We start from the raw sequence: 144,179 nt of genomic DNA, 5'->3' as shown, positions 1-144,179 counted from the left end.
TCAGTAACTTTGAACTCCTCACTAACTGTGGCTTCTGCTACTAAGATCTACTACTGACTTTCACACAATAGATCTGAATGAAATGCTAAAATGTCGGGAAGCCCTTGGTGTCTTAAGCCCTTAGATTTCTCAGAACAATAAAAAATAGCTGCTGCTGATTTTTTAGTCACTGATTCATGATTATAATGTTATTTGAGGGTATTTTGTCAGTAGGAGAGGAGTAGGGGTTGAGTGAATGACCATTTAACTATTTTAAATAGCTACCCAAAGAGTTTAACATTGATTTTTATATCCTCTTTTTATCTTTTTTAACATGTGTGTTAATTTGCTAGGACTGCCCTAACAAAGTACCTTAGACTGGGTGGCTTGAACAACAATTCTAGAGACCAGAAGTCCAAGATTAAGGTACAAATAAGGCTTATTCCTTCTGAGGCCCCTCTCCTTGACTTGGAGATGGTATTCTTCCCCCTGTGTCTTCCCATGGCCTTCTCTCTGTATCCATCTGTGTCCTGCTGTCCATTTTTTATGTGGACATCAGTCATACTGGATTAAGGCCCATCCTAATGACCTGATTTTAACTTGATTGCCTCCTTAAAGACCCCATCTCTAAATACAGTCACATTCTGTGGTCCTGGGGGTCAGGCTTTCAACATATAAATTTTGCAGGAAAAAAAAATTCAGCCCAGGACACCATGCCAAGGTCTCCACCTGGTGTTAGTTAATTAATCTTCCATGTTCTGAAAGTATTAACAGAAGGTCCACATATAATATTGTTTTATTCAGTGTTGATGAGATACTGTATGAACTTAACTCTTATTTATGAAAATTAGCCTATGGTAAAATTGGTTTTATTATGTGTCTCATTTTGCTTAAAATCATGGAACTTATTGACAACATTAAGTGAGGACTTACTATACTGCAGCAAAAGGAAATAGAATAAAACCTGTAGCTACATAAACCCACATTAAAAAATCAGTTTATAATACACTTTAGATTTAGAGTTTGGCCTCAGAAGGGGGTGATAGGGAAACTTCCTCAGATAGGACTAGCTTTGCACTTTCCAAAAATCCCAGATGGAACGCATTTTATCTTTCTCATTTGGCCAGAAAGCCTGTGTGGTGCTGCTTTGACTTTTCCAGTTAGGAGGGAGCTATGAGCCCAGTGTATCATTTTGTGCTACAGATGCTCTGAGGCCTCACTCACTGTTGCTGAATTGCTTTGTTGGGAACTGTTGGCCTTTATTTACTCCCCAATAAAGAGTCATTTCCTGGTCTGTGGCTTTGTAAGTTGCTTGGATGCTAGGCCCCTTGTGCATGGAAATCACAACCCTTGGGATTCATGGGTAGAAAAACTCCTCACATGTCTCTTCCCCCACAGTAGTGTTTACCTGCATTAAGAATGGCCAATGATGCCCATGATGTGAGGGCAGTTGAATTTTTCTGTTAATTAAAAACAACAAAAGCTATTTTTACAATAACCTTATGAAATTATTATTATGAATCCACACTGTACAGAGGATGAAATTAAGGCTGAAAAAGTTCAAGTAACATATTTGTATTGAAGGTTGAGATTCTTTCTAAAACATTTAAGTGTTCAAAAAGTAAACAGTTTAGTCAAACTGCTATCCTTAGTTCAAAGGCTTTGTTGGACTCTGCCTGCAGAGATATGTGAGCTAAAGGCTCTGGCATAAAAGTCATGCATTGTTATCTGGTGTCTCTTTTGTTTTCCTTTTGTCTTTATCTAAATTATATTTCATTGATTATACTATTACAGTTGTCCCAATTTTTTCCCATTTGCTCCTCTCTACGCAGCATCCTCTATTCCCTCAGGCAGTCCCCCCACCATTGTTCATGTCCTTGAGTCATGTGTATGGGTTTTTTGGCTACTCCATTTCCTATACTAGACCAAATTTCACACAGAACCTCCCCATGGTGGTTCTGTAACTACCAATTTGTACTTCTTAATCCCCTCACCTCTTCACCCATTCTTCATACGCCCCTCCCATCTGGCAACCATCAAAACACTCTCTGTATCCATGATTCTATCTCTGTTCTTTTTGTTTGCTTAGTTTGTTTCTTAGGTTCAGTTGTTGATAGATATGTATTTCCATTTTATTGTTCAAGGTATTGATCTTCTTCTTTTTCTTTTTTATATTTTGAAGGTTTCCCTTATATACTTTTTTGTAAACTTACTTTATTATTTTATTTTTTTATTTATACATCATGTTTATTCTATTACAGTTGTCTCAATTTTTACACCTTTACCGCCCATCCCACCGCCAGTCCCTACTCCCACAGTCAATCCCCACTCTGTTGTCCGTGTCCATGGGTCATTCACACATGTTCTTTGTCTAGTCCCTTCCCCTTCTTTCCCCCATTGTCCTCTTTCCCCATCCCCTCTGGTCACTTTCAGTCTGCTCCATGTCTCCATGCCTGTGGTTTATTTTGTTCGTTAGTTTATTTTGTTGAATAGAGTCCACTTATAGGTGAGATCATATGGTATTTGTCTTTCATCAACTAGCTTATTTCACTTAGTTTAATATCCTCCAGTTCTATCCATGTTGTCGCAAAAGGTAGGAGTTCCATCTCTCTCTTTCTTTCTTTCTTTCTTAAATGTAGATTGATTTTATTTATTTTTTTAAATGTCAAAGTTAATTCTAAAATATTAAAAAAATTTAAAGCCATTATAAAGTCTCAGCAATTAAAACAACATGACACCAGCACAGAAATAATCAAGTAGACCAATGAAATATAATGAGCATTTTAGAGACAATGTATATATCTGTCTAACAATATAATATATGATTAAGTTGATATTTCAAATCAATGGATAAAATAAAGCTTATTCAACAAATAAGGTGCATGGACCTCTATTACTTGAAATAAAACAAATATAGAGCCCTTTTTCACACATTATACAAGAAATATTCAGGTGAGTTAAAAATCAGTATGTAAAATCTAAGGAGTTTTAGAAAAAAATAGAACTAAATTTTTCATGACCTGAAGTAAAATATTCAAACCCAGAAGTTATAAATATTGACAATATGACTATATTAAACATTTAACTATATAGTAATATACATATAAAAAAATTAAAGGACAAGGAATAGAATAGGAAAGTATTTGCAACACATCTAAAACATGGTTAATAGGTTTGGCTTTTTTTTTTAGGGAAAAAAGTTCTATAAATCTTTAATCAACAAATGGATAAAGAAAACCAAAAAGTCATTTAAAGCTTTTTTATTTTTATTTATTTTTATTATTTATTTATTTATTTATTTATTTAAATTTTTTCAAATACATTTGTCTCTGCCTACCCCCTAAAGCTTTTTTAAAAAATAATAGAAATAGGCAAGAAATATACTAAAACAGGTTTAGTTTCAACAAATAGTAAAGGAACAATGAAAATAACATCATTGTCACAAACAGATTAATGAGTATTAAAAATATTGGTAATATCAAGTATTGGCAACTCTGAAAGGAACTGGGTATTCATAGAAAGTTTTTTTTCATCTTAAAGCAGTCCCTTTGGCATATTTTGCAGTACTGGTTTGGTGGAGGTGTATTCTTTCAGCTTTATTTTGTCTGGGAAACTCCTTATTTTGCTTTCCATTTTAATTGACATCTGGCTGGGTAGAGCAGTCTTGGTTGCAGGCCTTTGCTTTTCATGACTTGGAATATTTCTTGCCAGTCCCTTCTGGCTTGCAGCGTTTCTGTTGAGAAGTCAGCTCCTAGCCCTACTGGGGCTCCCTTATATGTTACTACCTCTTTCTCCCTTGCTGCCTTTAGGATTCTCTGTTTGTCTTTGATATTTGCCATTTTAAGGATGATGTGTCTTGGGGTGGGCCTCATTGGGTTCCTCTTGAATGGGACCCTCTGTGCTTCCTGGACTTGTGTGACTTTTTCTCTCTTCCAATTAGGAAAGTTTCCCATCATTACTTTTTCAAACAGGTTCTCTATCCCTTCCTCATCCTCTTCTCCTTCTGGTATCCCTATTATGCAGATATCATTATGTTTCAGGTTGTCCTGCATTTCCCTCAATGACTCTTCATTCTTTTTGAGTCTTTTTTCATTTTCTTGCTCTTTCTGGGAGCTTTTTTCTACCTTGTCCTCCAGCTTGCTGATTTGGTCCTCAGCTTCATCTTGCCTGCTTTTTGATTCCTTCTACTGTGTTCTTCAATTCAGAAATTGTATTCTTCATATCCTCCCTTCTCTTATTGATAGTTTCTAAGTCCTTTTTCATGTTGATATAGTTTGCAGTTAGTTCCTCATAGTTTCCCTGAAGTTTTTGGTCATTCTCTCTGAGCTCACTGAGCTTGTTGAGCTTCCTTAGAACCGTTGTTTGGAATTCAATATCTAATATTTTACATGCCTCTATTTCATTTTGTTTCCTTTCTGGGGATTGTTCCTTTCCCTTCAAGTGGGGCATATTTCTTTTTTCCCCGTTATGTGTGAGACTCTTCTTTTTTGCTTCTGCTTCTTAAGTTGATCTGTCTTGATCTCCTTACTCTGTGGTGTGAACTTCTTTGGTTGGAGACCGCTGTTTTTTCTTTCTGGATCTGCCTCTGATAATGTCAAATGTTGATGCTGTCCGACTTTAGGCAGTCTGTTCGAGACTTCCAGTAATCTACTGTTTGGGCTGTTTCCTTCAGCTGTTAATCTATTCACTCTGCACTCCGCAGACCACCTTAGACAGCTCAGAGCGGGGCGGAGTCCCTCCTGGAGGTGGTGTTATTGGGTCCACTCACACTACTGCTGCATGGGGGAGGAGTCCGCACTGGGATCCCGCTGGCTACTCTCTCCGTTCTCTCCCTGAAGCCTCTGTCACCAGTCTCTCCTCAAGTGTCGCCAGACGTCTCTGCGCCTCCTTTATCCAGGGATCTACTGTCTACTGTCTGTGGCTGCCACTCTGCACTCAGCAGGCACCTTAGACAGCACAGGGCGGGGTGGAATCCCATCTGGGGGTGGGGCTATTGGGTCCTTTGATGCTGGTGCTACTAAGGGGGAGTCGTCTCTGCCTGAGCAAGATGGCTGCTGCTGCATGGGGGTTGAGTCAGCACCGAGATCCCACTGGCTACTCTCTCAGTTCTCTCCCCAAAGCCTCCTTCCCCAGTCTTTCCTCAGGAGTCTCTAGCCCACTCTCCCCGGCCTTTGCCAGGGACCAGGGTAAGTGGCTGCAAATAAAAATGTATGTGTTGGCCCTTTAAACAGTTCTTTGCATCTCCAGCTTCCTGTCTCTGGCAGAGAGCAACCCTGCCGCTTTTCGCAGCTGGCTGTTTTCTGTGTATCTTTTGGGCCCTGGTGCTGTGGGCTAGACATCCCCGCTTTTGATTTAGACCCTGCTGTTCTCAGGAGGATCGAGCTGGCCGCTTCGATATCTTTCTGGTGCTGCTGCCTGTGGGTGCTCCCTCCCCCTGCCTTCTCAGGTCTGTACTGCAGTCCTTACCAGTTAGATTGTGCTAAAGCCAATTCTTCTGTCTCTGAGGTTATAAGGCTCCTTGCTCACTATTGTTCAGTTGTTTCTTCCAGGTGATTTCTCCATGATTTAGTTGTAATTCCAGGTTGGTCTGGAGAGGAGGTCAGTGTGACTTCCATTCACTCCTCTGCCATCTTGATTCCTGATCTTTTTCTTTTTCTTAAATAAGTCCCTTTAACATTTCATGTAATAATTGTTTGGTGATGATGAACTCCTTTTGTTTTTTCTTGCCTGGGAAGCTCTTTATCTGCCCTTCAATTCTAGAGGATAGGTTGCTGGGTAGAGCAATCTTGGTGTATGTTCCTGCTTTTCATGACTTTGAGTATTTCTTGCCAGTCCCTTCTAGCCTGCAAAATTTCTTTTGAGAAATAGCTGACTATCTTATGGGAATTTCTCTGTAAGTAACTAACTTCTTTTCTCTTGCTGCTTTTAAGATGCTCTCTTTATCTTTAACCTTTGGTGTTTTAATTATGATGTATCTTGGAGTGGGCCTCCTTGCACCCATCTTGTTTGGGACTCTGTCCTTCCTGGACTTGCATGTCTATTTCTTCACCAAATTAGGGAAGTTTTCTTTCATTATTCTTTCAAATAGATTTCCAATTTCTTGTTCTTTCCTTTCTCATTCTGGCACGCCTATGATGTAATGTTGGAACACTTGAAGTTGTCCCAGAGGCTGCTTATACTATCCTCATTTTTTTAGATTCTTTTTTCTTCATGTTGTTCTGATTGGTTGTTTTTTGCTTCCTTATGTTACAAATCATTGATTTGATTCTTGGCTTTATTCACTCTACTGTTGTTTCCCTGTAAATTGTTCCTTATTTTAATCAGTGTACCATTCATTGCTGACTGGATCTTTTTTATACTCTTGAAGTCATCACTAAGTTCCTTGAGCATCCTTATAACCAATGTTTTGAACTCTGCATCTGATAGATTGTTTATATTTATTTTGTATAGTTCTTTTTCTGGAGTTTTGATCTGTTCTTTCATTTTCATGTTTCTCTGTCTCCTCATTTTGGCAGCCTCTCTGAGTTTGTTTCTATGTTACTAGGTAGAGTTGCTATGACTCCCTGTCTTGGTAGTGTGGCCTAAGTAGTAGATGTCCTGTAGGGTTCAGTAGCACATCCTCCTCTATCACCCTAGCTGGGTCCTCAAGGTGAACCCTCCCTAGGGGCTGAGTTCACCCCCTTCTTGTATTTGAGCCCTGATTGTTATTGTCAGGTCACTGGGATGGATTTACCCAGGCCAGTCAGCTTCAAGGACTGGCTGTGACCACTGACAACTAATTTCCATCCTCCATGGGGAATCAGCTGTGCAGGGGCAAGGTAGTGATTCTCCAACATGGTCTGTAGTTGTCCACTGGGCATGCAGTCTCTCTAGGGTTTCCCAAATGGTGCAGGACAAAGTCAGCCCCTACCTGTATTTTGCCCAGGGCTACCCTGCCTGAGATATAAAGCAATCTGAGATGGCTGCTGCTTGTGCTCGGCTTAGAGATCCCCAGGCAAAGCCAAGCTGTGAATCTAGGCTGGCTGCTGCTAGTGCTGGGCCTGGGGCCACTTAGCAAGAGGTATGGGGGCTGGGGACTCAGTGAGGCTGGATGTTATTTGTTTGAGAGGACTTAGGAAGTTTTGAAGCATGAGCCAAGAACAGCCATTTATATAGAAAAACAGCTTGGGTGAGTCTATATATTGGGTGGGAAGGAGCCTCAGGGTACTCCAGAGCAGGGCAAACAGTGTTAGCCAGGTTGATGGAGTCTCAGATATGGCACCAGTTTGCCAGCTCGGTGGCTTTGTTGGGGTAGGGTTCAAAAAAAGGGAATGGACTCTGCCCACCTTTCAGTCTGGGAGAAAAGGCAAAGGACTCAGCCCTTTCTGTGTCTCCACCCAACCTATCAGTCTGGATGGAAGTAGTTCCTTTAACTCTATTGTTGTCAGACTTCCATACAACTTGATTTCTGTTGGTTCTGAGTGATGGTTGTTCTATATTTTAGTTGTAATTTTGAAGTGGTTGTGCAAGGAGGTAAGCCGTGTTCACCTATACCACCATCTTGACCGGAAGTCAGGCTTTTTCTTTTTCCTTACAAAAAGCAATTACTACTTTTTTCTTCCAAAGACTAATCTTTGAGCTCTGTTATGGAGTAGAAAAAGTCCAATTTTTTATCCCAAGCAGGAGGCTGTCTATAGTGAGATGAGTTCCAATGGAAAAGATAGACGTTCATGACCATGTCAAGAATTGTTGAATAAGGCATAAGATAATGGCCATTGTTTCACTGAAGAATTGACAAGAAGTACAGTCAAACTTTGGTTCTCAAATATCTTGGTTCTTGAACATTTCAGTTCTTAGTCAAGCATGGACAAAATGCCTCAGTTGTCTAACAAAACTTCAGGCATCAATTCTCTACCCAAAGTTTTCCAGAATGAATTAAGTTTGAGAACTGAGGTTCCATGGTGACTGGGGTACATTAAGAATACAAAGTGTGAGAGATTTTTAATTTACAGATGAGAAGGTTTGAATATTTCCACTTTGCAGCAGGTGATTAATCAGATAGCCTAAAACTTCCTTTCAATCTGAGCAATAATGATGTTGCAAGTAATAACTTTAAAGAAATCTATTAATTTTGCCTAAACTCAGACCCTTTCTATCACAATTGAAATACCATACTATGAAAAAAAAAGCATGGACAAATATTACCCTTGTGAGTAATATAAAATATTGCTATAATATATGTATTATATTATTTTAAAAGACTCACAGCAAAGGAAAAGTTAGAACACAATGGAAACTAGGAGCTTTACTAGTTTTCCTAGGTAAATTCATGTGATTTTCTTTTATTTTAGGCATTGTTCCTTTCTCATGATTTTTCTAAGTAGGTTGCCATTGCCCTGTATTTACATCTTACATATGTGACTGACTTCCTAGGAATGGCCCTCCCAACCAGGCTGTTTAGAAAGCTTCCTTCTTTTCCTCTCTCTGGGGCCAAACTATCTCCCTCTTCTCTTCCCTATCCTTTCCTCAGTCACCTTCACATCCAGTCTTTCTTTCAGCTTCTTTCTGGTGCTGGTCTCATAGGCCAGCCCTTCCTCACTCCTCCCTGATAGTTTTTAGACATGCCAAAAAACCTACCTTCAGTTTTTGGTCACTAAAACTCCTTTTACCTCTTCTTTTACTTATAGGAGGAGAAAGACAAGTGCAGTTGTTTATAGCAGTGATTCTCTCCTGGTGGCTTATTGGGATCACTTCAGAAACCTGGGCCTCGCGATACCCTGGAGTGGTGTTTGAACGATGGTGATGTGAAGTCAGAGACGGGACCTGCTAGATCAGGGACGACATAGAGGCAACTCATTCAATATGGTGTGTTTTCCATTGTCATGAATAATAATAACCATCATTCGCCCTCACAAGGACTGTTTGCTTCTTTCTGGGACAGTGGAGTAGGGCTAAAGCCATGAGAGAGGTCTCTTGCAGTCAGTACTCCTCAGGCTGTGGGAGACACTGGGGCCAACCACCACAGTGCATCACTCCAGGGGGCACCATTCACTCTGTGGTCTGTAAAGAGAGCATTCTTGCACCCCTGGAGGTGTCCTGGAATTTGGTGTGCTGAACTGAGTGACACCAAATAAAGGAGTTTCAACACTCTTGGCCAACCCTTTAAAGGACAGATGTGTTAGTGTGATTTCCCACAGCAATATCCTCCACCATGATGAGTTCATGCAGTGCCCAGGGATGCCACGGTTTAAACTGCTTTTGTCAGCTAGCCTGGACACTGTGTCTGTGGTAAATAAGCACTTTTTAGTGTCTTGGAGACTCTAAAAAGTGTTTTGCCAAGACTGCTTGTGTGCTATGTATTTTTTTCTATTTTAAAACATTTCTCTGACTTACTGGTATTTGCAATTGTTGTACAATGTCATTTTTATGCATTGCTGCATTCTCCCACCTGGATGTATTCAACAGTGAGTCATCCAGCCAGACATTCAGATAGGTTATTTGCAGCCTGTGATGTTTATGGAGATTTTGTTTTGGAGCCAGGAGAATCCTCCCACTCTCCCACTCTCCATAGCCCTCCCCCAATTCTGCCAAAGTAAGCAGATCAAGTTTCACTCTTCTTAATGCAATTAAGTTCACTGGGCCACAAGGGCGCCAGGGCCCCATGTGTGTGTAGAACTAACGGCTGGTGCTGGGAACCTGGGAGTGCTTCTCCCTCACGTGGGAGAGTGTCCTCTGGGCCAGTGAGACCTCATGGCACTTGAGTAGCTTGGGATAAGCAGATGCTCAGAAAGGACAGAGCTACAAATCCTGGCTAAAATCATGCTCAGTCCCCAAACATCAGGATGTATGATGCGCAGGCACTTGTTGAGGTTTGCCTTGTTGCTGCTGGCTTGGCAGTGCTCTATAGAAAAATTTCTAGCTCCATCTGGGTATTGCTTGAGGATTAACTCAACCTAAATCATTGTCAAAGGATGATCAGTTAACAAAATTTTAAAAATTAATAAAAGTTAGTTTTTGAGCAGATTTAGGTTTATAGAACAATTGAAGAGACAGCACAGAGTTCTCACAACCCTGCCTCCCTCCAGTTAATCCAGTTATTAACATCTTGTATTAGTGTTGTATATTTGTTACAATTGATGTGCCAATTATAATTATCTAGCCTACTGTTTACATTAGGGCTCACTCTTGGTGTTATACAAATGTTTAAAGACATGTGTCTATCATTACAGGGGTAACTTTTTCTATGAATTATGAAAAAACATCCTTTAATGGGCCTGGGGTTGAAAGGGGGAGGAAACGGACTGTCTTGGTTTGAGCCTTGTGTGTGTTTGTGAAATGGGGACTGGGGTTGAGCCACATGATACATTTGCATATATTATCCCATTTAATTATTTTAACAACCCTGACAGGTATCAATTATTGTATAGATGGGGATACAGAGCCCAGGAAAGAATAAGGACATTGTTCAAGGAGAGAGTGGAACCAGGAGAAGCACATGGATCTGACAGATGTGATTCTCAGTCAGACCTCTGGCTTATTGCTGTTGCATTTCCTTTCACTTCAGCTCCAATCCTACATCAGATCATGAAGCCTTCTCTCCCTCTTTTTCTTCCCCCCCTTTTTTTTTGGTACTGTTGTATCAGAAAATTATTTATAAATTTATTTGTAAAAAACAAATATTTTTAGGAAAAAAATGAGGTATAGGTCATGGCTGACCATCAAAATTGTGCTAAGATCCTCCATGGGGAAAGAGAGTCAAGACTCTCATTAGAGTTCTTCTTGGTTTAATTCTTTATTGTTTTTAAGAATTGCAATTTTTTAATTTTACTGCATCTCAGTATATGATACATGATTTAGTTTTTACACTCTGCTTGCGTTAATAAATTAAACAGCAGGCCCAAGCAGTGCTTTCACCTTTGGCAAATCACTTAACTTCTTAGGGCCCTTATTTCCTCATCCTCTTGTCCACTGTGTCCTCGAGTGTGAGTGTGGAACTGAGGTTTTTGAGCCTGCCTGCTGGGGTTGGAATTTCAGCTCCACTGTTTATTAGCATTTTCCTTGATTAAATTACTTATGTCTCTTTAGAATTGGAATCCTTAGAATAGAGTCTACTTGATAGGTTGTTGTGAAGATTAAATGAGTTAAAACAGTGCCAGATGTAAAATAAAATGTGTACTACATGATGATGATGATGATGATGATGATGATGACATGCAAAATTTGGATGAAGAGCTTTTTCCAAGTCTAGAATTCTGTGATTTTTGATATACTGTGACTCTTTTCTTTCTTTCTTTAAAAAAAATTTTATCCTCACCCAAGGATATTCTTATTGATTTTTAGACAGAGAGGAAGGGATGGAGAGAGAGAGAGCATCAATGTGAGAGAGAAACATCAATCAGTTTCCTCTTGCATGTGCCCTGACCTAGGAACTGAATCCTAGGCATGTGCCCTGACCAGGAGTTGAATCTGTCATCTTTTGGTTTATGGGATGATGCTCCAACTGACTGAGCCACAATGGCCAGGGCTGGACTCAAACAACATTAGACTTTTTGTCATTTATCACCATGTTTCTCAAGCCATCAAAAGCATTTTAATTACACCATATCTTTTACAAGGTTATTTGTGACGGTTGATCTCTTTTCTGCACCAGACATCTGTGAGTTTGAATTTTATCATTAGCTATGTATGGCATGCAAGTAAGGTAGTCAAGGTTGTCATAGTACAGTTTAAGAAGTAACGCTGTGTAGTTTTCTGTATTTCTGAATAATCCCTTTCACAACAAATATTTTTTGCTGAACATAGGTCCTTTATGTGTGTACTGCCTAATCGGATGAACTCATTAAAGCATTTTGCTCATATGTTATTGTGGCAATACTATTTTGTAAAATACTTGACAAGACCTCAGTCTTTCAAAGATAGAGGTTATATCTTAATTTTTATGCATCCAGTTCCTCTACTCTTTCACACACAACTCTGCCTCTGACATTACATCTACATGTTGTTCCTTTGACTATGCTACATTCTTTCCATCTTCAAACATGCCTCTTTTACCCTTCTAATTCCTATTTATTCTTTTAAAGTTAACTTTCTCTCCTTCTAGTAGGCCTTCCTTAGGCCCAGTCTGAGTCAAATACTGCCCTCCTATTTATTCCCATAACACAGAATGCATTCCACCATTTTAACACTTATCATCTTAAAAAAAAAGATTTTATTTATTTATTTTTAGAGAGAGAGGAAGGGAGGGAGGAAGAGAGGGAAAGAAACAATGTGTGGTTGCCTCTCGAATGCCCTCAATTGGAGACTGGGCCTGGAACTCAGGCATGTGCCCTGATTGGAAATCGAACCGGTGACCCTTTGGATCATAGGCTGGCACTCAATCCACTGAGCCACACCAGCCAGGGCATCCATCCTTTTTGAATTGTTAGTTTATACAGTATTTTGGTGTGTATAACATGCACCCATGGTTTTGTGTGCATTATACACTTACCCCCCACCACTTTATGAATTGTTAGCTTATAATGTATTTTGCCATATATAATGCACACCCATGGTTTTGTGAGCATTACACACAGGATTATTAACCCATTACTATACCCATGGTATGTAATCATTATACCCCTGAATAATGTGCATCTTTATTTTTCCCGCAAAGATTTGGGCAAAAAGTGTGCATTATACATGGCAAAATACGGTATGTCTGTCTTTCTGCACCACACTATGGACCTCTAAGAGCAAGAGTTTTTTGTTTTTGTTTTTCCAATTGTCTTTATAATTCCTGCACTAAGTATAGACCTTGTCACAAAGTAGGTACTTAACAATTGTCTGTACAATGAATGAACAAATGAATTTGTCATATAATAACAGAGAACAAGGCTGTATTCTAAAAATGGAATTATTCTTATAAAATGAACTTAAATGATTTCATGTGAATTGAAAGTGAATTTAAAAGAGTTCCACTTTAGGACAATTTGGTATATCACTGTGAATTAAAAAATGTAGAATTCACTCAAGAAGAGGGAAGTCAGTTTTAATCAGGCTGACTCTGGTTAGGAAGGTCCTAAGTGTGAGTCTGGGTACCGACACATGGTTAGTCCACATGGTTAGTCCCAGGTGAAGAAAAGGTATAGCTAGCCATAGTGAATGTGAGTGAGTGTTTTTCATTCTGTTTAAGTTATTCAATTAAAGCAAGATGTTCTGAAAATTTGTACAATTCAACCCTCTGGCTAAAAGCAAAATGAATGTAAATTATGGCCACTTCCTAATCGTCAAGGAAATGCCTTTGATGGTTTAAGAAATTTTAATAGTCATTAAAAACAGAACTATAAGTTGAGGGCACTAAACCTTTTTCCTCTGCAATCAGTTTTCTCTACATTTGAAGGTGGTTTTAGTAGAAGGTCTCTGTAGAGAAAGGCCAGATGTGTGGTTTTCAAAGAGTGGTCTGGAATTTAGGTTTCTGATGTGGATCCATTAAGTATGTATTTATCAGATATGACCAGAAATTTTGTAGAAACTGTGTGGTCATCCTATATTTGAATCATTTTAATTCTCTTACCTTATGTTTCTTGAATGATTTCTCAAAGAACCTGTGTTATTTTATGGAAAACAAAAACAGGTTTTCTATAAGTTTGCAAACTTTGAGCTTAAGAATTTTTTTCTTAGAGTCTTTAATATTCTCATGTTCCTTATGAATCTTTGAAAGGAGATTTTAGCATTTTGTGCGTCAGATATATTTGGATATAGAAGAATTTTTTTGTGGAAAACTTTTAACATCAACAAAATGTGCATTTTAAGAAACACAATTTGTAATATGTGGCCTTTACCAGAAAGATAGACATTGAAATGCTGAAAAACCTAGGGAAAGAAACCTTCTAATAAGCTTGTGTAGTATCAGAGGTCCATCTTTTCAGTCTTGGTTTTGATGACATACCTTAACGGTTTCCCTCCCTCCCCCATAGTTCTATTCATCTGTCAGCTCTTCCTGAGACCTGGGAAGGAAGTACAGAGAGGGATATTTCTGGACAGAGCATCTATGATTTAAGGAAGGTGCATGAGATAGTGGACATTACACTGGTCTGGATATTCAAAGAACTAAGTTTCCAATCCAGGCTTGGTTTCATATAGTTACGTAAACTTGGTGTTTAAAAATGATTAAAGAAGAGAATTTAGGCAATCCAAACAAACTTTATTTAATACTTTGTGAAATGGACAGGTTCTTTTGGAGAACTGCAAAATGGGGTAGAAGGCAAGAACATTTTTTTATAAGATAAAAAAATAAAGAACAAGGAAGAAACAAAAAATATGTGATTGACTGGGGCCATATGGTCAACCTTATTTGGGATAGGAAAGCTCAGAATTGGCATTGCATTTGGGGATTGGCTAACTGAATATACTTGGTTTCTGGTCAAGTGGAGCATCTAAAGGTACAAGAAGGTTATCTAAGTTTCAGTTTGCTGACATGCTACCCCAGATAGGAATGGCTCAGTCTTGGACCTGGAAAGTGATTTGAACATTGGTAGAGTCACTTAACTGCTGTGGGACTGCCTTTCTTCTGTAAAAGGAAGGGGTTTTCCAGGAGAGAAGATACAAATGCTTAGTGGAAATTAAAAATAAAAATAAAAAGCTAAATCTCAAGTAATCAAAGAAATGCAATTTAAAACAGTGACAAGGATACATTTTACTTGGGAAGTGAGTCTTAAAGATTAAATATCAGCAGTAAAAGGATAAAGATGGTAGAGGAGTGAGTGGAAGTCACTGACCTCCTCCCAGTACCAATCTGGAATTACAACTAAATTGTGGAGAAATCACCTGGAACAAACAACCAAACAATAGCGAGAGAGGAGCCTTGTAACCTTGGACAGACAGAAGAATCAGCTTTAGTGAAATCTAACTGGTAAGGAGTGCGGTACAGACCTGAGAAGGCAGGGGGAGGGAGCACCCATGGGCAGCAGCACCAGAAGGATATTGAAACAGCCAGTTGGATCCCCCTGAGAAGAGTGGGGTCTAAACCATAAGCAGGGATCTAGAGCCTACTGCACCAGAGCCCAAAAAGTACACAGAAACCAGCCAACTGCAAAAAGTGGCAGGGTTGCTCTCTGCCAGAGGCAGGTGGCTGGAGATGCAAAGAGCCTTTTAAAGGGCTAACACATAAATTTTTATCTGCAGCCACTTAGCCTGGTCTCCAGCAAAGGCAGGGGGCATAGTTGGCTAGAGACACCTGAGGAGAGACTGGGGAAGGAGGCTTTGGGGAGAGGAGCTGGCAGGAACCCAGTGCTGACTGATCCCTCATGCGGCAGCAGCCATCTGGCTCAGGCAGACCACTCCCCTGAGTGGCAACAGTGTGAGGGGACAAAATAGCCCCACCCACAGGAGGAACTTGGGCCTCGCCCGGTGGAGCTAAAGCCTGACTGCTGAGTACAGAGTGGCAGCCACAGATTGTAGATCCCTGGTTAAAGGGGGCACAGAGTGGTCTAGAGACACTTTAGGAGAGATTGGAGATGGAGGCTTTGGGGAAAGAATGTAGAGAGTAGCTGGTGGGATCCTGGTGCTGATTCTGTCCCCATACAACTGCAGCTATCTGGCTCAGGCAGAACATTCCCCTGAGTGGCAGCAGTGTGAGAGGACCCAACAACCCCACCCCCAGGAGGGACTCTGTCCTGCCCTGAGCTGTCTAAGGTGGCCTGCTGAGTGCAGAGCGACTAGATTAACAGCTGATGGAGACGGCCACAAACAGTACATTACTGGAAGTCTTGAACAGACTGCCTAAAGTCGGACAGGGTCTACATCTGACATCATCAGAGGCAGATCCAGAAAGAAAAAACAGCGGTATCCCACTATGGAAGTTCACACCATAAAGTCAGGAAATCAAGACAGATCAATTTAAGAAGAAGAAGCAAAAAAGAAGAGTCTCACACATAATGGGAAGACAAAGAAACACCCCCCAGTCGAAGGGAAAGGAACAATCCCCAGAAAGAGAACTAAATGAGATAGAGGCAGGTAAACTATTAGATATTGAGTTCAGAACAATGGTTCTAAGGAAGCTCAACAAGCTCAGTGCGCTCAGAGAGAATGACCAAAAACTACAGGGAATCTATGAGGAACTTACTGAAAACTATATCAGCATGAAAAAGGACATAGAAACTATCAAGAAGAGACAAGAGGAAATGAAGACTACAATTTCTGAATTGAAGAACACAGTAGAAGGAATCAAAAGCAGGCAAGATGAAGCCAAGGATCGAATTAGTGGGCTGGAGGATAAGGTAGAAAAAAAGCTCCCAGAAAGAGTAAGAAAATGAAAAAAGACTCAAAAAGAATGAAGAGGCATTAAAGGAAATACAGGACAACCTGAAACATAATGATATCCATATGATAGGGGAACCAGAAGGAGAAGAGGATGAGGAAGGGATAGAGAACCTGTTTGAAAAAGTAATGATGGAAAACTTTCCTAATTGGAAGAGAGAAAAAGTCACACAAGTCCAGGAAGCACAGAGGGTCCCATTCAAGAGAAACCCAATGAGGCACACCCCAAGACACATCATCCTTAAAATGGCAAATATCAAAGACAAACAGAGAATCCTAAAGGCAGCAAGGGAGAAAGAGGTAGTAACATATAAGGGAGCCCCAGTAGGGCTAGGAGCTGACTTCTCAACAGAAACGCTGCAAGCCAGAAGGGACTGGCAAGAAATATTCCAAGTTATGAAAAGCAAAGGCCTGTGACCAAGACTGCTCCACCCAGAAAGACTCTCAATTAAAATGGAAGGCAAAATAAGGAGTTTCCCAGACAAAAGAAGTCTAAAAGAATACACCTCCACCAATCGCTTCTTGGCCTTTTGGCTAAGATCAAGTGAAGAATACACCTCCATCAAACCAGCATTGAAAGATATGCTAAAGGGACTGCTTTAAGAAGATGAAGAAAGAGTCTATGAATACCCAGTTCCTTTCACAGTCGCCAATACTTGATACTATCAATATTTTTAATACTTATTAATCTGATTGTGACAATGATGTTTTAATTTGTTACTTTATTATTTGTTGAAACCAACCTATTTTTGTATATTTCTTGCCCATTTCTATTATTTTAAAAAAGTTTTAAATGACTTTTTGGTGTTCTTTATCCATTTTTTGATTAAATGTTTGTAGAATTTTCTCCCTAAAAAGAAAGCTATTAACCCTTTTCTAGACGTGTTGTGAAAACTTTCCTATTCTATTACTTGTCCTTTAACTTTTTATATGTATATTACTATATAATCTTAAATGTTTAATTTAGTCATATTGTCAATATTTTACTTTATAGCTTCTGGGTTTGAATATTATACTTCATGTAAGAAAACTATTATTTTGTATTTTCTCTAAAAACTCTTTAGATTTTATGTATTGATTCCTAACTCACCTGAATATTTTGTGTATAGTGTATGAAATAGGGCTCTATATTTGTTTTATTTCAAGTAATAGCAGTCTATGCACCTTATTTGTTGAATAAGCCTTATTTTCCCCATTGATTTGAAATATCAGTTCCATCATATATTACATTCTTAGACAGATATAAAAAAATAAATAAATGTCAGCAGTGAGCAGGGCTTGTAAGGGTGTAAATTTGTATCATCAATAAACATGCATATCAAAGAGCTTCAAAATAAGTTTATATACTTTGATTTTATCATCTCACTTTTATCAAAAGGAAAGAACTAGAAAAATAGACTAATTTATAATTAAAGATTTTTCATCACACTCTTTTGAGATGTAACTACCTCAATGTAGAAATAGAATGACAATAGAAATCATTGTACTTCCATGTAGTGGCTACAGTACACAAATGAAAAATAAGATCACAAGAAACATTTAATAATAAGGAAATATTTAGAATAAAATGTTATGATAATATAAAAGAGTGGCACACAACTCTTTTTATGGTATGGTTCTAATTAAGTTCAAAATCCGTATATACATATATGTACATATCTATGAAAACATAATGATGTTTCCTTTGGATGTTGAGAAATTGCTTTTTTTATTCATGTTTCTATATTTTTATACATTTGTTAATGAGTATGTATTTGTTTTATACACATAAATAGAACCTGTTTTCAGGAAAAACAAATACATTGATAAAATGGATAGATGAATTCTACAGTTTCTACTAACCCATACATTCTGTGATTTAGACTACATTTTTAGAAAAAAATTGCAGAATGTTATAAACAGAAGCAAAATGTTGCAAACAGAATCAACACATATTTTATTGATTTAATAGACTGCAATTCTGAAGTAGCTCGTTTGCCTTGAGGGCTTGAAATGGTGCTTGTAGTGTGAGAAACTGGAACACTAAGATGCTGATAGACAGGATATCTGCCTTCATTAGTATATGCTCTTAAAGTAACAGCTACTTCCTTGAGAGAACATTGCACCCAGTGAAACTTTACTCCTGAAGAAGTAATCAATTGCTGTCTGGGCCCATAAAGGAAGTTGTTAAGAATTTACATACTATAAGAAAAAGACCCCAGGGGTAATGAAGCAATTGCAAAGGGCATGAGATTTTGTTGTAATGAGAGGCAGTATAATAGAGTGGATCCTGGAGTTGGGCAAAATGGTGGAATGTTACTTTACTTCTTTGCATCTGCTCTTCAGATCTGTAAAACTGCTATATACCTTAAAAAACACCATTGTAGGAATTAAGATAATATATGTAAAGTACTCTGAACAATGCCTACCACATGATAAGTACTTAATAAATGTGATCTTTCATGTGATTATTATGTCACTTTTTAAAGTCACTGTTTATCTATAAAATTGGAATAATAGGAAATAATTTGTAGGCTTGTTGTGAGAAATAAATAAAACCATGCATATAAAGAATATAGCCCAGTGCTTGTATATGGCAAGTAAAAAGTACTATTATCCAAAAAATGAGAAAAGGAATATCTAAAACATTATTTGTTAAAGAAGAAAATCTTAGAAGTCACAAGCTATTTCTTTTTCATGATTCTATTCTCTGTGACTGAGAGAATTCACTCTGGAAATTCTATGTTGGGCAAGATTGCCTAGGGTTTTCTACACTTGTGGTGTCCTTGAACAACTAAAGCTCCATAAGAGGTTATGAGGTTCTTGAAAGAGAAGAACCTGTTTTTTGTCTGTGTCTTCCTAGAACTTTTTTTGTACTATGGTTCAACCATTCTCTGTTGGAGGGAATGGAATGAAAATGTCAGGATAGAGGAGGAAATAGTCAGGGTGCGAGAGTTCTGCTTCTCCCAGGCTCTGCTGTTTCTGGCTATGACCTTGGGCAAGTCTTAGAATGTTAACTACTCCTGGTTGCCTAAAATGAGGAGTCACTAGACTTTTCTTTCTCCGGGTGTGGTAAGGTCAGAGGAAGCAGTGGGTCTCAAGTCCTTGGTAAAGTCTACCTAAGTGTTAATTTCCTCGACTAAAATATAAAGAGAACCATTTTTACTGAGTTTAGAAAGCTGGCTGTTCCCTGTGGACACTCTTCTCCTGATTTCCAGTTCCTCGCTCCTGGGTGAATCAATTTATGTCACTTATGATTTGGATTCAATTTAGTTGTCTGATGGATAATTATATTCAGCTACTAGTTTATGATTGTGACTTTTACAGTGGAGTTGTAGGAATTACTTTGAAAATTAGTTTGGGTGAGAATTATGATGACTTTAAAAATGTTTCTTACGTTCAAACCTGTAGAAAGTTTTTGCAAGTTTATTTGAGCCAAACTGATAGTTACTGGGAAGCAAAGCTTCAATGTGTTGAGAAAATGCTCTGGGAAACAGCTGTTTTGCACTTTATTTATTTATTTAAAAATATTTTATTTATTTATTTTTAGAGAGAGGAAAAGGGAGGGAGAAGAGAGGGAGAGAAACATCGACCAGCTGTCTCTTGTATGCGCCCTGCCTATTGCTTGCACCTTATCTGGGACTGAACCTGCAATCCAGGCATGTACCATTGACCGGGAAACTGGCCACCTTTTGCTTTTTGAGGTGATGCCCAACCAACATAACCATACCAGTCAGGAATGCATCTTATTTATACATTACAATCAAATTAGCAGGCTTAAAAGGGTTACATATGATTTTTACATAGGTAGAACAGAACAGTTAGCAGTCAACAGCTGATACAACAATAATAACAATGAAAGAATTTGCGGTCTCTGTTCTGGTGTGGTTGCTGTGCCTGGAAGTTTCCAGAAAAAGGGAAGTTACGTTGACATTCCAAAGGCATGTTATTTTAGATGCAAAAAGACAATAGACTTTAGACAAAATAGACAATAAACAAAAGTAAAGATCAACTTTTGTGAAGGAAGAGTCCAGCCTAGGTCATGACTTCCAGCCATAAATTGCTTTTATTGGGTTGGCCAAAAAGTTCATTTAGTTTTTTCCATGCGATGGCTCTCGTAGTGCTTAGTTGTCTTTAACTTCATTTGAAACAATTTTGTTAGATTGTATTGTGACAGCTGTCATGTCAGCATGCATTAAAAAAAATCAAAATTGGTGAATTTTTGTGCAGCCATTTTAATATCGAGGATGGAGGAAGATATGCAATGTTTTTAGTGTATTATGCTTTATTATTTCACGAAAAGTAAAAACACAACTGAAATGCAAAAAAAGATTGGTACAGTGTGTGGAGAAGGTGCTGTGGCTGATCAAACATGTCAAAAGTGGTTTGCAAAGTTTCTTGGTACTGTAGACATTGGAGCCAAATAATTCTTTGCTGTGGGGCTGTCTTATAGCATGGAAGATGTTTAGCAGCACCCCTGGCCTCTAGAAGCCAATAGCAGGATATTGCTGGCATACACAAAATATCTAAATCAATAAAGTTATTGGTGAAAGTGAAAAGTATGTCTTTTATTTTATGGAAAAAACCTGAACAGACTTTTTGGCCAACCCAATAGCTAAGTTTTAATTGCAGACCATTCTTTGTGGTTGCTTTGGTCTCTGAATTTGCAAGGCTGTCATGCAGGCCTCCCCCTGAGCTTGTCAGGCTTAGCATAGGGCCCCCCTTCTTCCACACATCCATCATAAATAATTCCAAGGTAGCTTCTCAGTTTATTGTGACTGGCATTTTAAAGATTTTAATATGGAGTAAAAGTGAGAAAATCTCTGACTTTCTTCACTATTCTAGTTGAGGTTATCAAAATCTCTCTGTTTGGGTGGATAGAAATGGATTGAATCCTGCGTTAGCTATTTTTCACTTAAAATGCCACTTCTCTGTTAGTTTATTTTCTTTCTTAAAGACTTCAGGGTACTTGTAAGATCTAAAGTTTTGAGTCAAGAGATAATCCCATTTGAAGTAATTCTATTGAGGTAATTCCATTGTCATCTGCAGTTGATTGGCCATAACTACCTAGAGGTCTAAGGAGAAGAGTATCTGGCTACATAAGTGTCCCACAAACAGCAAAACAAGCAAACAAAAAGCAATGCTTGCTATGTCTGTGCTAGGCAGAGGAGGACGGTGGTGCTCCCCTTGTGTTGTGTGGCTAGCATTGCAAATTCCAAAGAGGAACAGTAGTAAATATGATTCTCATCAGGGCACATCATCAATGCTGACCATCAAAATTTACATTGCAAAGCAATCCCTGGGAATACAGCTGCGATCCATTTCTTTTTCTTTTTGTGCACGGATTATCTCAGATACGTGACAGGAGTATCTTGAGTATGTCCATATGGAGAATACATGCTCCTATGGTTAAGCTTGTCAGCGTAAGAAGCATTCAAACCTGTAGAGAATTTTTGTGAGTTTATTTGAGCCAAACTGATGACAATTGCCAGGAAGCAATATCTTAACAGATTGAGAAAGTTCTCCATGGAATGGGAGTTCTGCTCCCTGCTTTATACATTACATTCAGAAGATAGGACGTAAGTGGGTTACATGAAGTCCAGCGGAGGTAGACTAGGGTGGCGAGAGAGAGCATAGCAGGGAAACTTCTGGGACTTGAAAGAAGTAAAATGATAGGCACACATTTCTTTTACATAGGTGAGTACAGGATAGTTAACAGTCAACAATTAACTCAGTAACAATGAAGGGATTTGTGGTCTCCACTCTGGTGCTCTGGTGTGGTATCTGTGCTTTGAGGGGTCTAGGAGAAGGACATTATTTTGACATTTCAAAGGTATGTTATCATAGATGCAAAAAGACAATAGACAGACTAATTAAGTTAAAGACTGACTTTTTTTTTTTTTCCAGGGATGATTCTAGCCTAGGACATGGCAATCTGCTTTTAGTTAGTAAGTTTTTATTTCAGACCATCCTTTGTGGTTACTTTAGGCCTCTAAGTTAGTAAGGCCGCCAAGCAGGCCTCCCCCGAGCTTGTCAGGTGTCATATGTGGCCCCTTTTCATCTACAAGCTAAATGTGTAATTATGAAAGAAATACTAGTTTAGATTTCCCCTCTACCAGATGAAATGTTACTAAGTTATTTTCTTCCATTCAGGAAATTTACCAAGAAAGAAAGTTTGGTTAAGAAACTATTTTGGATATTTATAAGAAAGAACATGAAGCAGGATGGTTTTCTACTTTTTAGAACATATTTTCACACATTTGTATTGGCTTGCACAGATATACTTAGAATATATGATATCCCCATGAAGAAAGACAGTGATGGGAAAATGGTCTGAAAGGGCAAACCAATTTGCGGCTGTGAAGTGAGGTTTTTCAAATGCTGAGAAGAGCTGAACCACACAAGGAAGCAGAGCAGGATTTGTTTCTATTGCAGAAACAAATTAAGTCCCATGTGGCTAAAGTCCATTTACAAGTGCCCTTGAGGATCTAGCAACCTTTCTACTTCCTTGTTAAAATGCCCCCACTGATTCTGCTGACTCTGAGGATGCTCAGCAGGCGGTGGACAGATGGACTCTGAGGAACTGACTTGATTCTATGTTGAGGTCAAGAAAATGGGGTTCTCACGATATGCTAGGCTCCCCCATTAGGGTGTTGTCATATAAATATTGGTTGCTTCTGGACATGTTAATTTTGTATCAGAGACAAAACAATTACTACCAGTTTGTTTTGGAGGAGATAAAAATTCATCATCATCTATGGAATCTTGTTTGATCCAGGTCCCTGATTTCCTTTGCTATTGTTCTTTGTGTTTTTTGTTTGTTTCCCTCCCCCTCGGTGTCTGTTTATCCAAATCCTTTCTCTTTCCCCTCTTTTGCCACCATTTTCAAGTGAAAAATCAGAGCAATTTTTCCATGGAATGTCCACATACTTGGTGTTTCCATACACCAAGAAAAAAAAATACAAGAACAAAATTAAAATGTAAATAAAACACAAACAAAGCATATTACTTTAGATTTTTAGTTGTTACCTAGTTGATTAAAGAATGAGTTTGGTTTGATTTTGAATTTGGAAATTATTCCTCTTACACTCTTTTCCCCCTTCCCAATTGTGTTGCTTCAGATTGTTTCTGAAATATTAAAATTCAGTTTTTGCTACTACATCCTGTTCTAAGATTATGAGGAAGAAAAAGAGAAAATTTGAATTTAAACAGACACACTTTATTTGACTTACGCTGAATCTAATTCTGCGGTTTTCACCAAGGCCTAAGCCCTGCCATTCGATTTCTCTCCAGTCAAACTTTACTCATTCTTTTGATATATTTTGTTATAATGTTCCATCTGTTGCTTGGGGCTTTGTAATTAAGAAAATATTTCCACATGGATTATTTCATTTGGTCTCATGGGGAAACTGAGAGAAGGAGGATGATGGCCCTATTTTTGAAAGAGGAAACTGATGTTCATAAGAATGAAAATTAGAATCTGGATCTTCAGAATTCAGGTTTACATACCATGGCAGTGCAGGGAGTCACAGAAATAGATTTTCTTCTATTTGTCTCTTGTTTCTTCCTGGTAGATCAACATTAAAATCTTTGCCTTTGCCCTTATCTCCTAATTAAGGACTTATCATGATATAGGGAATGAGCTATTGCCCCATATGCTGTTGGGTAAGAAGTAACAGTGTTTAGCTGAATTGTTACTGAACTAAATTAATAGAAAAACTTGAAGATTAAGGTGATTATTAAAGGCATAGTTAGAGTTCAGTGATGAGTAAAAAAAGTAAACCTAAAATAACAGCGGATTAAACAGGAAACTCATTTATATCCTCTGATAAAAAATTCTGGAAGAATGGGCTGGTGTGGTGACTGTGCTTTGCAAATACCCCAGGCATCCAGGTTCCTCCTGGCTCGCAGCTCTGCCAGCCAATGGTGTGGCCCCATTTCTCATGTGCAAGGCATCATTCTCACTGAGGGCAACAGGATTGAGGGAATCATAAAGATAAATCCGTGAGTTAAAAGATAGACATTCTCACTTTCATGAGGTAAATGGCCATGAATGAAAATAAGCAACTGTCTTGTTAGATGATTCTAAAGGCTAAGGTCTAAAACAAAGTAGAAAAGGATGCTGGGGAGGAAAGAGCCTTAATATCCTGGGCTGGTTAGGTGTGACCACTTGCAAATGTGACGTTTCATGGAAAACCTGAAAGTGGTGAGGTGGAAAGAAGGATATCTGGAGCAAAAATGTTTGTGCCACAGGGAACGCCAAGTGGGAAGGTTCCGGAGGGAGGCGAGAAGGGGAAGGTTTGATTTTGATTTGTTTGAGGGAAAAGCAAAGATGCCAGTATGGAGCGGAGTGAGCAAAAGAAAGAGATGAGAGAAAAGGGAGAGATAAGTGGGAAAAAAGAACACATGGTGCCTTCTGGGTCATTATGAAGGCTTCAGCTTTTACTCTAAGGAGAGAAGCCACTGGAGGTTTGGGCAGAGAAGTAATTATGTAATTAACGTTTAATAGAAACCTCAGCTCTCACGCTGAGAAGTGCTATAGGGGAGGCAAGAGGAGAAGCAGGGAGATCAAATGGGGTGTTATTACAGTCACCCAGCAGAGTTAGTTGGTGGTGGCTTAAACTAGGGCGATAGCAGAAGTAGTAAGAAGCAGTTAGATTATGGATGTTTTGAAGGAAGAGAGTGTTCAATTCATATTGCTTTGTAATCACATTACTACAAATGCAGTGGCTTGAGATAATACAAATTTATTATCATCTCAAGAGCTTTCCCTGGGTAGGAGTCCAGCCATGGCTTACCTGGGTTGTCTGCCTTAGGTTGTCATCAGGCTGCACTCAAGGTGTTGACTGGGCTCCATTCTTATCTGGAGGATTTGTTTAGGAAGAATCTTCCTCAGCTCATTCAGAGTGTTGGCAGAATTCATTTCACTGTGACAGTAGAACTTACAGGGCTTGGTTCCTCAAGTTCAGCAGAACTCCCAGCTGCAGTCTGCTAGGAAAGTCATGTGTGATGTAATTGCAGGAATGACGTCCCAACGCCTTTGCTTTTTTCTGTTAGTTGGAAAGGTTCTAAGTTCTGCTGCTACTCAAGGAGAGGGAACTTCTGATACAAGGAGGCTGGAATTATTGGAGGTTAACCAAGGTTCTGTCCATCAGAGTGAAAAAACAGGATTTTTTTTTTGTTTTTGGTCTATTTGGATGTAGAGTGTGAGACAAAGAGGAGGACAACGGAAAAGTGGTAGTTGCCATGAACTGAGATAGGGAAGACTGAGGGAGGGAAGGCCTAGAGCACAAATTTGCGTAAAATATGAAATGCCTATGACACACCCACATGAAGATGTCAAATAGACAGTTGCATATACAAATCAGAGTTAAGAGAGGAGGTTAGAGAGATAAATTTGGGATTCATTAGCATATAATGGCACTGAAAGCCAAGGAATGAGATCACTAAGGAAGGAGGGGAGACAAAAGTACAGGTCCAAGGACTGGACTCTAAGTTCCTCAATATTAAAAAGTTAGGGAGTCTAGAAAGAAGCTAGAAGTGAAGAAGTGAGATAAGAATGAGATAAGAGGAATGCATAGGAGTGTAGAGTCCTTGAATCCTTTATGTGTTGACTTAATTTTTTTAAATCTCAGAAAGCCAAGGGTTTTTTTTTTTCCTTATCTCAGTTTTGGGTGACACCTTCCTACCCTGCTGCCTCTCTTTTCTCTGATTATACTGCTCTTTCAAGTGGACTGAGATGCCAAATGTGGATGGCTACAATATTTGGTTTTGTTATGAAAGTTCATCACCCAAATTGACATTCTTCTTGCCCAAATAAGCCAACCTAGTTCAGCCTGAGTGTGAGCAATGTGGCCAGTGGGAGTGTGTGCACTGTTTTATTTTGGGACTGACACTATAAAAAAACAGGCTGTTATCTGAAGTGCATACCCTCTCAGGTGTCAGGTGACATATGTCATGCACTACCTCAAAAGTGAAAGGCTTCAAAGAGTGACAAGAAAATGAGTCTTCCTTTAATGTATTAGAGGCATCTTTTTTGTCTACACCCTCCTGTCAAACATTTATTTTAGCATCCATTGGTTATGTACAGAAATTTATTGCAATCGTTAAAATGTAAATCCTTTCTATGGGCATAATAAACCTTCACTGGTTAACCTAATCATACCCTGGATTTAAGGATCTATTTTAATACATATTATTTTTGATAAAATCATTTCTGTTTTCATAGAACACAAAGAAATAATCTTGAAATTCTAAGTGGTTAAACAAGAAACAAAAAGACCCCATTTGTGCAAATTCAGTACATTATGAAACAATTTGCATTGTAGATAGTGCAAATATCCGTGCACATACACTGTCATTAACTGTGTATATTGAAGCTATGTAATTTGATTCCTAGACCTTTCTACACATAGACAAAAACTGAAATGTTCACTGAGTCAAAAGAAAATATTTTCTCCAAATACTACGTGTATTTGTTAGGTGTCATCATTGTCCAATGAAGTCAGAATTGTGAATTTGTGACAAATTATGAAGCCTATTTCTTAGTTGGGTAACACTGATTTGGAATTACTCATGTTTTCAAATAGTGTGCAAATAACCCTATCAGCTCTCTTCCACAAATTAGGTTGTAGTCCTCATTTAACAAATGAGGAAGTAGAAGTAAAGAGTTCAACAACTCTCTCTGAACACAGAGGACCAAAGATCCTCTTAATGCTGCACTTGGGCAGTGTGGCTGGCTGGCTCCTGCTGGACCACACAGCTGACGTCTCAACTGGGGCCTGTTGGGTCCGGAAGCAGGAGTTACAAGCAGTGTAATGAAATGGCTGCGTTGCCTTTCAGATGATCCTGGAGGTCAAGTTAGTTTATTTGTTTTTAATTTAACTAAAATTATAGGCTGGTTGAAAGATTCCTTTGTTAGTAGGGATCTTTTGAATAACCACACAAACCTTTTGGTGTCTCTCTTACTTTCCTCCAACCCCTACTCCCATTTACAGGATTAGAAAAGCACTTGGGAGGCACATTAATCTTGCCAGCGTTGTCAGGAGTGATCAGCGAGTTTTATTAAAAGCCCTGGGATTGCATGAAAGGCCTCCTTGTCTGAGTTTGCAATGAAAGAGGCATGTTAAGATCTTGGGGCACATTGTCGGGACCCCATGCCCTGCCCCTTGGACTATGAGCTGACACTCCCGGAAGAAGCACAGAAGCCCTCCTTTGTTGAAGGGATTTCACTGATGGACGGAACCCAGCTGGCCCCTGTCGGCATGAGCTCTCGGAGTTGGGCTGCGCTGAGAGCCCTGCTGCTGCTGCTCCTCCTGGGCTGGGCCAGCCCCACCTTCATCAGCGTGAACCATGGGGTCAGGGTGGTGAAGGGCAGCTCTGCCTTTCTGTCAGGAGATGACCTGAAGTTTTCCATCCCCAAAGAGAAAGATGCTTGCAAAGTGGAAGTTGTGATGAATGAGCCAATAACCCAGAGGGTTGGGAAACTCACTCCACAGGTAGGTCATATCTGAGATTTTTCTATTCAGCAGGATATATGAATGTGAGTGTGTGAGAGTGTGTGTGTTGGGGGAGAGGGAGCACAAAACAGAGGCAGCCTTACAAAGGTTGGAGTGTGCAGTCTCTCGTGTGGTGCGATATGGTCAGTCTTTATGGGTGATTCCTGCCCCAAATTATCTCACCCATTGCTAGTCTGGGTGCCTTTAGATAAGATATCAGGATTTCAAGGCATTTTTAGGACACACTTGTGACCCTAATAGCAAAAGTAAAACAGGAACACAATTTCGTTTACTAACATCACTTGAATATTCCTTTGAGTGTGGGAAGAGATGCAGAAAAGAGATGTGAAGATACTTCTTTTTAAATATTTACTGTTCTTAAAAAATGCCTGCATAAAATTTTGTCCTATAATCTTGTCATTTAAGAGATCTTGTCATTTAAGGGTATTCCATGCTCAGTGCTTAAAAAATCTATTTTATTGCATATTGTATTTGCTTAAAGTAGTAGATTAGTTTTACGTGCAATGGAAATATTGTTTCTGGTTTTATTACTTGTTTCTACTGTAATTTTCTTTCCAATGTAAACAATTTTGAATTTTGAGAATATCCAACAATGTATGCAATTTTGAGAATATCCAACAAAATGCTGCTGCTATTTCTGGAAAAATACATGATGTCCATGTGCTGAACTGTGAACATTAATTTTCTTCTCCATTTGTCTAAAGAAACATTCCTTCCATGAAGTTATCCAAAAGTGGTGATATATGCTGTAGATATGGATTATGGAAATTTAGATGCTAGCTCAAATTAACATCTCTAAACTCTCCATTTACAACACTTAAAGTTACAGTCCAATTCTGAAACACATCATGTTGGGGGTAATCCTGATGTGATAATTACCTAATATTTCCCTCCAGTTTCCCATGAGATTTGCTTTTCCGGTCAAATAGCTTCAGATAAGAATTTTAAAAATGTTAGTATACAATAATGGCCCCAGGTTCTAAGTGTTTGGTAATTGCCATATCTCCTTACCTCAATGCAACTTGCACTCTGAAAATGTGTTTGATTGGCACCTATCACTCAAAGAGAAAGGAGTGACCTGGATGAGTAGGTGACATGAATAAGCTCAGCTGCAGCTGCAAGCAATAGTGACCCCACTTCAGGGACTGGGGTCAAAAGCAAACCCAGGGAGTTCTGGGAAGCAGCAAGAGAGGATCCTAATCCTCAGGGATTCCTGTATAGATATATGTGGGTGCTTTACAAAGACTGATGAACTGATAATTTGGTACTCCTTCCAATCAATATATTTAAAAAGTGTCCAACACTTATTAAGAAGTGAGGCTGAGTACTTCGTAGAGGTAGAAGGGAAGAAATCCCTCCTGGCAACATGCTGGGGCAACCTATGTTCTAGCCATATTTAGCTCTGGCCCCAAGCAGGCATATACCACTGCAAAACAAAAGCCCTGTTATTCACCAGATTTTCCCTCCTTAGAAAGTAATTTGGGGAGGATGTGCTGTTATGTAAGCCAGCCTGTGAGGGGTATCTTCTCATCCCAAAGAGCCTATGACTTCTAGATGTACAATACAGCACTTCTGAGATTAGTGCAATGGTCTCTATTATATATTTTCAGTGATGCTTCAATAGTCCTCACCATTTGGCTGGCTCTGAGTCACTAGAGAACAAAATGGGATCTAAGTGACTAAAACTAAGTAAAAAAAAAAGTTGTTTGGTCACAAGGATCAAGGATTGTAATATATCTCCAAATTATCTTCATCTCAGACTTTCTCTGGCTTTAAGGCAAAAATCCATACAGGAAAAAACAACATGCCTGGCTGATTTAGGGAAATCTGGCCTGTTGGAGAAGACAGTGGGGCTACGACTCTCTCCAAATGGTCCCCTAGTATGCTGGTGTTCATTAAGAAAAACAAAATAAACAAATAAAAAAATAAAAACCAAGTCCTCAGTGTTCAGTGTATGTATTTCCCGAGGTAAATCTGACATCTCAAACAGATTCATATATAGAGTAGATGTGTGATTGCTATCTTCTAAAATTTATTCTGTGGCAAAGGAATCCATTAAAATGCGGTTTCATCAAGCTTGTTTTGTCAATATTAGAACTTCATAGCATAAAGAAACCTATATAACCAGAAAACTTTTTTTTCTCAAACTGCCAGGTAATCTTCCTTTTTTTTTTATTGTGATAATTTCAACAAAAAGAAGATTGCCAAGTAAAGTCTGCTTTTTTCAAATGTGTGTTCATTGTTTCATCAAGACTGATTTAGCCCTCTTCAGGGATTTATTTCTTACGGAGTTTTTGAAGTTGAGTATAGCCAAGTACACACATATACACACAGCTTACACATTATTCTTTAATAGATCTTACCAGGATGTTGAAAGCAAGGCTTATGTGAACCCATTTCTAGCAAGATGACTGTATTAACAATACCCTGCTGTGTAATGAACAGTTTTATTTGATTTGCACAGAAAATGTTTTGTTTAACATCTGTTCAATTAGTGTTTTCATTTCATTACTGAAGTTTGTCTTAGGACCAACAGGTTCATTTTCCTATTGGATATTTGGAAAGGGATTTCAATTGGCGCACACCAGTACCTTCTGTTTAGACAACCCTCCTGATATAGGCAATTAGATAAGGTCGATGGCAATGTGTTTTCCTCATGTTTTAGGACAAGACTTCCTCACACACAGCACTTCTCACACCTGTCCCAGGGCAAACAACGTCCTGGGTGGAAAAGCACCCCCGCTTAGCGCTGAGCTTGCTCTTTTGAATAAGAAATACAGCATTAAGAACACATCTCTGGTTTCAACCAGTTTACTGTCATTAAAGTGAGTAATGAGTTAGAAATGTGTGACAATTTAATTATAAATTGTAATTGAAAAGCAGTTGAAGTGGAAAAAAACAAAGCTAGACAGTAATTAGAAAAGGATTTAGCTCTTTTTAGTTTTAGTTAGTAAATTTATGGACAATTACGGTTGTCGCCTTTTATAAAAGGAAAACATATTACGAAACATAAAACAGATGTTTCTTTTAACAAAGCAGATTGTCTCTTTATTACCATGACTATTTGTCAATGATATGGGAAAGGTCTTTGCTTTATTTCCTTCCTTGTTGTAAATTAAAAAGAGGAATCAATGATGTCTATGGGTAAAGATCATTTGTATTAGCTATATGGTCTTCTCAGAGAGGATTGCGTTGTCTGTAAATGTTTGAAGCTGTAGCAAAGCACAGGCTAAACACCATGAACTCAACAGTGATGATGTGTGAATACCTCAAGGGGACAATGAGTCCTCACTTAGCATCATCGATGAGTTCTGCGACTTTTAAGTTAAATGGCATATAACAAACCTATTTTACCATAGGCTAATTGATATAAACAAGAGTTAAAGTCCTACTGCATCTCATCAACGTTATCAAAAAGTGAAGGTGAGAGGAACAACATTATTTGAGGGCCTGCTCCTCAAATGCTGAAGTATTTTTCAGAACTCTACCAAGTCAGAATGGGCAGAATGAGAGGCAGGGTATAGGTAGAAGAGAAAATACTCCTTTTAAAAACTAGTTTCCAAAATATAATAGTTAGTAATTAGTAGTTCTAAGTGAGGTGACTAGTTAATTATAATTTTATTTTAATAGAGGTAATTGCCCTTAAATTGCTATTTGTCTTATCAACCATTTCTGTTAGTACATAAATAACAAAAGCAGAGGAAACCAGTGTTTCCTCTGATGAACCACAATAGTGTCCATAGTCAGTGCCTTCATCTTTGAATAGAAAAATGCTATTTGGACAAAAAAAAATCAAAGGAGAAGAAAAAATATATACAGAACTGATACAGTGTATTGGTGGATGAAATAGTGCCTACCTTTTTGTGCATACACACAGGTAGGTCTCTCTTATTCAGTTGCTATGAACCCCTGAAAAGTGTGGGTAAATAATATTTTGATCAATGGAACCATATTTCGAAGGCACTATAGACTGTAAAAAAGATAGTTATTTAGAGAGATAATAACTCCTGAATTTATCTGGTTGATCTACTTGATCTGCTTTCATAATTAAGATTCTCAAAACAAGACACCACTGTATAAGTAGGATGGTGCGTGGGCATGGGGGTGGGTGTAGGTGGTGGTGGTTAAAACATACACACATGTACACACACAGAAAACAAAACAAAACAAAACAAAACAAGAGGTTAACAGACCATAATTTCTCTAAGCAGTACTCCACTGCTGGGAAAATTAAATCTTGTACCAATTTTCTCACAGATATTTATCCATTTCTTCATGTAAACTAGGTCTTTGACTGCCATTTCCTTCCCAATGAAGTGAAGTATATTCACAACGGCTGCCCAATTCTTGATGAAGATGCAGTAAAGCTCAGACTTTACAGGTAAGCAGCGCAGGAGCATTGCTCATGCTTTGCTAGATAATTATTCTGTGTACTTCTTATTCTGTGGATAGGTGTTATTGTGGGGGAATTACTAGATTCCAAACAAGAAAATAATCAATAGAAACTAGAGACCTGAATGGGTGAGGCAAGAATTGTAGCCAATGTTCAATGATCTGTATTGTATCATCTTTCATGGGGCTTTTTTGGTGGCAAATTATTAGCCCTATCCTATTTCCCTTTAGAGTTCTTGTACAGGTATCTCTGGATCCAACCCTCCCCTTATAATGGGAAATGGAAATTATAAACTATATATTCTTAATAACAATTAGGAGGAAAATATTGTTCTAAAATACAGTGAAATTCTTCTTTTTGATAACCAGCTGCTTAGTTATAAGAAGAGCAGTATTATCTATTGATATTTTAAATGTATTAAATAATTACAATATTTGAAAATTACTTATAAATTTAAACATAGAGTGACCATATGATCTAGCAGTTCCACTCCTATACACATATACACACCAAGAGAAATAAAAATCTATGTTTATACAAAAACTTGTATGCAGATGTTCATTGCCGTATTATTCACAATAGCCAAAATGTTGAAACAATCCAACTGATGGATGCATAAACAAAATCTGATATCTTCATACAATAGAATATTATTCAGCCATTAAAAGGAACAAAGTACTTATACATGTTATAGCATAGATGCACCTTGAAACCTTACTGCTAAATGAAAGAAGCCAAACAGAAAAGGTTGCATATTGTATGATTTCATGTATATGAGATGTTCAGATAAGGCAAATCCATTGAGACAGAAAGTAGATTAGGGTTGCCAGTGGCCGGGGAGGGGAAAATGGGTATGATTGCTAATGGGTATAGGTTTCTTTTGGGGGTGATAAAAATGTTCTGGCATTAAAGAGTCATGGTGACTGCACAATCTTGTGAATGTACTAGAAATCACTGAGTGGTTTACTTTAAAAAGGTAAACTTCATGCTATATGAATTATATCTTAGTAAAAAAGTTAATTTAAAAACTAAGCTCTTGGTTTTGGTATTGCTCACTTCATATAAACAACTGAGAATTCAGTATGGGTAGAGTAGACCTTTATATAGTTTTTTACTTGTTTTTATTGTTCTTAGGAATATTTGGCTAAAATAATTCAGTGTGAATTTCCTCTAAGCATTAGATGAGTTAACAAGAGTTTGGTAGAAGACATTGGAACAGTGGCTCATTCTATAAACACTTATGATTACCTGCTATAGGTCAGGTCTATACATAGGAAATACTAAACATAGGAAATACAAGATGAGGATACATAGACTCTTGGTGCTCATTGTCTAATGCAAAAAAAAATGGGTAGATATTTGTGGTGTAGAACATGAAGTGCTGAAGGAGAGACATGAACAACATGCTGTACTCAGAAAATGAAAAGGTGTTCAAGGATTCTTTAGGAAGCTATATATTCAACATATAGGATTGTTAGATCTTTCTAAGACTTTAAAGTTAAAAAACATATTAACTTCAGAGACTTTGCCTGGAAGGGCTGGAAAAGCTCATGAATGCTAGGTGTTCACAAGGGTGGCGGGCAGTCATGAAGGGCAGAGTTAGAGGGGCTGTCATTCCATCTGGGCTTGAGGACATTTGGAATGGGATGTTCCAAGAAGCTGGAGGCAGAAAATCAGGAAGCATGCTTATTCCCCTTTTACCTCCTCTCCAGCCCTTTGTTAAGCTCAGCTTCCTCATCTGTAAAATGGGATTAACAATGCCTGCACAGGTTTTGTATGAGGATTGAATGATATACTCTTTGTAAAGAGTTTAGCATATGCCTGAAACATAATAAAGTCACATTAATTAGGAGCTGCGCTATTGATGCACACCCATCACTCATTAATTTTCCCCCTGCAAATATCCCAGTGACATAGTCAATAAGGTAATGGAGGGAATGGAGGTAACAATTACCGAATACCTTTTACCTGCGAAGCACTAAGCTGGGCATCCAACCTTGGCTGTAAATAACCACTCATGTAGTGACATTTCTGAAGACTAAAAAGGCCTTGATACTTCAGAAATGCCTCACACTTTCTTTCCTGAATTCAAACTCAACCCATAAATTACACAAGCTTGCTACTTTTAAATTATTTATGTGCTACAAGAGAGAATCTGAGCTCGTAGCAGCCATTAAATATCAGTGTGTATGATAGGTTTGAATATGGAGATGAATGGCAGAAAAAGGAGTTGATACCAAGATAAGGGGAAGAAAGAAAAAGAACAGAGAGATTGGGAACAGAGTCCGAATAAAATCCACACTCTATGCAATATACAAATTTTGTGAAGGCTGATCTTTAAGCTTCAGGCCAAGTATATAGGTATCAAAAGTACCTGAGCACCAAGAAGCAAGGACCTACAACCATAATTACTCTACCCAACAAAGTATCATTTAGAATTGAAGGACAGATAAAGATCTCGCCAGAGAAGAAAAAGCTAATGAATTCATCACCACCAAACCAATACTACAAGAAATGTTAAAAGGCCTTCTTTAAGGAAAAAAAAAAAGGAAAAAAAAATATAAATAATAAAATGACAATAAATACATATCTATCAACAATTACTTTAATGCAAATGAATTAAGTGCTCCAATCAAAAGACATGTGGTGGCTGAATGGAATAACAAAACAAGACCCTTACATATGCTCTCTATAAGAGACTCACTTCACATCTAAAAACATACAGACTGAAAGAATAGAGATAGAAAAAATATTTTGTGAAAATGGAAACAAACAAACAAACAAAAAGCTGGGGTAGCAATATTTTTACCAGACAAAATAGACTTTAAAACAAAGGCTATATAGTAAGAGACATAAAAGTACCCAGTGATTCTACTTCTAGATACCCAAAACACTAACTATAAAAGACATATACATTTATGTGCTCATTTCAGCATTATTTACAATAGGCAAGATATAGAAACAACTGAAGTGTCCATCAATAGAGAAATAGATAAAGAAGTGGAACATATATACAATGAAATATGAATGAAATCTTGCCGTCTGCAGCAACATGTAGGGACCTAGAGGGTATTGTGCTGAGTGAAGTAAGTCAGACAGGGGAAGACAAATGCCATATGATTTCACTTATATGTGGAATGTAAAAAACAAAATAAACAAACAAGTAGAACAGAAACAGACTCATAGATACAGAGAGCATTTTAATGGTAGCCAGATGGCAGAAGGGTTGGTGGGATGGGCAAAATAGGTGAAGGGATTAAGGAGTACAAATTGGTAGTTACAGAGTAGCCATGGAGATGTGAAGTACAGCATAGGGAACATAGCCAAGAATACTGTAATAATTATGTATGATGTCAGATGAGTACTAGATTTGTCAGGGTGATAACTTAGCAAGTTATATAATGTCTAATCACTATGTTGTACTCCTGAAACTAATATAACATTGTATGACAACTGTAATTGGAACATTGGAACATAACATTTTTATTAAAAAAATAAAAGAGGATATTGGGGATGAAAAAAAATACCTGAGTACCAAAAAGTTTTGCCTTTGCTCTGTTCTCCCCATAGATTTACGGAGACAGACACCTTCACGGAAACCTTTATCCTGCGGGTCCATCTCCTGGAACCAGACTGTAACATCATCCGTATGAGTAAAAATGCACTGGAGGTGTCTGAATTCTATGGCCTGTCCCGAGCCATCGATAAGAACTTGCTTAGCTTTGACTATGACAGGACGGCTAGCCTGGAGTGCACGGTCAGGCTGGACCCTGTGGCATCTCGGCTGCCAGCCCATGGCCGGGTGGTGGTGGTGGAGCCTCGGCCAGAAGAACCTCGTGGAGACCAGCCACACAGTTTTTTCCCTGAGTCTCGTATGAAATGTTTTAATAATTATCTGTGTGTTACTAAAACTGAAAAAAAAAAAAAACCCTATAAATGGTCATCTTCCACTATGACAAAGAGTTTTGCTTAATGTAATTTGTAGCTGGTTGAAAATATGTCGGTTAGTGGTTACGAGTACGGACTGTGAAATCACACAGATCTGAGTTTGAAACTGCTTCTGCTCTTTATTTCCTGGGTGATTTTAGGCAAATTCCTTGACCTGTGCAAGGCTCTATGAAATGGGCAAGGATAACGGCTGCTCCATAGGTGTGTGTAAGGATGGAGTAACTGAGCACAAAGTGCTTCACATGGTCCTGGTCATAGTAAGTGCTCAGGAATTGTCGGCTGTTATTATTAATAGCAGCAAAGGCAGTGATACTAAGAGTAGCTGGTGTATTTATTAAGTGTTGTTATATTATGAGTAGGTTTGAGGTAGAGTTGGTGGGTAGCAGCCATGGTTTAAAACAGGAAGAGTTCATAGGTAATTTTCTTTCCATTGTTTATTTAATTGACATATTTTGGGTAACTCCTATGTGACTAATAGTGTTCTAGGCATTATGGGAAGACCAAGAAATATAAAGAATACTCATATCATAATAATATCTTGCATCTGCATAGCAGTTTAGACCTAAAGACATGTTTACACTTAAGTCACCTCATTCAATCTTCTGGTGAAGAAGTAGAATATCCATTTTATACTTTAGGGAAATTTTGAGACCACTCAAAAAATAAGTGGCCTATGTGTGTGACATACAAATGCATTGGGCAGAGACACGAAGAAGACTGCTGGAGAGGTGATTATGATTTTCAGGGGAAGATAGCAGGTTGGTTCAGTTGTTCCAAGAATATTTAAGGGAAAGTTTAATAAAATGACTAAGTGGACCTGGAAATACATTCAGGACTCCCTGAGACAAGCACAATGGGCAGAGAGTTGCAGGGAGCCGATCAGCCTCGGAGAGAGAGAATGCATGATGGATCCGTGGAAGCGGGAGCTGTGAAGAAAGGGAGACAGCAGCTGCACTGTGGAAGGCTTACAGTGAGCCGCTGGCCAATTTGTCAGAGACCTTCAAGCACCACAAAATGCATTTTATTATTTTTTCTCTCAGTGTAACTTTTGGTGGGCAAAAAAAAAGGGGGGGTATTTCATGAGACAGCTGGTCAACTATTCTTTTTAGTAAATTATAGGCTTTTAGAATAATGACAGCCCATTTAGTAAATGATTGGAGTGTACACATAGTAATCTTGGGGCAGTGGGAGGGAATAAGTATCCACAGGAGAGGGAATTGGCTTTTAAATTTTATAATCGTTATATTCAAGTGACTATCTTAATTCAATGCTGTACATTCTAGAACTGGGAACAGAGCTCAAGTGTCCAGGTGGAAGCTGTACTCTAGGACTGAAGAAAGTAGGAAGTCTCCAAGTGAGCTGTGAGGAGTTCCTGCTCATGGGACTTCGATATCAACATAAGGATCCTCCCTCTCCCAACATTGATTATATATCCATCCGACTGGAGCTCACAGATATCAGGAGTAAGGTCGTATACAAGGTAGAGTTTTGGTTATGTGTCTGTGTCTCCATCTGATTCACAGAAAGAGGGCCGGTTCCAGGGGGGTGTCTACGCTGGTTTCCATGTCAGGGAGAGCTCCTGTGCATTGTGGATGGAACTGCCCAGTGACTCATAAGAACTGCAGGCTTGTTATTCTGCCAATAAGTGCTTAAAATAGTAGTTTCTGGACATAATGTCAGTACAAGTATATAGCTGGGGTGGCTCTTTACCAGCTAAACAGCTTGGCACTCTTCTATCTCGGGACTGGGCCCAGTTATATTCTACCCTACTTCCCTCTTTCCCTTCCATATTCTTCTGCTTGTTCATTTGACCTTTTGTAAATCCTCTCTTTGATGCCTTACTTCCCCCTTCTTTATCAGAACCACTTTTCAACTGTTAGAGGAAATTTGGGTCCATATTCCCACTCAGTGAGGCCATGGGAAACTGGGAGGGAGGGGACCTCAGTCCCACTTTTATGGTTATAGCAGATTATACCCTTTTCACTCTTCCATACTTTGAGATGGAAGATTGGATCATCAAAGAGACAGGCCCAGAAAGGCCTCATCCATCTTCCAATTTCTTTTAAATTCTCCTGCCCTTTTCTCCTCTTGATCTGTTCACATTGAAATGATGACATAAAGTAGAATCAATTTATCTGAAATATTTAACATGCTACTTTATTGATTCATGTGCCCTATAATTTATTTATTTGGGTAGCTGAGGAGACTGTTTACTAGCTGAAAGAGTTTGGACTTCACGCTGATATACAGTGACCTAAGATTACATTTGTGAAAGACCTCCATCTTTCACAGTACGACTGCACACTAGGATTTCTCCTGAGACCCAAACATTCAACATTATTATCCTCAAGGAGCTGCTATGACATGAAATAATAAGGAAATGATAAAATACAATCTCTAAATTTTAGAATTGTGATTTGGAAAAAAAACTTTGAGGGTAGTCTGGGTTAAATTATTAGGCAAGTCACTTGGAAAGCATTTAAAGGGTAGATTTGAGCCTAACATTTATTAAGATCATGACGCTGGGCGCAGATTGTCTGGTTTCAAATGTCTATTTAACTAGCTGTGTGACTTTGAACTTTATGCCTTATTTCTTTAATCTTAAAATGAGGATAACCTAAGAAGTCCCTACTTCTTAGGATACTTGAAGGAATTAAATGATACAATATTTATAAATAACTTGGCACAAAGCCTGACACATAGTAAGTGCTACACATGTTTTGCTAGTTAAAAAGTCACCCAGTACAAAAACTGATCACCATTCAGATTTAGAAATAACTGGCTTGGCCCTCCTTATTTTGTAGTGCTGGCCAGAGGAATTTCATACCCTTCCTATATGAACACGGCTGAGCCAAGACTAAACTCTAGGTCTACTCACTGCTAGTGGTTGTCTACTGTTTGTTTTGATGTGAAACTCCTTTTACTTTTAATGTTCTCTTAGCTTCATAAAAAAAATAGATCCTCTTTTTTTCTTGATTAATTTTTCTTCTTTTTCCTTCCTATACTGAATTAGGGCTTTGTTTATACTTTTGTATCAGATTTACTGAGAGCTGACCCCTTTAAATGACCTTCTTGTTTTGTTTGGAATTTACCTGTTCCATAGTCAATTTGGCATGTCAGGAAACAGATTCTCTTATGGATATAAAAATGATATGCTCACTGCAGAGAATATTTTTTAAAAATCACAGTAGGCAAAATAAAAAGAAATAAATTACCTCTATTACTACCATTTTAAAACACACACACAGAGTGGGGAGACATGTACACCAAAGTTTATTTTCTTTTATGGAGTTGAAGTTCTACTATATTTAAAAATTTGTGTTTTTTAAAAATTATCTTTTTGCTTCTATAAGTCTATCCTCATCAGGTGACTAAATGACTTCACCCATAATTTCTTCCAGATTTTTAAAGGTTTTCTTGTTTATATTTGCCTTTAAAAAAATTCTCACCTGAGGACATGCTTACTGACTTTACAATAGAAAGAGGGGAAGGTGGGGAGAGAGAGAGAGAGAAACATCGATGTAAGAGAGAAACATCTATCGGTTACATGCACCCCACCCAGGGACGAAGCGTTAAACCCAGGCATGTGCGCTGACCAGGAACCAAACCAGCAAACTTTTGGTTTATGGGATGATACTCCAATCAACTAAGCCACACCAGCCAGGGCTGTATTTGCCTTTTTAATCCACCTGCAATGCATTTTATTGTATTTTGAAACACAAGAACAGTTTTTTCTAAGTAGCCAACACTATTTGTTGAATAATTAACCTGTTTCCTTTGATTTTTGATGACTCTTCTATTGTATAGGAAGATATGTATACTATTTCAAGGCTAGCTCCTTTGATTAGATTTGCCTATGTATTGCTGTGTCAGTACTGTATTATTCTAAATATAATGAGCTTATGATAAATTTGAATATTTTACAGGCAAGTTCATCTTCATCACTCCTCTACAAAATGTTCTTATTCATTCACACCTATTCTTAATTCCAGATAAGTAATTAAATCATTTGTGTTAGTTAAAAAATAAGCCCCTCAGTATTTTTATCAAGATTCAATTAAAACTACAAATTATTTTGGGAAGAATTGGAGCATTAGAACATTTACTATATTGAATCTTTTCATCCAGAAATGAGGTATCTTACTTCCTTTTGGCAAATGTTCTTTGATATATTTCTTTAATGTTTGCACTTTTCTTCATGTAAGTCAAGCACACTTATTAAGTACAGTTCTAGGCAGTTTGTTTTTGTGAAATTATAGTGAATAGAATCTTTCCCCTCCATTATATCTTCCCATCAGTTACTGATGATAAATAGGAAAGCTATTTTTTGGTATAATTTTCTTCTCTCTAATTCTTTCTCAAATTTAATTATTCTAAGAACAATTCAATTCTTTGGGCTTTCAAACACCATAATTATATCTTTCACTAATTATGATAATTTTATCTTTCCTTTTTCAGTACTTATTCCTGTTATTTCTGGTCTCTTCTCCATTGGGTTGGCCAGTACAATATTAAATATATTGATGCTTATAAGAAGCCTTGTATTGTTTATCATATTAACTGCTCACACTCTGTTTTTAATGCTTCTTGTCTTAAATTCATCTTTGTTTGAAATTGATATGATCACTTTTTTTTTCTTACATGGCTACTTTGCATCATTCTTTTACATTTAATCTTTGTATATAATTTTATTTCAAATATCTCTCATGCAAGACACATATAATTAGATACTTAATTTTAGAATACCTGCCTTGAACAAGGGAATATAAGCTATATTTTTTACAATAATAAATATGTAGAGGTTTTTTAACATTTTGTTTTCTAGTTTGCTTATTAAAAATTATCTTATAGGTTTCTTTGGCTTTACCTGTACTTATTTGAAAATACTTTATCCCACTTTATGTTTTACTAGGATTATGTTCTAAATATAAAAAATTCTGTAACTTATATTTTTAATATTTAAAGTAAAAAAAATAACAAGGTCTCTCATCTTCTTCCTATAGATGATGAGGATTGATCTTACTGATCCTTCTTCCTGGTGATTGCCCCCTTCCAGGCTTTGTTTATATAATCTTCAATTTTAGTTGTAGCTTATGATTGTTATTTCTGACATCTTTTATTTAAGTAAGTTCTTTTGACATTTATATTCATTTTCTTAACATGTGTAAAATAACATATTTATTTAGTCTTAACTCTAGGTTTAACTGGTCTTATTGTTTACCATCAGTCCTTTTATATCATGGTTTCCCCATTCTTGACTTTTCAAATTATGAATCTTCAAAAAGTTTTTTTAACGGTTTTAAGTATATGCTGCTTCTTGTATGTCAATTATACAACAATCAAGCTGGGGTTTTAATAACCTTTTTATATTTTTAAAAATTAATATATTTTTATTTGGTTTTTTTCCATTATCACTTATCCACCTTTTACCCTCTTCCACCTCCACCCACACCAATTCCACCCTCCCCGTGACAATTATCACGTAGTTTTTTTAAATGGCATGTGAAAAATAGATACTCTAAACCCTGGGCTGTTTCAGCATATCAACTATTTGTCTTCATATACCATGCATGGGGGGTGCTGATTGTCCTCTTCTCTGTTTCTTTCTTGCACTCCTCCCTTCTTTAGAGCATTGCTGGCTAGTTGCTGAACTTCCAGGCTTTGGGACAGGTAGTTTGGGGGAAGAGTGGGAGAGAGCAGCCTTATGTAGTTGATCAGGCACCATGCAATATGTCTTCATGCTCTCTGAGTCTGGCAGATGTTTCAAGCTACTGCTTTGTCTCTGGGGCGATGCTCTGGTTCCTCAGGAGACACACCATCATGGAGGCCTCTTACTCGAAGATCTCTTGTCTCAGGAGGGTGCATTTCTGGCCTAAGTGGTCACCTGTAACTTTTCTTGCAGTACCTAGCATATAATTTCCACTTTCGGCTTCTTGCTGCGGGGATGCTTTAGCCTTTCGAGGATGCATCTGAGACCAGCTCTCTGTCCCACCTGGCTTACATCTGGGAGCATTCATGTATTCCTGCCACACACCAGGACTATAGGTTGATCCCAGCACAGCTACCATTACTCTCATGCCTCTGGCCACTTAGCTCCCTCAGGTCTCAGCCCCACATCAGACCTCAGTGTGCTCCACCTGTAAAAGACACATTTTAAGGCTGGTCTCAAGGGAACTTCATTTCTGACACCTGAGACCAGGGAAGTAGCATTGCCTCACCTTTCCTCTTTGTGTGCTATTGGGTGTCAGAGGAGCGACTCAGCATCACACAGCACTCCTCTCTCTAAAAAAGTCTTTCTCTTACCTCTCTCAACCCTTCCACATTCTTGTAGTGGGCAAGAGGGTTTATAAACTCTACCTGTCATGTATGTCTCACATTGACTTTGAAGTCTGATATCTCTCTCACTGGAACTTCAGCTGAGATAGAGCCAAGAAGAATTCTATTTTTAATATTCTGTTATATACGGAATACAACTCATTGTCCAGTAGCCAGTGTTCAGCAGTATTAAACTAATATGACTCTGATAATCAAGTCTGGTTATCTCAATCGTGGGAAACAGCCAATCTATCAGAACCAGCATCTCCTGTTATGAGGAGTCTTCCCTCCTGTAGTGCTTGCTGTGGCCTCCAATCCCATGAGCCTCATAGTTCCTTCACTTGAGGAAGGTACATTTCTAGCCTGAGTGGGCACCTGCAATTCCTGTTACCTGCTTCTCACTTGGAGACCCAGGGTTTTAACAAACTAGAAAGCTGGTAACCATTTTTCAGTTACATGAAGACCGAGTTATGAAGACATTTTCCTTCATTCTGCTCTGCCTGCATTGAAGCTACATGACAGGAAGTGGGCACCAGAGGAGATTGGTGATGTGTGCCAGCTACTGTTAAGTGTTTTACTTTTCTATCTCATTTGATCCTCACTTAATACTTGAGGGTCCAGTATTCCCATTTTACAGATGGGAGAAGTGAGATTTGGGAGTGAAATAACTTGCCTAAATTCACACAGATCGTTAAGTACTAGAGATGGAATAAAGCCCAGTTCGTTCTGATGCCAAAATCGATGCTGTTTCTCAGTCCCGGGTGCATATTAGAGTCACCAGACAGCTTTAAAAATACCAGTTTTCTGGTTCCCTCTTCAGAACAATTAAAATAGAACCCCTGGAGATGGAGCCTGGGTATCGGGACATGTTAAATGCTCCACAGATGATTCTAATGTGCAGCCAGGTCTCAGATCACTGCTGTGGTTGTGTGTTAAATATGATACAATTAACCCTGTGTGTTCTAGCTGTATTTATATTGTTTTCCCTTTGTATTTTCTTTCTCCTTCAAAAGTCAGAGAGTGCGTGGTTGCCTGTCTATATCAGACCTGGCATTCCTAATCAGATCCCAAGGGCTGCATTCGTGGCCATGTTTATTCTGGAGGTGGATCAGTTCATCTTGACCTCGTTGACCACATCAGTTCTGGACTGTGAAGAGGATGAGACCCCCAAACCCATGCTGGTGTTTAATATCACTAAAGCCCCGCTCCAGGGCTATGTGACTCACCTGTGGGATCACACTAGACCAGTCTCCTCATTCACCTGGAAAGATCTCAGTGACATGCAGATTGCCTATCAGCCACCAAACAGCAGCCATTCTGAAAGGAGACATTATGAGGTAAGAGGGAAGAGAGAACAAGCTTCTAGCCTGTTTGGTATTCACAGAGTTAGTTAAGAAGCCACCTCCCTTAGCTTTCAGGTTAGTTTGTATATTCATTGCCTTTGAAGAGAATCAATCACTGTACGTCAGGATGCAAACTCAAAGGCCCAGAGGAGCCAGGATGGTGATGCAAATAAGCAAACCCTTTTGGAGGGACACTGCGGGGAACTGAAGAAAGAGCTGGGGACTTCTGAAGCAGCTGCAACTCAGCTCCAGCTGACACAGATGTACCTATCACCCCTGTTTGTCAAGGAAAGTTGGAAATCTGTAATTTCTTTGTAAAAATGTTTCCATTTTTAAATATAGAAAACATATTAAAAAATTTAAAATATATTGTGCCAGCTACAAAATATTTCTAATGGCCACGTTTGGCCCAGGCTCACCAGTTTGAGAACCCGGCTGCCCTCAAGGGCCTTCCTGCATCAGATCACATAGACCATTGAAGTTAGAGGAGAGTTGTGTTTATGATTTTTTATTAATAAAACGTTTTACCCTGTTCTGTTTGCAAAAGTGTTTTACGGGGATCTTTAATTTTAATTAGTAACACTGACAGGATAGCAGATTCCATAGTCTCATATGAAAACTGATTTCACTGTCAAACACTTTCCATCAGGAAAGTCCTCTTTCTATTTAATCTAAATCTTTTCTGCTGGCACATCAGGCTCTTTCCTCTTGTTTTGTATTCAATGGGAGTAGAGAACAGCTGGTTACAGCCTTGTACATAATAACACTTCACATACTTAAAGACCTACCAGCAAGTTCAAATTTAAATGAGCAGATTGATACAGACTTGAGTTCAGGTTTATTAAGGATAATGTGTCCCTGGGGTTACCAAATTGTCCTCCGTCTAATTTAGGCATTTGCAGCATTTAGTCTCAAGGGCAGACAAAAGACTTCAGACTATAAGGGTTATATTTTGCCCTTTGCTTTTATTTTCTTCATTTCGTAATAGAAGTGGCAGCTTTTGTTTCTTTCCTGCCCTGGCCTCTCAGTCCTTTGATATTATGAAGTGATTTCTCCTTAGTCGTCCGGGTTTACCTGTAGCTCACACATACGGCACCGCTACCCTGCTGCTTCCTGTGAGTATTTTCTGGCATTGTGTAATGTAATCGCAATGCAAAATTTGTTCAAGTGTGATATTTTTGTCAGAAGGTAATTCAGTTTTCTCAGTAGAGATTCTGCTGTTTTCACGTATTGTGGGCAGGAAGCCCTGCATCTCTACAGAACTTTGTTCCCTCAGCCACCTGGGATGGGGCTTCTGAGAGCAGAGCCATAGTCAGTGCTCCTGAAGCTAGCTGTCCCTTCTCTGGGCTGTAACACCAAGGCAGTCTACTCTTTTGGTTGCTTTTACCTCTTTGGGAAATTCAAGTTAATTTAATTAGGAATTACATATATTTGAGAAGAAAGTTCCTTCCTGAGTACATAGCATACGATTTCACATGGTTCAACCTAGTATTTACATTACACCTGCAAAAATTCATCGCCCACCTCAGTATAGCTTCATTTTTTCAGTCTGTTACTTTGGCACTCTTGAATCTGGTTCTTTTGTTATGTCATATTTGCTGATATGCTACTATGTGATACTTGCTCTCATCCTCTCAAATGGACCACACATTCTTCAGAAGTAGGCATTGTGCTTCCATTTCTGTATTATACCTCATCCTTCTCTGTCAACACCTTACGAAATACATACATGTCACATAACAAAGCTCAGAACTTATCATGTAGCCCCACTTAGTAGTTATGGATTTCGCAGGAACAAATAAAAGCTGGATATTTAAAAATGTGACTAATGAGATGGATGTCTGTGGATCGGGGTCTCCTAACAGCAGTGCCAACGACATTTTGGGCTGGATAGTTCTTTGCTGTAGGGCATGTCCTATGCACGGCAGGATGTTAGTAGCATCCCTCATCTCTATCCACTAGCTGCCAGTAGCAACCCCTCCACACACACGCCTGTGTGTGAGACCAGCCATGTCCCCAGACATTCCCAAATGTCAAAAATGACAAAATTTGTCCCAAATTACAAAATCACCCCAGTTGAGAACTGTTCTGGGCCCTATACCTTTGAGAGAGGTTTAATTGTTCTGATGCTGGACTGACAGTCTCCTGAGCAAATGCAGGGACACATTTTCAGCATATTTGCTTATTTTAGGTTAAGAATTCTTTTATGGGGAAGCAAATTTAAAAGTACTGATAAACTAAGGAACAAGATCTAGAGGCTGAACAAGGGAGATCAGATTGTCAAAAATGAGATCAAGCAGCAGCATAAACCTGAATCCATTTAGCCTCCATCTGTGGCATATACCCCAGAAGTAATGGTATTTCTTACTCTGTAACATCCCGATGTGTGGTTCACATGCAACTGTTTGTTCACAGGTGGAGTTGGAGGTTTATGACTTCTTCTTTGAAAGGAGCGCACCAATTACCGTCCACATTTCCGTCAGAACATCAGACACAGATGCTCCGCGAGTGTCCTGGAACACAGGTGCAGCTCAACGTCGGGTGTCAAGCAACATAGCCCTGGGGGAAGACAAGAAACTATATGGGTCAGGAAAGAAAGACAGTTTTATCCCCATTTAACACATGAGCCAACTGAAACTCAGACTGGTTGGAGCATCAGATAGTTGGTTTGGTTTTGTTTTCCCTACTGGTAGGGTGAGAAATTTAAGTCCAGGATTCCTGGAGTCAGGTTCTTTCCTCAGCAAGAGATGAGCCAGAGGGACAACTTTCACCTGAACAAGGCAAAAAAGTGACTGTGTGTGATATTGAGCAATAGTTAGACAGAAAAGGTCTCCCACTTACATTGTTCGGAGGGATTGAAGGAAGGCATACACTAGTGCCCTCTACATTGTCTTATTTTTAAGCTGGGTTGCATGGAAACCACAATATATAAATAAGAGGTTCAAATGCTTTCTTTGTTTTAAAAGAAGGCTTTGCTCTGCCTCTCATTTCTAATTGAATATACAATTCAATGTATATATTTAGGTGAGATGTAAATGTAGAATCTAAATGAAGATCGTTTTCTTTCCCACTAATCCAATCCCATCAGCAGTATTTAAATATAAGCAGAGGTTGTAGGTTTGTTAAGGGATAATATGTGTCTGATTAAAATCCTCAGGTGGCAGCTTAAATAAGTTGCGTCTTGTGTTTGTTCCTGTGTGTGTATGTAATGTGTGTGCTTGCATGTGGGTATATGCATGCACACACACATGTTTGCATATATGTGAGTTTCAGTAGAGATGGAGAACATTGGTTGAGCAGCCTTGATTTATAATTTTGATTCTATGTCTCATCTACCTCTGTTAGAGGGATAATGACAGAAAAGAAGGAATCGGAAACCTATAATTTAGTAATAATCACATATTAAGTAGGTTATTGCTTGAACGTAGAGATTTAATACTCTGTATATATATGTGTAATCTGTGAAACCCAGGATTGTTAGGAGTGCTTTCTAAATCTGGTTTTGGCTACTTTGGACATCAGACTCCATTTTAAAATAAATTTTTACTTATTACAAACTTATATGTTCATCATTGGAAACTTGGAAAGTACAATAAATAGAATAAATAGTAAAAAAAGAAAAGAATAAATAGTAATGAATGGCCAAGAAAAAATGAATGAAATAGTAATGAATGAATAAAATCATTTATTACTTCACCATGAAGACATAGCCACTGTTAATATTTTGCTATATATGCTTTTAGTCTTCTCGCTTGCTCTTTTGCTGTGTCCCTTGTGATAGCTTGTCCTGTGCCATACTGTGCACTCTTGGGTTCAGAATGGTCATTACCAGTCATAGAGATTCTTTATATGTACTTGCCTTCCCCTCCTGTTTCCCCTCCCTCCCTCATTTCCTCGCTCCCTCCCTCATTTCCTTGCTCCCTCCCTCCCTCCCTCCTTCCTTCCTTTAAATATGCTCTGTGTCTTAGCCCAGGTTCCCTAGCAATAGCTACTGAGGCAGGTAGTATGCATTAACCCTACACTGAAAACAAGAGTAAAAAGAAAATGGAAGCCAAGGTGGTGTAACTGAGCAGGTCACAGGTTTATAGAAATATAAAGCTGATGGCGGCTTGGTAGTGCTGATGTCTCCAGAAGGAGATGGACTCACTGTGTGTGGGAAGAGTCAGGGCTGGATGGGGAAAGCGTGAACAACCTGTCAATTCCTTCTCATCTCCTGTCTCCTCTTGGTCAGTTCGCCTCACTGGATGTTAACAGCCACATGTCCAGGTTGTGTTACCTGGCCCCTCTTAGCAGGTGCTGCCCAAACTCCTGGAGTCCTGTGGTGTAGGACCTGGTCATGGTCATAATGGAGGTTATGTCTAAACTTAGTCCTCACCGCAGAAGGCAATGAGGTGACCAGTCAAGTCAGAGGACACAACAGTGGCATTCAGGGCTTTACAATTGGGAGGCGTGTGAAAACCCTCCTTAGAGAGTAGGCCAAGGTCAGGGAGCCTAGGGAAGCTGTGCAGATTTGAGGGAAAGAATTAACTGGGCCCATCAGTACACTGTTTGCAAATTTTATTAACTCGTTTTGTAAAGAGTTCTGTTCCTTTTCAAGATTCTCTGTAATCTGTTGGCTCACAGCTCCACTGGGTAATGGCGCTCCCTGTCTCTACCCAGAGTGTTTAGTCTGGAATCTGTATTCTTGTTCTCGCTTTCTCTCCTCAAACTTCTGCCAGTATGCTGGATCCAAGGAGAAGGTTTTATTTAGTTCCTTTAGTTACAAAAGTCTCTTCCTTATTAGGGTCCAAATGAAAATACAGCCCCCTTTGTAAAGTATCAGACAGTTCATGTCTAATACCATTAGGTACTCCTTGCACAGTAACTATATATATTTGCATATTTAACCATTTTATATTCTTTGTCCTGCGGGCTACTTATGAACTCAAATTACAGCTGACCCTTGAATAACCTGGGGGCTAGGGATGCTGACCCTCCATGAAGTAAAAATCTGTATATAACATATGACTCCCCAGAAACTTATCTACCAGTAGCCTACTAGAAACCTTACTGACACCATTAAGTCAATTAACACGTATTTTGTATGTTATACATCTATTACATACTGTATTCTTATAATAAAGTAAACTTGAGAAAAGAAAATGTTAGTAAGAAAATCACGAGGAGGACAAAATATATTTACAGTATTTATTTTTTAAAAACCTCTGCATAAGCGAACCTGCACAGCAAACCCCTATTGCTCAAGGGCCAGCAGTGTATGTAAGAGCACTTCTGACTCTTTTGCTCACAGAACATCTGGAGGTAGCCTTTGAAAAACTCCTTGTGGACATTTTTTGCACTAGAGACTACTGTGAGCATAACATCTGCTTTCTCCTTTGGTATTTGTTTTCTGGCACCATCATGTCTCGAAAGGATATATCACCAGGAACCAATCATCAGTTGGAGTTAAGAGTACTAAAAGTGAAAATATAACTAGAAATAAAAGCTAAATTCTGGTTTTTGGAAAATACAACCTTCAGCTAGTTTTGTGATTAAAATTCATTCATTTTGTCTTAACATACACTTGTTGGCATGCCATAGACCCCTTTTTTTGTTTTTTGGTCTTGTAGGTCTGAATCTCCTGGAGGGGCAGTCTCGGGCCATTACCTGGGAGCAGTTTCAGATTGTTGACAATGATGGCATCGGTGCCGTGCGGCTGGTCACTGTGGATGGCCTGCAGCATGGGAGGCTCACAGTAAGAGGTGCGCGATCAGCCTTTGTAACTGAGAACTTGATCCCAAAGCAAATCATATTTAACAGGATATACATAGCATCTCTTGGGTCCCGTTTCTAAATGAATTGTCACATCACCAAAATCTAGAGATCTCAAAATCATCACCATTTAGGTTAGGGTGCTCAGATCGATGGATGACCATTTGTGAGTGATGCCATATGATTTGGTCATTTATTGATTATCTTATTCCAGTTGGAAAACAAAATATTTTCTTCTCATTTCTCTGCTTTAGAGAAATGTATTGAAAAACAGAAAAACATGCTTCTTAAAATATGTTGATAATCATTGTGTTATTTTATTAGTAGCAGTTACCATAGTTTAAAAGAAATTATTTTATAATTATAATTATAAGGATGGTAGTTAAGGTTAACAGGCCTAATGAAAATAACCATACTGTATGATTCAATGAGCTCAGAGGATTTACTTCAATTATCCTCTTATTTTGCCAAATTATAAAGCAGAAAGAGAGAGCTTATTTATCATCATTTGTGATAGGGGAATTCTGAAATCAAAAATAAAATGATAAATTCTCTTGTCTAATCCCAGGACAGTATGAGGCAGCTGATGCCTGAGTCTGTCAGTTAGGGTGAATGTTCAGCTGCATATAAGGAAAACTCAATTACAGTGGCTTAAAAATTCATTATTTCCTCATGTGACAAGTTGTCCAGATGTAAGTATTCCATACCCATGATGCCAGAAGCTCTTTTCTGCTCTGTCAGTGGTCACAAGATGGCGCCTACACATCTAGGCTTTGGGTCTGCATTTGAGGAAGGAAGAAAGAATGAAAAAAGTTATGCCATCTAAATTTGTTTTCTTTAACAACTTGTCCCTGGGGTCTGATACAATGACTTTCATTTATATCTCCTGCCAACTCACATGCTACCCCTATGTGTGATGGAGTCTAGGGAAATGATTTTTAAAAAATAGTCACATGCCATTCCAAATAAAACTAGGATTCTGGTACTGAGGGAGAAGCAGAAAGTGGCTACTGGGCAAGGAGCTACAAGGAGCTAGTAGTATCCATTATTCTAGTGTTTAATTGTTATTTCAGTGAGGTCTTTAACACAGACATATGGTGTAGGGAGAGTAACGAGGCAGCTGCCATCAAGAATTATAAGAGTTTAGTTTAGACAAGAGTGAAGCCATGTTTATTAATACTGTGAAATGAAGTATAGAGCAGTAACCTATAAGATGATGTTCTGGGCTCAGAAGAGATAGAAAATAGTACTAATTTTTATTAAGTATTTACTTTGTGACAGATATGGTACAAAGTATTCTACATGCTTTATCTTATACAGCTTTATGAAGTGAGGTACCATTATATTCCCACTTGACATAAGGGGAACCTGAGACTTAGAGATGTTAACTTGTCTAATGTCATGCACCTAGAAAGCAGAAGAACAGGGATTTGAACCTAAGCCATTTGATACCAGAGCTGTATCTCTTGGCCAATAAGCCAATGATTCTCAAATTTTAGCATGCATTAGATTCTCTTGAAGGGCTTGATAAACACATGTTGCTGGGCTCCATGTCCATAATTTCTGATTTAGTAGGTGTAGGGTAAGAGAACTTACATTTCTAACTTCCTAGATGGTGAGTATGCAGCTGGTTCAAGATACCATCTCTAAGAAGTTTTGCCAAGTAGGATGATAACAATGACTTAAAGAACAATGAACATTTATTGTCATCTTACTATTGTTTAAGTTCTCTCATCCATACTAGGGAATATGAGGTAGGTATTATTCCTGTGTTATAGATGAGTCTCAGATAAATCAAATACCTTGCCCAGTCTACACAGGTAATAAGTGTTACAGCCAATGTCCGAAAGCAGGTTTGTGGTGGCCCACGCCCACTAAACCACCTGCGATTTTTCCAAAAGAGGAAGGTAGCTGCACCACTGCCCTCCATGCCCTCTTGTCTAGAGCTGCTTTCACTAAAAGGGCTGCCTCTGCACCCCCACCCCCTTCAGCCAGTGCCGCCTCTGCTCTCTCCTTCAGGGGGGAAAGGATTTCTCTTCACGGTGGCTGACCTGCAGGCTGGAGTTGTTCGCTATCATCACGATGACAGTGACTCCACCAAAGATTTTGTGGTCTTCAGGATCTTCGATGGTCATCACAGCATCCGCCATAAGTTTCCCATTAACATTTTGCCCAAAGATGACAGTCCCCCATTCCTCATAAATAATGTTGTTATTGAACTGGAGGAGGGACAGACTATACTGATCCAGGGTTCCATGCTGAGGGCTTCTGACATGGACTCCAGTGATGACTACATCTTCTTTAATATCACGAGACCTCCTCAGGCAGGAGAGATCATGAAGAAACCAGGGCCAGGACTCATAGGTAAGCTCTGGGCAATTAAGATAATTTGTGTTAAAATTTGTGTGAAGGTGGACATGTGTTTATGCGAGGGGCTGCTATTATTCCCATTTTATAGATGGGAAGCCTGAGACTTAGAGAATTTAAGTTTATCTATTCAAGAATGGTCATCTAGAAAGTTCCAGAGCTGGACCTGAAGGGAATAATTACACTTGGAAAAATTAAGTCTGCCAAGCATGGTGATAGGACAAATAAGTTTGAAGACAGGTATTTGACCTATTCTAGATTATTGATGAAGTAATCACATGAATAGCATTTCATATTTTGTTACAATAATTTCATAAGTACTTCCTATGGTAGTCATAGGAGCAACAAAATAGGGATCAATTAGTGTTTCTTAAGACAATGTTTCTTAACCATATTTTTCTAATGCTAGTTTCTCTACATATCTTAAGACAGTTGCAGCAACTTTAATTTTTTTTGCTTTATTATTTATAGGCTTTGATAAAAGCTTTTAATGAAGGTTCCTTGGGCACATACAACATACTAGGCAGAGAAGATTTGGTGATAATTCCAATATCTTTACACCCAAACTTGCAGTTGTTTATAAAAATATTTGGTGTTTTATGGACCCAACAGGTTATCCTGTCCCTGGCTTTCTTCAGAGGGATCTGTTTAATGGCATCATTTTCTATCGTCACTTTGGTGGAGAAATCTTTGAAGATTCTTTTGCATTTGTCCTTTGGGACAGCCACGAACCTCCGAACCTCTCAGTGCCACAGGTAAGAGGTCATCTCTGAACACTTTTCCAAAGTCTGCTCTGCAGATAGGAGTTCTGGGAGAAGTTATTGGAAACCACATGAAAATAGATTTCATGGCTCAAAGATTGAGGAGAAATGGTGTAAGCAAAATTAAGTCAATTTGTTTACAACATCGCTTCTCTACCATTTATTTTTCTAACAAGTTCTGTAAATTTCCATGTGTGGTGTTTCCCAGGTTTTTAACCTTTTATGGAGAACACCTCACAAAATTTGCTGTTCTCATAGCACTCAAGAAAACACTAACATTTTATGTATAGTGGTTAAAGTATAAGCTCTGGAGTTAGGCTGCATATGGTTCTATTCTGTCCTTGACACAATTAACTGATCGATCTGTGCTTCAGTTTCCCCATCTGTAAAATAGGGAATCATACAACTCCCTTATGGAATGATTGTGAGAATAAGTGAGATAATACATATAAAGTACTGAGAACTTTCTGGCACACAGTAAGTACTCAGTAAATAAATAAGCTATTATTTATTATTGCTTTTGAAGAACTAAGAGTTTTACTACCACTCAAGGATATCATTTAAATATATAGGATGCAGAAATAATCTGAAGGAGACAACCTCATATAAAAATTATAGAAAATGGAGTTAGTGTAGGCTCTGTACAACTATAAAAGAGGAGACTCTTTGCAAGGAGAGTGTGGTTAATGGTAGGAGTGAAAAAAGAGAGCTGAAAATGATCTATCACCTACTATCTTGGCATTTTTTGCTAGAAATTTTGTATCTATTATCTTGGAAGGTAGCATGTATAGGGATCTAAGCAAAGCTTGGACCAGCTCTAGAATGACTTCTTATAGCTTGTGTCCTTATTGATTGTATAATGCCTTCTCATTGCACAGTTACTCACATTAGCCAATGCCTAGAAGACTGAGCTATTCATCTATTTGCTAAGACAAAGGTAACAAAAAGGGTGATCAGGAAAAATGATGTCAGAGAGCCCAGAAATTGAAGGAAGTAGGTGGTCCTTGTGAAGAGAAATTAGAGAATGAGTGAGAAAATCCTCAATACGACTGCTTATTGAATAATTAATCAACTCCTTTACAAATAACAGTTCCACCTTCCCATCAATGTATTATACACCATTTCTAGATTACATTTTTGTTTGAGACCTTAGTTGATTTGGAAATTCTAAATGACATCTATTAATAGAATTTATTTCTAAATCATCTATTGTATCTATTTAAACTGAGCTTTGTTTCTGATCAGAATACCATATCACTTTTAGCAGACTATATACCTTTTTAAAAATAGAAAACTCGAGGTTCCTTTTTCCTTTTATTCTATTATATATTTTATAGCTTGTATTCTTATTTATATTTATATCATATTTAAGTTCAAATGTAAGTGGTAGATCCCTCCATAATGAGGATCACTGTAATGAAGACTTTGTCGAGACAAAATTATTTCTAAATCTTGGCAAATAAGTCAGACTAACTACTGTAGCTCTAGTTATAAGGTTATTTATTCTGCTGGATGGTTTTATACAGAAGGACTCATAGTCACATTTTTCTCTGCTTTCATTTTATTAATCTATGCTGAAAAGGAGAGAAGCAGGGAGGGAGTTCAGGGGAGAAAGAGAATCTATTAATTTGCTCTGTATTCATGTACTGCCCTTTGTTCAGCTCCTACATATTCTCCAGCTCAGCCGTGTGTACTCACCTCTCTACATGTATATCTCACCAGCATTTTAAAATTGCCATGTCCGTAGGCATTTAATGTATAATTTCCCCCAAACTTGGACAAAACCACTATAACTAGAGGTTCTAAAGTCATCCTTACACCTTTCTTTCTCCAATATCTGAATAACCAATTAGTCAGAAAGTCTTACTAAATCTACTAGGTAAATTTCTCTCATCTGTCTATACTTCCTCAGTTATTGCCATTGTTTTAGTTTCAACCTTCATCTTTTTGGGGCTAGAATATCCTCAGAATCCTTCACATAGTCTCTTGAAGAATAGAAGAAATCAGGGACATCTTCGAAATTGAGGACAATTAAAAATCCATCAATACAATAGCATCGGGTGCAGTAGAATTCATCTATATCCATTCCCCCAATTTCCCCTCTTCTGATCTGTGGTAGTGTCAGCTTGGTTCCACTTCAGGCTGCGGACCTGCTCTCAGTGATGACATCACCTGTTCTAGGAAGCGTTCTCTGATGCCCTCATTCCACAATGCGCTAGGCTGAATCACTTGGTCCATATATATATGATCCAATATCAGATCACTATAATGTGAGGCCATTATTTGTTTTATTGGATCAACTGTGAGCTTATTGATGGCAGGAATCTTGAATTATTCATCTGTGTGTCTTCAGACCTTGGTACGTGACTCATAGTAGAACCTCAAAAACTGTTGGTCCCGAAATGAACTCTGGTTCTTTCAACTTTTATTGAAACTAGAAAGAAAAAAGAAAAATATTTTTTAAGAACTAGGGAGGAAGTAAGATGAGGGGATAGTAAGTGTAAAGTTTTATTCTTAAGATTTTCCAGGAATTAGTGTGTGCATAGCAACATAACAAATATTTTATGTGTGTGTGCTGGTAAGAATTTTTGTGTTGTAAAACTCTGATACCTTCATTAAAAGTCCAATTTTTAAGGGACTAAAATGATGATCTAATCTATTTGATTATTGCATCTTTATTTTGGACAAGTATCTAGTCATGCCCTACAAATAAAAATGTATTTAAAATATTCAAAAAGAATTTGTAATTTTCAGCTGTTTAACTAAAAATCCAGATAAGATAGTTATTTAATGGGAGCTTTTGTAATCAGAATGTTCACTAGTCACTGAAGATTAAGTAAGCTCAGGCATAGGATTGTTTAGGCCATACTGTTAAAACACTTCCTTTGATAAAGGCAGAAATCAAGCCTCTCTTCAGGTGAGAAACAATTTAATTAAAGCAGGAAGAAAGTTACATAAACAGGGATGCTACTTACCTCCAATCATCGTCCCTGACTGGATACCCCTATCGAGAGGTCTACCTGCCCATCAACAAGTTGTCTATATATCAGCAATAAAACCCTCCCTTTTTCTATCTTGGTTGTCGTGACTATCATCAAATAAAGCCTGTCCCACTCAATTTCCTTAAAAATAATTTCCTTCTTTATCCTTCTCAGTAGAGAAGTAGAGCTTAAGCCTTAGGAGATCTTAAACCAGGAAAGGGTAACGTTGGAAGTAAAAATGGAAAAATGCAAAATAAGGATAGAAGAGAGAAGCAGAAAGAGGACTAAGAAATATAGGAAGAAAGAAAGCAGATGCCCCACGGCCTGTGGGTGAAGTGGAAGGGAGCAATGAACCGTGACCAGATGAGAGAACAGGCACTGTGTGGGTGTTTATAAGTCAGACTAGAAAGAGCAGTGGCAAAGCTAGCATTGGAAGTAGTTCCTAGAGGCAAGAAATAGCACTGGATAATCTCAAAGTAAGCTGAAGATAAAGAATCAGGCAGGAATCAAAGGTCAGGGCAAAGAGAATCAAGAACACAGGTCTACAAGAAAGTCAGATATCAGCATGCAAAATATCATATTATGAACACTGAGGGTCAAGGTTAGGCTTTGTCATTTTATATGCTGATTTGTTACTTCATATTCTGATTCCCTACAAATCTGTCTGTGAGTGCTTGTGGACATAAGTAGACTGGAAGCATGTAGGGGACCCCCAGCAAGCAAGAACCTAGTGATTTGTCTGGGCACTAGTTTTCCACCATCTGGGAATGAGTATTTAATAATGTCTTTGTTACAACCAAATTTCAGTAAACTAAGAACAGTTTATTTCTCTATGGAGTATGTTAAAATAGGATTTTTCTCATCCACATACACACACAGTATTGTTTAAACATGCATAAATATGTAAAGATGCATCAACTTAGGCGATCGTAAAGCATGTTGAAAAATGTACCCACCAAGAATTACTACAAGGCTATAAAAAAGCATGCTTGCACATTCTTTTTTTACACAAAGAACACATTGGAGAATAAATTAGCATGGAAAATGGTCTCTTTGAAGACACAATGACTATTGTTTCCTTATTAAATCCAGTTTTTCAATTAAGCGGAGCCTCACTGATCCACACTGTGGTTGGGAGTTTCCATAGAGAATTTCTGAACTTTGTAGATTAGCAAAAAACTGTAATTGGAAAAAAAATTGTGACACAGACTCCAGGAGACTGGAGAAATGGCTGTCATTGTGTTCCTTTATTTTGACAACTGGCTTTAGTTTTTAATTATTGAAATGCTTCATAATGGAGCAGTTGATATGGGGTAAGAGTAATGAAGAATGGAAACAGGGAATTAATTGATTTTACACCTACTACCAAGTACTCTCTGTGTTACTATCTCATTTGATCCTTATAACACTTCACTATAATAGCCATTGTTATTCCCAGTAGGTGGAGAAAAAAACTGATCCCAGAGGGTTCACTGACTTGCCCCAGGGAGCACAGCTTGCAGGTGGCTGCGCTAATATTTCAGGATTTTCTATGTCATAGTAAAAAGCTTAACCACGTTTTGGTTTTTGCTTTGTATGTCAATTTAAAAAGGAATTCACTTCATTTTCAAATTGGGTATTGTGAACACCGTTACTGTAAACAAAGTTGACATTGCTGATCTGTGCTTCAATAACAATAATAAATTTATTAAAGTAAAATAAATCAAAACCAGGATATACCCAAAATAACAAACAAATGTACTATTCTAGGAGAGAATGAGTAATTGCTTTTCCACAACCAGTTGTGGATTACTGTAAGAAAATATGATAATTAAAGCTGTTTGGCAAAAAGCCTGCTGCTGTCTAGCAGGATCCAGACCTGTGGGTGTGCTTTTGAGAATTCTTAAAATCACCAACAGGGCATGTTAACTCAATCAGTTAGCAAACACTGGTGAAGTACTTTCTACCTACAAAATAGTGTGTGCAAGATGTTGTAGAGCTACAAAGATGAACAGAATATTTATTGAACACCTACTGGGTGTGAGATGTTTTTTATCTACATAGTGCTATTATTTGATCCTCATAACAAGTCCATGGGCCTGTTGGCATTATGCTTAACTTACATGTAAGAAAATTGACATTTAAAAAATTTAAGTGATATATTAAAAATCAATAGCTATCAAGTGGTATACTTAGGCCTTTAGCAGTCTGTTCATTGCCAAGTTCCATGTGGTTTGAACTATACTGTGATCCCCCTCGTATGGAACTTTCAGTCTAGGAGAGACTGACCTGTGAACTACTAACTAATAATATAAGACAATACAATAATAATGTTTGTTGAGGGATAAGCAAAATTCAGGAACAATTACTTCCAACTGAGAAATTGGAGGAGGTTTTAAGAAGACCCTTCAAGGGTAAGAAAAAACTCACGTTGTTGGAGAAAGCAGGAGAAAGAATTCCATATTGAAGAAACAACATGATTTAAAGCAGAGAGTTATGCTTAAAGGCTAGGATCTAGTCCCTTGTGAGCAGCTCGAGTGCTGGGTTAATGTTGAAGAGACTAAAAGATAAAGTTGAAAAACAGAGTTGTAAACTGTGGAGTGTTTATATATATCTATCTATATATATATATATCACAATAACTATGTAAAGAATAATTTAAAAAATGCATAATATTGACAAAAAGTCACTACAAACATCAAAACCAAATTTTAGAGATGACATGACGTTCGGGTAATTCTATCCTTCCTGGGTGACTGTTTAAGATTTTTGAGGAGGTGAATAACCTCATTTGATTTGTATCTTTTAAAAGATAACACTAGAGTTATGTACCACATTTTGTCATGTATGATGTGCTCCCATGTGTAGTGTGCACCCATGTTTTTGTCCCAAACTTTCAGGAAAAATATCTTTCATTTTTCATTTTTTAATTCAATTACTTATTAATTTATATTTAGATACTTGTTTTTTGCATTATAAAGAAATTTTAGCATTTATTTTTGAACATATCATGGTATAAGAAATTTTATGTAATAAGTAATTATGAAATACAAGAACAGATACAAGGTATTTTAGGCACTACCCATGTATAATGTGCATCCTTATTTTTCCCTCAAAAATTTGGGCAAAAAAGTGCTCATTTTACACGGCAAAATATGGTAAGTCTGGATTAGCTATTGGAGTTAGGGCTAACAGGAAGCTGTTGCTAGAATGTAAGGAGGAAATTATAAGAGTTGGACCTAGGCTAGTACCGCAGGAATGACAGCTAGGGAGCAAGTGGGGCACAGGGTTTTATGAGGAAGCCCTCTGAGAAGTGTGTTTTACATATGTGGGTAGAAAAGGAGGAGCCAAAAGTTATGTCAAGATTTCTAGAATCAATGACTGAGTTGAGGGAGGTCAAAAAAACACAGGTTGTTCGTAGAAGGGTGATGTGGAAATACCCATTTCATAACACTCATGACTGTACTAACTGTAATTGTGGTAATCACAGTCTTATAATATAGATGGGTGGAGAATGTTCCATTTTTGGCTCACATTCTTAATATCTTCTGAATCATTTCAAGGGAATTGTATTATTAATGACAGTTTTTGAAAATCGTCAAAAATCACTGTGACTAGGTGATTGTAGAGTGTTTCCTTTAGTGTCTTTTTTGGTACTTTGAATTAATGGTACAGAAATTTCTTTCCAGGTGGTGACCATTCATATCACTCCAGTGGATGACCAGCTTCCCAAAGAGGCTCCTGGAGTTTCTCGGCATTTGGTTGTCAAGGAAACTGAGGTGGCCTACATAACTAAGAAACATCTACATTTCATAGATACGGAATCGTATGACAGGGAGTTGCTCTATACAGTAACAACTCCTCCATTTTTCTCTTTCAGTCACAGGTATCTCTCTGAAAGGCCATCATCTGGGCGGTTAGTTGAGGGCTATGTTCTAGGCTTAGAGAGTCAAAAGCATCAATATATAGTGCTGGGGTTCAATTGCTTTGTTGGTCAGACATGAATTTATATTCTATTTAGCACTTACTCTAATGTCAAACTTGTACCTCCCTTCAAAAGTTGTACTAATTGGTAAGTTACCTGCATCTTGTAGTGTCTTCAGTTTAATTGAATCAAAGCAGTCTTTAATCCCCTTTTCTAAAAAGAATCCTTCTTTTTTCTTTTTGGTAAAATTTACTGAGTCTTTATAATATTATTTTTAGGCATTGATGGCCACAAAATGACCATATTCTATGATCCCAATCCAGAAAAGTGGCATGAATATACCTTAGGCTGGTAACATGTATGTGACAGCAAGGAAACATTTTTAGGATGAGAACAATGAATCTTTTTTATGATGTCAAAGCAGAAAATATTGTATGTACTTCTTGCAGTAATGATAAGAATGGCAGTAATGACAAGATTGGCATTAATGAGATTAGACTTAAGGCTAGAATCCCCAACATATAAAGACAGGGTATGGGAACTTAATATTTTATTTATTCTCATGATGTGCTCTTTCAGGTTTAAAAAATTTGGTTGTAGGCTATGTGACTTAATTTTTGTTAACTGGAAAATGAGCTGATATATTCAATATTTCTCATCAGACACTTGGATGCTGGGAAATTATTCATGGTGGATAGCATACCAAAGCTAGCCAAAAATCCTGCAGCCCTGGACTTGAAATCATTCACTCAGGTAGGATGCTGTGCTAAAATGTTTAAAAACATGATGGAAATATCCTCTGAGAAGTCCTGGTTCTCCTACTATTGCACTTGAGAATGATAGTCTTTGACATCTGTTACAATTGCTTGATGTCTTTATTCTTTCTGTTTGTACATTTACATTAAGCATGCAACATCTATTTGACAGTGCTTGATCAAGTTGGAATGATTTTTAACATCTTGTAATTTGACACAGACTTTTGCATGGTTTTGCCAGCAGGACCCTGGCACATACGTTGTTATTCCAAAATTCAGTTTATCTAATATCCTACCATAAGGACGTGGTAGAGCTGTTCATAGCAAAGTACCACAAACTGGGTGACTTAAAACAACTGAGATCCATTGTCTCACATTTCACATTCTGGCAGTCTGAAGTCAGGGTGTTGGCAGAGCCTTGCTCTTCTGAAAGTATGTAGGAGAATTCCTCCTTTCCTCTTCCTAGCTTCTGCTGGTTTGATGGCACTCTTTGACATTCCTTGGCTTGCATACATATTGCTCCAACCTCTGCCTGTCATCCAGGGTCATCTTTTTCCTGTTTGTCTCTTTTCTCTTATAAGTTTACCAGATATTGAAGGCTCACCATACTCCACTATGACTTCCCTTAACTAATTACATCTGCAACAACCGTATTTCCAAATAAAGTCACAGTCTGAGGTATCAGGGGTTAGCATACTTTTCAAAATACTTTCAACATCTTTGACACACTTTTTGGGAGGCACAATTCAACCTAAAACATCTACTACTTTCCAAAAATGTTTTATCAGTCTTCTCCTTACTCCTATGGACCCTACTCTGAAGACCCCATAGAGGTCATAGCCATGGTGATGAGTGTGCTTAGACAGCAGCTGCATCTCTAGTTTGGGGCTAATTATGCCTAATCTCACTTTAGTTAGATGTTGTAAATGAGTATGTCAGCCCCATGTGGGAAGTACTATTATTTTATAATTTCATTTAATTTACAGATAAAGAGAAAGAGGCCGTGCTTGACACGGTGACTTAAACTAGTGGAGCTCACACATGAGCTCTACTTATGGAGAAGCTGAGTCAAAATTCAAGTCTCCTGCCTTTTATAGAGTGGACTGGCTTCAAGTACTTGATATATTTACTTGATTTCATTGTCCTTTTCCTTCCCGATCTTTAGAAAATGTGATTTATAAAGTAGACCTTTTTGGAATCCTCAGATTGATGATGGTACATTTACATTATTCCATTTTATTATTATGATGGTTCCCTTGGACCTATATCTCTGAAAGTCTGATCCTTGCAAATTGGCACCCATGTGTCCATCTCAATTTGCTTTGCAGGATGCTGTGAACTATATGAAAGTGGCCTACATGCCACCTATGCATGACATAGGCCCCCATCCGCAACACATCCAGTTCACATTTTCCATCAGCAACCAGCATGGTGGCACTTTGCATGGGATCTGCTTTAACATCACGGTTCTCCCAGTGGACAACCAAATTCCTGAGGTATGTGCAATGTTTGATATAAAGGCTGAAAAGGAAGAATCTCCTGAGGAAAGCAGGGAAAGACTGACTAGAAATGCTGGCTTGTCTTTAGGCAATTTTAAAGAACTTTTTTATTTTCCAGCCACAGTGTAGGAAAAAGCATGGGAAGGGGAGTCCTTTGCCTCCCATGGGACTTTCTGTCTAAAGGTGAGATTTTTCCAGTTGCTGAATTTGGCGTTATTTTCAAAGCTTTTTTCAAAATCTCTTTCATTTCCTTTCTTTTCTGCTGAGTTTCATGTGTTGATCAGGGGAAGGGGATTAAATTATAGGTCTCTTAGCAACCAGAAGGGCTTATTTGCTCTCACCACAGGCTAGCTATGCTACTCTATAATCTAAAGACACTTTTAACTTTCCAAAATGAATTGAGATGGGCCCTTCCATTCTATCCAGTCCTACTCCCCAATGTTTATGAAGTTGTAAAACACTGGGGTCTCTCATTAAAATTGAACTACAAAGGCAATGCCTCCTAGAGAGTCTTATCTGAGAGGTGGGGTTCATACTGGCAGTTTGTTCCATACTCTGCCTCCTCCCCATCAGAGTGCTAGAGTTAATTGGTGTGGCTATTTTTTTTCCTTTTTGTTTTGAATTTATTGAGATGACATTGGTTAATAAAATTATATAGGTTTCAGGTGTACAATTCTATAATAACCCCACCTGGTCTCCTTCCATCACCCTTCACCCACCTCTTTTACCTCTCTCCAGCCTGCTGTCCCTCTGGTAATCACCATAGGGTGATTGTCTGGGTCTATGAGTTTTGTTGTTGTTGTTGTTGCTTTTGCTTAATCCCTTCACCTTTTTTTATGTAGCTGCCCAACCCCCTCTCCCCTCTGACAGCTGTCAGCCTCCTCTCTATCTTTGAGTCTGTTTCTATTTTTTATCAGTTTATTTTTTCATTAGATTTCATGTATGAGGGAAATCATATGGTACCTGTCTTTCTCTGACTGGCTTATTTCACTTAGCATAATGTTCTCCAGGGTCACCTATGATGTATCAAAGGGAAAGATTTCCTTCTTCTTTATGGCCAAGTAATATTCCATTGTGTAAATGTGCCATAGCTTTTTCATTCATTTATCTACTGATGGACACTTGGGCTGCTTCCAAATATTTGCTATTGTAAGTAATACTGCAATGAGCATAGGGGTCCACATATTCTTTCAAATTGGTGTGGCTATTCCTGGACTCATTTTTCTTCCCTAAGAAGCAGAAAGACAAAGTAGGATTACCCATTCATTAGGAACCCGAGGAGACTAGAACCTACATATGTCTCATCCCCAAGGGAATAGGTCACCTTCACAGGTAAGCTACCTGGAATATAGCCTGGAAAGCACTGCTGATCCCTTTCTTGCTCACTCCTCACCATCTCTACACTTGTCCAAGGTTGTGGGACACAGGGCTCACCCTGAGGGAGCAAGGGGCTTACAAAACCCACAGAACTTGGGTTGGGTGAAAAACCATATTTTTGAATAGTGAGTTGCCAACATTAGGAATTCATACTGCAATTTTGAACTTATCATGTTCAAGTCTTATCAAGTCTGGATTTTTGGCTTTTATTGAAAATTTGGAGGCTCTGACAACACCTAGCCCACACATCCCACAGCAACAGTTGGAAAAGGCGTGTTCTCCGGTCACCAAAGTTCCCACCCAACTCCGCGCAGCCGTTTACATCACTGGCCTGACCCCTCAGGACAGTGAGCTTGCAATTGTTGGTAGAAGATGCACCAAGGAACTCACACAAAATAATCTAAACTCTATTCTTTGATTCCCTGTTGGAAACCAGATCACATTCCCATGGAGAAAATAGTTTAGAAAACCAGCTAATTTGACTAGATTTTATTCACGCCATCCTTTTCTATGTATGAGATAGAGGCCAGCAAGTAAAGAAGCTAAAGCTTTTTCTTGAACAATCATGGAGAAGTACTGTTTTATGCAAAGCAGTCAAAGTCTTTTCCTAGAGGAAGATGATCTGTGCAGAAAACCAAGAAGGATGCAAGTTGGTTGAATATTTACGAGGACTTGGTACTCAAGTGGCATAGTGGTTTCTGTCTTTTTTCTACAGTTTGTGGAACAAATTAAATAGTATCTGAGAGACCTGAGAATAGTAGAAATAAAATTAAATAAGTAGTTTCGGGGAAACCAGTCATAGGAATGATTTCCTGATTTCAAATGCCGACAGATGGCTGGACTGAGTGATAACCATGGGGGGACCTTGACACCATGCTAACCTGAAAGAGTCAGGCTGCACACGAAGGTCCGCTTTTACCACCACTGGGCCTGGGGGATAGTCAGCTACTGTCTCAGAAATCCCAGAGATTTGCCTTTGATGTTAGGCTTGATTGCTGAGATAGCCCACAGCTTTACTCCTTAACAGGGCTTAACTTCCACAGGGTGGGGTAAGAAGGATTCCTGCAGATGGGTCTATTGCATCCCTTCAGGCTGTTGCATATGGAGTAGAATGCTCTGCCAGAGAAAGATAGCTCCTGAAGTATGGGTAATGACTGAGCACAGGGATCCTGTTGGTTGACCCTTCAGCCCTCTTCCCAGTGCTACCAATCCCAGACTCTCCTTTTGTATCTCTAGTCCACTCTCTCCTCCCTCTGCCAGAGCCCAGGGTTGGTGGATGCCAATGAAATTTTGTGTTGGCCTTTTAAGAGGCTCTCTGTTTCTCTAGTCATCTCTCCCTGGCAGACAGAAACCCCACTGCTTTTCACACCTGGATGTTATTTGAGTGTCTTTCCCAGTTCTGGTACTCTAAGCTGGGGGGCCCAGCTTGGGATTTAGACCCCAAACTTCTCAGTGGGAACTCCCTACCTGCTGAAATATTCCTCTGGAACTTCAGCTGCCGCCCATGGGAGTCCAGCCAGCCCTCTTACACCTCTACATTTCCTACCAGTCTGTGGTGATGTAAATTCTTCTGTATGTCCTTGGTTATAAGGCTTCTCTCCAGCTAGTGTACAGTTGGTTATTCAGGATGATTTTTCTATAATTTAGTTGTAATTCCAGTTCAGTCCTGGAAAAAGGTTAATATAGCTTACATCTACTTCACTGCCATCTTGGATTGGCTTCAATACTTAAGTCCAATGTTTGAATAAATCTATTTCCTATGGAATGTTCAAATTCTGATCTTCAATTTCCCTGCTCCACTTCCATCTCTGAAATACTATAACTGCTGTTTAAAAACTCCAATTACTTTCCTAAGTCTTTAAGAATTTTTAGGTTGAAGAAAAGAGATGGATTATTTCTCTAGGGGAATTTAATATAGGTCTTACTCATTTTGTAGATTAAGGTATGAATGTGTTGAGCAATGGTTGGTGTGTACATGATGATCGATGTTATTTTTTTCTCATGTTAGCTCCAGTGATAGTAACAAATTTGCTGCTTTTACTATACAGGGGCTGGGATAAATGAATTGTAGATACATTCGGGGTTATAGATCTGCCTTGCTTCTTTGTATCCATCAGTGCTTAGGATATGAAACATTTTATAAACAATATTTCTCAGCCGAGACATTCAGCTATGAACTTGATCTCTTTACCACGTTCTTGAAAAATTATTTAACATGTGAATATGGTACTGGAATTTTTTTATTGGTTTAGTGAGTTCTTCTTCAGGGATACCTCATGGAACAAGGCTTTAAATATTTCTTTTCTTCTTTCTAGGTACTAACCAACCCTCTGAGAGTGGTTGAGGGAGGTCACTGTGTTGTCAGCACAGAGCATATTCTGATTTCTGACGTGGATACCAAACTGGACAGTATCTACTTCTCCCTGCAGAGACCGCCTCAGCATGGAAGGGTGGAGCTGAATGGGTTTCCTCTAAACACAGGGGACACATTTTCTTGGGGAGAACTCCATGCCTTAAAAGTTAGGTTAGAATATTTCCTGGCTTTTTTTCTTTACATGCTTTGGCTCCCATCTGGATCAACTGTGAGGCAGAGTAAAAGAAAGAAGTTCATCCAATTCATTCAGAAGTACTAACATGCCACTCATTACTTTCAAGGGTCAGTTGAAAATTAGAAATGACAAAATTTTACATTTTCCCCAGACAGCTTCTTTCCCTCTGGCTTGCTGTCACAGGGGGATGGCTTTATGGATATTTAAACAGCAAAATATTCATTACCATGAATATTAAATTTGATGAAACTATACATATCACAAGAGATAACAGTCAAACTAGATTGATATAGACTGAAATCATCTGTAAGGCTAATCTACATAATTGAACTTGGCTTTAAGAAAAGCCAATTTCAGAACCCTGGAAACCAGGGAATAGAATTCTGTTGATCAATGCCTTTAGTCTAAATTTTATTACATTCTACTGGGAAGGGGATTTGCAGGTGAGAAAATAGGATAGGCTGGGTAGGTTGGGTATGGAGTAAGTCTTGGGTCCCTGACAGGGATAGAACAGCCTCTGCCTCACAGTCCTATAGTAGTGCCCTTACCTTGAACCTAGTCTTTTATGGTTCTATAAGAAACTTTTCTAAAAAATCTAGTAAAAAAAACCTTCTGTAAAACAATGCAAGATACTCAAAAGCAATGGTCAGGTAGACCAACATACTGGTTAATTTTTTACAAGTTCAAGTTATAGATAGGAATTTTGGCCCTTCTGATAGAGTACAGTAGGAAGTATTAGGCATCAAATGCTTAGTTCCATATTGGAAATTTAATAGGAACTAGGATTCATACACAGCAAGATCAATTTCATATGATAGTTTAGTTACATTATTTACTTACAGCCGCTGATATCTTTAACTCTTTTCATTACTCTTATCCTCATTAAAATTTCCTTTCCTTTTGAGGTCTCAGTTCTTAGCTACAGGTTAGAGAGCTGTTTAAGTAGTTCTACGATGGTGTGAATGATGGATTGAAAGAGAAAAATGCCAGTATTAGCCAGCCCACATAGTTTAAGCATTCTTCTAGAGATTTGCAATTATTATTTTTTTTTAAATTTAAACTTCACATCAATCAAGCCAGTTGAGTAGATGGTTCTATTCTTGTGTTACAGTTGAAACTAAGGTACATAGAGGTGAGGTCACTTAGTATATGTCAGAGTCTGGTTATGAAAGAAGTTCTGTTTGACTGCATAGCCATGCCTTTGGATGTGTACTCCCAGCCTCACTTGGCCCTTTTAGAAATTTTGGCATAGTAAGAGCATTTGCACATTATCTCATACCAATCTAATTTGCTGAAAATATAAGGGAACATGACCAAGTAAAGTATAGGAGGCAGCCTGTGGGAAGGACACTGGAGCAAGGAGGTGGACCTTCTCTACCATTGGAATAGAATCCCAACCCATCTATCCAGAGTAGGGGGAGGTTGGTCCTGAGTAAAATACCTTTTAACCCTGGAAATTTTCATATATAAGTGTTTTATATGTATGTTCAATATACTATACTATTTTTAACGCAAATTCCTTTTTTGTTTTTTTAAACCCAGTTTGTTGAGATATAATTTATATGCCTTTCATACACAATTCCCTAGTTTAAGTATATGATTCAGTGGCTTTCCATATGTCCATAGATTTGGGCAACTCTCACCATAGTCAATTTTGAAATGTTTTCATTACCTCAAGAAGAAATCCTGTATCCTTTATCTGCCCCTCCTAATTCTTCGTCGCCTCCCAGCAGTAGACAACCACTTATTTATTTTCTATCTCTAGATTTGCCCATCCTGGGCATTTCATAGATAATATCACCCAATGTGTAGTACTTTGTGATTGGCTTCTAATAGAACTTTTAATTTAATTTTATATTTCCTTTCATGCGTATTTTAAACAGGTCATTGAAAAGCTAAAAATTTGGCTCAGGGCAATGGCTTTTTAGAACTTATTGTGTATCACTACAGTGGGCTGGAGAGTAAATGGAAAGTCTAGGAACAGACACTTTCTTTAAGAAATTTGACTGAGAATGAAAGGGCATTGAAGCCAAGGCCAGACTACGGAAAAATCTTTTTATGTCTGAAATTTTTATAGATGGAAAAGAAGAGAGGTAGTAAAAAAAAAAAGAAAAAGAAAAAAAAGGGAAAATGGCAGAAGAGAGGCAATAAATACGTCCTAGATCAAAGTTTGAGAGAAGAGCTGAACAGCTCCAGAGCACAGACAGGAGAATTAGCCTTAGTGAGGGAGGAGGGAGACTCATCCAAAGCTACATAGTGTCGCACTTTTACGTGTCTACTGCCCAGTTTCAGAGTCCTCCTGGCACCAACATTTTCTGTAAGTAATCAGAGATGCGCCAGCTGGTTTCCACTGTCACAGTGGCAGACTAAAGGGCTGCTTTTGGATTTGAGGAGAAATTATGAATGCACATGACACATTTTTCCAGGGGGAGCAATTTTATATTCAGGGATACTTAAGTAGTTAAATATGATTATCCTGCATTTTTTGATCCTTATTTTTTGAACTTATTGCCAAAGCCATGAATGAGCTCTCGTGTCAGGCATCTCAGGATACTCTCTTAGTGGTCTTGAGAGGTTATGACAAATGTCCTCCCCACAGGTATCAGCACGATGGATCTGAGATACTTCAGGATGACATATTCTTGGAGGTCACAGATGGCACCAATTCAGGAGAATTTGTTCTACACATTGAGGTGGGTGGAAAGTTTCCTCCCTGGTTTAGAAGACTCTTAGAGTCTCTGATAGAGTCTGTGATAGAACACAGACTCCAAAGATGAGAATGCCTGCTTACATCTTTGACTATCTCAGGACAGGAAATAGAGAGCAAAGTTGTATTGGTGAAGTGGGCATATTGTTTTCTTTCTTCAGTCCGTTTAAAGATAGAGGTGCTCTGGCCTCAAACCCATATACTTAACTTTAAATGCAGTTGATTTTATGTATAAAGTATTTCTAATATCTTTGAGCTGTAACACTCAACCTATAGCTGAGCAGGTTAGACTAGCCTCACCAGGATTTTCTCTGTCGTATGGATGACGCTCTGTCTGTACATGCATGGTGCCCCTTTGTGAACTGGCCTGAGGCGTGTTTGAAATGATGATTTTCCCACTTTCGACAGATGAAGAAAAATCTGCACACAAAGGTTGAGTATATTCCCAAAGACCTGATGGGAACCCCTAAGTTTTGCTGTTCAGTGACCACTCAGCTCCATAAGCATAACTCATAGGATTTGCAGATATTTAGAGTTAGTGACAAAGGGAGGTCTTCAAAAAGACTCATTATGCTCGTGAAAGAGCCACTAATTATTCTTACTTTACTAACTTCTATTTGTGTTTGAATTTTGTCAGATTTTTGTGATGTGAAATTATTATTTGTGATAATAATAATGGGTCTATAAAATATTTTACAGTTAATAACTAATTAAGAATGACCACATCCATCTAATGTTTTAAGGAGACAGGGAAGGAATTATCCCCATTTTATGGTGAAGGGCATGTAGGTCCAAGAAGGTTCAATGACATGCCCAGCGTCATTACCTTGACTGTGTAGACCAGACCTGGGCTGGCACCTCCACTCTCTGGTACTTAGACCAATGTTCCTCCCTCCTCACCACTCCTACAGCTGTAAATTACCAGGTGAGTATAGTGATCATGTTTGCTAACATTTCGTGAGTACCTAACCATGCCCATCATGATGAAGAGCTTCTTCTTTCCATTTTTCCACTTAATCCTCATGATGGCCTTGAGATCTAGATGAAGAACAATATGTTATTTCAGCTTCAATAAGAAAATTTATTTTCTATTGACAGACTTTTATATAGAGAGAGAGCATTTCTGAGTTACTTTTTTTCCTGAAAAGCAAATTTTAGGGGGAAAAAAAATTCAGCCCTACTTATCTTCTCGCATTAGCATCTTCTTATTAATGACAATAAGCAGTGCATTTGGGGAAAACAGTGTGTTTATTTTTCTTTTTTAGACAAAAGGGCATGGCCTTTGAAAGCCAGTCAGAAGTAAAAACCAATTTCGGACAATTCCATGTGATTTTTTTTTTTTTTATCTAGAAGAAAAGTTTTAATTCTGTTGCCTTTAGACTGTATTATTCATTTGTGGCTGAGGCTATTTCCTAAACTGCTATGAGGTGGTCATCGTGAATGTATTGGTGAGATTCATTGATCAAGTCAAGAACTAGAGTAAGGTGGTCTTTAATGAATCCATTCAGAGGAGTTGAATAAAGATACTGTTTTCTTATAAGCCAATAGAAAATAGAATATTGTATACTTTTTTTACTTTTTATTAGATAAATAAGCCTGGGTTTCTATCACCCCATCCCTCTATCCATTAAAGGACAGTGTCAATATAATTTCATGTATACTTATTGTAGAGTGTAACAACTGTTTAAATAGCAGGGTAATTGGGGCATATATACAGGGTTATGTTCATTTATTCATTTATGCCACAAATATTTAATTAGTGTGTTCTTTTTTGAATTTTTTAATAGTTCATTTTTTATTGTATTATTTTCCATTACTGTTTATCCCTCCTATACTCTCTTCTGCCTCCATCCCCCTGCCCCCTTTGATAGTATCTTCTGTACTAGCCAGGTCCTATGCTAGATGCTCCCAAGCCTATGGTGGTGAATGAGACAAATAAAGCTTACAGGCAAAGACTGAAGGCAGACATTAAACAGATTATCACTGAAATAGTTAATTAGTTAAAATGTGAGGTGTTCTACAAATAAATGGGGTGCTAAAAGAGAGTAAATAGTAGAGGTTCCTAAATGAGCCTGAGTTGCCAAGGAAGTTTTTCCTGAGGAATCCACATGTGACGTGTGGAAGGAGATAGCCAAGCAGAGCTGGGGGCAGAGCACACCAAGCCAAGGGGCAGAGAGAGGGTGCTAGACGGTGCAAAGGCCCGAGATGGGAGGAATGCCGTGTTTTGGGGTGAAAATGGAGTGGGGTGGCAAAGGCACCCCATAGCATGAAATGAGGCCAGAGACATCCTAGGAGAAGCACTGGGAAGCCATTGAAGGTTCCTACTGGTAAGTGACTTGCTGAGAGCCAAATTTTAAAAGATCCTTTTGGCGGAAGCAAGGGAGAAGGAAGGTGGCTGAGAGCATTCACAAGCCAGGCTTGATAAGTCAGCTTGCAGCATACACCAAGTTGCGGTTGTAAACTCAGAGGAGGAACATCCTTCATGTCCATTGAGAAGACATACATTTTCAAATTTCTTCATCCTCTTTTTAAATTCTGAGAGCCAGTGTGAGCCTATGTTGCTTTCTTTCCCTTTTTCTTGGAGCTTTATTTTCATGACAGTAAGAGAAAAATGTTTTGTCAAGTTGAAACCTGGCATTGATTTGATGGGTATGGAGTTTCAGATTTAACTTAAAATGTTTCAAATACAGCTGCTACTTATTGTGGGTCCAGAGAAACTTCCTGGGTGGCAGGAAATTGAGGATAGAAGAGAGCTTTGTAATTTGAAATATAAATAACTTTGATGTGGTAAATGTAAATGCATAAGACCACAAGGACCAGATTTCCTCTAGAATATGTGTGAATTTAATGAAGGAGGTTAGGGGCTTTGGTGAAGGATGCTTTATATTACATTTATATTTTGTCTGCCTGAAAACAAATGGGAGACTTGAGTCCCAAACCATAACTGTACTCTCCCATTCCTATCTAAAATGTCTCTCATGTGGGTCATTTCTCATAATATGGGTCATATGGGGAAAGTTAAAAGATACAAACTGCTTGGCCAAATTCCATGGCTATTGTTTCACGTGTCTGGAAGATTGAAAATGCCTGTCATTCTGACTATGAGCTATGGGTTACCAGTTGGGCAATTTGTCATTGCTTTCTTTTTCTTGAAAACATGCATTTTTTTTTCTCCTTAGGTATTTCCCGTAAATGATGAGCCACCGATTCTAAAGCCTGACCTCAACCCCAAGATGCATTGCTCAGAGGGTGATGAGGTGGTCATCACCTCTGAATACATTTTTGCTACTGATGCGGACAGTGATGACTTGAAGCTGATGTTTATAATTTCTCGGGCACCTCAGCATGGGGTGGTGAGGAAAGCTGGAGTCACAGTGGATCAGTTCTCTCAGGGAGACGTTATTTCAGGGGCTGTGACATACAAACACACAGGTAATTGACAGCATTGTGACTAGCTTGAGCGAGGGAGTGTAAGTAACACCACAAGAGTCTTAACCCCACTCCTTACTATAGGTTCCAATAATCTAACTGTCTTAATGTTTGCTGCCATTAGAAAGAAGCAGCAGCAGTCTGTATCCCATTTTTCAAGTAGGATCACATACTTAGAAGTATTTCTGATCTCAGTAATATAATGAACTTCAGAGTAGAGAAAGATAAAGTATTATTGTTATTCCATCCGTCGTGCTCACACATAGTTCTTCTGTTCACTCTGAGGTTATCCTCACTCCCTTTTTGGTCAATTGTTTCGTGGCGTTTTTTTGTCAATTGGATGACGGCTTTATTTGACCATCACAACTTCTGGCTTCTGCGTTCATAAATCACAACATTGTAGCAAAAATGTCTAAAGTAAACTCCCTAAGATAATTATGTTATTAATTTTAAAAGTTTACTGATCACCCTCTAGCTTTTAAGAAGTAACTGGCCTGCATTTGAAGTTTCTGAAAAGCAAAGATGACATCTCAGGCTTTGTGTAACTTGTCCACAGCACCCAGCAGTGGTGGACACAGATTAGAGATACAGTAAATGCTTGTTTATTAGTACCAAGCTTACGCTTCTGGCATAACATTATATTGTTACCCAGTGGCATATATTCCCCATGTAAAATGTTCAAATAAATAAAATATTAATTCACCATCTGATAGCTGCAAGGCACAGCACTAGGCATTGTGAGCTGCAAAGGATTATAATCCAGACCCTGTTGTGAAGGACTTTTCCTTTAAATTGGTAGACAAACCCATTCACATTAAAAAGTGACAGTGTGATACCCTGCATGTCATCCGCATGTCATCACCCCTTACAGGTCCTCTGAATTCCAGATCGGGGCACTTCCGCAATAAGGACACCATATGCTCCCTCTAGCTGCGTTTCATTGCGCTCTATTACACTCCCAGGTTCACTAGTCTGTGTGCCTCTCTAACCTGTAAATTCCATGGGGGGAGTATGATTGGATATGTAGGCCAAGTGAGTGGTTGTAAAAATCAGAGATATCAGAATTCATATCATTTTCTTATTCGAAGAGAAATAGAGCGAGAATGTAAGCAGTGAGGGGAGGGTGAAAGGAACCCAAGGAGGGAGGATTGAGATATCTAAGAATTAATCTGGAAATGGGAGAAAACAGTTGTAAAATAATATTTTTATATGTATTTTGGTAAACAGTGCTTTATTAGGATACCAGTTGTCTCATGCCCATTAGTACTGTGTATTTTAATTATTCCCAGACATCTTTTTTTCTTTAAATGGCATTTCCTTATGTTTTATCTGTGTTTAGTCTTAGGTGAGCTTTATTTAGTTATTTCCTTGCCTTGGGGAGCATCATCCAGGTACCTGATGCTTTTCAATGTCTCCGAAAAGTTTACAACTAGGTACTTCTTTTTGATCTCCCCAGGAGATCTCAAATAGACTGGCAGAAAGGGATCCAAAGACCAACAATTGTTGTTTGTTACAAAATTTTAACCTCTTTGGCAGGCTCGTGCAGCATAGATAAGTTGGGGTGAGATGAAATGTATCTTCCAGTGCCTTGTTCCAGGTGTTAAACAACAGATGTGATAGCCACATAAGAGAGTGTTAACTAATTTTTTTCATAAGACCTAGTATGACATTGGGGCAATTATTTCAAGTAGATTTTTTTGCTATGTTATTAAGTTAGCAGAAATATTGTATTCAAAAGATTTTTTTTTGGAGTGCTACGTTTTCTTATAATGTTCATGCAATTACTCAGTTGGTAGTTATTTAGCACTGTGCTAAGATTTGTATAAAGAACCATTATTGTAGGATCTAGTTTCAGTGGCCTCTTGTCTGCATAACAATGATTATAAAAGTCACCTGAGAATAATTTGTCACCATTATTTTATTTGATTTCTATTATTATGGAAATAACACATGCTCACTGCAGAAAACTTAGAAAGTATGGAAAAATATCATGATGTTTTGAAAAACATCACTTATTTACCTGTTACATTACAGTATTACAGTATTTTATTTTTTTCTAACCATAATTTTTAACGTAGTTGCAATTGTGTTGTATGTGCAGTTTTATAGATTACCTTTTTCATTTAAATTATCACCATAAGTGTTTAAAATACTTTTTCATTAACTATGAAGTTTCTTTTTCTTTCTTTATTAATTTTTAATTGAATTCATCAGGGTGACATTGGTTAATAACATTATATAGTTTTCAGGTGTACAGTTCTATAACATATCATCTGTATATTGTATTGTGTATTTACTACCACTAGTCAAGTGTCCTTCCATCACCATTTATCCCCCCTTTACCTTCTTTTACCACCCCCGCCCCTTTACTCTGACAATCACCATATTGTCTGTGTCCATGAGTCTTTCTTTCTTTTTTCCTTCATACCTTCACCTTTCTCACCCAGCCTCCAAACCCCTCCATTTCCTCTGACAGCTGTCAGGATGTTCTCCATATCCTTGAATTTGTCTCCATTTTGTTAGTTTATTAGTTTAAAATATAAGTGAAGTCATACATATTCTCCTATCTTTCTCTGACTGGTTATTCCACTTAGGGTAATACTCTCCCGGTCCACCCATACTGTCACAAAAGATAATATTTCCTTCCTTTTTTATGGCTGAGTAGTATTCCATTGTGTAAATGTACCACAACATTTTTATCCACTCATCTACTGTTAGATACTTGGACTGTTTCTAAATTTTGACTATTGTAAATATTGTTGCAATAAACATAGAGGTGCCTATATTCTCTCAAATTAGTGTTTCAGGTTTCTTTAGATATATTCCCAGAAATAGAATTGCTGGATCATAAGGCAGTTCCATTTTTAATTTTTGAGGCAACTCCATACTGCTTTCCACAGTTGCACCAGTCTGCATTCCCACCAGCAGTGCATGAGGGTTTCCTTTTCTCTACAACCTTGCCAACACTTGTTGTTTGATGATTTATTGATGATAGCCATTCTGACATTTGTGAGGTAATACCTCATTGTGGTTTCCGTTGCATTTCTCTGATGATTAGTGACAGTGAGCATCTTTTCATATGTCTGTTGGCCATCTGTATGTCCTGTTTGGAGAAGTGTCTCCAAGTCTTTTTACCATTTCTTAATTGGATTATTTTTTTGGTATTGAGTTTTATAAGTTCCTTATAAATTGTGGATATCAAGCCCTTATCAGATATATCAGTTAATATGTTCTCCCACTCAGTGGGTTTTCTTTTCATTTTGTTGCTCATTTCCTTTACTGTGCAAAGGCTTTTTAGTTTGATGTAGTCCATTTGTTCATTTTTTTCTTTTGTTCCCTTGCCTGAGCTGATACCACTATTATTCAACATGATACTGGAAGTCCTATCCACAGCAATTAGACAAGAAGAAATAAGAAGCATTCAAATTGGAAAAGAAGAAATAAAACTGTCATTATTTTCAGATGACATGATGCTGTATATAGAGAATCATAAAGATTTAACCAGAAATTACTATAACTGATAAGTGAATTTAGTAAAGTAGCAGGATACATAATAAATATCCAAAAAACAGTTGTATTTTTATATACCAATAATGAACCAGGAATGGCCAGCCAATGGCCTGAGAATCACATGTGGCCCAGGATTGCTGTGAATGAAGCCCAACACAAAATTGTAAATTTACTTAAAACTTTTTTTTTTCCTCATCAGTTTTCGTTAGTGTTTGTGTATTTAATGTGTGGCCCAAGACAACTCTTCTTCTTCCAGTGTGGCCCATTTATGCTAAAAGGCTGGACACCCCTGCTATCAAAAAGGGAAACTAAGAAAACAACCCCATTTATAATGCCTTCAAGAAAATAAAATAACTAAGAACAAATTTAACAAACGATGTAAAAGACCTGTACTTGAAAAATTATAAGACACTGGAGAAAAAATTGAAAAAGAAGCAAATAAGTGGAAGCATACTTGTATACCATGTTTATAGATAAGAAGCATTAACATCATTAAAATGTCTGTACTACCCAAACCAAACTATAGATTTAATGCAATTCCTACCAAGACACCAATGGTATATTTCACAGGACTAAGATGAATATTTCAGAATTTATATGGAACCACATAAGACTCCAAATAGCCACAACAATCTTGTCAAAAAAATAACATAGTGGAGGAATCATGCTACCTAATATCAAACGATACTACAAAGCTATAGTAATCAAAACAGCATGGTACTGGCATAAAAACAGACATATAGCACAATGGAACAGAATAGAGAGCCCAGAAATAAACCCACGTCTTTATGGTCAATTAATATTTGACAAAGAAGGAAAGAACATACAGTGGATTAAAGACAGACTATTCAACAAATGGTGTTAGAAACATTGGACATATATGTACAAAAAAGTAAAACTAGACCACCTTCTTATACCATATACAAAGATAAACTCAAAATGGATTGAAAACTTAAGTGTTAGATTTGAAACCATAAAAATCCTAAAAGAAAACATAAGCAGTAAAATCTCACACATTTCTCATACCAATACTTTTTTCTGATAAAATATTTATTAAATGTTATAAAGTTAGTGTAAACATAAGCTTAATAAATAAAATATTTTATGATATAAAATTGGCTATTCTCCAACCATTAAGCATAGAGTCATTAAAATTTTTCTGTAAATACTATGACTAAGAGTTTTAAGTATAGATAATGTCCTTAAACTATATTTCATTTCAAGGTAAAGAATTCTCCCACCAAGGTTGAAGGCTGGCTGTTAAATTCTAATTCTCTCAACTTCAACTCTATTTTTCCTTAAAAACTGTTTCTCATCCTTTAATCATTTGGTTCCTCCATAATATCACCTCTGAATTGTATCAATACTTGTTTTTTTTTTTTAAACCGAGAGAGTGGTGCCAAGCACAGTACTCTGGATGTGACCAATGTATCTTGTGAAAAAGTGATGATGTCCCTGATCTTTTGCACTCTAGTCTCATCAAAACTTCAAGCATAATTGCTTCCCTTTTGGCACTTTCAGAGTGATGCATGAGAATTACCAAAAGCGCATCTGGCAAAACTTTCAGTTCCCTGGATAATGAACACGACTACGTCAGTGCTATTAGCTAGTAACCTGAGAGTGACTGTCCTGTTCGCTGATAAACTGTCTCATCTTCCTTCTTCCCCTCACTGCCTGAGTGGAGGGTATTTTGAAACTCATAGGTATCAACCGTAAAGAGAATAAAAAAATGAAAACAAATATCACTTCTTTTCAAGGTGCTGTTCTTATTTTGTTAAATCTTGGCTTTTATATATTAAAAAAAATACTGAAACAAACAACAAAATGAGGATTATCTCTATATTTCACCTCTCCATGTTTTTTGTTTCTTAGACTTACGATGTGGTTGATGGTTTTTCATTTAAGGTGGTTTAATGCAAATTGGCAATTACCAAAGAGAATTATGAGAGAAGAATGAAACCATCACTAGTTTTGTGTCTCATCTTTGGTCATTTGTGACCTGTCAGACCCTTGTTAGCTCTGCTTTACCCCTCCATTTGGTAATAGATGTTTGGCAGGGATTTCATCAAAAGCCACAGATGGGCAAACATTTTTGCATTATTTTCATAACTCAAATTTCATAGTGATAAAATCGAGTTTTATTTTTTAGCCACTTAAGTTCCTCTTCTTGATATTCTATACTTGTAGAAGAGGTTTGAGTAGATTTCATCTTGGTATTCAATATTTTTAAAAAGTCAGGTTTCAGCTATAGTTGTGTCTTCCAGGTGGCGAGATTGGCCTGGTGCCTTGTCATGACACCATTACATTAGTGGTTTCAGATGAAGAAGCAGGCCCTTCAGTGAATGGCTGTTGCTACAATGGACCTCATCCATCTGTTCCTCTTCATGAGTCCTTTCCCGTGTATGATCTCAACATCACGGTACATCCAGTGGACAACCAACCACCTTCAATTGCAATAGGTGACAATGTTTTTTTCTGTTAAAATTCTATCACCTCACCTAGTCACATACCCATGGTTCAGTGATGTACTTTACTTACAGTCAAAATAGAAATCCATGATACAGAATTGCCTTCAATAACTGCCTTAATGCAAATTTGTGGAAAACCCCAAATCTGTAAAAGATTACAGGGCAAAAGAATTTACTTGTTTAAAAATTTAGATAATTCTGCATGGCGGGGGAGAGAGAGAGAGAGAGAGAATGTGTTAGGATGAGGAGGGCATTGGAATCCTCAAATAGTCTGGTTTTATTTCACATGAGAAAATACTATGTGCCTGCTGGAGAGAGAGTAATTTATTTTGTCCATAGTAATTTCTATTAGAACAGAATGAGTATACCAAAGAGACCATTTATATACATTTAACTGTATTTGCTTTTTAGAAAGTCATCTCTTCATAGGCATTATGTATATGTTCTGTCTCTCAGAAAAAAATATGAGCATATGTATGAATATTATTGAAATTTGCAAACTATCTCCCAAGCAATGTTCTGGAAAGAAAGCATTGTCCCTGCAGAATAATTAAGTACCAAGGCATTAAAAAAACGGTGGTTATGAGCAATTCATAATAGCTTGCAGGCAATTAACGCTCTGACAAACAGAGGTAACAACTGATCTTGAAGAGTGCATAAACTACATTTAGTGGCTTATCATTAAAACAGTTTGGCAACTCTTATTTTCATTTGTCACTTCTATAGAGACACAAGGGAAATCAGAGTTCCTTGAGAATGACTAAAGGGCTGTACTGAAGCATTTAGTATTTCTGCTGTCTTTCCATTATTGTCTGGCTTGCTCGTACAAGGAAAAAAATGTAATTCCATAAGTCAAATCCCATGCATTAGCCCTGAATATTTTCACTGTAAGGAGAATTACGCCAGAGGAAATGAAAATCTCCTGTGGAAGTGTATTAGCATATGGGAGGCCTCTCCAAACTGAAATTTCAATCACTCCCTTTGTCCTCACTATTCTGATTAAAGGATTTCATGCTAAGTCATAACTATGTTATTACTTGTATGCAGGTACCATGTTCGTGGTAGATGAGGGTTTCTCAGGAGCCCTCACCATTAACCATTTGTCAGCCACTGACCCTGACACTGCAGCAGATGACTTGGAATTTGTTTTGATTTCTCTTCCCCAGTTTGGCTATCTTGAAAACACCCTTCCTTCCATGGGTTTTGAGAAAAGCAATATGGGCGTAAGTATAGGTAAGTAGTTTCCTGACCAGCATAACTTGCCTATGTGTATGCTCTTACTGGCTAGATCATGCTCAATCACTGGGTAAGAACTGAAAAAATGGTCAAAGCACCATATACATTTAAGGAATTATTATTATGGCTGATACTTTTGAATATTATTATTTTTAATTTTAACTTTAAAATTTCCCATGCATGCAAGTTTACTTCAAAATAAATGAAAATTTTACCTATGAAAATGAATAATTTCTGGGGATCTAAGATACCTCATGGGGACCATAGTTAACAATAGTGAACTGTGCATTTGAAAGTCACATTGCAAGTCTGCTTTAATGTTCTCACCACCTGAACAACAGCATGGTAATTATATGAGATGAGTGATGTGTAACTAACCTTATTGCAGTAAACATTTTGCAGTATATGTGTGTATCAAATCATCACCTTAAACTTACACAATGTTATATGTCAATTATATCTCAATAAAGCTGGAGGGGATGGATAGATTAATTGTTAAAGTTTACACAATGTTCCTGTGACTTAATGCACAACATTGAATACTTTTCTCTTTTGACTTAAGACATTGTCAAAATATCAAACAGCGGGTCAGCTAATTCCACTCAATCCAACCAGGTGCTTGATGATTGACTCTTGTTTTGTCTTTATTTGAAAGGGATGGTTTCTTTCTTTTTTCTAATACATCCTTTTATTTGGTATTTTTAAAAATTACCAACCTTCTATCAGGGGAAAATTAATATGTAACAAGAAAACTGAGGCCCTGGGAAAGGAAAGGTAACTCAATAAAGAGCAGATTTTCTCTATAGTCCATACTCTTCACAATACATGGCTTAAAAAACATTGGGCTCTGTGTCTTTAACAGAGACATACAGGGATTTCCTTAAGTTACTGGGAAAGGCAGAGAGATGGTCTCTTTCTAAATGAAACGTGACAAGAACTGCTCATACAGAAAACTAATTTTAACCAAGAGATTATTTCACTGACCCAAGTATATCAACACTCGTCATGAAGTCCCTTAGCATCCTGGTTAGCAGTTATCGCCTTTCTGTTCTGCATGCAAACTTTAACCCTCCCTCAGGATTTATGGATATCTGTTTTTATATTGACAGTTGACAGTCATTGATAGCCGATTCTTTGGTCAACTGCCATGCTCTCTCGTTTGCTTTGCTGAGAAATAGGCTATTGATTAAAGGATTAAGGACTAGCAGTTTAGGGGAAAAAAAAAGATTTTCTTATTTACCTGCTTTATCTTGCTGTACTTTAGCTTCATTTTGGTGGAAAGACATGAAGGCTTTGCATATTAACTATGTGCAGTCCAGGCACCTGAGGATAGAACCAACAGCTGACCAGTTCATGGTGTATGTCACAGATGGGAAGCGCCGCTCCTTGGAGATACCATTTTATGTTATAATCAACCCCACAAATGATGAAGCTCCTGACTTTGTTGTACAGAATATTACTGTAAGATCAGAATTTTCTATTTCTCTTATCATTTTCTGATTTTTATGTTCACCTTGTCAACTTACAGTGGTTCAGGTGTACTTAACACATTAAGGTGATGAGGAGTGTGGAGGGTGTAAAAAATGTCATGTGATACAATCACTTGAAAAATATTATTCTAATACTCATGATGGTAATGATAATAATAATTGCTAACATATAGCAAATGCATGGATGCAATTATAGTTGCATATATATATATATAGCATAAATACTTACTAGTTTGTAGGTACTATTCCAAATCCCTTACATGCATTCATATCTAATCCTCACAATAATCTCTTAGGGTGATGGTGTTATTATTGCCATTTAGTAACTGTAAAAATGAGGCATAAGAGGTTATCTAAGTGGCCCAAAATTACAGAGCTTGGAAGTAAGTGGCACTTAGGGAATTTGCTCCCATGTAGTCTGATTCCACAGCATGCCCTCTTAACCAGTGCTGTAATGGCAAGGACTCTTAACTCATAAATTACAGGCATCTTTTTAAAATCTAGCTATTTATAAAGATACATGAAATAAAAAATACAATTTAAAACCCTATTTTTATGCAGTTCTAAAAATGTTTTTATATAATAATATTTGTTAGTTTTATTTAAAAACATATATACAAAGCCAAAGTGGGAAAGGACTGAGGGAGGGAGGTGGGGGAGAGGGGCAGGGGAAAGTGGTGGCAGGAAGGTGGAGACAAATGTATTTGAACAATAAAAAGAAAAAGTTTATAATAGTTAAAATGGCCCATGATATCACCCCAAGATAATGCCTGTTATTTTTTAAATAATAATAAAAAATGTACATTCTTAAACAAATTAAACTGTTGATAAACATATACAATGAAATATGAAATTCTCCCTTTTCAACAGCTCCTACCCATAGTTACTCCCCATCAGTTGAGTTTTTAGTAATTAATGCCACCAAAAAGTCTGTGTACATACCAGTGATGTTTATGTATATGTGCAGCTTTTCTGTATGTTTCTACTTACAAATCAGGGACCATGTTATACCTACTATTCTCTACTTTAAAAACTAATTAATTATGTATGTTAAATTTTTAATAACAGCATAGAATTCTTTTTAAACACTTCTATTTTTAACATATGATGATTTAATCCAGGCATACCTGTAGCCAATCCTGACTAAATGAATGAGCTCAGACTTTGGAATAAGAGGCACTTGGGTATTACAGTTTTACTAGCTGTAGGGTTTGGGGTAAGTTATTTCTCTATACTTCTGTTTCCTCATCTTCACAATGAATAGCAAGTCTTCCTTAGCGGTAGCCATGGTGATCAAGATGGTCAGACACATAGTAGACTCAGTTAAATAGGTACCATTTGGATTATTGTTGTTGCTATGTTTGTCCTTTTTTTTTTTTTGACACTGACTGAAGCAAATATAACCTATTTTAAAACCATTATCTTACCTTATTTTTCACTAAAAAATTATCAAATTTTAAATGCAAAACTCTTCAGTTGATTTTTGTTTTATACTGACACTCAGTGGTAGATGAGAGCCACCCCAAGATGAGATATTAAGTGTCAGCTACTGCCTTTCCCCATCAGTTGGAACATGGATTTCTCTGAAGCTCACTTACATAATTACGAGACAGAAAAAAATTCTACAGATCACTTCTTCTACATCTACCTCTATTGTCCAGGGTTTAGGGTTGGGGTTTCTGAAATAATTAGACAACTGGGAAATTGTTACTTGCTCTTCTCCGAAGGTAACCATGCTTTTTACCTGAGCATTCCTTAGAGAATCTACTGAAGAGTAACAAATGTGGAGCCTTATTCAAATGATTTTAAACAATAATCATATTTATTTTGCTCTCTTGTCAGAGAGTATATTTATTTTGTAGATAACTGGGCTTCTATCAAGTTGTGTGCAGCATGCAAAAAAAAGTGAGGTTTTAGTTTAAGGTATTATAATTTATTTCAAATTTATCTACTAATGAGTATCTTTATTTTGTGTATATTGATTTAAACCTTTTATTTAAAATCTCAATAAGCAATTAGATAGACAAAAAAGAATCCCATATTTTTTCAATATAATTTCACAGTCATCTTGTGAACTGATTTACCATTTTTGTCATATAGTGAGTCCAGAAGCCCCAAGCTCTATGAAGAATAATTAGAACAGATTTTAGGTTGCTTTATGAAACTTCTTGGACAAAAAGACAAGTTACCATCAAAGATGATTTCATAATTATGTCACTGTGCATTAATATTTTGAAGCCACCTTCATCCTTAATAAGTAGGGCCAGATTAAAAAAATCAGCATAATTTTATCCCAGGTATCATATATGCAAGTGGTTCTTAATTATGTAAATTCAATGAAAAGCAGTTTCAGGAAAGCTCCCTTTATAGTCAATAAGAGAGGCTAAGGAGAAATGAGATTTTCACAAATGTAAACTACGTATGAGTTCTGTCCAGAAAAAGCCCAGCCATTGTTAATATAATGAGTGACATCACTGTATCCTGGCAGCCAAGGAGAGCAGACAGCAACGTGCATGCATGAACAATATCAACTTCACTGTACTGGTCAGTGGGGATGGTAGACGCCTTTGAGTGAGCATGTGTACTTTGTGGCTATCCAATTTAAAATGACTGAGTAGAGCAACAAAGCTGCATTAGATTTTGTGTTAAGCTTGAACAGTCCTCCACTGAAACTATTCAGATAATTCAGAAGGCTTTCAGGGATGATGCAATGAATGCAGTGCAAATAAAAGTGTGGCAAAAATGCTTCAAAGATAGTGGAAAAGAAGGCATGGCAAGGTTGCAACAAGATCAAAACCACGTTAACTGTGTTTTTTTGACTGGGGAGGTGTTGTCCATCACAAGTATGCCCCTCCAGGCCAAAAATAAATAAGAAGTACTACCTCAATGTTCTTTGTTGGTAGAGAGATATAATACAATGAAAACAGACACAGCTATGGGCAACTGGTGATTAGCAGCTTCATCACAACAACATGCCTATTCATGCAGCACATCTTGTGAAGTTTTTTGGTGAAACTCAGCCTCCCCACAGCCCAGATTTGGCGTCCTGTGACTTCTGGCTTTTCTTAAAACTAAAATCACCTTTGAAAGGAAAGAGATTTTAGACCATCGATGAGCTTCAGGAAAACATGACAGGGCAGCTGATAGCGACTGGGAGAACTGTGTGAGGTCCCAAGGTGCCTACTTTGAAGGAGACTGAGGTGGCATTGTCCTATGTACAATGTTTCTTCTGTCTTGTATCTTCTTCAATAAATGTCTCTTTTTCATAAAATATGGATGGGTACTTTTTGGACAGACCTCATATATCTTTCAAGGCTAAAATGTCCACTCAGCCATAATGACATTCCTGGTCTCCTCCACCCTTTTGCGCTTCTTGCTTATACATATTTAGTAGTACTGGATAATTTCTTCCTTGTGTCATAATTATTGAGGGATAGGCCTTTACAGTTCCATCTAAAATTGATTCTTTTGGGTATTTGTATTCCTTACAAATATAACACAATGACATTGCAGATTCCTGATAAGCATATGTTAAATAGATATGTTCTTAATAATTGGATCGTGCTACATTTCAAAATAGAAAGCAGAAACATTTCTTTATTTTCTTTAATTTTACTGTAAGAAAAAGAAGACTGAGACAGCTAAGTACCACATCAAGTTCTAAATGACTAGATCACACATGAAATAAAAAACATTCAGTTCTGTTTGTGCTTAAAGGAGTAGGAAACCTGATGTGAGGCGTGAGAGTGAAGGAAGGTAGTTCAGGAAAATTAGAAGTGTGAGGACCGGGGAGAAATGAGAGACCCAGAATTAAAATTTACATTCTGCATCTAGAGGCACCCTTCTCAATTATTGATTTCCATTGAAATCCTGAAGTTTTTATTGCAATGACAAAAATTTAAGAATACCAAGTGCCCCCGGTGTGTATAGCAGATATTTGTGCCATTTCTAAAACAGAAACATAAGAATTGTAAAAGGAACAAGGTCCAGGAGGTTAAAATGACAGATTAGGATCTGAAAGTGAAGGGTCTGTCTATAATCGGTTTTACAAGTGAACTGCTCTGTGACTTCCAGGAAACAAGCATCTTTTGGTTGCTTTTTTCCTCTACTTTTGAATTATGAAATTTTACAAGCACATAGTACCCTTTGTCTGTCGTAGAAATAAAGTGCTTTGAAATCTTCAGCAAAAACGTGGAAGAGATTAAATAGATTTTTTCCTACCTTCTAAGGTTATGTTACACCATAAAAATTTAGGACTCGCAACACACTAATCTCATGGGAAATTTGCAATAGGATATCTTAAAAAAATTTTTTTGAGCCACTGGCCAAAAGAAAGACCAGTTTTATTTTGCACGCAACTGACTTTTCTGACTTTCTGTCTGTTGTCAAGGTGTGTGAAGGGCAGATGAAAGAGCTGGATCCTTCCACCATCAATGCTGCTGATCTGGATGTCCCCAGGGACACCTTGCTATTCAGCATCACTCATAAACCACGTCACGGCCTCCTCATCAGTGGGGCATTTAGCAAAGACTTTACTAAGTATAAGCAGCCAGCCAACCCGGTCCAGAAGCAGGAACTTGTTTACAACTTTTCCATGGAACTTCTCAAGAATGGTATATCGTGTTCCACTTTTGTTTGTTTGTGCTTGATTTAATGAGTTAACCCAGAAAAGATTAAAATAAATCAAAGAAATAGGAAGTAAAAAATGACATCTACCTACTTTATTCATTTATACCTCAAGGGCTTTCTCTTGGCTCTAGATTAATGTAGGGCATGAAGAGCCAGCTAAAGAGAATGAGTAATGGAAAAGAAAATAATGTATTTTCTTTCACTTTTAGAGCATCAATAAAAATGATGTTTGTGATCTTTGGTGTTTTAGCTAAAGCAGTTAATGTCATATTAAAAAATTCCTTTTTAAAACTATTGAGATCATGGCAGTAAATTCAGGGGTTTGTCTGCCAAAATTTCCACATTTGAAACAAATATAGAACCATATACAGTAATTCATTGCTCTCTGAGGGGAGAATTTCCTCTTTAAGGAAATGACACATTGAAACAGTAGTAGCCTGAATTATATTTTTAATTACTCTTTTTTTAAAAAATCAACCTAAACCCATTTTCTACATATAAAAATACTTTTAAATCTTTGAGAGAAGTGTGCGCATCAAGAATCACTGCCTACGCTCACTCTCCTCCCTGTCTCCATGTCAGCGTCTGCTTCCCCAGCCTGGAGGGTCCTTCCCCTTTCTTCGTGGGGCTAGGCAGTCCTGTGCCTTCAGACCCAGTTTCCTATTGATCTCCTCGTTGGAGCCCACCCGGACCCTCCAAACCATTCCTTCTCTGTGCTCCATCTTAGCACTCAGTCAACAGTTCCTACTGTTTTTAATTTTTCCTTTCCTCAACAAGAGCAAAAGATCTCTGCCCCAGTTAATTTTGCAATACTTGACAATGTCATCTCATGTTTGAAGCTGAAAGGCTAATTCATATATTTCTCAGTTCTTATCAATTGCAAAGCTATAAATTCTGGAGCTTAAATGACATTACCAAGTCAAACCATGTGTAGCAAATAATACAACTTATTGTTACATTTTCCCCCCCAATTTACAACATAGGAAAAAGGAATAATTTAAATTTTATGTGCAAAAAAGTTAGTTTTTTAAAAATAACATTCATTGGTTATTGTTAGGTTAAATAATTATACACATATTGTGTGAAGTTTATACTATACGATTATTTGGGGGAAAAATAAAAATTATTCATATAAATTATTATTTTGGTGATATTCCCAGAGATTAAATTTTCACCTCTATGTCATTTTTGGTTCATTTATGGCTACATTTTTTCTTAACTTTTGTATGTTCTAACACACGTTCCCCAACTCCAAATATATAGAATGCATAAAACTGCTAGCATATTATGTAATCTGTTTATTATTAATTATTTTAAGCATCTTTTTTTACTTTTAAAATATTAATTGAAAATACAGTTTGTGATAGCTACAGTTTTTTTTAATGAACATACTGCATGTAATTTTTTTTTAAAGAAAAGTAATATTTATTGAAGGTATATGATAAATCATTTAATCCTCAAACTCACAACTTTATTACAACTGTTTCATTGGAGGGGGCAGGGAGTTTCAGAGAAGTTAAATTGCATGCAATTTTATACAACTGTCTTCTATTTTTAATATGCAGGTAGCTTTTAATTTCTTGATATTATAAGTTATATATCAATAAACATATTTTATATTTATGTTAAACATATTTTACATATAGTTATGCAAATGAATCTTTGGGCACATCTCTTATTTTTTTATAAATTTTTATAATGAAATTACTTGGTAACAAAAAGTGAGAATTTAGAATACTTTTAGGGGAAAAATTGCCTCGCCCACCATGTGCATAGGTGTGCCTATTTCCTAGTCAATCATGAGTATTATTTTTAAAAACCTTTGCAAATTTGCAAGTTAATAACAGCCTCTCATTGTTATCTTGATTTGAAAGTCTTAGATTTTGAGTAAAATTGAACCTATTTTTATGTTTCCTGACCATATGTTTCCCATTTTGTGAATTGCCTGATAATGTCCTTTGCCTGCTTTTTATCTATTCATATTGATTTATAAGAGATCATTAAATATTATATTTTTGTCACATTACAAACAATGCTCATATTATTTTTTCCTTTTGGTTTTTAAGTACAGAGATCAAAAATTGGGAGTCTTCCAAAGTTGTTCATCTTTCTCAATACTGTTTTGGCTTTCTGGGCCTCTTTATATTTCCACATGAATGCTATATAGGTTTAAAAATAGTTCTATACTTAAAGTTTGATTCATCTAGAATTTATTTTGGTTTTTGACTTGAGGTAGGGTAGGAATCTTTTTTTTATTTTTTTTATTTTTAAATCATGTTTATCCTATTACAGTTGTCTCACTTAGGAATCTAATTATAATTCTCCCCAAGTAATCAACTAATTTTCTATTTCATTTGAGCACCTTGTCACCATTTTTCTCATCTAGTTTATTAAATAATATGCCCTTTTGTCACTGATTTTAAATAAGATTTTTTTATCAAATACTGGTTTTTAAATAGGAATTTTTAATGATTAAAAGGGTACTCTTACTTCATAAAACAGTTTAATTTCACCCCATTGCACTGATTAATGATCTCTTGCTAATACCAATGGCTTGGAAATTAAAACAATTATCTGTGACATGTTGTGGACTTGTCTAATCATAAGAAAGATTTACTTCCTCTCTTTTTTCTCTTCCAGGAATGAAGTTGATGTATGTGCATGATGACTCAGAGAACCTTGCTGATGACTTTACAATCCAGTTGTCAGATGGGAAACATAAGATACTTAGGACCATTTCAGTAGAGGTCACCCCAGTCAATGACGAGAAACCAATGCTGACCAAGTAAGCTACCTGGAGAGAGTCCCTTTCAGATGCTTGACAGAATTCTGAGGTCTGGAAGGCTAGGTGTAAATGTAGTGTGTGTCCTCAGAGAGCAGCAAGTCTTCGCTTGCTCCTGTCTATCACACTTTGTCCCACCTACCCAGGTACCTAGAACTTCAGTGCAAATGTTACTCAGTTTAACCACTCCTAAACAATTCTCAAGTGAGCTATTTAATTATTTGATTTTTCTCCAGAATTTCTTTTTAATTATAAACAATTAAGAATGAATGTACAGTATAAAATTAACAGTATATTAAATAATTAAACACATGCACACGCATGCACCAAAGTGCAATTAAAATATAGCTTCAACTAAAATGTGATATTAACTGCCGCACATCCTCACTGTGGATTTGGTCAAACTGTTAACCAAGAGTGGCTGAGGGAGATACACAAATACTACTTTCTTACCATCTTGGTATTTCATTGTCCACCAGTTGGCCACATTGTTCCATATGAATCAACATCCCCTTGGTGCCTGATGTCAAAATAATTGCTTTTTTAAAATTCTGAGCTGATATTATTCATTGCATATTTTCTCAGTATTTCCCTCTGTAGTTGATCAGAGTTTGATCATAGGGTACGCTCTTTATCAATTATATTTCTATAGCTTCAGCCATATCTCTTAGTGGCACCTGTGCAGAAGTGTACATGGTTAGAGCTTTGTGTCTGCTAGTGCTGAGTGTGGACAACTATCTGCTCTTTGACCGCGCCACCTCCCCATGCAGTGGTGCAGCAGTGAGAGGCATCGACAGTCCAAGTTTTTATCAGGAAGTGAACAACTTTATAAAAGTGTGTAAACTCCCAAAGTCTCCTCCACTTTTCAAGAAAAGAGGACCTCAAACAAGTCCCTGCCAACTCTCCTGCTGTTCCCTTATGGGACACTAGCAAGGCCCTTGAAAAGCATTGTGGGAAATAGTGATGACAATTTTTTGAAAGGTTGCATCTCAGACATCAGTTTAACTAAGCGTATCCAACAGAAATTTTTCCTCTACATGGAATGTTGGATTGGTATCTCTTGATTTATTTATGAAATGCAAGTATGAAGGATATTGAAATATTATAAAACCTCCTTTCTTGAGGACCTCACTTTACCTAAGAGAGAGTGAGGGAGGTGAAAACTGGAGTTTATTAAGTGCTTACCATGGGACAGCACATTGGATCCTTTCACATATATTATTTCCTTAAATCCATTAACGTTGGGGGGAGTAGTTATTATTATCCCCACTAAGAAAACTGAGATCAGACAGGTAAAATTAGTAAGACATTCACCCAAGTCTGTCTGACATATTTCTTGCTATGGCCTTACTATTAAACTTCCTGGGATAGCTTCATCTACAGAATCACCAAATCTCCTTCAACACTGCTTCACAATCCCCACATTCGCTTCCTTTCCTTCTCTTCTGTCCTGTGGTGAGGAAGTTAGAGTCCTCCTTCTTTTCCTTCCATCTGTGTCCTTGGGTATATCACCTCTTGCCCCTTCCCAGAATGTGCTCCATGATGTTTTTTCTCCTGCATTTCCAATCTCTCCCTTTCTATTTTTTTCTGCTAACAAAACATAGGGATATAGTTAGTGGTTGAGGGACAAAATTCTGGAGCCACGTCGCCTTGGTTCAGCCACTTGTTGCTGGTGTGACCTTCAACATGTTACCTAACCTCTCTCTACCTTGTTGTCAACCTCTTTGTGAGTGGGGATACTAACATATCCTTTTCATAGGGTCGTTGCAAAGATTATATGAATTAAAATATGTAAAACTGCTTGCAAAATGAGCTAGTGCATAGTGAGAGCTCAAAAGTGTTAGTTATTGTGATTATTTCAAGCAGGTACCCTCATTCTGAAGCTATAAAGATGACCGCATTCCTCAGTTACAAGCTACTTGAAAGAAGAGCTTGTGCTCACTTCCTCCATTTCTGTCCACTGTCTCCACCCTCAACCACTTTATTAAAGCTGCCCCCTTGATTCCTAACCTAATCTAATGGCTCTTCTAATCTTACTGGACCCTGTTAGAACATTTGACACCATTTCTTTGATATCACTTTTAGATGCTATGGTACATGCTCTTGGATCCCTTGGTCACATCCCCTCAGCCCCCCTGTGGTTGCAATTGTGGTTGTGGTGGAACATACTATCCGCACTGTCAGAGCCCCTCCTCAGGTGCCCACGGCGCCTCGCTCCGCGCTTCGGCCTCAGGGCTTTCTCGGGAGCCGCAGGGGCTCATCCAGCAACACTCTAAGGGCTGCCTGTGGGAGCTAGTGGGTAACATATCCTAGCCTCCTATTCTTTAGCAGCACAATTTGAGACAGGTTTAACATGATTCTTCACAGAATCCCAGCAGTTCTCAGCCTCATACAGTAAAAATAACCTTTGTTGTCACTTCTTCCTTCTCTCACTCCTCACTCTGTCTCCTGTTCCTGCAAGCACTTCCCAAAGAAATTACCTGCAAAGGTCCTGTCCGAGGGTCTCTTTCGGTATAATTCAGATATAACATACTTTCCTACCTCTCTCTGCTTCTCTGTGAAAAGAACACTAGCTATGTGACAGGCATTGTATCAGATCCTTTCACATGTATTGCCATGGAAAGGGAGAGTGAGGTAGAGGGCCACCATTACCTAATGCCACCAAACTCGTAATGGTATATTATAAAAGGCACCAGAACTCCTATGGGTAAGTCATTTCATGTCTGTAAGTTTTTGTCCATAAAATTAGAGCAATGTTACCTGAACTACTTCAAGAAATTGATGTTATAGGAAATAAAATAGTAGAAACAAAATATTTTTATAAAAATAAGTTATAGCATAAAATTGTGAAGTCCCGTATATAAACAATTAGAAGTATGTAATTACCTCATACCGTTTTCATTATTGCTAAGTGTCTTTTAGGACTTTTATGTGTAATGAGAAATGAGAGCCTTTTACATGAGTCTGACTCACCATTTTTTTAGTACTTTGGATGCTGAATATTATTCCCTAATTGTTGAAGATTGGAAACTGTAGTAGTCATTAGTGAGTGTCCCCTGCTAAAGCAATACCTTCTGTTTTCATATCAACCCAGACATCTTCCTTTTTACAGGAAGGCTGAAATCACAATGAATATGGGTGAAACTCGTATTATTTCTAGCGCTGTTCTTTCAGCCACAGATGAAGACTCACCCAGGGAGAAGATTTACTATGTGTTTGAAAGACTTCCCCAAAATGGGCAGCTTCAGGTTAAGGTTAGTGGCCTTTTTACCTTCATTTTTTTCTAGCATAAATACAGCTGATATAAATTTTCTCAATACACAGGTTTCTATAACTGAATTTAGTCTCTAATAGCTATAAGTTGCCTACAAGTAGAAAGTTTAATTCTCCTAGTTTGGGCTTACCTCATACTATTTTAACTTTTCCACTCTACTCACAGTAAATGCGGCCAATAGTAAGGTTCTTAGCTGCTCCCTCCACGCCAGGGCGGCACCTAACTTTGAGCAGGGGGAGGGAGTTGTTGGGTTAAACACGTTGTTTAGTTTCTGATGAGAATCTTTAAGATACTTTTACTCCCCCTACTATAAAAAAATTTTAAATAGACTTTTTATTTTTAGAGTCATTGTTGTAAATATCAATAAACTGACTTTAAAGTTTATATAGAGACACAAAATGCACAAAATAAGTAACATAATATCAAAGGAGATCAAAGCTGAAGACTTAACATTAAAGGGAAACAAAGATGAAGGACTGGCAGTACCTGACTTCAAGACTTGCTATAAAGCTGCAGTAATTCAGTGAGTTTGGTGAAAGAATAGAACAAAATAAAAATCCCTCTAATTCATACATACAAATGTAGTCAACTGATCTTTGACAAAGAAGCAGAGTCAACACAATGGAGAAAAGACAGTCTTTCGACAAATGATTCAGACTGTGCTCGTGATGCCCATCACAAATTACAGATCAATCACTTGAAAAGGTCACTTGAGTAATCCGTCTAAATGTTTATTTGAATTGTGGATTAAGGCTAGCAACAAACACCACCAACCATCCCCAATGTGATTATTTGGCTGAATGCTTAACTTTGAATGTCATGTAGACACTCCTCAAAAGGCGGCAAGGATTCCAAACAGCTTGATTGTCTTAGATTGTAGGTACCATAGAGAATCAGAGTGAAGAGCAATCACTGATTTAAATTGAGGTACAGCTGTGTCCTTATTTCATTTCAAAGAGTAATGAAGCAGAAATGCAGTGCGAGCTCACACATTTGGGCGGCTTGGGAACTGACGTGTTTTGGATTCGTGGAAGTCCAGATGGGGCCGGGTTCCCAGGATGGTGCCCTGTGTCTCTCCCCGCTCTCCTGTGGTTCTTCAAGTCTCTGCAAGACCAGGGACCAGGACTCTAGGCTCCCTGGAATTTCTCCAGGGTTCTTGTTTTCTTCTTGACTTCCCTTGGTTTCCCCTCCTCGACTCTTTTTTTTCGTCCTCTTTTCGGGCTTGCAAATGATTTTGTCAAGTCAAAGTTCATGTTTGGGAGTGCGAATGGGGAATTAGGTGGAGACAAGAGAAAGCAAAATATATCTTTTTTCTGTATTTACTTCTGAGGAAAATATTACAGAAGGAAAAGTTAAATAGAATTATAGGCTGTCCAGTTTAAAACCTGAAAGAGGACCTGTTTTAAAAATTAAGTATACAAAGAGATCATAGAACAAAAACAATGAATTTAATTATTATAACATAATTAATATTTACCCAGTGAGCACTAGAGTAGAACATCCCTGTGCACAAATATGAGATGGGCAGAAATATTTAAAGATGAAACTTTACCAAAATGACTAAAAGGGAAGCGGTAACACAATGACGGGAGGGAAGGACGAAGCGTTTTTTGCCAGGAACTGGGAGTCTGAGGAATAATGTGTCAAGAAAAAAACAAGACTGATTTAAATGTCAGTTTTAGTTTCTTAAGCCAGACAGGAAAAACCCAAGATATCATTATGATCAACTTTTAGGATGGCGTTTTTCTCAAATTATGTCAAGTGATTTTTATGGGTTACTCTTGAAGAAACCTATGTGTTTTGAGAGAATAGCAATAGAACTATTAATCACATACAGATTTATTATAATTACATTGTCTAATACTCTCAGTTGTCAGCTCCCCCTAGTGTAAGAACCTCTTTTAATTGAAAATACCACAATTTCTGAACTGAATTATGTACAGAATATGTGCTTAACTAATGCTGGCTTGTTTTAAAACAATTCTGATATTTGTAGTTGTAGTTTTGATAACTCAGGGTATAAATATAGAGAGTAATAGAGAGCTTGATAATTTTCCTTGGGCTTTAGTAAGGCTAAAAAATGTGTAATGAGTAAGTACATCCATTCCATTTTTGTTTTATCTTCTTCAGATAAGCTCTATAATAAACCAATTTGATAATGTAGGTTTGATTAGTTGTACAATGATATGAACTAAAAAAAATAGAAAACCCCAGGTGAAACACATTTAATATTTAAAGGATCAATTCCAGCAGCTCAATTACCCACCTGCTCTCCTTAATTGGAGTATTTAATCTGCTATGATTGCTTATGATAAATACCTTGGAAGTAGCATTGCTGTTGAATTGCCATATGACTTTGTCAAAAAATCTTTTGGCTGATGCTATTTTCCCCCAAAGTATTAAATTCCTTTACTATATTTCTATGAAAGGAAAAATAAGGTAAAAATGATAAAAATTGAACCCAGAGTTTCTCTCAGCTATCATTATACCAGAGGTTTTCAGGGGACACAGAAAATGTCCACTAACACAGCTTGGGGAAAAGAAAAGCATGGGCAGCTGACTAATTCTGGCACCTTTCAGACAGGGAGGGACTGGGTCCCTCTCTACCCTGGCATGAAGTGCACTCAGGAGGAAGTGGATCTGAACTTGCTGAGATACACGCACACTGGGGCAATGGATTCCCAAAACCAAGACAGCTTCACCTTCTACCTTTGGGATGGCGACAACAGGTCACCTGCATTTGACTGCCAGATCACCATCAAGGATATGGGGAAAGGTAAAAGCATTTCTACCAAGGTTTACTGCGATCAGCTTTTATAACCACAAGAGAGCTGGTGTCAACACTCCAAGTTCTTTTCCTCCCTCCCTCCCTTCTTTCCTTCCCTCTTTCTTTCTTTTCCTTCCTTCCTTCCTTCCTTCCTTCCTTCCTTCCTTCCTTCCTTCCTTCCTTCCTTCCTCAACTGAGGATGTTTTGTTTATCTTTGCCTTTTTAGAGAGAGAGGGAGGGAAAGAAGGAGAGACATTGATGTGAGAGAGAAATACTCACTTGTTGCCCTCTCGTACACACAAGACCGGTATCAAACGCACAACCTTGGCATGTACCCTGATCGGGAATTGAACCCATGACCCTTTGGTCTATGGGAGACTGACCCAACCAACTAAGCCACATTGGCAAGGGCCTTCCCTTTTTTATTTTCTTTTCCTTCCATTATTTATACCCAAAATTCCAAAAGTTATGGTTCAATTCTGTGTCTCCTCGTCTACTCTACCTGGGATCTACGAGTTTCGCTGTGTTTGTTACTTTTAGTATTTCAAAAAGCCTATTGGAAATACAGCCTTATCCACAGCACGGTTGCATATGTTACTTTAACTGTCGAGGTGTTTTGCTTTAAGTAAATATTTGCCAAATCAATATGTTTTATCTTCAGAAAGTAGATTATTCCTTGAAAGTAGAGTCTCAAAGGAAGAAAAAATATAAGCAAGGGAGAGTGTAAGCCGTTGATGCCCAACGACCCCATACTTTAGCTTAGAGACTAGGTGAGGGGAATAAGGATCATACTTCATTCATATGTGTAGTTCAGGATCTGAATATTCCAAGGACCAAGCATAATCTTAGATCCTTAGTACGTGCTTGATTTACTTAATGCTTGCTTTTTTTCCCTTTTTTCTTTTTTTCTTTTTTTGCCTTGGCTGCCAGGAATCTCAGAGCTAAATTGGATGCTTAAGTGTAGTAACAATTTTACTTCATGTGCATGGTAAAATTACAGTTGTCATAAACTTTTTAAAACAAATTTTAAGTCAGCTTGATTGATTTTTGAGATGTTTATTTTGAGCTGTATAATAATATATTTTTATTTATTGGTTTCCTGGTTGTACAATAAAAATGTGTTCCATTAAGATGTTTAATAAGTGACTCTTGGATAAGCTAGATGTATCTCTTTACAAAAGTGAGATTTGTTCATCATAAGTATATGTCCAGGCAAAATGTAATACAAGTAATGCATCAGGGTGGACAACTAATGTGTTAGGACGGACAGACTACCTTCTCACTGCCTTAGCATAGTTCATCCCCAGAGCCAGGAGAGAGGGATGGATGAGGATTCTGTTCCACACAGCCTTCTGGGGATTCTTTCTAGCTAGAGAATCCTTCTTCTCTGAAGGCCTTGGAGTTACTCTGAAATTGGGATGTGGAAAAAAATGAGAGGGTTTCATTGGTGAGGTTTGGAGGTAGGGTACCTGCCTTCCACACATCCCAGTGGCTGAAATGCAATTTCATTCTACATTAAGGGAAGCTGAGCAATAGAAACTCTTACTGTGTGCCCAGGAAGAAAAGGATTTGAGGTGGGCCAGTACCTCACCAGTCTGCCTCACCTGACATGTGATCATATTCTGAAAGGATTACTGAAGACATTAACTTATTAACATTGTCAGAAGCTCTGAAATTATTCTCAGTTTCTTTTTACATTGTGGTGTTTTATATCTGTATAGTTTTATGTATGTATGTATGTATATATGTATGTATGTATGTGTTTACCTAGCATGAGTTTTCGAGTTACAGCATAACTTTATAACCATAATTGTTCATCTTGAAATAAAATTACACTGAACTGTTAGACTAAATCATAATCCTGCTATTTGCACTTTGGTTAATTCCATTTGGGAGCTATTATAAATAACATAAGGTCCTCCAGTTGTGCTGTGTCCTCAGATTTGCACAGTGACCACAAAGGCACAGGGATCTTTGAGAAGTTTAGAAGGAGATGGTCTATAGTTGACCCTACTCCATACTCTGCCGTTAACAGTGCTGAAAAACTGCACTGAGGCAAAACACGGATGCTGTTCCTCCTTTCAGATTCATTTTCTGTTCCTCAGGAAACTGCTTGTGGGTGATTTTTGTTTCCCCACTTTTGTCCATTCTTCTTACTGCTTTGATGTGTTCATCTTGACTCCCTCTGAAGCATGTGGGGCTCATATTTTGATTTCAAGTTAGGATGGTCATTGATTCTACAGTGGACCCTAGTTTCATAGAATTTTGAGTTAAAATCATGGTGTACCAAAAGGATCAGTTTGATAATCTAAAACAGGTTTTCTCAATGTTGGCCCTATTGGCATTGTGGGATGAAAAGTTCTTTATTGCAGTGGACGTTCTTGTACTTTGTAGAATGTTTAGCACCATCTCTGGCCTCTGTGCGCTAGAAGCCAATAGCACCTCCCAGGCATGACGACCAAAAATGTCTCCAGACACTGCCAGATGCCCCCTGGTGGGGGCACAGTCGCTCCTCAGGGGAACCACTGGGCTAAAGCTGTCTCTGCTTGATGTTTTATTTTCACTTTTTATTTTCTCATGAGACTGAATAGCTTTTCAAAATTGTATTGACAATTTGTATTTTTTAATTTAGAATTGGTTTGGCATTCACCCATATTTCCTTTTGAATAGTCATCCATTTGGTGTTGAAGTATAAGAAATCCCTGTGTACTAAAGAGAGGAAACAAAAAAAATATAGTGTTTAAGCCTGTGCTCAAGTCAGATAGCTTGAGTACAGATTCTAGCTCCACCTTTTATTAATTGCACAATAATTAACAAGTTAGTTAGCATTTCTATACCTTAGTTTCCTCATTGACAGCCTGGGAAATACCGTAATAACCTACCTTATACTGCTGGTGTGAAGATTAGGAGCCCTTAGAGTTGTGCCTGGCACATAGTAGAAGCTCTATATTTTAGGTATGATTATTTTTTAATGAACAAAATTGGATTATAATTCTTAATTTGTGAAACACTGCATCATTATTAGTCCACGTGTGACCCACTCTGCTTCACCCACTCATGCACTCACTCATACGTTCTTTTTAAGATATATAATAAGCACCTGTGCAACCACCATACAATGCAAGGACAGAAATATGGACAGTGACAACATCTACCTCTGTTCTCTTCCCATCCTCCATCACAAATTTTGTGCTAATTATTTTCTTACTTTTGTTTATGGTTTTCTGTGACTTGCTCACAAAACTAACTGTTAGTAAGCTGTATGTGTGTTGTTGCCTGTAGCTGTAGTTCATCCACTTTGTTATTATGTTAGATTTATTTGCATGAATAATGTGTTTATATACTGACTTTTTGAAAAAGCATTTGGGTTGCCTCCAGTGTTTTCAATTACAAGCACTGCTGCAGTGGCCTTTCTGGTCCATGCGTCCTGGGTGCCAGGGTACGTGTTTCTCTGCACGGCACAGCTGGAGCACAGTCACTAGCTTAAGAAGTGTGTGGCATTCAGCCCTTTACAAAATAGTGCCAAACTGTGTACCCATCTATTCTTTTACCGGAATCATGTCAAAGATTTTCTTGACCTACATCCTCTTCAACATTTGGCATCTTCAGATTTCTACATATTTGCTAATCAGTGGGTTACAAGATGGCAACTTATTGTGATCTTGATTTATATTTTCACAATTGAGATTGAGAGTCTATTTGTATTTTTATTGGCCATATGTGTTTCCTCTTCTGTGTAATATCCTCTCACAGCTTTCGCCTAATTCTTTCATTAATTATAATTGTATAAACCTTTCTACATCATGCTAGTTTTGATTTCTGCACAGTTTGGGGGGTTTTTTTTTGTATGCTTTTTTACCTTGGATGTTTGTTTTTTTTAAATTGGGTTCTTGACCACAACCTTTTCTGCCATGTAGGTGATATTGTCATCCTTGCAAAACCACTTGTCGTGCCTAAAGGGGGCCGAGGATTTTTGACTACCACCACTCTCCTTGCTATGGATGGAACAGATAAGCCTGAGGAACTGCTCTTTGTCATCACCTCCCCACCACAATATGGCCAAGTGGAATATGTCCACTATCCTGGCGTCCCCATTACAAGCTTCAGCCAAATGGACGTAGCAGGACAGACAGTCTGCTATGCGCATAAGAGGAAGACACCTGTCCCCAGTGACACATTCAGGTGAGCACCTGGGAAATGTTTCAGGACCCCTTCCCTGAATCAATGCTTAGAAAGACAGAAAGAGGGGAAAAGGAGTCTTTTTCCAGCTCTGGTATGTCTGCGTTCCTCTCCCACTACCTAGCTGTGTAAAGGTGAAGGCGCACAATTAAAATGACAGCAGCAAGGCAAGAAATTAGGGCTTGTTTAAAAATAAACACATAAACAGATTTAAATGCAAGCTGTTCTATGAGGAATGTGAAGACCTGAGGATACTGTCTAAGGGAAGATGGAAAAGGAATTCACCACTTTTTTGAGTATGTTTTTCTATATGAGGAAAAGGTATTTACTAGTAAACATTTGGCATGAGCAGATACTGCCTTGTGACACAATGTGTTTGGCTAACTATATCATAAATCATGTTGTCATAGAGCAGATCATATTTCCCCATAGAAACAATGTTATAATTGGGGGCTGTGCACCTGTTCAAGGATTGTGTATCAAATAAATCATTGGAATGAATAACAATCTGGTGAAGAGGCAAAGATACTACATTAATGAAAGTCTCCATTCATTTAAAATACTGAAATCTGTTTCCAGTCACATAAAGCAGAAGAAACTCTAGAGGGTCTATCATCTAGCAGTTCTCAAAGCTGGCAAAGTCAAGGTCCTTGATCTAAATACATGCCTTCAGGGCCAGGATAAGAACCAAAAAACACTGGACTAGCCTTTGGGGGAACCATGGTACATATCCAGCCCTGAGTTTTACCAATTAAGAAGGAGGCCCTGAGAGCATTGGTTCATCTGTTGTACACGCAGGAATTCTGAACAATTTTCACTGTGTACAACCTTCAAAAAATAACTATAAACTATAAAATAACATAAACATAACATACTTCTATGTTAGTCAATGGTTTCCCACAAATTGTAAAGTGTACCAATACATCCAAGTTCAAATACCACTATCATGCATTTTTATCTACCTAAATTCAATGTCTGCTATGATAAACACTGTTTAAAGGTCAGTAAGATGATTTTTGCTTGCCTTTTTAGCATTTAGAATTAAGATTTTGGATAGTTCAACTGTTAAAAAAATCCAGGGAAGTTTGAACTCATACCTTTTTTTCTCTTGACAAATGTCCTGAACAAGCAGATAATCATTCGATAATTATTTGATTAATCAATATCGTTATAACCAATTCAGTGCTTGAATGCTGGTAGTCATTAACTAAATAAAACATGAGGTGTGGGGATTCCTTCTGACATTAGTTCTTTTGCTCAAGAAGTGGTGCAGTGTAATTGTGGAGGCACAGCCTTGGGGTCGATTACTGCCTCCATTGCTTCCTCCACTTATTTGCGATTATTCTCATCAAGTCACACCTCCTCCTGTGCTCCCGTTTCCTCTCCTCTGAAAAGGAATGATGCTTGTAGTATCTGCCTTACAGGATTGTTGGGAGGTTTAAATGCGCTTATACATATAAAGTGCTTACAATAATATGTCGCACGTAGAAAGAACCAAATAAGTATTAGCTGCTATTATTGCTACTGTTGTTGCTGTTACCATTTTTCATTATACCCTTTGACCTCCAATTTTTCTAACACCAAGCATAATCTTAAGGGAGGAAAGAAGTTACACCAAAGATTGTTGTTTTTATTCCCCCCGCCCCCGTTAGAGGAAGAGCGGTTGCTCCTCAGTTTGATCTGTGTGTATCGGATTCAAGGCTTTTACTTTGATGCTTCTAGACCTTTTGCTCTCATCTATTCCCACTCCCCCCAGTCAGTGCCCATCACAGAGTCTGCTGAAGACGTTAATAACTTTACTGATGAATAAATGTGTAAAGACATTCAAAAATAAATGTTAGGTATTAATCAGATGATGGTGATGAACTAAGAATGAGAAACAAAGTTTTCACATTCAATGATACTGTAAAACTTTCTTATTTCACATCCATAGAAAGTCTTACTAGATGGTACTTTAGAAATCATTTATCCCAGGAACCTCTAAATTTCTAGATTTTCAGAGTTACCTGTGAGATTTATCAAAATACAAATTCTTGGGGCTCACTGCAGAGGGGTGACTTTGGTAAGTCCTGTCTAAGGAATGAATATTTTTATGAGCTCTCCACGGGGATCTAATGCTGTTGGAATTAGCAACAGCTGACCTGGCCCAGGCCACTGCTCTAAGTGCTATGTTCTGCAGAGTTTTGAGGATAGGCAGGAGCTCTCTCAGGGTTTCCCAGAGATAGAAAATGAAGGGGCTGAGTTGGTGGGGCCCTGGGCCCTCACCCCAACTTACTAATAGGGCTTTGTTTTGGTGGATTGATTTTTGGTTTGTTTTGCATACTGGACTTCCTTTGATCAGGTTTTCTTTCAGCAAAAATGCTGCGGCTCTATTTCCCAAAGTGTTGTTTATACCACCTGTGATAGAAGGATGCACAGTGAGGCGGGCTGGCCCAGCACAAAGTGGGGAAGAGTGAGAAGCTACTCCCTTTTAGTTTTCTCCACGTTCCAGGCTATTTCCAGAGGGGAGTCTCAGGTCTGGGCTAATATGTCCTTAACAGCTTTTCAATATTTACTCTTTTCTCTTTTTAACAGAGAGAGTACAGGGCTCAGGCTCCAAGCCATTGGGCAACAATATCCAGCTAGAATTAAAAAAAAAAAACTTCTCTTATGTGTATTTTTATAGTATTTTTGCTGATTAAGTTTTTAATATTTGGAAAGTTTCCTTTCAAGGACACTTATTTAAGTAAAAGAGTGAGTTGATATGAAGCAAAGTATTAAGTAATAAGAGTACAGTTAGTATAAGAAAATGGTAACAATTATGAAGGTAATGTTGGAATGGCTCAAGATTAGGCAACAGGTCTATAGGGAGAAAATAAATAACAAAGGTTGAAAGCAGCAATTTAGTTCAAGCCTTTCATTTGCATGTAGGAAAGATAGTATTGCTTGAACACCTGCAATGCATCAGGCAGTGTCCTAGACCCTTTTTGCATATCATTTCCTTTCACCTCCACCTTGAGTGAGATGGCTTATTCCCATTTTATGCATGAGAAAACTGAGGGTCCATCAGGCAATGAAAGTTACCTAAACTGAAATAACTGAGAATCAGGGCTGAATTTGGGCTGAGATCTCATTTTGGAGAGTTCTTTCCTTTATACCTCATGGTGCCACTAATTTGTGGAAAACCTGCATGTGTGCAAAGGAACCTCCTCACTGTGTCGTTCTGATGTTTGGCCAGCAGTTTTGCATATTTATGATGGAAAAGCCTAGCATCTGCCTGAGACCCTCGTTCTAATCTTGTCCTTCCCCAGCCCAATCATGGACTGCTGTGTTGTTTGTCAGGTGGCGCTGAACCAAAGCTGAAAGCCTGTTTTAATGAAAGTGTGATCATTGTGCTTTTTAAAAATTAAATATATGCAACCGAACTAATCACCTAAATTTATGTTGCTTGCTGCTAAATCTGGCAAGAAATTTGGCTGGATAGAAGAGATAAATTCTGTGGCGGAGGATTTTTCTCTCTTCTCTTTTTTAATGTAAGGTATGGCAGCATTAATTAAATGGAGCGAGGGGGGAGTTTAATGATCAGATTTTACCTTCTGCAGAAATATTCTGTGAATCATAAATTTCTCCAGCATTGTTTGGTGCTGCTGGCCTGGAAGAAAGATTTGGCAGCACATTCTAGGACAGATGACACCAAGTGATTAGCAAGCTGACTTCAGCTCCTGGCAGCCGTGCACTAAAAGAACATGCTAATATCCCCCATTTTTGACATGCCGGCTGGACTTTTTTTTTCCCTGAGGAACTGGCTCTATTTATGATTCCATTTTTATCCTTTAAATGCCATGACAGATGGCAGATTCTTCAGCCAACTCTATTGCCAGGAAATGCAGAAAGCTTGAAAGCACCATGGTAATGGTGAAATCAGACCAGGCAGGCACCCAGGCAAATCTGAGAGTCATTCCCCAAATTTCATGCGAACAATGGTCATCTTGGCTGTCTCTTCTCAGGGAGGTGTAATAAAGGAAATTAAACAAAATAGACCCACAGAAGGAGTTGCTACCTCGATATCACCAGCCTCTTAACCTTGGCACGGGTGCCATTATAGCAATGGCACTGTTGTTTTAAAGCTTGAGGATATGCTTGGAGGCTTTCTGTGGGGGGAGGGAGGGGAGCCTTTGGAAGATCACCTGGTTAACCTTTGCAGACACGAACAGTGCTGACCTTGTCGCACTTGTTCTGCTAGGCTTGCTTTGACTGGGAAGCCAACCCTGACTGTTCACCCCGTCCCTCTCTCTCTGATAGTGTTTCTCTGCCTGTGAGTAGTTTGCATTGTTCCTCGTGAGAGTGAATGATGTGTTTGATCGAGTCGTGTTTAGAAATTGCGTCCTTTTCACCACTGGCTTATTAGCTTTAGGTCAGTGCAGACAGCTGCCTCGGCATCCCAGCTGGGAACACTGGCCTCAGTAAACATATTTCTTTCTCCTCTATGGCCCCTGCCCAGCTTGTCCTCAGTCCCATCTGTCTGATGTCAGGCTGCCCATTTCCAATGTGGTCAGATCCCCATGATGAGGCAGAGAGGAGGGCGAGACCGACGGCCTGGATCATGACATCTTCACAACAGGTCACACGCTCATAGATAAATGCAGCCAGCCTGAGACTGAGCTTCGCAGACGGGTCGGGCGTTGTCAGATTTCAGTCTCTCGGGGGAACAGTCAGGATCAGATATGCAAAATGGCTACCTCTGGTTGAGCCCCCAGTAGCAACTGGAGCTCCCACTTACCTCCTGGCTCCTGAGCCTGGCTCCCACCTGCTTTCCTCTTCCTTTTCTGTGGATATTGCACAGGTTTTAATGGGGCACAAAGTCTTTAATTCCGCAGTTAATGCTAATACTAAAGATAGGTGTGTCTAGGCTTAAATTTGTGCTCAACTGTAAATGGCTGGCTTAACGTTCTCTGGAAGAGCACATTTTGAGATAGGGATTTGGTAGGGAATGGAAAACCACTTTATTTGTGAAAGAGGGTAAAATGGGAGGCATGAAACGAATTTCTGGGTGCATTAAGCGGAAAAAGGGGCAATTGGAAGCAATGAGAGAATGGCTAGTCTCCTCCTAGTTCTGCCTCAAGTCAGATAATAGGCTCCAGGGAAGACATATGAGAAAGGAACAGGGAAACAACAGAATGAAGTCATAATTCCATGGACAGCTTTCCCTGAGGAATAGACCATGATTTTATACCTAAAAATGTATAGCTCTTGATCTTTGACACTGGCAAGGTAACTAAGAAGTAAAAAGTTGAACACAGATATTTTTTCTGGGTGTGTTTCTATTTACTTGTTAAAAAATAATTTTGTAAACACTTCATGATTCCACAGGAAAATTACCCCATTTTCTTAGAAAATATCAAAAGTTCAAGTTTACAAAAGGAAAATTGGTGGTTTTGTTTGAAGGAAACAAGGTGACTTTGCTCAATCTACAATTTCAAAGTTAATTCAATACCCTATTCAAACTATAAAATAACGCTGTGGAAAAAAAGTAATGGTATGTTCTTTGCATGTCTTGGTGCGTGAAATGTTGAGATTTGCTTTGTCTGTTATATTTCTCTTAGCATTTTAAACTTTTGGACATAGATTCCTTTATTTTCCTTGTAGGCAGTCTTGTCAACTAGATAATTAAAAAAGCTAAAAAATGTTAGCCTAGCCTTCAAAGCAAAATCTGGGTCAGCCAAACTCATCTCCCTTTACTTTTGGTCCAGCTGCTCATCTCTCTCAGCCCTTTGCCTCAAGCAAGCTGGTCGACTCCTTGTGCTCACACAACCTGGTTCCAGGTTTCTTCATGTTCAAAAGCAAAGCAACAACAAACCTTGAAGGACAAAATACATTTTGCAAAGAATAAAAAACTTGGTAGCTAAATTTGTCAGGTTAGTAAAATAAATATAAACCCTATTTTTTCTCTAGTTAAGGAAAGAACCTCCAGGGTGGAGGGAGGTAGAAGAAGGTGAAGGGGAAGATAAAGAGTGACAGAGGAGACCTGCCTTTGGGCGGTGAACACGCAATAGAGTGTAACACAGATGCTGTGGTATAGAACTGTACACCTGAAACCTGTACAATTTTATTAATCAATGTCACCCCAATACATTCAATAAAAATTAAAATAAACAAATAAGTAAAATAAAATTAACCAAAAAAAGAACCCCCAAAGACAATTCTTATATAATTTAATGTTATATTCAGCTAAAATTATTTTAGAGGCTTTTACATTCATAAAATGTAAGAGTGTATATATACTCCATGAATATTTCTAGCAACTATGGTACACAGAGAAAAACTAATAGACACGACTTCATGATTATTTTGAAGTACATTTGTGATGTCTGTGGTGAATTTGTCAATTATATTTTGAGACTAGTGATTTCCTACCTTTTTGGAGTTTTAATAGTGCATTTTATGGGCTTAATTTCATGATATTCTCAATTCTCCTTAAAATAAAAATTACACATTGAAATTTTCTAAAGATGATTTAAATTAGTTTTATTTTGAGATTCGCAGTGGTGGGTTAATGTGATTTAGGGGTGAATACAATCAGAAGCACTCAGGGTTGTGAGAGAGATTTTCCTTATCTTGAATTTATATCATTTCAGCTTTCTCTTCATGACTCGGCAGCGCTCAGATACCCACTCTTTCTTAGTGGTTTGCTATATCAGCATTTGTTAATAACTGCAAGAGCAGAAGGCATGGGTCCAAAGACCCAGTTCTAAACCTAGTTCTATCTCCTACCTGTCTTACGATCTCCACCACGTTTCTGAACTTCCCTGCTATAATTTTCTTTTCTTTAAAGCAGGAAAGTAATCCTTGTCTATTATAACTCCCACATTTCTTGTAGGAGGCAAATGTATTGTACAAGCACAAGACAAAGGATTAGCGTGGCACATGATATTGTAGAGCTGGAAGGTAACGAGCGATCATTTGGTCCATCTTTCACTTTGCAGAAGAGTGAAAATGAAGCCCAGAAAGGACAGATAAGTTAGGCATGATCACATGGCTAAGTAATGTGACCTTATGAAATATACCACAAATATACAATACAGTAAATTTGCTAAATTCAGCTTACTCAGCCCTTGATTGAATTGGCTTCGAATAGTCTGTATTAAAAGTTGAGCTTATTAAATTCTACAAAGAAAATACAGTTGCAAAAATATAACTATATAAAATGAGTGATCTCTTCAAACTCATGCAGTGGGTCTACTTGGAGCCCAAGTAGGGCAAGGAACTGTGCTAAGCCCCACAAGCCAGAGAAATATCACTGGCAGCATTCGCCCGCTCCACCGTAAGAGTCTACCATCGATATTAGTAAGAAAATACTTTTGCGTGTGAAATGGGCAATTTGTGTGTTATCTAGTGACTTATTTAACAGAACAGCGTCCTTCTGAAAGACCTGCCCTTGATTTTTCATTTGAGTCCCAACACAACATATCCTTTAGTAAAGGTGTGTGTTGTTATCATTTCATTCCAGTAGCTGGTGACACAAGAATCCATGCTGAAGGCTGCCTTGCCTCTCTTTGCCAGATTCATTGTCAGCAATGGACTGCAGACCAAGCACGGCGTGTTTGAGATCATGCTGGAAACTGTGGACAGAGCCTTGCCCGTGGTGACCAGGAACAAGGGGTTGAGACTGGCCGAAGGCGCCACAGGCCTGCTTTCCCCTGACCTGCTGCAGCTGACCGACCCTGATACTCCTGCGGAGAACCTCACCTTCCTTTTGGCCCAGCTCCCGCGGCGTGGCCAGCTCTACCTGCGGGGGACAGTGCTGCTTCAACACAACTTCACTCAGTGGGACGTAGACAGGGGGCATGTGGCTTACAGGCACTCAGGAGGGGACTCCCAGCCCGACCACTTTACTTTTATGGCCACAGATGGGACAAACCGAGACTTTGTTGTGGATGGGAGAGTGTGGCAAGGACCTGTTTCATTCACCATCCAGGCAAGTATGAGAAATACGGTTCTTTGCCACTGATGTGCAGGAAATAACTTCAAGGAAAACTGTTTCCTTCTTTCCTTCAAATATGTACTCTGTGACTACAGTATGCTCGGCACCCAGCAAGGCATCAGGCATATCAGTATGAACAAAACAGATGTAGTCCCTGTGTACAGGTAGTGATTGACCTTAGGACTTAGTGGTAGATAATATAGAAAGGAACAAAAAACACAGGCTTTGGAGTCTGACACAGCTAGGCTGGAATTTCTGCTTTGCCATTTACTAGCTGTGTGACCTTGAGAGAGTTCTTTAACTCTTCTGATTCTACTTTTCCTTCTTTGTATTGTGGTGAGAATGAAATAAGATTAGGTATTAAATGCACCAGTACATTGCCTGAGACATATTAGATTTTCAATATCTTATAACTGCTATTATAATATTTAACTATACTATTATGATGATGCTTACTGACCCATGCCATCTACTGTTATTTGAATGGTTTTTAACTAGATATATGGAAACTTACAAGGCAGCATCAGTGCTACTCGTGTATAATGATGAGGATAATATTTGCAGCAGCTGCAGTTTTTTGAACATTAAGTGTAGGTCAGACCCACTTTACATATCTTCTTTTTTTTTAAGATTTTATTTATTTATTTATTTATTTTAGAAAGAGGGGAAGGGAGGGAGAGAGGAGGACATACATCAATATGTGGTTTCCTCTTGCACGCCCCCACCGGGGTCCTGGCCCACAACCCAGGCATGTGCCCTGACTAGGAACCGAACCAGCGACGCTTTGGTTCACAGGCCGGCACTCAATCCATTGAGCCACGCCAGCCAGGGCTACATATCTTCTTTAATTCTCATAAAAATCCTCTGAGGAATATGTTATTATCTCCATATTATAGATGTTCAGAATTAAATAATTTGTTGAAGTATATATAAAAACCTCAAATTTTTCTGTTCCCATATTTGGTCTCCTTTCTACGGCACTGTACTGCCATATTTGTGTTGACTATAGTGATGATTCTAGGAGGGCATAATGTGTTTTCCATTTTTTAGTCAAAATACATCTAGTATGTCTGGCTCTCAAAGCCTCGAATTCTCTCTTCTTGGACGCAGTTCACCCTCTTCTACACCCTCCCATCAACAGCAAAAAAGATCTGTCTCCCATTTCAGGATACCTTCTGATTATGCAAAATAATCATAATTTCCCCTTGCTCTTTAGTCTCTGTACTAGTCAGGAATCTCCAGAGAAAGAGAACCAAAAGGATGTGTGTGTGTGTATATATATATATATAGAGAGAGAGAGAGAGAGAGAGAGAGAGAGAGAGAGTAATTGATTTTCAGGATTGGCTCACACAGTCGCAGGGTCTTACATGTCCAAAATCTGCAGGGCAGACCGACAGGATGGAAATTCCAGCAGGAGTTGATGTTGCAGCCTTCAGTCTAAAAGCAGTCCTGGGGGCAAAATTTCTTCTCTTCAAGGGACTTCAGTCTTTTCTCTTAAGGTCTTCAACTGACTGGATGAGGCCCACCCACATTCTAGAGGGTAATCTGTCCTATTCAAAGTCTACTGATGTAAATTTAGACTGGTGTTTCACCAAACAACTGGGATTCATAGCTCAGCTAGCTGGACACATAAAATTAAGTACCATCGTCTCTCTGTGAGCTAGGATCTGGGTAGAAAGGTGGAGAGCCTTGATGACACGGAGTGGGTGCTGGAGGAGTCTTCGGCACTAAGATGGTCCAGATATTGTAATGAAATTATGATGCACTGGGAGAAGAGAGACAGTATTGATATCATTGATACACTATATAAGAAGTATTTTGTGCATAGTAATATTATTGTTTTATTTCTTATTATGTTTTTACTGTTACTGGTTTCATCTCACTCTTCAATTAAATTTTTTTTACAGACTCGACTCCCCACACTAGGTAGAGAAATGTCACTGTATTCTCCAACCAGAGAAAATGTTTTGGATCTATTGGCAGTAAATTTGTAGCATTTATCAATTCTGCATGCAAGCATAGGAGTTTCTCTGCACTCCAGAGCACAAAAGAGAAGAGGGTAGAGTTTGAAGAAAGTATTAGAACTTAGATCAGGTCTCTCCCAACACCTATACTCATCTTAAAGAGTATGGTTATTGTGAGAAAGTTATCTTTTGGAAGTTTCAGAATTTACTGGTAGAAAAATGTTGGATACATGTTATAAAGATTCTTTCTCATCAAAAGCAGAAGAGTAATTCAGATATTTGAATTACTGAGTTATAATTTATATCTACCATGTCTTCTTTATTCATTCATCCGTCAATGGATAACTAGGTTGCTTCCACATCGTGGTTATTGTAAACAATGCTTCAATGAACATAGGGGTGCATATATCTTTTCAAATAGTGTTTTTGTTTTCTTCAGATTAAATACCCAGAGATAGAATTGCTGGGTCATATGGTATTTCATTTTTGGATAAATGAAGTTAAGGATTGAATGATTAAGAATAAGGGTGATTGAAGAGTAAGGGGAATGCATGTAGTGTTCTGGTGCCTGTTTTCTAGTATTAATGGTGAATTGTGCTAATCTATCTAAACCTGCTCCATTCCTAACGTACAACAGTTATTTGCAAGATGGACTGACCTCCATATCACATTTGAATGAAGCCCTTTGTAGTATTTGAACCAATGTACCTCTTTCACTCATGAGTAATTGCACATCTCTACCATCTTCACAAATGGAGTTCACCTGTTTAGTTACAGTACCTGGTTCTCATCCTTAATGAAACAGTTACACAAATGCCTATAAATAATTACCTCTCATTTTTTCTTAATATTTCTACCTTTATTGAACATTTTGCCATTTGAACAAAGACACAACAAAAAATGGACACTGCATTTGTAAACCCTTATAACTTTATTTCTGTAAATCACCAAACATTGGAAAAATGTGGGGATCCTTCTATGGAGCTAACACTAAGTTTGCAATACAATTCTTGGGTCAGTCTTAATATATTCATTCAATAAATATTCCTTGAGTTCCTGTTATGGTTCAGGCACTGTGCCAGGTGTAAGGAATAGATGGAGAAGCTTAAATCCTAATGGGGAAGCCAGACAACTCAGTAAAGCTGGGTCAAAGTTAACAATGGAATGTCCACCTCTGTTCCAGGCACTATGATATTTGCTGAGGATATTGTGAACAAGACAGTATTTAGCAGAAATTAACAAAAGAGGAGGATAAGGAATCTGAATAAAATTCAGGGAAACTTGTCATTGTTAACCGGTAAGACCCCATGGGAACGAGAAGCCTTTATTTAAACTTGTATGTGATTATTGACAATTTAGGTGGACCAGTTGGACAAAACAGCACCCCACATCACATACTTGCATCCCCCTTCTCAAGTGGGACTCCTGAAAAATGGCTGTTATGGGATTTACATCACCTCTCGGGTGCTGAAGGCATCAGACCCTGACACTGACGATGATCAGATTATCTTCAAGATTTTGCGAGGCCCCCAACATGGACATCTGGAGAATACAACGACAGGTACTGCCTTCCTTAATCCTCTAATTGCTCATTTTAAAATACCCAGTGGCTGGCAATGCTAGAAAGCAATTTAATTAAGTGCAGGCCCATTTGGTAAACACTCCCGAGGGCTTACTGATAGATGCAGTTTATAAATCAATATTGGTGCAAAAGAGAGTTTGAAGCTGAACTTTCTTAAATTCATCTTGAGTAGGAGAACCAAATACTGATATATTATTTTCTTATATGCTATTGTTTACTTGAAAAAAAAAAAAGACCAGCCAGCTGTAATATATTCAGAAGAACACTCAGTGTCAGGCCAAAAATCATTTTTGTGACTGATGTTTTTTCTATCAAAATTTTAAATGATGTCTATTTAATTTTAAAATTCTGGGGGGTTATTTTGGTTTCCCTGGATTGTATATTACTTTTGCTTTATGCAGACAGTGATAAAAATATATTACTAAAAAGGATGGTACATCCCTGACCAGCTAGCTCGGTTGGAGCATCATCCTGAATGTACACCAAAAAGTTGGGGGTTTGATTCCCAGTCAGGGCCCGTGCCTAGGTTCCATGGTCCATCCCTGGCTGGGGTGCATATGGGAGGCAGCCAATTGATGTTTCTCTCTCTCTGTCTCTTTCTCTCTCTCCCCCTTCTCCTCTCTTTAAAATCAATAAACATATTTTTAAACAATTTTGAAAAAGAGGGTGGCACAGAATTACAGATTTTATTACTGTATCATCCTACTCTACCTCTATTTTTGCATTTTCCTTAAGGCACAATGTTTCTGAGACAAAGTAAACTTTAAAGACTAATTTAAGTTTATTGTTCTTGAGTTTTAAAGTAGTTGCAATAATGTTAATTTCTTTTAAAAAAAAACCCTCAGATATTTTTAAAGCTGCTATTTAAAATAAAATAGCCACACCATTTTATCAGCTCTTATTTACTATTCTTTTGATCACCCACTAAATTTATGTATTTCTTTTTTGTAGGTGAATTTATCCATGAGAAATTTAGCCAGAAGGACTTAAACAGTAAGACCATTCTTTATGTCATAAACCCATCTTCGGAATTTAATTCAGATATCGTGGAATTTCAAATCATGGACCCCACAGGCAACTCTGCCACTCCTCAAATGTAAATTCTTTTCCTGCTTATTCAGTAGTTCTCTAAGTAATGTCCAGAATGTATCTGGTTAGGAAATTGAAATGCTGTTTTACACACAGAATCTAAGAGGGTAAATTGATAGACTATTTCACAAGCTCATGGAGTATATTTTGGAGAGCAATTATTCTTTCTATGACTGCTTGATAGGAAAGGCAGTAGCTTTCCAGAGTATTAAAACATTAAAAAGCTCAGTTGTATAGCGCTGGGTCATTCAATCTGTGCGTGTAAATGCCTACACTTTCACATCCAGACAGGTTTTTGTGCTGACGGTTCACGGGCATCTGCGACTGAGGCTGCCGGCTCATGCAGCAATCGCGCAGCAAGAGGTCACTGTGGGACTGTGTTAGTAACCGGTCTCCTCAAGCGTCTGGAGCGGGAGGAAGGAGGTAGCCAGGAAGGGTTAGCAAAACAGCTCTTCGCTTCCAAAAAAACAAACCCAAAATGATTACTTGGGATGGCCTTTATAAGTTAATAAACCTATCATAGGTAAAATGAAGATAGTATAAAGCAGAAAATAGACTTGGAGGTATTAAGTGACATTTAGAAGTTGTGTAACATGTACAAACCTCAGAATAGCAAGAGAAACTAGTCCTCAAGATTAACAAGATTAACAGAGCCTGGTAATGTCACTCACTGTATCCCTACTGTAAACTTTTCTTGAAGGTAGACCTTGAATAATTTACCAGTTTTCTGATGACTGTAGAAAGGTATATTATAGTCCTGTTCTTGTTGTGCTGTTTTTTCTTTCATTTTGAATTTGATAGTCTTCCCCAGTCACCTCAAAGAAAAGTTGGCATTAACCATATTCTAGTAAAACTACACATCATGAGTACAGCCTCTTTATTGGATTTTTATGATAATATATGGTGGACAAAGGAAGAAAAGAAAACTGAGAGATTTGCCTCTGCTATCTTCATTCTTGCTTTTTCTCTCTGATCCTGATCACAGTTCCAACATTCACCAGCAGAGGTCTCTGTAGTCATTGTTTAAAAAAAAACACCTGGCATTCTCGTAACAAAACACATTCCCAGAGTTCTACCTCCATTGCCCTGGTAAAGTGTAGTATGTGGCTCAGATTTATTAACTCCACAGATTTTTATTGAGTAGCTGCTATATGCCAGATGCACAGTATTAGAAACTGGTAAACAGTGATGAAGAAGAAAGGTCTTGCCCTGACATTTAAATATAATCAAGAAATTATAAAATTAAAACAGATGACCACCACCCATTAAACTGCCATGGCCTAAGAGAAATGATTCCTCAGGATTTCTTTATAGAAAATATATTTACTACTTGCAATTTAGACAAACACCTTCCAGCTCAAGAAAAGAATCCAGTTTTAAAAATAGAATCCTGCTCCAAAAATATTAATAACTTGTGACTCCACTTGCTTTTTAATAGTTAAACTAGAAAATATAAGAATACCAATCAGACTTGCTGCTGTGGGTCTGGTCCTCCACATGTGAATATAGCGTAGCTGATGAGATTTCCCCCTCAGCAGCAGTGCTAGATTAACGTTGCCTCACTTACATGCCCTTTTTATTCTTCATCGTTACAAAGAACATTGCTTTTGAAGATGATTTATGTTTTTAAATAATCCTCAGATTTATAGGAGAGTCACAGAAGAAATTATAACCATAATTGAGGCTATTTTAAATGGGCTCCTGCTTGTGTTACATATTAATTTTCATATGCCTATGCTGAAGATGTTTCTAATTCAGCTTGAAATGATTGAAACCAGTGGAACAAAATGATGCTTATGGAGGGTTAATCGAAAAATAATTTTAATTTGATACTGACATATGTTAAGTTATTTTCTTTAGAATGGGCAAGGGGAGGCAGAAATTACTCAGCATTTATGTCGGTAATTCTTGAATGGTATAGTTGTCTCCAGCCTTGTTAGATGTTTTTGGAACAGGAAGCACATTTTTTTCAGTGAGAAACAGTCTTATCAACAGTGGGTTGTTGTCCCAACACACCAGCAAGAACCTAGTTACACATACAATGTAAATCACAGGCATTCACAATGTAATTGTTTTCTGCTCTATTTCATTGTTCTTCATTTAATCACCACAATGACGTATGCATTAGGTACCGTCATAATACAGAGTGTACTTGTGAGGAAACAGAAGCAAGAAAACAGGATGGGATTTTCCCCAGCTTCTGCAGCTAATTAGCGAAGGAACTGGGACTCAGGCCCAGGAAGCGTGGCTCTAGAGTCCATGGTTCTCCTCACTGTGTGAAAGAACTTCGTGCCCACTCTTACGACAGTGTGCTAAGTGGCCTAATGGGAACGGAGCTGCAGGCTTATTGCCTGCCCTTCTCTCCAGTCACTGAGCACAGGAAGCAAGAAAGGAGAAATACTTACTCTTCAGGGGCCTTCGATTTTAGTTGTTTTTTAAAAATGTAAGTTATAGGTATTACTATTAGCATGCATTCCATGTCTAACACACCAGGAATTAGGATAGGTATTAAAAAACTGGACTTTGGGCTAAAGAACAGGATTTGGGCTTTGACTCTGCCACTCACTTAGGTGATTGTTCAAGCCCTAGTTATCTCATCTGTCAAATGGGGGCAATATCAAAATTTGTGTAGAGAAACAAATGAAGTAATACATATGAAAGCATCTTGTTTATTTGAAATACTTAACAAGCTTACCTTGTGGTAATGATTACTATCGTTCATTTATGTGGGTACAAAGATTGACGTTTTGAAGAAGAATTCCAGAGACGTTGGTGGCCGGTTACAGCCCATCTTTAATTAGAAATTGATGCTGGGATGATTCACAAAGTGAGCAATAAATATGCTCACTAATCAATAAGCTAAATGCTGTGCAACATTGAGTTCTTTGGCTTAGACAGAATTGGTAGATTAATATTCTGCGTATTTGAAGCAGTGAAAACCTTTTGTAATAAAACTAAAGGCATTGATAGCTACACTTTCAAGCAGAAAGGGGACTCCTTTAAAAAATGAGGAGAACCTATGTTCAGTGGAAAGGTCCCAGAATCTTCATTGCTAGTAAGTTTTAACTCTTGCAAGCCTGAAGAGTCAATGGATATTCCATTAAAAACAGGTGTTAGGAAAGGTGACTTAGGCTAAACTAATCAAGTTATTACTCACTAGCTAGCTTGTGTGCCGTTTAACTGCATCACATCCAAAAACCACAGAGATGTATTTACATGGATTGGGGATCCTGAGAGAGGAATACAGTATGCAGCACATCTGAACTTCATTTGACCATAGAGCTGCTTCTCCATCCCTTTAATTCCCTCACCCTCCACAATAGCTCATGAGACAAGCTTTCCATGGAATACACGTGGGAGGCATTTTATCAGGAATAGAAATTATTTTATCACACTGAAATCTATGGAGATTTGCATAAAGATTGAGATGTGGCTAAATGCCTGAATTTCAGGTACTGTGCTAGGTACTTTCGCATATGTTGTCTAATCGACAAAGCACAATCCTCTGAGAGAGTTAAAAAAAAAATCAGTCTCAAAGCATTTGAGTTATTGACCTGAAGTCATTTAAGTGGATGAGTGGCAAAGCCAAAGGGGACCCCTGATCTCCTGACATCCAAGTGTGAGCTCATCTTATTCCTCTTACTCCCCTTACGGGCTCAGGCCTTGGCGTGACTCACTCTCAAGCTCATCTGTTCTCCACTCCCACTTGACTCTGAAGGTGATCGTTAGAATTCTCAGGCTAAACTACCTAGGACCCACATCATTCATCAAGAACACCTTTGCAGGCCACAGAATGCAGCTATCTTTTGACTAGTTTCTTAATATATCTTCTATGTTAACGTCTCTCTTGTGTGCAGTGACAACAGGTGAACCTGAGGAGGAAAGCTGACCCCTCCTGAGGTTCTTCCTAAGGCAGAGGCTGCTTCTCCAGCCACTGCGCAACCCCAAGCCCCAAGCACTCGGATTCTTCCCCGCCCCCGGCTTCCCACACGCAAGCTGTTCTATTATTCATTCTGGCCTTCAAAAGGGAAGGGACAAAAGAAATGAGAAAGAAAAGGAATGTCTCCTAGGTGAACTTTGCCATGGTTTGGTAGCTTTTATGAAACACCTTGTAGGGGAAGAAGTTGAAACAGTTGGCTAGGTAAAGCTTTCATGTTACCTGCAAGCCAGAAGTTAAAAGTATTTATTTCCAGACTTCATCTAGGAAAGCACAGAGGAAGTAAAGGGAAGTAGCACTTTCTAAGCATCCACTGTGTACAGGTGCTTTACGCATATTAAGAAATTTCAATTTTCATCATTTGACATGAGTATAATTCTCCTTGTAAAGATAATGAAAACTGAGGACCAGAGAGACTGAGTAACTGACCGTAATCTCACATACGAATAAGTGGCCGCAAGATGTGTCCAACTCCAGAGTGCTTGTCTGGGTACCCGCCACGCTGCCTCCTGACTGAACACTGTCTCCCTGTTACCCGTTATCATGAGAGAAAGACAAAGATGAAAACACAGGTGTTCAGAGCATTCGATTACAGAGCTTAATAGCATCCTCTTTGAATTGATAAATCTTAGATTGACTACTTGGAAAAATCTTTTTTAACATCTCTATTTTCCTAAGTCATATGCTACTTGATTATAGATGAAGATCTCGTTACAAGAATAATTTAATCACAATTTTAGCTTCTATAAAACCTTTCACTGAGAAGCTCAAAATACTTAATGGGTATTCATTAAGGTTCATTTAAGTCCTTTGAAGTACAGCCTCATGATTATTACACTTAGGAATGTGAGGAAACTGAGGCATAGAGCAGCTAAGTACATTTTTTTACACACTCTTGTTAACCTAGATTAAGGTCCCAAATCCCACACTGGAGTTTTATTCACAAATGTTTCTTTAAGTTTATGGTTCCTTTATATAAATGAATCAAATAGCCATAGCATAAAATATCAGAAAGTATGTATGTATGACTCTACCTCAACATTGTTGACATATTGGGCCAGGTATTTCTTAGTCATGGGCTGGGGAGTGGGTGGCCACCCTGTGCAGTGCAGGATCCTGAGCAGCACCCCAGGCCTCTGCCCTCCACCGGCCAGTGTCACCCTCCTCCCAAGGGATAAGCCAGGCTCTCCCTAGACATTGCCAAGTGTTGAAAACCCCACACATGCTTTAGAGAATAGCATATGTGTGTTAAGAAATCATAATGTATGGAGGAATGCTCTTTTATCAATGTCATCTTTCTCTCTAATGAAGTCAAATAATAGCCACAGAACCCAGAATAAGTCAGCGCTAGAAAGAACATATGAGGATCATACTAGCCTAGGATTTTTTCAAATTGTGTGAAATCTGAATTTAATAGGGCTGTGGAGAAAAAAAAGTTTTGGTGTTCAACTTAGTTTGGGAAACAGTGAGCTAAAGAAGATTCACTTAACAAATACTTATTGAGCACTTAGTATCTACTCACTCTACAAGGGAATTGGAAATACATCAGTGAACTAGACCCCTTTTGATTTGGAGCATACATAGTATCCAAGTAAATCAAATAGTATGTTTAAAAAGTATGTGATACATACTTTGCAAAATGAAAAAGTTGGTTAAGGTAAGAAAAATCACAAATGCCGGACTTCGGGGATGCATTGTGGTTTTAAATTGAGTGTTTAAACAGCTTTTCTTGTACTCAGTTTTGTCCATCAGTGACGGAGGACCCAGGACCCTCATGACTTCTAATCCAATTTAATTTTCACTATTCCATCCTATGTCTTCCATTCACAACAGTGGTTTGGAGAATCAAAATTTCATTTTCACATTAAGTCAAATTTCCTATTGTGATGGGTGCCCCCAAATCACTTAGAAGCATTTCTCAACTGGGGATGACCCGCCTCAAGGGGCATTTGGAAATGTCTGTGAAGACCTTTGGGTAGTCGTGACTGAGAGGAGCGGGGTGCGTGCGTTCGGTGGGTGGGGGCCATGGGTGCTGCTGCACAATGCACAGCACAACTTCCCACAACAAAGAATTATCTGGTCCCTAATGTCAATAGTGCCAAGGTTGAGAAACCCTGACCTAGGGGCCAAAGGAGTTTTCGCCTCCTGCTTAGTGACTTGAAATAATTACCATATGGGTTTTGCATAAAGTGTGTCCAGAAACTTCATTTCTGATCTTAGAATGTGCTTTACTCAATAGTAATAGTGGAACGGAGGGATCATTAAAATGTGCAGGTTTGAACTAACCCTTGTCTACATGACACCTACTCATCCAGAACTTTCTGAATTTCTCTCATGGGCTCCTGCATTTGGTTCCCTATATGATGTCAAGCATACAGCTAGCTGTGTGGCTTCTCGCAGGGAGAATTCCCAAGTGTTTGACTACACCTCTTACTTTTCTTCCAGGTGCTTGAGTAATGTTTAAACAACCATAGTCTCAGTGTAGAAAGATCTTCTCAAATACAGTACTGCAAAAAACAACAACAAAAACATTGCACGCATGTGTTGCACATATCCTGTAGATACACAAGTGCTTTGCAATTTAAATATTTTTCTGGAGAATATATAGCCTGGCTGGAATTTTGTGGCTTTTCAGTTGACCTTTATTATTTGTAGTGAGTTTCAAGAAAATAAAATAGAATATTGTATAATGACAACCCTAATCTCTAAGCATTATGTGTCATTCTAATGGTGTATCAGGGAAACGCAGGCGCTTCCCCAAACACCAAGACCATTTATGCCTTGAAGCCAAACAGCACTCTGCAGAGCCCCTTTATTGATCTAGATCAGCAATCAAACTGCATGTAGCTTTAGGCTTTAAGGTCCTTCAGATATGCACAATGACATTGATGAATTTTTGCTTGTCATTGTTAGCATTAGCAATGGATAAATTCTCAGGAGACTGGACATTGAAACCTCTTTGCACCTTCCTGAAACTTAGCTGAAATTCATCCATATTTATCTATTTCACACATTCCCATTGCTTTCCTGTCTTTCCTCTTTCATATTTTTGTTTTTTTTCCTCAATCTCTTTTGCTGATTCTTTTCCCTTTCTCCTTTAGCTGAATCCTTTAGGAATTCTTTGCAATGTGTTATTTAAATAACAATTAGAATAATAATAGAATGTTATTTCTATTGGTATTTATAATATCCTTGTTGCTTGTTACCTTGTACTTTTTAAAGCATAGTCATTTATTTCTTGATTTCTTGATCTTTTCATGCCAGATTTGAGTTCAGGTGCATTAAAGACCCATGAGGTTTCTAATACTATTTAATGTAAGGGTCTTGTTCTTATGTCCAAATTTTATGAAGCCCAGCTTGCCACAACAATAAATTCATACCTGTTGATAAATAAACATCTATGTTCATAGAAGCACATGAACCTCTGCAATAATTCCATGCTTTCACAATTGTCCTACTGGTCCAGAGTTGTTGGAGCAGGAGGCAGTGCTAGTGAACTTAATATATAGGATGTGACTGTGACCCACGACTGGTGTAAGAACACAATGTGGTTATTAGAGAGGAAGCTTCCTCTCTAACATGCGTGGTGGCCAGGAAAACCAGGAAGCTTGTGAGACCTGAGAACTCCATGCTCCCCATGGAGGCACCCAGAATCTCTCATTCTGCAGGAAAAACAATTATTTAAAAAATGTTAAATCTAAAGGAAAGAGCCTGAATCCAACTGGAAGCTTGAAAATATAGTAAGGCAACCACTGTGGGCTTTGTAAATACAGAATGAAAGGGAAATGAATGAAACAAAATAATGAACATGCGATAAATGATCATAGTGAAGATTGCTGGTGTCTTTATATATAGCTGAAAGTTACAGGGGTAAAAGGAGGGAAACCATGGTCAGAAAGAAATGTTTGGGTGAAATATTTTAAGCTTTCTAACCTCACAAAGGGAAATATTTTAGAATAAAGATAAAATTGTATATTTCTGCCCAAGCTCAAACACAAGAGTCATAAACTTCAAATGGGAAGAAGAATGGTGGAGGAGGAATAGAGCTTTTGGCTTCATATTTATGCTGGAAATTCCATCTTTCTGCTATCTATTAGCTTTGCCATAGTTTTTGTCTTTGAACTAGCTGTTTAATCTCTCTTAGGCTCAGTTTTCTTTTCTAAAAAAAAGAAAAAGAGTTTCTCTCCATATGAGGATTAAAGAAGATGGTTTCCATCAAATGCTGGGCTCACTAAACATGTTGTGGGGAAGAGGACAACGCTGTATTAGATTTATTCAGTTGTACAGCTGCATCTGAGGCACATGTTAGTACAGCCCTTGTATATACACAGAAGGAAGATATAATGGTTGTAAAATGCCTGCACAGTTAATTTTACGCATATCCTCAAAAATAACTTGTTATTTAACTGAACCCAAGGTCAGAAAAGATCTGTGCTGGGGACATCCTTGGTGTACTGATGAGGAAGGCCAAAAAATAAGAGAGGGGGGTCTCACATCAGTGTCCTTTCCAAAAGTGAATGTCTCCTTGAACTTCGCCACTGCTGGTTCCTCTCCCTGCAGCACGCTCAAGTTGGAGTCCTTTTTTTTTTCTTTTGGTCCTTAATACTGTGGGAACTTTTAACCTTAGTTACTGCATGCGTAAAATAGAATTCTAATAATTTCTCTGTCTACCTCATGGTGTTGTAAGAGAGAGTGAGGGGAGATAATGTCAGTGAAAGTTCTTTGCGAGCTAAAATGCAGGGCACAAGGGTAAGGGTTTTTAGCAGCGATGTAGGCTGATGAACACCTTTGTTACCAGGGTGTGCACCAGTGGTTCAGTCTCCTACCCCACAGAGGACGCTTATAAACATTTATATGCATTTCTTATGATTTTCCCTTTTCTTTTTCTCTCATGCACAGCTTGGAACTGAAGTGGTCTCATATTGAATGGTCACAGACTGAATATGAGGTCTGTGAAAATGTGGGCATGTTGCCCTTGGAAATTACCAGAAGGGGCTACTCCATGGACTCAGCCTTTGTGAGTGTAAAGGTAACAACCCTAAAATGTAAACCGTTGAACTAAAACTTGGGTTGCTGGTGGGTGCCTTTGATTATTTTATTAGAAATAATCAGAGTAGCCAAGGAAATTCAAAATTGCAGTTGTGCCACACTAATCTGGAGATCCTAGGTACAATATATCCTTGTCCCTCCGCCCTTTATCTAGCTTCCTTAGCTCCTAGGTATGGTATTTCTAACCCACTTTTAGCTTTCAAATCTGGTTATTAATTTTTGAGGTTCGATATCATGGGGAGATATATCCCACCTAGTGAACTTGGCCACACTGTGCTGTGGGAAGAAACCCTGTAGGCAAGATGTTTTATAAGTTACCCAGGGCAAATTTCAGTCCCTAAATGGCTTCCTCTTAGTATGCACCAGGATCACTTCTTCTGGTCTCAGTGGATAAGGAAACATCAGGGGACAAACCTATCTCAAGAGTCCCTAAATTAAGCCAAATTAAGAGAGCATATTTCAATACAGGCACCCTGAAATAGAAGGAATTTTCAGTAATCACTTTGAAATTAGTCAACTTGCTATTCCTTTCTATTAATATGGCTTCTAGAATTGAAGGGTTTTTTTTTTTTTAGGAGTTGCTATCACAATAGCACTTCAGGAGAATGAAAGCATAAAAAGCCTTTACATACTAAAGACAGCAAGTAAGCCTAAAGAACCCCCTCCTTAATGTAATGAAAAGGACACTGGTATTAGCTCCTGGGGAAAAAACTGGCATCTCAGTTAAGCCTCAGTTACAATAATAAATTCAAATCACCCTCAGAACCTTGTGTACCTAAATTCTACCATATCAAGACTCAGTATTTATCTTTCTAGTGGGCCTAGGTTCATTTCCCCAGATTTGTGGGTGCTTTATTGTTGTTAAAACATTAGACAATGCAGTATGCCATATAGCTTTCTGGCAGATTATTTATGGAAAAAGAAAGAATCTGCCTGGATGATCTGCTAATAGTCCCCTGGTCCTCCATAGAAAGCACCATATGCTCGGGTCTGGAGTTTTGGGCCACACCACCATTCACCTTGCCAGGTAGAAAGAACATACGTGGTGTGACATGGAACCTTTTGTCTACTTAAGCTGAATGCACACCATGAACCAGCCGGCTGAGTGTGCAGACTTTCGTCAAACACAGGCCTGAGTCCTGCAGGGACGAGTCTCTCCACAGCACACAGCCTAGCGCTTCATGCCAGAGCTTACTGTCCCCTCGCCTAGGCGCGGGGAAAGTGAGAGCACTTTGCCCATGTTGTTTGCCCTGGTTTGAATCGTGCGCCTTCCTTGGACTGATTTCTCCAACCGCCTTGCCTCAGACCATTTCTTTTCCCACGTAGGATTCTGTAAGCTCAGTGGCAGTAAATACTAGATAATTGCATGTTCAAGAACCATGCCGGGATGTGTAACTCCGGCATATGGTGGGTACAGGTGTATGATGGGCTGCCTTTCCATGATGAAAGATTCTTCAGGAGGAGCCTTGGCATTGTAGGCAAAGAGCAAATGGGATTTTAGGAAGTAATGCTCTTCTTGAGCAAAATGTTTGCCCTGCAGACCCATTAGCAGATGGCAGGGCCTTTGATTAGAAACGGAGATAATATCTGAGGCCATAGAAATAGGAATTTTGGAGTTTTTACTTGTGCATTTCATTCCTTTGTAAGAAAGGGAAAAAATATATTAACCTACTTTCTCAACCATCTTAAAACACCTTAAAAAGGCCCCAGAATAACAGGTGCCTGTGCTTTCCACAGGGTTCTCATTCAATGGCCTCTTTTTCAGGCAAGGACACTGTTCTTAACATGCACATGCATAGGCTACCTCTGGCGGAAGTTAAGGCCATGGGCTTGAGAACGTTTAAATCACCTCCGGTTTTTAGCCCTAGGAATGGGGAACAGGAGATCAGTGAATAGCCTCTTTAAAGGGGAACAATTTTTGGCTTTTTGCAACTTATTTGCAAGAGCCTCTCGATTTTGGGTGTGGATTGCGTTTGTGGGGTTGTTCACCAGGTCTGTCATCCCCACGAAGTCCTCATTCGCGTCTGTGAAGAGGGATGGCTTCATTCAGACTTGCTTGAATTCACCTAGCGCACAGGCTTTCAGGGCCCCGGAGCCCACAGGAGACCTCAGAGCTGGCGCCGCTCTGCGCGCACGTTGTCAGAGCGCCTGCGTTCCTTCTTCCCGCCACGGCCCCCTGCCCTTCCCTCTGAGGTGTTATTTTAGAACAAGGTCGGGGTAAAGGGAAGGTAATGAAATACAATCCTACTTGTCACAAAGAGAAAAGTATTGTTTAAAATTCATGTTACTTTCTATAATGACTGAATTATTTATAAAGCAGCAGCAGAAAAAGTTTTATTTCCACTGATATTAGTTTAGAAAATGTTAACTTTAAGGAAGACCCATGTAGCTTGGATCAAAAATGGTTTATTATAATAAAAAAACATGTCATGTGAGAAACAGGTTTTAAGAGTGAATTCAGTCTAGTATGAGACTTGGTTAGACATTTCTCTTATAGAATATTTATTTTCATTATAAAAAAGACATTTTTTTTTTTCCTTTTCAGGTCAACCAAGTGTCAGCTACAATTGGAAAAGATTTCACCATGACTCCATCTAAACTGATTCAGTTTGACCCAGGTACGTTTGGTGTCTACAGTTTGTTTCACGTTCTTGTAAGAATGTCTGGAGATTTTGGAGAAGACAGAACGTTGTGCAGCTTCAGCCGACTGGAAACTCTCAGGGAATCATCAGCCCACTCCAAGGGAGATTAGTTGGGACTTGAGGTTTTGACCCTTGTATTTTATTTCATTGCAAGTGAAATTTATTCAAAATGAGATCATAACAAATGAAAAATATAAAATATCAAACATTGAAAAATCTAAGAAAAAAATGATGTTGTTTTAAAAACTATTAAAAACTGAAATAATTTAATTGCCTCATATTTTGATGGAAATTTTCTAATTGTTATAGTCACATGGATTCCTAAAGGCTATTTCTAAATTATTTCTATTGGAATAGGTTGATATGAGGAGATTCCAGGGGAAATTATTATTTAATTAGATATCACATATTCTGCATTCAATTTGTGAAAAAAATTTTAGTGCGTACAAAAGGGAACACAAATATATGGTGCCTGCTCTCAAGGATGTTCTATCAGGTGGGACATACTGACACGAAAACAACTTCCTAATAGCACCCTAGGACCCAAAAGATGAGCCATTGTTCTGGCTAAAGAAAATCTTGGAAGATTTCCCAGAATCCTCAGCAGGTAGAAGAAGAAGAGGACTTTCAGTGAAAGACAGACACACTTTTGGGGACTGTGCCTAAAGCACTGAAGCTGGAGCCATGCCTTTTTTCCCTGGCTTCTTAAGGTGGGGGCAGGTAGCTGTCACTCACTGCTCTGCATGGTACTCCCTCCTTCCTTCTGCTCTGGAGCACCTGACCAGGGGCAAACGGAAAAGCCTTTGAGAAGCAGCTGGAACCTAAGGCTTTGTGGTCTCCTGCAGAGGAGGCATTATGTGCTCTGAGAACACACCATCAAGTCCACACTCTTGCTGTATGGCAAAGGCAAAACAAAATGGCTGGAATACCATCAACCCTCCGAAACTGATGTGAAGCATAGAAAAGAAATGCCTTTCTGAGGTTCATTACAGGCAGCATGATGTGTGAGGACTATTTGTTTGCTGGGACTCCCTAACGAAGTATCATAAATCAGGTAGCTTAAAAACAGAAATTTATTTTCTCACAGTTCTGAAGACCAGAAGTTCAAGATCAAGGTTTTGGCAGGTTGGTTCTTTCTGAGACCTGTGAGAAAAAATGTGTTCCATGCCTCCCTTCCATTCTCTAGGGGTTTGCTAGAATCTTTGATGTTCCTTGGCTTCTGCTGTCTTCATGTCTTTATTTGCATGCTCCTTGTTAGTGTGTCACTGTTCAAATTTCCCCTTTTCATAAGACTGTCTTATTTTCAAATAAGGTCACATTCTGAGATACGGGGAATCAGGACTTCAATATATGGATTTTTGAGTGACAATATTCAACTTATCACAATAAGTATTAAATTTACATTGCACCAACCCAAATATTGTTGTTGGCTTCCTTCCTGTAATATGTACGTTTCTGACTTGCATTAGTTTATTCCTTAGGCTGGCCACACTTTGTGAGAGAGCTATTCCCATTTATTTAATGCATTTAATGTATTTAATGTTTATCTTCAGGTTTCAGGAGGCTCTTATATTCTTGTCAAGGGCAATATGCCCTTTTTGTGCTTCATGTCAAGGCACTTCCAACCTTTCTACTTTTTGAGAGCCAACAGTCTTTGTCATATGTCTTTATTAATTGAGGCCTGTTTGTTACAAGATGTTATGAGTGATTTTGGCTTTCAGTAGATCTGAGCAGCCTACCAGGTGCCCTGTATGGATTGATAGGAACTGGAATGTATCACACTAGAGGAATCTCTAAAAGCTACTTCTTAGAGATGCCACTGGATAAGCTAAATACCCATTTGTCTAGAAGAGTTTATATGGTGTTTTGAGTAGATCCTAATGACTTCTAAGGGCCCTAAAGAGTCATGATTTTAGAGACTATTTACACTTGTTAAGAAAAAATCTGGTAAATTAAAAAGGAACAACACTTGGTTGTTCATTGTTTAGGAACTTATTAGTCAGAAACAGGGTCATAAACTAAAGTCTTACTTCAGAGAGTTTTTAAGTTTCCCATGTCCACAGATCCTGTCAGTGTGTGTTTACTCCCATTTGTTAATCCTTGCCTCTTTTGGATCTGGTGTCTCCATCCTCACACCCACACCTTTTGCCCAAGCAATCTGTCCATTTCCTTAAAAACAGCAGTTTCCGTGACTGGAGAAGAAACAGAGTGAGAAATTAAAGATGGTGGGGTGTTACCGAGTTCTTGGGGGCAGCTGGAGAGAGACTGAGTGACTTCAAGCTGGTGAGCTATACACGAGTGAGCTTGCCTTGCAGCCATTGTACCAAAGCAAAAACTAGCCCTGACCACTTTGCAATCAGCTTCTGTGACTAATCTGAGTCAAAGTATAAATCTTCATAATACAGTCATTGCTTTTCTTTAAAATATGTGTTCTTGAAAGTTTTGCTGCATTCCTAATAGAGACTTCATCATTCCTAAGGGTCAAAACATTTTCCAAAGGATCAGATCTCTAAGATGGCATTTACTAAAAAACATTGAGAAAATGTCTTTCAGTGATGAAATCTGCTTTGCAGGAAAATATCCAGGAAGTAACCTGCCCTGTAAAGTGGGGTACATCTGCATTAAAATGACACCTCTCTCTCCTGTTCCACACCTTTTGTTTTAGGGGAAGAGGGGGCCAGTTTAAGCCTTCTGAAATTGTTTATAATCTCAGTAATTTGACAAATACTTTTCACCTTGAAAGTGGGAAAGGAAAGAAAAAGAAAAAAACTCCAATCTCATTAGCCTAAAAAGTTGGTCCTATGGGCACACCTGTTAGGCATAGAAACAAAGTTGAAATACAGGCAAACAAATCAGAAGCACTTCAATGAAACTTGGAACTGTTTCTCTCTGACCATCTGGCTCTACTCCATAAAAAAAAAAAAAATCTTAAAATAAGAAGGCCTTTGGTCAGGCTTGGAAATATATTTTTTTGTATTGGATTTTATTTGAATAATGCTTAACTCTATGAGCTTTGAGAGTCAAAACAGTTCTCTGAATAGTAAAAATCTTAGTATCCATATGTTTTCTTCATTGTCCAGCCTCTTGCTGCCCTATGCTTGTTTCATTACAAGGGTCGCCTAGGGGGTCTCCTATCTTCTAGCCTCTCTGCCTGGGCTCCTAAATCTGCCCATAAAACACTTTTAGTTTCATTGTTTCAAAACATCCATTTTCAAGAGCCTTCCCAGTTGCCTTTGGTTTCAAGTCTGAATCCGGCCACCTAGTGGGTGTCCAGCAGTCTGACTAAAAACTGCTGCTGCCGCCTTCCACCCCATTCACATGCCAGCTGCGCGGCTCAGCTCTCCCTGACTGAGACCACTGCTGCGCGGTCTTCCTGCCTCGGCACCTGTTGTCTTTCCATGTCTTCCCTCCAGATCCTTCCAACTGTGAGGCCCACATACATAGAGTACTTACCATCTACTCTGTATCTTTCGGCAGTCAACCTACATAGCCTTGAACGATTGACTTTTCTCATACTTAAATCTTGTCTCTTCACAGAGATTTTAAATTCCTTTATGTTAGGCTTGCTTATGTTATACCTCTGGTACTTTCCATAGCATCTAAAGCAAAGGTAAGTACATAATACACACACAATAAAATATTTTGATGGATTGATTGATTCATCCATGTGGTGGGACTTATATAATATTTTATATTAGATACTTCAACTTCTATTTTTGCAGACTGTGAAAGTAATTGATTTAAGAATAAATCAGTCTATATTGAAAGCCTAAGAAATTAGCTGTCGGCCTGTTTTTGAAAAATAAAATTATTTCAAATACACTTAAATGTTTTTCCTTTTAAGTGCTTCCAAGAATAGGATAAATGAACAGTTCCCTCTTTCCATTGGATTTGACTGGGGATTGATGAGACTTGGATTAGATCATGAAATCTGTATTGACCTGCCTTCAAGAAGAAGGCTGTCGCGTAGATGGCACAACTGAGAAGCACGAATATGTAAGAAAACAGTCTGCAAGGAGAAAAGTACTCAGATCTTCAGAGGGCTAGAAATAAAACTGTTAAGTGTTTATGCAGATAAATGTATGGGAATAAAAGCACTTAAATAGCCAAAGAGTAAATGGTAGGGTTTTCAAAACTTAGTCCTAACAGGTTAAACCATAAGTTTATTATCCTTTTTCCCCTTAAACTGGATCCTTTTTTCTCCACTAAACACTAGTTTCTTTTCTTCCTGCCACCACTTTTCTTCTAAATAAACTCAAGAGGATGTCCTGTTATCCAAGTCATGGAAACTGGTCAGGATTAGACAGCATCAGAAGTTTCTTCCAGCTGTAATATTTTCTGTTTCTGGGTTGCTCTGCGTCCCATCTTGGTGGTGATAGGATGGCTGGGGATACGTTTGAAACATCAAAACTGTTTAGTATTAAGTTCACAAAGTTATGTAAACCAAGCTTGATTGTAACTCCATCAACAGAGGCAGACAGAAAGAAAAAACAACAACAACGAATTGGCTCTGTCTATTTCTAGAACTCCCAGCCCATAAATTCTCTCTGGGAGGATATCAAACTACTGAGTATTACATCATCAGCAAAAGCATTTGCAGACTCGAAGAGATCTCAGGAAGCAGGGCAGCCAGTGGAGGCAGCTGTCTTTAGAAATCAATCATTTCAAGGGTTCCATGAAGAGCACGAAGTATCATCCAATAATCACTTATAACTGTCTGTACCGGCGTCTTAAGAGTTTTGAAACTAGTAAGCATTTAAGATTGCAGTACTTGTTTATTCTTAAGTAGAGAAAGCGCAGTTCAGGAAAATATTAAATCTTGGATCTCATCTACTAACCATTTTTTTTGTTCATCCCTTGCAAAATGCAGCTTACTTTTTTGTTACAGTGCTTGCATTTAAATGAAATCATTGTCCAGGAACAAATGTGGTCTTTTAATATTATTTGGGAGAACAGCAGGACTTCAGTGAGTTGGTAGCAGTACAATAGCTCACTCAGGCTACTGCAGTCTAGCTGTAGACATGTTAATTAATATACTTCTCTGACACCTAGGTGATTGAAATAGCAATTAAAGAGTAATTAAAATGTTTACTTCTTGTAGGAATGTCAACTAAGATGTGGAATATAGCAATTACCTATGACGGATTAGAGGAAGATGATGAGGCCTTTGAAGTAATTCTGAACTCCCCCGTGAATGCAGTTCTTGGCACAAAGACAAAAGCTGCAGTGAAAATTTTGGACTCAAAAGGAGGTATTCTTTTGATCCTCATCTTGAAATCAGAAGCGGTCCTAGTGCTGTAGCTGCTTGCTTTCAACAGTCAATGTGCTTGATAATGCCTTCACATCAAAATGCTTAATTTCTTGTCAAGAAAGCAACCTCAGTTGTGATGTAGGCCCTTTATTCTGGTTTCTGCTTCATGCGGTTTTCCTCCCGCTAAGAACTATCCTTTCAGAAAAGCAACAAGTCAGTGCGGCAGTTAGTTTTTTTCCTACCCGTTTGTTGTTCTCACCAAGGGGGAAACAATGTTGGTGGGAATCTATCCACAATTACTTTCCCCCGGAGTCTGCAGGGCTGTAATTATCTTCCTCTGTTAGAGAGAGCTCTTAAAGCCTAAAATCTGAGCCCCCACTGGAGTATGACCAGGAAAGGTCTAAAAAAGGAAGGAATGGGAGAAAAATAGATGTGAAAGATGGAGCCGGCTTGGGGATTCGGGAGCAGCTGGAGAACATTAATGAAAACCTTTGGCTGCCGGGCCAAATAGGTCCTGGATAGTATATGCTAAGGAACAACCTGTGAACCAAACAAAACGAAGACCAACCAAAATCCTTGGTGCTCTTGATTTTTTTTTTTTGCCAGATGCTGTCTTCTTATTTGTCTATTTAGCATCTGACAACTGTCCAGTTACCATGCTAGCTCTTAATCTGCTGTTTTTATAACTGCCACGCCCTATGGTTCATATGTTTCTTTATTTGAAATCAACTATCTCCTCTTTCTCATCCTGTAATAAAAAGACGCTATCATCTTTCTTTTATAATACTCATATTTCCACAACAATTCTCCCCACCTCCTTTCCCCACCAAATTTATTTCTTTTTCAGTAGAATTTGCTGGTCACATTAAGTATATGAAATAAATGAAGTGCTCAGTTTATACATGAAATACAAAATATCCAGATGCGAGTGCTCGTTGAGATTCTTTTCATATTAATCGACAGTGTTTCCAGTAGAAGTAGCTCCATGAAGATTTACTGGACCTTTGCTTTGTAGCAGCTGAAAGCTAATTTTTATAGCTGTTACTTGATTTCACTGATGTCTTCAAACAATTTCAGTTTCTACCTCTAGGAGATTGGGGAAAGGATGACTACTTTGTAAATGATACATGACCAGTGGCTGAATCTGATATATTTAGGAGTACTATAACAGGAACAGCAGTGAGGCTGTTTTGGAATGATTCTAAAATTATGACAGTGATTTTTATTTGTGGTTTGCGAAATCTACTTCGTGACTGTAGATGTGCAGAAGGGCACAGCTTTCCTGGATGGAAACTGATGAGGAGTAAAGGAGTTTCTGGCAAATGGCAAAAAGGCAACATCTGGTGGGAAAACCATTTATCTAAGTTTCATGACAAGCTGCTCCAGGAGCTATGTCGATGCGATCACTTATCTGTTAGTGTAAAACGAATGAACTGACCCGCCATCTTGCGTGCCTTCAGGACAGTGCCATCCTTCACGTTCCTTCAACCCAAACAAGCACAACGCGCAGAGGAAGGGCATTTGGCACCCACTGTCCCTAGGATCTTCCTCCCCCACCGTTTCTGGTTCCTTTCATCTGGAAAGAAGACCTCTTCTGTCTTCCAAGCGGCCAGCAGTCACCAGGGGAGACACCCCAAGGGGCTTTGATTCTGCAGATCTTTATGGAATGAAGCTTAGGACCCGAGGGAATGGCAAAACAGTAAGGATGGGGACTGCCTGGGATCTGAGGTGTGGAGTACATATTAAGATAATCGAAAGATAGTAATGAGGATTCCTAGGCACTGAAGAAACAGTTTTGATGCTTATAGTGAGTGGGGGCCATAGTTCTTTGCACCATCATGCAGTGCCTTTTATATGCAAGTATAATGCTGCCCCACTTCCGTAATCATACTAATTGAGGTGATAGGTATACTGACACATCCATATAATTTCTGCTTTGATTCTGCTTGTAATCAAGACAGATAGGGAATGACTAGCGACCCTGGAATAGAATGAGATTGAGCAACCTACTTGGGTGAGGAAACCATGGCTTTGACCGTACTAACACAACATGCTAACCTGGCATAAACTCATGAGAGTGTATGTGTGTGTTTTTAGACTGGTGTGCACTCTAGATGTACAAACAAAATAAGGATATCTTTTCTCCTTAACTGGGGCTAGGAATGTATGAATCAGCTTTGATAAATTATGATTTGGTCCAGTCATTTTTAAAATTCCAATGATTGGGCAGCAAAATCTTGAGAAACAGGTTTTAAAAAAATTTTTGACATTAACAAGATCTTACTGAAAAAGTTTTAACCTATTGCTAATTATTATTCAAACCAATTTTGTTCATATTTTGTTCTCTGTTGCTTTTAGGTTTATCCATCCTCTGTTTATAGAAATGGAACAGATATCATTTATAATGTAAGTGTAGTCTAAGAGAGTTGCTAAATTTCTTGTATTTATGGATGCAAAATAATGATAATTTTTATAGCTGTTGATTGATTTTTTTTTATATCTTTTATAAATTTCAATTCTAAAATTTGCTCTAGTGCTTGGGTGGCCAGTAGAAAACCTCTTTGCTTTTATCTGATTTATCAAGTGTTCATTTTTAGAACAAATGTTTTTGTTTGCTATCTTGGTGTTTGTTTCTTCTTCACTGTTGTTTATTGATTTCCTCAGTATCATGGAATGGTTTCCCTGCAACTGGAGGATGACAGTTCCCCAGTTCACAAAAGGAAGACCAAAGTGCCCATCGTTAGTCAGCCACAGAAGGCAAGCGAAGTGGCAGAGCTGCCTCAAGCAGATAAGGTGGAATCCACAACCAGCTCACACTTCACCAGACAGGTATGGAAACCTCTTTACTTCCTTTTCACCTTACAACAAGCTGTTTCCTGAGTCATAAAACAGCCTTCAAGCTTGGGGATCGTTTGCTCAACACAAATGCTCCTCATCAAATGACTAAGTAAAGGGAGTAAATATGTGATCAACGTATATTAAATCACATCTCAATTGCCTTTCCTACCCATAGAGCCATTTGTCCTCATTTCCAAAGAACTGCACACTGGAATTGAAGGGACTTTTCCACTTTGAAGAAAGGCTACAAAAGCTGTATAAGTGCAATGGAATTGCCTGGAAAGCTTGGAGCCCCCAAACCAAGGTGGGACACAGGCTGAGCTGCCAAATATCTTTACTTGCAGTGAACCCTGTGATAAGGTAACAAGGAGGGAACCATCTGTCAATTCATGCTCTGTCTGTCTACTCTCATTACACTTTAAGGACAAAAAGGAAAACAAGTGGCATTTTAAAAATCATCACATACGTTAGTTATATCAATGCAATTTAAGAAGCATTTGCTTAGTTATCAGAATGTCAAAGGTGTAAAATTGAAACTGCTAACTTTAGCAGTGTTTTCTCTAAGAAGCCATTGCATTTCTGAAGGTGGAGAATTGGGATTAGGGCTGACCTCCTTTCTGGTGACAAAACTGCTCTATTTGAGTTAAGGGACTCATAGGACTCTTTATGTTGAGAACAGACTCTGGATCATAAAGACCATCATGACGTGAACACAGACACCTGTTTTTCAGGAGGTGGAAGGCAAAGCCTGTCCAGCCGGGTGGCACCGTCACTCTGGCTACTGCCACTCCTTGATCGCAGAGCGGAAAGGCACATGGAACACAGCCGCCAGAGCTTGCAGGGAACAGTAAGAAACCTTGTTTCACATTTAACCGATTTGTTTTCTGCTCTCTTTTTTGTTTTCTCATGAAACTGTTACAGAGTTGCTTCATTCATTCCAGTGGTCCGGGTCCGATGCCTGCCTACCTGGCTTTGTTTGAGGAACCCAGAGAGCGCTCTGTAGCTCAGGATGGGTTTGGGGCTGACCGTTGATGTAGGTTTTTTGTGGTAAAACTGTATTATTGCTACATTGCTAGTCTCAATCTTTTCTATCTCAGTCTTTTGGGGAAAGTCAAAAAGAGCTTTTCTGAGTTAGCAGCATTGCAGGTTCCAGTATTTTTTTTATTAATAAGAATTTCTGCTCATTGATTTTAAAATATGTAAGCAATGAAAGCTTGTATAGCGTCAGACTTATGATGATGTACGAGACATTGATGATTATGAAACAAGTTGGACAAAGGGTCACTGGGTAGTGGAACACTCAATGAAGGATGGCTGTGGTCAAATAATGACAACATTTACCTAGTCCAGAAGGACTTTAAAAATCCTCAGTAACCCTGACCCTCCTTTTTTGCCTACCTGGAATAAAACAATGCAATTAGATTAATGTGCCCCATGGTTGGGACTCGAGACTGGAGAAGTCCCAGCTGGATACCAGCCAGATCTAGCACGTTATCAAATTTAAAACGTTATGCTCTCTCAAAACACTAGTAAAAAAAATGAAAGGGCAAACCACCTTTGGAAAAAGCTGATCTCAAACATATATCTGATGAAGATCTCAAATCTTGAAATGCAGACTCCTACAGTTCAGTTACAAAAAGACAACCTATTTTAAAAAACAACAAATGACTTGGAGATTTCACAAGAGAAAATATACAATTGGTCATTAGGTACGTGAAAAAGGTGCTCACCCCCATTAGACATCAGGAAAATGTAGATAAAAATCATAATGAAATACCGTTTCACACCCACTAGAATAGTTAAAATTACACTGACAGACAATACTCTGTGTGTTGTAGAGCAAATGGAATTTTAATGTATTGTTGATAGATATATAAAATGGTTCAACCACTTTGTAGAAATGTCTGGCAGGTTCTTTAAAATTTACTGGCATGAATCTACCATGTGACCTAGCAGTTCTATTCCTAAGAATATACCCAAGAGGAATAAAAATATGTTAAAATAAAAAGGCATTCACAACTATTTCATATTAATCCTTTTCATAACAATAATCATTTGGATTATTTGTCCTTTTTGTTGATTTATAGGAGTTCTTTACATTTTCTCCATCAAAAGAGAAGACTGTAGATAACTTTTTTGATAAATTATTTTACAAACAACCGAACAACATGAACTTCTAAAACCTCCAGTGATATAGATAAATCTCAAAAATATGTAGAGAGGAAACAACCCAACATAAAAGAATACTAATTGTGTGATTCACTTTAATGAATAGAAAAAGCTGTTCATTAGTGTTAGAAATAAAAACAAGTTATCTCTGGCAGGAACTGCGGGTGACTGGAAAATAAATGATGCTCTGGATGGTTGGTCTGTGGATACATACCGTTGTCAAAATTCATCAAATTGAATAATTTACAGTGTGTGCATTTTAATGTGTGGAAATTATACCTCAATTTTTTAAAAAGCTAGCTGGGTATTTCAAAAGTACATTTAAAAGCTGGTCAAATTAGTTTCAGTTCACTAATGTCTTTCATGTCAAGTATAAGTAAAGGTAACATAGAGGTTAGTCAATGGCTTTCATGTCTTTGTTGATGATCAGTGGTATAAAATTAGTTAATTTTTAAAAAATCCTTTGGATATTCCTTGTTTAAATTCATATAGTCCCATAATGCTATACGTTAAAGGACAACTGAGACATTTTTCCACCAAAATAACTCAATGTCCTTGTTGCCACATGTTGTTCAGTTGGCTTTGGCTCCTGGTGACCCTGTGAATGAGCGATGTCTGCAGCACCCTGTCCTCAGCAGCCCTGCTCAGCCCCTGTAGACTCACACCTGTGGCTTCTTTATGGAGTCGACCCATCTCCTATTTGATCTTTCTTTTTGTCTGCTGCTTTCTATTGTTATCAGCATTATTGTCTTTCCAAAGAACCCCGTCCTCCAATGATGTGCTCAAAGAAGGACAGCTTTATTTTGTCATTTTTGCCTATAAAGATGTTTCAGGCTTAATTTCTGTAGTACCCACTTGTTTGTCTTTCTGGTGGTCCAGGGTCCAGATGTCCTACTTTATTTAATGTTTGTCTTAGAAATAGCGGAACAGGTCATTTTCCTCCTTAAGGAAAGACTTTGATATGGAATCAAAACTCTCTGAAGTATAAGGACAAGATTACAACATGCCACAGGTGGGAAGATATGGTGTCTCCATTGACAAAAATGAGGGCAAGTGCAGAAGTGCAGTTTCTTCTGAGACTTATTGATAAAGTATGATGAGCAGAGAAACAGAACCCTCAGACATCAAGTTTGGAAGTAGCGTTATTGTTCATCTTCCAGTGGTTTTCAAATAACAGTGCAGTGAACTCTAGTGACCTTAATGAAGTCTTACTTGCTTCTTAATGTTGTGAGAAAAATAGGTACAACATGTGTTGAGTGATATCTTTCCATCCATTCATCAATGTTGGTGTAAGGTCACCAACTGTCTTTTCTTAGGAGAACTAACTATTCTTTATTCTGAGATTATGATCCTCTAGCTTTTTGGTATCAAAAATCATTTTTATGGCAACTCCTAGAAATACTGTGGATGGCTTCATGTTTACAACCCTGTATTTGTCCTCCAATAGCTCCGTTTATTTTATTTTATCAATTCATCTAATTGCAGCTGGATTTTAATGGTGAGTAAGACTAGTTATAAAGGGTTTTTTTCATATACCTATTACTATTATACAATTCACTTATCCTAGCAATAAAATTAAGGCCCAAATTAATTTAAAAGCCTAGCTACTTCCTCATGCATTTGATCTAAGATTTCATCTACAACCTTGTTTCAAGCACCTTGACCCCATGACCCTTTTACTCTAGCTTGACCTAGTTCTACATGCCTCTTTGCCAGTAACACTTTCCTTTCATATTACATTTTATAGTTTACAGAATTCTTTCATATACATTACCTTATTTGATCCTCCCATAACTTTTGTGAGGAAAGCAGGTATTATTATCAACATTATACAGATAAAACAAAGAGATTCAGGGAAGCAAAATCCCTTGCTTATGTTTATGAAAGCAATAAATGAGAGAAAGAGGGCATTTTTTTTTTTTTTTACTATATGCTGGGGGATATCTCATGTCAGGTGTATTGACAAGGACACTCATTTTGACTTTGTGTTAGGCTAACCTAAAACAATTTTTCAACACTATGTGTTAATAATTTTGCATCTCTCACAGCAAAGACATAATGGGATTTTTAAATTAAATGATGAATCCTAAGTTTCCTTTGGATTAGAATCAAAATAACCTCTCAGGGCAAGCCTAAGATACAATCAAGTTCTGAATGTATAGATTCATTCATTCAATAATTTATTTGCATACTTACTGCAGAGCAGATCACACTTTTAAGTATTATCCCCTAGTACTGACCCCACAACTCAGTATCATCAATGGGCTTCAGAGATACAGACATTATAACTCTTCATAAGGCAAGCCCTTAAATCCTACAGTTTACTTCCGTACAGTTGTCATAAAATCCTTATAATTTTCTCCCACGTAACCCTTCCCACAAAGTCTATCAAGAATGTGAAATTAATTACAGAATTTAACTTTCATTGAGTTGGTGTCTTACTATATGTTCAATTAAAAAATGAACTAACAAGCAAAATAGAGACACATAGATAGAAAGCAGGCTGACAGCTGTCAGTGGTGGGGGGGTGGGTTGGGGAGCGGGGTGGGGGGAAAGATTGAGCAAAAAAGGAAAACACTCATGACATAGACAACAGTGTGGTTAATTGTTCAGGGAAGCGGGATTGTGGGGAGATGGAGAAGGGTAAAGGGAGGGTAAATGGTGATGGAAGGAGACTTGGCTTGGGGTGGTGAACATGTAACACAGCGTACAGATGATGTGTTGTAGAATTGTGTACTTGAAACCTGTATAATTTTGTTAACCCGTGTCACTCCAATAAATTTAATAAAAAGGAAAAAAAAGAATAAAAACATAAAAATGAAAAAAATTCTCTGGACCTGAATATAATAATAGGAATTATAAGTAATATTTGTTTATTATAACTATAAAAATATAAATGATATTTAAAAATAGTATAAATAGGTATATATTTTGTTCTGAAATAAACTATTATAAAATCTATTAAAATGATATAAAATTCCTATCTCCCCTATTAATTCAAGAAGATTAGTGATCGTATCTAGCAAATAAAACATAAAATAAGCAGGGTCAGAACTAATTTATTCATATGTTTTGAGGATATTTTCATAAACTCTGGTCTTGGAAATTTTTTAAGCTGTAGAACTGTGACTTCTTTTGAGGTATAAAATTGAGAAACGAGAAAGTTTTTAAAGGCAATTGAAGTTTTTCATCATATTTTATTTTATTTTTTTAAAGGTTTTATTTATTTATTTTTAGAGAGAGGGGAAGGGAGGGAGAAAGAGAGGGAGAGAAACATCAATGTGTGGGTGCCTTTTGCACCAACTGGAGACCTGGCCTGCAACCCAGGCATGTGCCCTGCCTGGGAATTGAACCAGTGACCTTTGGTTCACAGGCCTCTTCTCAATTCACTGAGCCACACTAGCCAGGGTTTTCATCATATCTTATAAAATGACTAATTATGTACCTATCAGTAATATAAATATTTTCAAATTATACACTATTTACCATATTGGTCCAGAAATTAAAACATCTATCAAATAGCATTTCTTATAGTTTTCTAGCATGTATAAGAGAGGCAAAGAAAAAATATATGGTATGAGATTTTTTAAATATCATAAAAAGCTTCTCATTGGAAAATTTTAATGAAAAGAATGGGTATGAATATTTATCTGATTTCATTGGTATGATACTTGAATATGCATTTTATTTCAGAACAACAAGAATGATTACCCCAAGAATAGTGAATACTAGTTATAGACATCTCAGAAACTGTCTAGCAGCAGATAAAAAGCAAACTAAAAGAAAAAAAATAAAAGATCTCCATCTTCTTTTGCATTAGTAATCCTTAGAGGAACACTTTTGGGATTTAAGGGTATCTCCACATATAACCTTCCTCTGAACCCCAGTTTCTCCCTTTCCTTTCAATGTGTTATCGTTCCTCCTACGGGGCCTCCCTGCTCCCTTCACCCATTACTTCTTCAGTTCATTTTGTTCTCTTTCTCTCCAACCCCTATGGCTTGAAAAATGGATATTCCTCTGGGAATTTTCAATTCTTTCTGTGATGTAAAATTTATACTTTCAACATTTTATAACCTGCATGTTTATCTTCTTATGTAATGTGTTTATGAGGTGGTTTTAGATTCTATAATTAGAATTAATATGCATCTCTACGCCTTTGATCTGGCATCAGGAGCCATTATTCAGTTTTGGTCTGTCTTTCCCTGGGCTCCCTTGCTGCTCGCGGTTCCTTTACAGAGGGTCGTTTACAGCGCCCATGTTTCAAGGACAGCAAATTTTACTTTACCCCTTGTCCCTAATGAGATCACTAGCTCAAGTCAATCTTGATCTCCAATCTCCTTTCCTCCCCATTGGCATTTTATTATTTTTCTAACTCAGAGGAGCCAGACTGCTAGATTGGGTATTTCTTGAATTTACATATTGTAATCTCATCTGCTCATTTCCTTAGGTTGTCATTGTACATTTGATAATTCTATTATTATAGACCATTATCTTTGAAACCATTTTGTTTTCCACAGGAGTGTCTGGAACCCCTGCTGACCTATCCTTAAAGAGTTACTCTGAAATATATCTATACTTAATTAGAAAGTTTCAAAAAAGTAGATGTGTATTTCTGTAACTAGAAACATTAAGTCTTCTCTTTTACATACTACACTTTGAATGGCTTAAAATTTTATAGCTGTCAAAAGATTTTATTTGCAGGTATGCCTCTGTATTTTATTTTTATTTATCTCTATATACATATCGACTAATACCCATCATACCTTATATGTATATGAGCATAAAAGAAATTACATTTTTATGAAATAACATACAAATGCCTATTTTTTGTATAAATAACCATAGTCTCACATTTTACCTATCCTTAACATAGCTATTTTCTCATCTTGATCTTTTGTGATTTTGATTCTCAAGAGTCAGAAAGGAAACCAAACTAAAATGGATTTTACAGTCTCTTTTAAAGATAGGTAAAAAATCTTAAAGCAGAAGGAGATGTTAAATAAAACCTGCTACTTCCCGATGATGAAGATGAGGCTGAAGTTACATCCATAAGGGAATTAGGGGCAGAGCAGAAAGGGGAAGCCAGGTCTCCCAAAATCTGTCCAGCACGCTGCACAGACTAAGGAAGTCCCCGAAGCCTTCCCTCAGCATATATTTCACACATGTGATATTCTGTGTTCTAACCCTCAGCACATTAGAGTTACCGTATAGGATGTGAAGGGTTGGGGAAAAGGTGTGCTCTCCTATCAGCTGAACTGTCAGACAAGAGCTGGCAGTGACTAATACATCAGAGACAAGCCACAACACTCAGCTACAGCAGCCTGAGGCCACTGAGAAGAGGAGTAAAGAGTCTTACATATCTCAGAAGGCCTAGAAGTACCACTTCTACCATTATAGAACAGTAAACTACTGTTATTGGTAAGGAAAGATCATTAAGAAATGGATAAATTATGTCCACTGTATGTGATCTGGAAAAGCAAAGAAATGGGTCTGAAGTTTGGAAAGACATAGGCAAAATGGATGAAATTCAATCCAACAGTTTTCTAAACTTATACAGGTATTACTGATTTTGTTTTCTATGTTTTAAAAATATGTTTAAAAAATCGTTTCTATGTTTTGTTTCCTATGTTTCTATGTTTAAAAAATCAGGCAAGAAGATCATGGTAACTTTGTTTCTTGTTGGAAACTTTCTGTTCTAAAAAAATAAGAAAATAATTACTAGCTTTCTACTTGAAGCATTTTTAAAGAGCTTTTAATAAGCCCTTCTGGAAAATTGGACACAATCAGATATTACTCATAGGAATAATTCAGTTAGCAACTAAAATAATTCATAAAGAATTATCATGCCAGTTAGAATGTCTATCATCAGAAAGACAAGAGATAAATTCTGGTGAGGATATAGAGAAAAGGAAACCCTTGTGCACTCTTAGTGGGATTGTAAATTGATTCCGTTGCTGTGGAAAACAGTATGGAAGCTCCTCAAAAAATTAAAAATAGAGCTGCCATACAATCTAGCAACTCCACTTACAGAAATATATCTGAGGGAAATGAAAACACCATATTGAAGGGGCATCTGCAGCCTCATGTTCATAGCAGCAGTGTTTACAATAGCCAATACATGGAAACAATCTAGTGCTCATTGCCAGAGGAGGGGATAGAGAAGTTGTGGTACATATATACAATGAAATAGTATTCAGTCATAAAAAAGGACGACATCTTGCCATATGCGACAACATGGGTGAATCGTGAGGGCATCAAGTCATACGGAGAAAGACAAGTAATGTATGATTTCACTTTATGTGGAATCTAAAAAACAAAAACAAAAACCATAGGAAAAGAGATCAGATTTTTGGTTACCATGAGTGGGGATATAAGGTGGGGGAATTGGATAAAGGTAGTCAAAATGTACAAACTTCCATTTATAAGATAAATAAGTACTTGGGAACGTAATGTAAAATATAGTGACTGTCGTTAACACTGCTATGTGGCATAGTTGAGAGTTGTTAAGAGAGGTCTCATCACACAGAAAAAAAAACATTTTTTCTCACATCTGCTACCTATAGGAAATGATGATGTTAACTTACTGTGATAATTGTTTCACAATATTCACAATAAAGTCATTATGCCATATACCTTAAACTTACAACAAAAACAATTCTTTTTGGGGGGAAATATTTATATTTTTAAGAAGAAGTGCTTTAACTTCTACACAATATATGAAGTTTGATAGCAGGGCTGTGCTCATCTCACTGGGTATGATAAAGTACCGCTGTTACCAGGGTGTTGGACTAAACATGCCGTGCTCAAAACATAGACCTTGAGTAATTTTATCTGAATTGTCTGGGTTACCCTACTGAACAAACTAACTGGATAATTGCCAAATTTATGCCAGTTAGAGATAAATTTCCTATGAGAGGAGTAATATTTTGATGCTAAACAATTAATATTTATAAGTGAGCAGTTGCTAATTTCTACACACACACACACACACACACACACACACACACACACACACCCCCTACTGAATTTGTGGTAAAAAAGCCCAGATATTATAATCAAATGTTACTGTTTTTGCTAGGCACTTACTTTACCCTGCAGATACTCATGAAATTTTTAAAAAATAGAGTATTAAAATTTTGAAAAGTTCTTTTCTGCACGTGTACTTTTTTCTATTTTAAACTGAGTTTGCTTTCTGTTATGCATGCATCAGCAGAAACGTCGCACTCCTCGTCACTGACGCGCTCCTTTTTGTTCATTGCTTGCAGTCACCTGGGCAGCCTCGTGACTGTCCTCTCCAGGCGGCATATGCAATGGCTCTGGGACTTCAGCGGAAGAAAGCCCTTTTGGATAGGCAAGTATCTGTGCTGCACTGCGGACGGCCAGATGGTTGTGGTTTACAACAGCAAGTAACATTAAATGGTTGGACGGTTTATCTTTTAAAACTCAGTTACACAATACTTTAATTTTTAGACATCCATGTCAAAGAAATAATAAGGGATGAAGGTTTATATATAGGTAAGAGAATTCAATGAATGGTATTTCTAAAAGTAAAAAGTTAGAAATAGTTATAAATAGGGGATGGTTAAATAAATTATAGTCATGTAAAGGGATATTTAATACTTAGTGCATTGCAAAAGCATTAAATACTGTATTAAAGACATGACAAAATGCCTCATGTTTATTAACATTCAATAAAGATATATTGAATGAGCATTATACATAAAGTCCCTAATGTATTGCATTTGTGGCAAGGTACTAAGTAAAAAGGCAGAGTGTACAACCATATGAAGCATGAAATAATTTAAAATAAAAAAGAAATTTATATATATCAGTTATATGTGTACATTTATATATCAATACATATAACATATATTTGTACATATATTAAAAAGAAATATGTCAAAGAATTAGAAATGTTTAAACTCCAGTGGAGAATTATAAGTGATCTTAATTTTATCCCTTGTTTTCTCTAGTTTTAATATTTCCTACATTTTTAACAATAATACAAATCTTTTCAAGTCACTTTAGAAATAGAATTCTCAGAGCCCCTTAAAGTCTGTATTCTCACCATCTCTCCTTAAAGGTGTTGGATTTCAGGGAACACTAATAAACTTATTCTTGGCTTCTCAAGATCTCTTTACTAAGCAGTGAGTCTCTAAACTCTGAAATTATCTGAGAGTATTATGTTAAGGCTAGAGGATGTTTCCTTTACATCCACAACAACTGGTTTCAAGGCTCTATCCCCATAAAGTACTTAGGTATAGCGTGATCTGATTAATAATTCAAGGAAACAATCTCAGACAAGATAGGCTATTCCTACCCAAAAGTACTTCATTTTATTATACCCCAAAATATTGATTGAGAATCAGTTGGAGAAGGTTGTATGTAACTAAGATGGTTTTCACAGTCACATTTGGTTTGGGAGATGTCAGAGCATGCTATTTTATTCTTCTTATTTCTCTTATAAAAGAGAGTGAGGAGGAGGAACGCTTCTTTAAGAAAAAACAGCAAGAGCTTTGCAACATTAAAGAGTAATTTGCAAAAATTGCCAGTGGGACTAGAGAGGCAAGTTGAAAAAAGCTGCTTTTTGTTGGAATTGTTGCAGATTGAAAAGATCTTAGGCTCCAGACTAAAAATAATATTTAGTAAGTTACTTCCATGTAGGAAAACCAGGACATTGAAATAATGAGGAAGAAGAACAATAGACAAGAGTGTTTATATGTCCCTGTGATGGAAGTTCTGCCTGTAAGATAATATAAATAATAATTGCCATTATTAAACACTTGTATATGCCCTGTGCTTCACATGCATTATCTTATTTCACTCTCAAAGCAGCCCTAGATATACTATTTTTATTCCATTTTGTAGACACAGAAACTAAAACTTAGAGTGGTTAAGTAACCTGCCCCAAGATGCTCAATGAGCAAGTCTGGAGCTAGGATTTAAATTTGGATCTGCCTGATCTAAAGGCCTCATGGGCTTAGCTGTGCCCTGTAGAATCCCCAGGTCCCATTCCATGTTTTACCACATAGGCCCATGTTTACATGTGAGTGTTGTGCTTGGAACTGTAGACTGATATAGTATCCAAGTATAAATGTAATAAAATCATTTGGCACATTCTTTTGATTCACATCAGGTTTGAGTGACAAAATTCATGCTGGCCACTGGGAATGGATCGGCGGTGAAACTGTCACCTTCACCAACTGGAGGAGAGGTCCCGCTAAACATCCGAAGCCTGGCAAGAACTGTGTTCTGGTTCAAAGACAAGGAAAATGGCAAACAAAGGACTGTAGGAAGGGCAAACCTCACAATTATGTGTGCTCCAGAAAACTCTAAATGTAACTGGACTTACAGGTGCCGCGTAGGATTTCTCACCTATTTATTTACAGGATTTGTGCATATCGCTCAATAGAAAACAAGGTGTCACGACTGGCTTGGTACATTTTTTGTCATAGTATATGAGGGATTGTATCTAGTAAAAAAAGAGAGAAAAGGAGCATAAATGAATAGCTCCAGAAAAACTGATAAATGAATATTTCTTACAGGGAGAAATGCAATTCTTGCATTACAATACTTCTCAAAATAAATGCCTGATGTGTTATATGGTGCGAGATTTGCTTACTCTAGGAGAACACCACTGACCCTGTTCCATATCTTAGCACCAATTTCATGGCCTTTGGATATTTTGATTCCAATACTTGAAATGGGCCCATTCTGAAATCAACATTGCAGGTGCTTCTAAGACTTCGGTCTGAGTGAAGCTAACCCTACTTCATTAAATTAAGGTCAAACTGCAAAGGGACGAGTTACTTTGTCCCTGTGGAGCCCTTTCAAATTTGAAACCTGAGAGAAGAGGCTGTGGATCAGAAGGGGAATTCTCTGTGGTGAGAAAGGAAAACTTTAGATGGAAGAATCTTGCCAGTGGAAGCTCATCTGCACAGCTCTAGTTCAGGTAAGAATGCAGAGGCTACCTGTGCTACAGAGGTGTACCTACCCCTACTCATGGGGCAGATCTCCTTTTGCAATAAGAATGTTGGCATTGTGCCATTCCAAGGCTAGTGATTGGGTTTCCCCAGCCTTACAGAGTCATGAGAAATTTGAAATAACGTGAGCCTTTCTATTCATTCATGTTACAGTACGGACTAGGATTTTTCAAGGACATTTGGAATAAAGAGTATATTTAAATGGTGGTTAATATAAGGAAGAAAAATATTGCTTGCTCAGAAGTGTCCTAATGAACTATGCTGATGACCAAAGAAAAATAATACTAAAACAAAGCCCGTGAAAGCCTATATTCTCAGAAAGGATTTTGATACAATTTGAGCCCTTAAATCTTTAATTAATATTTGTAGACGTGCCTCTACAAGTCTACACGTGTAGTGAAGTGAGTGTAGACGTGTAACTCACTTCTCTAATGTAAAGGTACCTTATTAAGGTATAATGTTAACTGAGTGAAACCTTTTTGTAGCAGTGAAGCATGTTGCAGACTTACAGGAACTCCCTTCCGAAATCAAGGTTAAATTATAGAAAATTAGAAATTTATGTCTGAAACATTTACTCAAAATTTTCCTCTTTTCATATTTACTAAAAATTGTGGTTGTGCCAAGTGTAACTTGCTATTTGAGCACCAGTGTAACTTCAGAGTCAAAATGAGGTTACCTATAGTAATACCTTGAGTGAAACTAAAAAAAGACTGAAGAAATTCAGTCAAGTTTCTGGATATAAAAGATTACAAGCTTGTTTTATTCCTGCTCATTTATCAAGATTTGGGTTAATAGAAATATGTATAAAGAGAGGCTGGAATAAGATTTATACATTCTGTCTCTTAATAAAGTTAAACATCATTGTGGAGTCATGAGGCTCCTTAACTGAAATATCACAAGTAGGTTCTAGACTGGCATAACATACATGTCTCCTGTATGACACAAGCAGTCTCCGGTAGTTGACCAAAAGATCCAAAAACCCATCCCTTGTACCAGCTCTAATTCCCTCTAATCCACTGGCCTCTGCCATGTGGAAAGCTATGATGCCAGATAAAGAAACCAAAGAGTCGTTTACTAAAAGGGTTCCATTCTAGGAGAGAAAGTAGAAGTTCAAGGAACGGGGAATTCAGGGGCCACTTCTTCCTACTGGAACTCCGGAACTACATTGACTCTTTAAAACTGAAAATCCACAACAAATACGTAGAACTGGTTTGTCACGATATACATTATTATACAATGAATATAACTGCAATGACAGTGATATTAAATGTAATTATGATGTTAGCACAGAGAGACTCTGTTTTTGATTTTTTATAGCAACTAGAAATACTACAAGAATGTTTAAAAATATTTTTGATCATGAAGGCAATAATCAAGTTGTAAAATCCAAGTAATTGAAAGAAGATACAAATAAAAATTCAGGCAAGCTCTGGCTGGCGTGGCTCAGTTGGTTGGGCGTCACCCTGCAAACCAAAAGGTCGCAGGTTCAATTCTGAAAGCCACAGCATGTGCCCGGGCTGCAGGTTCAGCCCCCCGTGGGGGCATATGG

General features: G+C 38.0%; 1 protein-coding gene across 1 annotated transcript; it reads left to right on the top strand.

Moving 5' to 3' along the window:
- Window positions 1–27,236: 27,236 nt before the first annotated feature.
- On the top strand, window positions 27,237–142,965 carry FREM1 (FRAS1 related extracellular matrix 1). Its single transcript, XM_054583175.1, is given in 36 exon segments — window positions 27,237–27,731; window positions 32,039–32,133; window positions 35,716–36,044; window positions 37,377–37,573; window positions 43,422–43,745; window positions 46,167–46,275; window positions 49,361–49,492; window positions 51,522–51,866; window positions 52,482–52,624; window positions 59,280–59,476; window positions 60,178–60,268; window positions 61,599–61,766; window positions 65,462–65,670; window positions 68,295–68,388; window positions 71,582–71,834; window positions 77,606–77,800; window positions 78,857–79,042; window positions 80,310–80,506; window positions 84,926–85,148; window positions 87,805–87,949; window positions 91,059–91,200; window positions 93,801–93,996; window positions 97,905–98,169; window positions 105,706–106,120; window positions 109,450–109,651; window positions 110,624–110,768; window positions 119,598–119,727; window positions 122,293–122,365; window positions 127,491–127,640; window positions 129,101–129,339; window positions 129,999–130,046; window positions 130,305–130,469; window positions 130,654–130,782; window positions 131,210–131,325; window positions 139,913–139,998; window positions 141,784–142,965. Coding segments are annotated over 36 exon segments (6,675 nt in total). The 5' UTR covers window positions 27,237–27,389; the 3' UTR covers window positions 141,984–142,965.
- Window positions 142,966–144,179: the final 1,214 nt, after the last annotated feature.

The sequence above is a fragment of the Pteronotus mesoamericanus genome, unplaced genomic scaffold (assembly GCF_021234165.1).
Source record: "Pteronotus mesoamericanus isolate MK-2021 breed Mesoamerican mustached bat unplaced genomic scaffold, CSHL_Meso_final contig_73, whole genome shotgun sequence".
Classification (NCBI taxonomy): domain Eukaryota; kingdom Metazoa; phylum Chordata; class Mammalia; order Chiroptera; family Mormoopidae; genus Pteronotus; species Pteronotus mesoamericanus.
This window is presented reverse-complemented; position numbering and strand designations above follow the sequence as displayed.